This window comes from Scophthalmus maximus, chromosome 9 (genome assembly GCF_022379125.1).
Source record: "Scophthalmus maximus strain ysfricsl-2021 chromosome 9, ASM2237912v1, whole genome shotgun sequence".
In the NCBI taxonomy this organism is placed as follows: domain Eukaryota; kingdom Metazoa; phylum Chordata; class Actinopteri; order Pleuronectiformes; family Scophthalmidae; genus Scophthalmus; species Scophthalmus maximus.
This window is the reverse complement of record NC_061523.1, coordinates 11040001-11156436: the sequence shown is the minus strand read 5'-3', so window position 1 is coordinate 11156436 and position 116436 is coordinate 11040001. Positions and strand designations below refer to the sequence as shown.

The 116436-nt window shown below is 42.0% G+C and overlaps 10 protein-coding genes across 16 annotated transcripts in view; 6 read left to right on the top strand and 4 right to left on the bottom strand.

The window, feature by feature from the left end:
* The first annotated feature begins 3239 nt into the window (after positions 1-3239).
* nexmifb (neurite extension and migration factor b) lies at positions 3240-17050 on the top strand. 2 transcript variants are annotated; one of them, XR_007031488.1, is made up of 4 exons: positions 3240-4945; positions 9540-13740; positions 14262-15047; positions 16050-17050. XR_007031488.1 is itself a non-coding variant. In XM_035650570.2 (3 exons), exons 1-3 carry the CDS (start codon positions 4864-4866, stop codon positions 14344-14346), a joined length of 4368 nt encoding a protein of 1455 aa, XP_035506463.1. In that variant the 5' UTR covers positions 3240-4863; the 3' UTR covers positions 14347-17050. The 2 variants fall into 2 exon arrangements, 1 of the variants encoding a protein (XP_035506463.1); XM_035650570.2 differs by having other exon boundaries at positions 14262-17050.
* A 1958-nt stretch (positions 17051-19008) lies between these two features.
* On the top strand, positions 19009-26073 carry rlim (ring finger protein, LIM domain interacting). The gene is made up of 4 exons (XM_035650033.2): positions 19009-19309; positions 20438-20664; positions 22238-22342; positions 22448-26073. The coding sequence occupies exons 2-4, from the start codon at positions 20496-20498 to the stop codon at positions 24280-24282; spliced, it is 2109 nt and encodes a 702-aa protein (XP_035505926.2). The 5' UTR covers positions 19009-19309; positions 20438-20495; the 3' UTR covers positions 24283-26073.
* A 1186-nt stretch (positions 26074-27259) lies between these two features.
* Positions 27260-29748, top strand: glod5 (glyoxalase domain containing 5). Its single transcript, XM_035650084.1, has 4 exons — positions 27260-27421; positions 27810-27965; positions 28979-29134; positions 29252-29748. Exons 1-4 carry the CDS (start codon positions 27365-27367, stop codon positions 29393-29395), a joined length of 513 nt encoding a protein of 170 aa, XP_035505977.1. The 5' UTR covers positions 27260-27364; the 3' UTR covers positions 29396-29748.
* Positions 29749-32349: 2601 nt separating this feature from the next.
* On the bottom strand, positions 32350-36146 carry irg1l (immunoresponsive gene 1, like). Its single transcript, XM_035650083.2, has 6 exons — positions 35983-36146; positions 35513-35567; positions 35195-35382; positions 34711-34803; positions 34396-34601; positions 32350-33807 (listed from the first exon to the last, which is right to left on the bottom strand). The coding sequence occupies exons 1-6, from the start codon at positions 35998-36000 to the stop codon at positions 32880-32882; spliced, it is 1488 nt and encodes a 495-aa protein (XP_035505976.2). The 5' UTR covers positions 36001-36146; the 3' UTR covers positions 32350-32879.
* A 32-nt stretch (positions 36147-36178) lies between these two features.
* On the top strand, positions 36179-41493 carry si:ch211-153b23.3. 4 transcript variants are annotated; one of them, XM_047334466.1, is made up of 12 exons: positions 36179-36462; positions 37032-37060; positions 37311-37493; positions 37579-39066; positions 39180-39272; positions 39372-39476; positions 39566-39675; positions 39780-39971; positions 40088-40250; positions 40359-40524; positions 40716-40810; positions 40899-41493. In XM_047334466.1, the coding sequence occupies exons 1-12, from the start codon at positions 36317-36319 to the stop codon at positions 40982-40984; spliced, it is 2856 nt and encodes a 951-aa protein (XP_047190422.1). In that variant the 5' UTR covers positions 36179-36316; the 3' UTR covers positions 40985-41493. The 4 variants fall into 4 exon arrangements, with proteins under 4 accessions (XP_047190422.1, XP_047190421.1, XP_035505975.2 ...); XM_047334465.1 differs by having other exon boundaries at positions 37308-37493; XM_035650082.2 differs by lacking the exon at positions 37032-37060 and having other exon boundaries at positions 36350-36462; positions 37308-37493.
* Positions 41494-45543: 4050 nt separating this feature from the next.
* si:ch211-153b23.4 (uncharacterized protein LOC335392 homolog) lies at positions 45544-49579 on the bottom strand. Its single transcript, XM_035650270.2, has 9 exons — positions 49438-49579; positions 48893-49006; positions 47101-48777; positions 46904-47003; positions 46675-46823; positions 46449-46561; positions 46270-46359; positions 46070-46192; positions 45544-45975 (listed from the first exon to the last, which is right to left on the bottom strand). The coding sequence occupies exons 1-9, from the start codon at positions 49490-49492 to the stop codon at positions 45799-45801; spliced, it is 2598 nt and encodes an 865-aa protein (XP_035506163.2). The 5' UTR covers positions 49493-49579; the 3' UTR covers positions 45544-45798.
* Positions 49580-50273: 694 nt separating this feature from the next.
* Positions 50274-51978, top strand: si:ch211-153b23.5 (uncharacterized protein LOC321177 homolog). Its single transcript, XM_035650272.2, has 5 exons — positions 50274-50427; positions 50833-50945; positions 51109-51280; positions 51375-51576; positions 51666-51978. Exons 2-5 carry the CDS (start codon positions 50838-50840, stop codon positions 51856-51858), a joined length of 675 nt encoding a protein of 224 aa, XP_035506165.1. The 5' UTR covers positions 50274-50427; positions 50833-50837; the 3' UTR covers positions 51859-51978.
* A 576-nt stretch (positions 51979-52554) lies between these two features.
* On the bottom strand, positions 52555-55434 carry zgc:174917 (uncharacterized protein LOC565650 homolog). The gene is made up of 7 exons (XM_035650271.2): positions 55218-55434; positions 54217-54426; positions 53848-54109; positions 53649-53740; positions 53329-53468; positions 53123-53227; positions 52555-53029 (listed from the first exon to the last, which is right to left on the bottom strand). The coding sequence occupies exons 2-7, from the start codon at positions 54344-54346 to the stop codon at positions 52943-52945; spliced, it is 816 nt and encodes a 271-aa protein (XP_035506164.1). The 5' UTR covers positions 54347-54426; positions 55218-55434; the 3' UTR covers positions 52555-52942.
* Positions 55435-57529: 2095 nt separating this feature from the next.
* On the bottom strand, positions 57530-62648 carry si:ch211-153b23.7. Of its 2 annotated transcripts, none has more exons than XM_035650656.2 (7): positions 62360-62648; positions 60239-60389; positions 59306-59449; positions 58974-59102; positions 58656-58880; positions 58270-58398; positions 57530-57831 (listed from the first exon to the last, which is right to left on the bottom strand). In XM_035650656.2, the coding sequence occupies exons 1-7, from the start codon at positions 62506-62508 to the stop codon at positions 57604-57606; spliced, it is 1155 nt and encodes a 384-aa protein (XP_035506549.1). In that variant the 5' UTR covers positions 62509-62648; the 3' UTR covers positions 57530-57603. The 2 variants fall into 2 exon arrangements, with proteins under 2 accessions (XP_035506549.1, XP_047190572.1); XM_047334616.1 differs by having other exon boundaries at positions 58270-58395; positions 62360-62643.
* A 51742-nt stretch (positions 62649-114390) lies between these two features.
* The window catches only part of frmpd3 (FERM and PDZ domain containing 3), a 70888-nt gene continuing 68842 nt past the window's right edge, over positions 114391-116436 (top strand). For both annotated transcript variants that reach the window (XM_035649836.2, XM_035649832.2), the window contains exon 1: positions 114391-114884. The gene's annotated coding sequence lies outside the window, so the exon portion shown is untranslated. The remainder of the gene's footprint in view (positions 114885-116436) is intronic.

Sequence of the window (116436 nt, the reverse complement as noted above, 5' to 3'; positions counted from 1 at the left end):
GACAAGTGATATTCATGATAGTCAGATATTAGTCAATATTATCATCTATCGTATAACAATAAAACATTAACCATCATTTGATGTTCCAGTGTTTAGCGTCGGTATTGTATTAAATTTTGTTTTAAAACAACGTTGTCCAAATGACTAATTATGAGACTGAGCAAATTATAAAATTAACATTTAAAGCTGCTATAATCGTTTGTATTTGTATGAAGAATGGGGAAAAATATATGTATTAGTGATGAATCTACAGAGAATAATCACCTATGTCTGCTGTTCACCTCAGCTCCAGCTAGATGTATGGCTGCAACTTTAATACTTTTCTTCAGCCTAATTCCTCTCATTACTGCTGTTTTCAGATTATGCAGCCAGCCCTATTCAGCAAAAAGACAGAACGGACTATACGCTACCGGCCCAGCATCAAACAGCAGCAGTTAGTCAGTAGCTGGTGGACATACCCGTAGCACCGTTTGGATTCGGTGCCTAATCTCAAATCAGTTCTTCACATTTCGACAGCCAAAGACTAACTGGTCTGAAAACAAGAACGGTTAAGTTCAGGGGTTATCATGACCAATTAGACCAACTTAAACTTTGTAACAAATTTGAGAAAGTTCAAAATCAGCATCAACATGTTTGACTGCCAATGTTTGTAGGCTAGCAAAGCAATTCTTTGCACAGAGACAATGTATTTTTCCATTGTTCTGCTAGTTGCATGCCTTGCTGGGAAAACTGAGACGTTTACAGATGTATACATGAGTGATGATGTGGCTGTTTTGTGGTTTTCTAGCCTGTGGAAAAGCATTTTTTTTTTTTTTAGAAGGTTCGCAAGTTGAATTATTTTCCTCAGGAGGTGGCCGAGAACAAAAAAGAGCAAAAAGAGAGTTGTTAGTAGACATATCCATCAGGTGGACAAACATAAACGTTCACTTTGACTTCAAATAAATGCTAAACCTGCTCTGTATCTGGTTTATAATATGGAACTTGTCGCTAACATCTTCAGCATATCATCTCCATAAGGCAATAAACAAGATGAGTTTATAGATTTTGACACTGCCTTCAATTGCCCACAATTAATTTAGACTTTAAGTTTGCGTTTTACATGTGTAGTAAATCAGTTCCGTCTGATATTTCTGATACAAATCTATGCACCAGCCGTAATTACTCACTCACCTGTTTTTTCCACTCATGCAGGCAGAGAACATTATGTACATGTTGGTGGTCAACAGACGGTCGGCTGAGGTTTTTCGCAATGTGTTCAAGTGAAGCATTTAGCAGAGGGCATGAAGCAATGTGAGGTGATGCAAAGCGTTTGATCTGGTGAGTCAGAGAAGGAGAGCTCTGACAAATCATTTGTAAGAAGACGCGTTAACCTGTCCTGACCTGACCTGTTGAGCTGTTGACAGAACTCTCATGTTTATGAGAAAGTAACAGAAGAGTGGGAGGGAGGGAACCAGAGAGTTGATGCCTCGTCAATGTACATTAAGGGCAGAGGACGACGCAAGACATCAATTAACAAGAGAATATCAACAGTCTCTGACTGGGATGGAGAAACAAATGAAGTGGCATGATGCCTTAGTGGGAAGAACTGTTGCCCGACCAAAACAGCAGAGGTCTGTTGTGTGGACTCCCTCCATTTGTGTACCGACCTCAGATCTATCTGCAGCTTGTCTCTCTGGGTGTTGAAGGATGGTCGCTCCTCTTCACACCAGTAGGACAGGTTCAATTCGGAGACCTGAGCATGGGAAAAATGTACCTGACATTAAATAGCCTCAACCCTCCCAGACCCTCATATTCTGCCCCTCTAAGATGAAAGACAAGTATTTTATTAATTCTTTTGAATACGTCATTCATAAGAATATAGATTTGATTATTTATCATTACTATGTACTCATTTCTGTCCTCCCACAGAGTACTGCTCTGAGCTCCAGAGATGAAGCGTATTATTGTGAGTTGCATGTGAGGCAGGATACTCCGTCTGTCTGCAGCCAACCGCTGAACCTGCCCTGAAACTATATACCTGTGCTGAAAAGCGGAGCGGCCATTTCAGCGCCGTCTGTTTGGACCAGTGTTCCCCGTGGTGCTGTGCCCTCTTTGAGAGCTCCTCCATTGGGGATCTATTCCCTGGCCCCTGACTGTCTCCCTACATTGACACAATGAGCCTTTTGTACCTACATGAACTACTGCTGTCGGACCTGGCTTCGTATTTTCAGCAATTATACACGATCCCACTCCAGCCGTCCCTCCTGCTGCCACTTCATTGGAGAGAAATGCAATCCAATCGAAGAGAAACGCAGTGAAACAAGGACCCGAAAAGAGGCTTGCCGGAATTTGATTGTGGTGCTGATAAGTTCCATATAGCGCGAGTAAACATGTTCTTATCTTGTTATCCAGCTTGCACATTAACACATGGTGTGTGGAGGGAGGGTTTAAAAGGATAAATCAAATCCTAATCACTCTGTTCTGTTTGGCTTTTCCCACTCTCTGCTCTTTGTCTCTATTTCTGTTTTTCGCATTGTGCAAAGACCCTGGGCGCACATGCAAGAACAATGGAGAGGTCAGGAGCACGAGCCATTTACCTACACCTGCTGAATGCTCCAGAAATGAGTGCACAGTGATTACGTGCCCTAATGTGTGGTGTTTAAAGACCGGTTTCCTGCACCAGAGTTAAATGGTGGTGCCCTCTGTGAAGTATTAATGATGTGGATGGATGAATCAGGTCGGGACAAACCCGTTGATGGCAGCCGCGGCGCTCTCTTAAAGCTGCACCCAGACATCAGGCTTAACCGCTTGGCAAATTGGACATGCTTGTTGGCTGTTGCTCCAATTTATGTGCACTCTCTATTGCAGCTAGTCCATCTTCATTATTGAAATGGCCTCTCGTCAAGTCTTGACAGAGAGGTGGAGATGGTAAAGGGAGGGAGAGAGGCGGGGAGCATACAGGAGAATCATGAATAATGTGGAAAATAAACACATTTGAGGCTCTGGAGTCGGCTGGCAGGGGGATGTTGGGAGTGTTGTGAAATTCCCGGCTTTCGTTTTCACTCCCCATCTCCCCCTCTCTCTCTCTCTCCCATCCTCGTGTGATTGTGTTTCTGCCAGTGGATGCTGATGCTGTGGATCCTCAGCCTTGGGGCTTTGTCTAACACACATGCGAATGGGCATAAACACACACACACACACACACACACACACATACACACTCATGCAGAGACCCTGCTACACATCTACAAGCAGCTCTAGGCGCTGAGCTCTGGCAGGACCTCTGTAGCCTGACCAGCATCCCAGCTGTGTGTTGTGTCACTGCCACTCTGGTGACACACTGCTCGGTGGCTAAAACCTATTTTTAATAGGGTGCTGCTGTGACTTTCTTTCCCCCTCAGTCGTTGGGATTGTTGCATCGATGATGCCGGGCTGTAGCTCAACTGGGTCAGCCAGTTCAGGAGCAGATATCCAATTCCAGTTTGTGCTTCGTCAAGATGTGTTTATTGCCACATGTAGAATTTCTCGGTGTGCTGAATTGGTACAACATGACCTCAAAAACCATCTCTGAGTCAAACCTTTGGCTTTGGGAGTAATAGCACTTCTCCGTGAAGAGAGCAGAGCAGGTTCCGGCTGCGTCTATCTACAGGGTCCCTGTACCTGCTGCACACATGAGCAGATGTGATGGCTCATGAGGTAATTACCCACTGAGCCAGTGTGTCTGCAGCTATAAGCTGAAGCAGGGGTTCCCTTCAGGTAGCTCTCCTGCTCAGGTCAGTGAACAGCTAATGACATTTGGAAGCAATAGGATGAAAGAAATGGCAGTTGTTTGTAGTGCACGCCGCACTACCTTTGTCTTATTGTGAGCCGTCTGTCTTAATCTCCCAGCCACCCTTTTCACACCGCAAGGAGATCATGTTATTAGATCCCCTCCCCTGGCTCATTTGTCATCCTGCAGCACCACTCCTTCAGAGAAGGACTGCAGCAGCTGAGAGAAAGAAAACAATATAAACAGGCAGGAGGCCACAGCATCAAATGCTCATCATTTACTGGCCCACAGTCACTCGGACTATCATTATATTCTTCAGGAATCACACTCGTTTAGTATGCTTTGCCTTCCCTGTGCCACCCCACCCAATTTCAACTGACAAACTTCAACCTCTCTCCTCTCTCTACCTCTAACGCATTGTTTTGTATTACATTGTACCTGGTGCACTGCATTCTGCTACATATACACTCAATCATCCCCGCCCCCGCTCTCACGATCACTTGCTACAGTAAAAAAGTATTGTTAGTGTTCACAGTTTGCTGTCACCGCCTCAGTCACATCTCTTTAATCTCTCTCTTTGAGCCGGGTTGGGTTTCATGCTGCCGAGGCACACCGAAGGGAGGGAGTCGGATAATTACAATAAATAAATATGCTCAGAGCTGCCTATGTAAGGTTCGCATAGGTTAACAACTCTGCTATAAATGTTAAATGAAGCTTAAAATAGGATAGTATGGCATACAGTTACCATAGTGATCTCAGCTGTGATTCTTTGTGCACTCTCTTGGTTGACAAAGTTTTAAATTCATTTCAGACACGAATCTGTGATACAGAGAAGAAATGAGTGATTGTTTGGTGCCACAAGGGCCCGTTTGATGTCTCTACTTTTGCTGCGACAATGTGTTTGTCTGTGTCTCGTGTCATTGTTTGTTGTAATGGAATCTAATTCGGTTAATGTTGCTCTGCATTAGACACATGGCAGTCACCCTTTAACAATTCTCTTCATGCCCAACGTCTCTTCTTTTTCTCTCCTTCTCCTCTGTTTCTCTCTGGCTTTCTCTTTCAACAGGTGGGACAGTCAAAATGATGCGTAGGAGGTGCAGCGCCGAGTCGTATTGATGGATGTGTTAACAGACAGCAGTCTCACATTGATTGTGAAGACTTCAGAACCAGAAAATGCAAATATGTTGGAGAACACAGGTGAAAACTATTCACTTATATGTGTGTGTGCGTAACTATATTATTTATTCCTTTAAATTTTTGAAATTTAGCTTTGAACGTTTACAGATACTTGTATGCTGGCCTAAGAGAAGAAAATTGCAAATTTCAGTTTTTAAACGTTGAAAGAACAATTGGAAAGTAGCTTTCATGAATTTGCTTTTCACCCTCAGTTTTAAGCTCTTTGACAAGATACGGGGAAAGTGAAACACATCATGTCTTTTTTCCAATGAAAAGTGGAAAAGAAACATTGGATAAAGCCTTTTAAGCTATTGTTAATCCTCTCTCCACATGCTTCCCCATCTCAGCAATCTACCTTTTTAGCATAAAAAGGTGCAAATGTGAAAGAGGATGCAGCCATTAATTCTTTCCCACTCGCTCACATTCATTAGCACAGACAAATGAATGATTCGATGTAAAATACCATTTAGTCAGATTCAGGTGTTTAGCTTTAGTTTAAGGTTGAGCTGACTGCCCCTGTGTGAATGCTCACTAACATTTACAATGTTTGAAATATCTCCATGACCTTTGTTAAAACTCAAAGTTAACCCAGTGACATTTGCAGTACAACCCTTTCCCTTTGATGGACTAAAATCCTGGCTGTGTTGTGCATTTTCCAAGACTCATTCAACCACTGCCTACTGCCCCCTATAGTTTACCTCTACCAAGCACCGCTGATCCTCAGATGAGGTTTATCTCGGTGTTTCAGCTCCGGTCATGCTCGGCGGGGACTGACCGGTTCCCACTGTGAGAATCACACAGATTATCCCCAGCAGTAGTCGGGTCCTAGAGAGGCACTGAGAGGGAAAGTGAGAGATGATGGAGAACGAGAGTAGAAGAAAGAGAAGTAGAGGAAATGGTGAACGCAGCTCCATTGAGGAGGAATAGGGCAGCTCTCTGAGGAGGATGGCCATGAATCATGCTGCAGTTACTCACCACTTATTATGAACATCTTGTACTGGTTGGATTGATTCCGCCCCCCACCCCAACCATTCAGAAAATGTCACAAAGTGAAGATAAAGCAAGAGGTAGCAAGCAGCCTCAGTGGCTGGCCTGACTACCAGCTGGATGAGCGAATGCCGCGGGTGGCTGAGCTGCAGAACGGCCAGCTCGGCATTTTACCACCCTGAGAGCCTCCATGTAACAGGGATAAGGAGCAGGGAAGTCGGGAGGGAAGGACATAGCGAGCAGGAAACGGAGGAAGACGGGATGGGAAGGGGGTGGGGACGAGGAATGATTTCAAAAAGCCATTAGAAGGAGAAAAATGCCATGTCAGCTGTTTTCATTTGCACTGCAACTTCATATTGTGATATTTGAGCTATTTTATCCCTTCCGCCATATGGAATGGATGTATGAAATTTAATCACTGATCAGGGGCAGATGGTGTTCATATCAACGTTTTTATTGCTTCTTTTCTTTTTTGTCCCATAAAGTTTAAAGAGATGAAAGGAGATAGTATGGATACATGTGCTTATGTGCATGTGAGCCTGAGAGTGCATGTGTGGCGTCTGACACAGTAATAGTAGAGAGGCCACAGGCGCCAACTTGCCTCCGTTCTCATGTCCATGACCATGTCCCTCTGCATGGGCTCCTCTCCCCACAGAGCTGCCTGGCACAGGGCAGGTGGAGCTTACCTCAGGTGGATGAAGTCAACACTAGCATGTCATGGCTAGGGAGCGAGAGCCGAACCCGAGAGCTCCTATAGCGCTAACTGGTCTGGTCTGGTCTGGTTTGGCTGTGGTCGGGCTGTCTAGCATGGCTGGACTTGGCAGCGCCGGGGATCAGCAGATCACCACCACCTGCCAGCAGCTGGGGTCCTTCCATATGTTCAGTGGTGGATGTCCGTGCCAGCTTGCATGAGTGGTGTCACATCCAGGCTCAGTTTCTTTTCAAGGAGCACCTTCTCCTGATAACACAGTTATAAAACTGCAACTGTGTTAAAGTGATCTCAAAGTACATGAAGCTTTTCAAAAAAAAAAATATTATTACATGAGCTGATCTGTAAGCTAAGATATTGAATTCTGGCAGCAGAGCATTTTGGAAGTTGATCTTGTTTACATTTGCCAGCCTAGACACAGTAGTAACAATAAACTGTACTGTATCAGTTAATGTGAGGCCGCCGATCCCCTTTAACCTCTAATGTCAAACTCAATTTGTCAGCTACAGTCATCGCTGTAAGAGCCTGTGTGAATGTGTGTGAGTGTGTGTGTGTGTGTGTGTGTGTGTGTGTGTGTGTGTGTGTGTGTGTGTGTCTGTGTGTGTCTGTGTGTGTCTGTGTGTGTGTCTGTGTACCTGTCTGACTGACTGATCTGTGGCACATTCTGAACAGCTGAAGAGCTAATGGTCCAGCTGGAGACAGATGGCCTCTCGATAACACTTTACCCCCAAGCCAATACTCGCATTGTAACACACACACACACACACACACACACACACACACACACACACACACACACACACACACACACACACATACACACGCACACACAAACACACACACACACACACACACACACACACAGAGCTGAAAAATCACATTGCACGCACACATGGGATAGGATAGATTGTTAATCCATTTTAAACCCTGAGGAAACACATTTCTCAATATGAGTTTAATGTTTCACAGCAATTCTGAACAATCTTTTGGCAATATTAGGTGGCAGCTCATGCAAGCATGGGGCGAGAAAGGAAGTTAATGTTTCCCCCTTTTTTGTAATTTCTCTTAGTCCCTCTCTCCCTCTATGGAGTGCTTGCTTTTTTTGTGGGGCTAATGAAAGTGAAGAGTTATCGTTTCTTTATATCCGTCTTGACTGAGTGCTGGAACATGACTTCGTAAATTTTAAGTACTCTGACTGTTTACGTATGTCACCAAAACAATCCAGATGAATTGTGTCCATGTCAGTAGTCACTGTATTATAGCTTTGCTCCTGTGTTTACAATGAGTACCCAAAATGTTTTGCGACTGGCAATGTAAAACTACATGTTGAAAAGGATTTCGGTCCTGAACATGTGTCAATAACATGCTTTTGCTCTGAGGTCATTTTGACTCCCAGATTGAACTGATGGCAAACGCCTTGCTGTTGCCTCTGCAGCCTCTGACAAGTTGCTGCTATAACAGTTTTCTGACTCTGAGTGGAAGAGGGAAGGTTTTCTTCATCAAGGATGACAGTAGCCAAGTTGTTTTAGTGCTTTTAGTAGGCGTTCTGGTTGCACCAGTTTGTCTGCAGACCAAAAACCCAGAGAGACCAGCTCTCAGAAATTTCATTACCTTGTCTTATCACTCTCAAGTCATAACCATATTCAGAGATATACTCACCACCAATACAGCCATGTTGAATATTCTTTGTTAAGCAGTCTTCCCCACAAGCATTTAACACTACCTCAATTATGATTAGGCACATCCATCCTAAAATGGGGGACGTTACTCGTTAACCTCACTGAACATATTAATTGCCGTGGTTTGTGTTTTTCAATTTAATTTTTTTTTCCTGGCATAGTTTAAAAGAATATGCCTGAGGCAGCAGCTCGGGATTGTAGCGTGAGTCAGGTGTAGATGATATTGGTTATACAGTCTCCAACATATGGGCCTGTCGTGTCCCATGTGTACGTACCTGCCTCCTCTGCTGTCTTCTAATTATGCAGAGCAAACAAAGCTATCCGCCTGCTGCTACAAGCCCACTTCTGGGGGTTTTGATTGTTGCTCATCAGATGGATGTCTTCAACTGATTAACACATCGTCACAATCGACCTCTAGAAAATCACCTTTCAATTTAGTCATCACTGCTTGTTGCTGGAAATCTGTGTAATTGTGTTATCTCGTTGTTTTAGAGCCAAGTTGTAGATGAAATGATAAATAGAGGGAGCGATGAAGCGATATTACTGCGTTATTTTTATCTCATATATTGCTCCCGTGTTGGCAAAGAAAAACACACCATACCACAGTACTGTTATTGGATATTGTTTCTATAAAGATGATGATTTCTGAACCAACAATATTTTTAGTGAGTGACTTTAGAAGTGACTTACCTACTCTTTTTCAAGTCATGCCATTGACCATTAACACCTACGTTCAGGACACTGAACGGGGAGTTTTTTTCTCAACATTGTCTTGAACATTTGCATATGATAAAGCTGATGATTTTTTTATAGAAGAAAGTCTGAATTTCTAGCAGCACTTTAACACTTTCACGTGTTAACAGGATGTGGGAGATCGCATCTTTTCTTTGATTTCATGTGTTTTGATAGTTTGGTGTGGATTTAGTAAGGCTGTGTTAGGTCTTGCTTAGTCTAGACTTTAAAATTTCAATATGCAGCAGTAATGGGTAAGAAGTTGTCATTACACAACTTGACATTGTTAATACCTCTTACTGAATCTTGTACCAAAACTGACTTATTAATGTTTAAAGCTGGCATCACAAAGTGACACATTGAGCTCTAGGGGGTTAATTTACACTAATTGCATTTCAGCAGCCAGGAGAAATGTCAGTGTAACTACAGAACAAAAAACAATGTAATTTAACTTCAGAGGTATGGTTCAAAGAGTTGAAAGAACTGAAATCTTTTTTTTCTTCCTCAGGGGTATGTGAGCAGGGTGGTGATCTGAGTCTGTGCGGGCTCGTTGATGCTGCTCTCCCTCCAACCTCACCACGTCCTGCTGCAGAGACTTCACAGCCGGCCTGCCCAACACACCAGACGACCACACCTACATCGCCGCCCCTGCCCATTGACACTGACCCCTCTCTGGGCCTGACAGTGGCCCCCTGCCCTTCCTCCGATGAATCTCCCACTGTAGTCTCCCAACTTCACCACACTCCCTCTCCCACCCCAGCTGTAAACTCCTGGGGCTCAGCGGGAGACACGCAGAAGAGTCCACTTCCGCTGCCCATTGCCCTCCCTCTATCAGCTACAATGATGGAGCCTGGCACTGTGTCTGTCCTGACAGAGGAGTGTCTTCTTCAGCCTTCCCGTACCTGCCTCGGCTGCTTCATTGAAACCCGTGATGCTACTGACCCCAATTCCATCCAGAACCCGCCTGATGACCCTAATGCCAACCCTGACACAGAGACGGGTCTAAGTGTGAGGATCGGGGATGTGAGCCGGGAGGACTTCTCTGACATCAACAACATCAGCATCCAGTGCCTGAGCCATGCAGGGGAGGCAGTGAGTCACTTTGGAGAACAGCTCCTCTCTGACCAGCTACTTAGCTTTCCTCTGCCGAAAGCCCCAGATGAGAGCAAGAGAGTGGATGGAAACAAAACAACAGAGGACTGTGATGACCCAGAGGATGATGCAACTGCTAAGAACTTGTATGAGGGACTGCTACTGGACAAAGTGAGCGGAGAGGAGGTTCTGTTGGCCAATGCCGGCCAGGACTGGGGCTACTTTGAGTCCTTCATCAGCGAGAGTAAGATGGAACTGCTGGACCTTTGTTCTAAGAACGAACTGTCAGTCAACCTCTTCTCTGAGGAAGATGTTGACAATCTCTTTGATGATGAAGATGATGATTCAACTTTAAGCAGTGATGTCTGTTCGCTCAAGATTCGCTATGAGTCTTTCCAGGACAACATGAGGGAAAAAACAAATGTGCTCCAGGAGGAGACACAGTTCAACTTCTTCCCCAGTGTCCTGGCTAACTGTGCCAAGAAGGAGGAAGGAGTGGGAGTCTTGAGGAGGAGTACTGACGAGCTGCAGCCCAAAACTGATGAGCTCATCCTGGAGACCGGACAGGAAGAAAAGGCTGGGGACTGCAGTGGTAGGAGCCCCCTCGGTGGCTCCCAGGGCTCACCCATGTCTACCCCCAAAATCAATTATCTAATGGACTTCAATTCCACCGAGGAGTCAGGAGAATTCAGTGATGACAGCTCCTGCACTGGCTCATCCTCAGACACCCTGCAGGAGGGCAAATTTGTAAAGGGCCACTCAAAGAGATTCCTTAGCCCCTCCAACCCTCTCAACTACGGCTTACGCTCCAAGAGAAAGGTTCGATACAGCGATGATTACTTATATGACGTTGACTCGCTCGAGAGCGAGAAGAACGCAGAGAAAAAAGAAAAAGCTCCTGCTGGTCAGAAAGAGGAGGAGGATGTGGACTGGTGCCCCAAAAAACGTCGGAAATCCTGTCGTAAGGAGCCCCCCGTGGTCATCAAGTACATCATCATCAACAGGTTTAAAGGAGAGAGACTCATGTCAGTGAAACTGGGCAAGTTAGACCCTGTGGATGCTACTGTGAGCTTGAACGCGGACACTGTAGGCAAATATGAGACACTGGCTCCTCTGAAGGATTTCTGGCAGGAGAGGCAAAGAGAGAGACAGGAACAACTTAAGCTGGCTGCCAGAGATAAACAACAACGCGGTTTTCATCTAAACGGACGCCATCATCGCCCTTTTAATTCAAGTCATCCCAAAAGGAAATACAAGATTGCAAACAGGCTTAAGGTTCAGAGGATTCACGCTGTGGAACAATCAGCAACAGCACAGGGCTCCCTTCTCTCTGATCGGGGCCAGGGAGGTGTCACTAAAGAGGAGGCCACCCCCATGGTAGGGGGAATAATAGCAGCTCCCGGCCTCCCAGTCACATTAGACACAAGCTCCATCACGCACACAGTCACAGCCAAGAGCCGCTCCCAGGAGAGGGAGGAGAGGGAGGGAAGGAGATTGGGAGGAAATAAAACAGTAAGGATAAGGAAATTCAAAAGCGAAGCAAGGCTGAGGAGCAAGAAAACGAAAGAGGCAGAAGGAGAGGAGGGGAGGAGTGTGACAAATGAAACGGATGCCTGTGTTGCTGCGGTACATATTGAGGACCCTACTGCTGGGTTAGAAGAGTCAGGCGTTAGCTCAACTGCAGTCAAACCCCATTTTGCTGACAATACCACCACAACTCACTCATCTGGGGAGAAATTCCCCTTTGCTTCGTCCACCTGCTCGCCCGACAAAGCTCCCTCCTCAGAGGAGGTGGAGGCGGGTGTCCCTGTCATCCCGGGGGGCTACCTGCAGACCCTGTTAGATGCTACAGACTCTTCTGGTGGAGCAGCTATCTCATATTTCCCCCCGCAGCCATCTAGGCAGCCGTATCCTCTGGGGCTATCCCTAGAGGAGAAACAGTTTTCTTCTCTGCAGCTCGCCCAGAGCTGCGTGCTCTCACCTCCCTCTGAGTCCGAGCTCCAGCAGTCTCCCCAGAATTGCCCCAACTTCCCCCAGATGTGGCAACCGCCGCTCTGCGCAAGTCACAGCCAGAGCTTTGGGCCGGAGACCCCTGAGACTCCCATCTTACCCAACAACTTCCCAGGTGCTGTGCCCCTGAATGACAACCTGCCAGTGTCTAACTACAGCCAGCTGAGCCCGGAGGCTGACAGGCTGCTTTATGACAAGAGCTACCTGAGTGAGGCTGGGCTGCAGCCTGGGGCAGATCTGCAAGTGTGTCAGTCGGCCTGTGTGGACGGCCAGGTGCAATACCAGAGAGGGTCCTTGTGCACAGACAATGGCAGGCTCATCAGCTATGACTCAGTGGGCTCTCTGTCAGCCTCCTCCAGCAATTACAGCTCCCTCAGCCTCAAGTCTTGTGAGCGAGAGGGTGAGGAGGAGGGCCGAGACAGCTTCTTAGCTCATTGCAGTCCAAAAGTGGTGATTCAGCAGAGTGTTGATGCCCTTACCCCTCTCAGGGAGTCCTCAGACCTGCTGGATATCTCCAACTTTACTCCTGACAAGTTTAGACACTCGTCGCTGTCAGAGCTTTCCCCTCCAGAAACCCCCAACCTGTCCCCACAGGTGGTGGGGCGTGAGATGAAGATTGCAGGAAATGTTGGAGAATACCAGGATGTGAATGATATTACTCTGGACTGCAATAGGGAAGTAAAGTGGAACTGTGATGTTATGCAGCAACAAGAGCACACAGCAAATGCTTACACAGTGGAAGACAGCCAGTTTCCACTGCACAACTTCAACAATCAGGATGTGTTATGTTTAGATAAAAAGGAGCTGGGAGTTACAGAATTTGATGAACAGACTGGTGAGATTATGGCTGGTGCGAAAAGCATTAAGTCAAAGAGGAAAGGCAATTGCAAACAGACAGCTGCAGGACAGAGCCCAAAGAAAGTACGGGCTCCCAGAGCTCCAAAGTCAGAAAAGGTCAAGACCCCCAAACAGAACTCGCGTTCCACAAAAAAGATAAAGGCCATGTTAGAGGGTAAGGCAGCAAAGAACCAGGCAGGTGGTTGTGGCACAGGCCTGACTGACTGTAGCAGCACTGGGGACTGGTCTGGCACCAGCTGGTCAGAGAGCAACAATCTGGTAGGGGATGACCAGAGAGAATTTGAGGAGCCCTCCAATATCCTGTCTAACATTGTTTCTGGCATGGCTGAGGTCCAAAGGTTCATGATGGCCTCCATTGAGCCCCTGTGGAATCCCATGTCGGAGGCCTGTATGCCCTCTGAGGCCAATAACCTCAACTTAAAGACCCTCAAAATCTTGGCAGGCACAGAGGCTGATCTGAAGAAAAAAGGAGCCGCGCTAACGGGGGCTGGGAGAGGCAGAAAGGCTGGGGGGAAGGGAGGAAAAAACCAGGCCAAATTCAACCCCTCTCATCCCTTATTCCCTCAGCTCGCACTTGGCTGTAACATGTTTGATAAACCCAACTTTATTAACCCCGGGCCTGCACACAAAAAGCTGTACCGCCACAAGACCAGTGCAAAGTTCCCTCGGATTGAGACACTGAAGGGGAAGCGAGGTGAGAGAGACCCAAATAAGGACATAGCACTGATGACCTCTTTTGAGAAACTGAGGTAATATTTTGTTATCAGCTGCTGTTGCACCCCCTTCTCACTTTTCCCCACTACCTGCTCAGCCCTCCCTCCCAAGCATACCTACACTGACGCTATGCCAGAGCTGCATGAGTACTACGTTCCCCCTGACTCCTCCCAATTCCTTTTAGCCCCCCGAAGAGGAAATTAATATCTGCATGACAAACTTCTTGTACTTTGCAAACTACCTATTGAGTGATTGTGTCAAGCTTGATTGAGATTTGAAACGACCATGGCTGCATTTTTCTTGCTTTTGTTGTTTCTGCTTTCTTTGTTCTTCTTATAGTCGTTTTTCCTTTATTTTTGTCTGAAAAAAAGAAAGAATAAGCCTTGAAAACAGTTCTGTCGCCTTTTTTGAAGAATTTTGTTTTTGTATTTTCTCAGCAGAACTATCTCCCCTGAATTATGTATTTATTCCCCCTTTTTTCCCTAAAGATGTAGCTATATATACAAATGCATTGAGTGACATCTACGCACCCCTCCTCATTTGTTTTTGTATGCAGAATATGGATGTCCTGTTGTTGCTGTCCTTCATACACTGCCTGGCTCATTTCAAGAGGGAAACCTTCAAGTAATGAGCCCTATTAAGCCCAAGACATCTTGAAAACACAAGATGGGACCATTTTGTATTGACGACATATCAGACATTGTTTTGTTTTTTTCATGAAAGTTGGAATGACTCCCTATTTTCTTTTTTTAAGCATTTCTTTTTCTTCTGGAGTTTAGAGGAACTGATTATCTAAATTTACATTTTTACGCCTTGCAAATTCATAAAGCTCCACCCTCAGAGTATTTTTGTCAATGTTGTTGTACAGGGACATGCAATATTTGCAAAAAAAAAAAGAAGATGATTATAATCTTAAAATCAATGTGCCAAAAGTAACAATGCTGTGTAAATGACCTCTTATATATGTGTGAATATTGGCTGTTCCTCTTTTCTATCCATTGGAATATTGGCTTCTCGGTATGGAGACTACTTACAGAGACTTGCCACTACAGGAATTCTTTATTTGGGACTTTTCTCTCTCCTCCGATGAAAGGCACCAACAGCTGGCAGTGGTACACCACCACTCACTAAACCAAATCAGAGAGACTCTGAATTCTCCTCGTTTCCCCCACTTTGTTTGCCAAATTCAATTTACCTCAACATCGCCTGGCACTGAAAAGCAACAAAAGAGAGGCAAAGGGGAGATGTGCTCTGAAGGCTACTGTAGAGGAAGAAGATGAAAAAAGAGATGTTCAAATGAGCTTTCTCTGGACCAAGGAGAGTGTAGTGCAGATGTTTGAGGGTAAGCAAGGAAATTATTTGTCTTTTGTCAGAGGCTGTGCCTCACTGAATAGCAGTTTTGTACTGGAAATTCAAGGTGGTTTATTACTCATTGAGATTCTAATGCACACATCAGTCCTGAATGGATATAACATTTTTGCAGTTAGATTTAATGTGAATGTGAAAGCAGTTTTCAGTACAAATGGAATCAGTAATCTTGTTAATGAAGAAAGCATGTCTTTGCATTAGTTCCATGTGGGAATCTTACTTCTATCTTACCTGAAATGGTAATGTAAACAGTAATTATTCTTGACATTCTCATGTACTTTATTTCTTAAAACACTGCCAATAAGTTGCTCCACTGGTGAATTCAATCTCTGATTATTTTTGGAAAATTTTTCACATACTGTTTAAATTTAACTTCCTTGTTATAACATACTTTTCTTTCATGTATTGTCTTTAATTATAATCTCAGTTTTGAAATGGTCAGTATTTTGTAAGAAAATATTGTCAAAACCAAGGCCAAATAGGACACAAATTGGCAAAAACAGATGTATTGGTACAATCTGATCCATTGTATTCCCAGGCTATTTATATTAATTACTTTGGGGTCATTCACCTCTGCGCTGCCCTGAAATTAATCCACTTTAAAATGGACCTTACAATCATGTTTAATCCGCTCTGAAATTGCTTTTTTTTTATATAATAGGTAAATGTTAAGAGAAATGCAGAGCTCCTTCAACTGTTTTTTACAAATAAATACTCAAAGAATAAGCCTATAATTTATCTTTGAACATATGAACATCTTTGAACATAAAATGTTAATTTTAAAACAAAGCAGTAGAACATGAGACTGTTTGAAGATGTGCAGACAAATTAAAGCTTGATTTAAAAATGGGCCTTGTCACACTGGATATGCACAGGTGATAGTAATTGATTGCTTGCATATGGCAAGATTCATAATCAATCTTTCTCTGTCTCTTCTCTCTCTCCTCTGCCATGACCCTTTGTTTCTTTTCTCCAGTGTATCAGGGTTAGGACCAAGACAAGCTGCTGATGGGAAGATTCGCATGGGCTGTAAGCCCAATTAGTCTGCCTTCTCTCATTTCTGCCTATTGTCAAATTGAATGTACTTCTCTGAGTTCATAGTTTTTCTTTTTAAAAATGTGCCACTGTTGAGCTGCCTCATGTTAATGGTGCTAAGAAAGCTGACAATTCTTCTTTTTTTCTGTCCTTTTCTTTTCTTTCTTTTTTCTTTCTTTTTGTCTTTGGTTGTCTTGTTTTCCCAGAGTTAACAAAAAAGAAATGCAAAATAGATTAGGAACCTAAACCCTCTTTATGAATGTATATTATAATGTTATGTTTGATGTATTCACTTCATGATTTTTTGACAATGATTGGAATTACTTTTGCTCTTTTCATTAAAAGATTACCGAGCTTTATATATACTGTCTAGAGTTGTTACCAGAAGGAATCTTAATGAACTCTTGACACTACAAAATCTTGTATATTTTTTGTGTGCCAATTTGTAACATATTTTGTAAGTGTATATTTTTCTTAGAAAGTGCTGTGAAGTATTTGTGTGTGTGAGTAACCTTTTATGCGCCTCTATGGGCAGTGGAAAGGATATACAATGACAAGTTTCTGGTTTTAAAAACCAAAATATGAAAGTATCAACAGAAAACTAGAAATATTTACATTTTGTTGGGAGTTTTGTAATAAGACCATGATCTTGTTGTGAGAGTGTTGTGTTACTGTGCAAAACACAAATAAGCAAAGAAAAACATATGAAAACTAGAAAAAAAATATAATTTGTGAACAATTTGCTGTTTTATAGATTTTCATGTAAATTATTTGAGTATTATTTTGTTTTTTTGTTTTGTTGTAACTGTTGCAAAGGTTTTAAATATTTGTGATCAAGCCTGTATGGTGATAATGTAATATTGGTAACTTGCTGAGTTTTGTAATAATGTTTATGGAGTAAATATACAAATTAAAATACGATTTTGAATGCTGCTTTCTGAAGAGAGTTGGGTTGTGTTTTTTAGCGCCCACCCTTTGGTGTAGCCAGGAAAACTATAGCATAAAATCCCCATACCATAATCCTCTTTGAAAACAAATATAGTCCTTTCAAAATTAATTTAACAAACAGCTAACTGATGCCTGAAGTGTGCGCATATCTGCAAGGTAACCATCTCGACCACAGTAATGGCAATAGGGAAGAATATAATCTGCTGTATTCAATGTTTGGTCTTTTCACAAAATGTACACGAATCAATACAATCTTAACAATTCCAATTAGCCTGTCCCTATTTTAAACTGGAAGACTCTTAGACAAAAGCATTTTACTTTCTGCACAAGTCTGCCTTTGGCTCATGTTATTTTAATGTCATATCTAATTAGCACTCAGGGCCAGGCATTGCTAGAGTGACTGCTCATCCATAACTCTGAGCTGGGCTGCAGTTGTCCACACTGCAACTCATTCTGGCATGCTTAATTGGTGCTGGAGATACTGTCTCAGACCATAAACAGATCCTGTGATGTATGCCTCCAAAATTGTCAGGTGGTATTAGCATTGTTTTTGTTCTTTAGTCACCAATGGCAGATAAGGCAGCAGGCAAATTATAAGATGGATTGTCTCAACGCAAGGGAGACACATTGCATAGAGTCATAGGTTCTCTCATTTGAGTTTGAATATGCCTATATCAGCAGTGTTTTGCGATGTAGTTACTCAAATCACAGGAACATGCAAACAATGCAATCACTCAAAAAAAAAAAATTGTTTCAAAAGAAACTCAAATACAAAGCTTTGCAGGCTAATGTGATGTGTTGAATTCAGTAATATGGCACTGCAATAATCCTCAGTAAATCCTTTATTGTGTGTTAGAATAATCGCTTTTAGTCACTACAGAGGCTTTCAACCACAGCCCAATAGCCTCTTTTAGCTTGACTGAAAGGTTGTGTATTTTGGGTGTTAAGTGAAGTGGGGAGTGATGCCATTTTCCCAGACATGTCTGTGGCAGCTGTAAGTGTGGTTGCTTACTGGGTTTTGCACATTTGGTTTAGAAAAGGGCCTACAGTATATGCTCCCCACTGACAAAGGGTCACCACTGTGTCTCTGATGTATCAATACTGTCCCAACTCTGCCCATACATTTCATTTTTATATGAGGACATACTGTGTGGTAGTGTTTGTAGATTAATACCGATATCCCAATTTAGTTAATTCTAATTCAATATGTAATTACAAATATGGCATATGCTGTATTATATACCAATCTCCTTCAGATACAGTTACTTCCTGTGTCCTGCGACAGAGTTATGTGTACAAATATTCTTTTGAATTGCTATTCGCATACACTGTGATGTGCTCAAAAAATAAAATGTGTTTATTATTATTGTTATTATTAATAATTATTCATTAATTAATGAAAAATAATAATAGAGAGTGTGAGATAAAATAAGACATTAATGATGCAGTAGTCTAACAGGATTTTAGCTATCACACTTCCTCACTTGCCATTTAATAATCACTATCAAACATTTCCTTCATTATCATACAAATACGTAATCCCATTTTCACCACAAGAGAATAGTTGGCCATTTTAAAAACATAGTGGACTGTCAGAATTTGATTAAATGTTACTATGATAATAGCATAATAGGCTACTTTATAATACTAATAAAATAGTTGCTGCGATGTGTGGTGTGTCATTAATCATTGGATGTGACTGGATAAATACCAAGCATGATTATGAACATAAGACAGATGGTTTTATTAAAGACTTCAAATGATGATATATACCGGCCATTTAAGGACACTGGCATTTTCATTTATGTGTCTTCCAGTCAGGATTCTGCAGGAGGTAAGAATATTTGCATTTACAACCGCATCGTGGCGCTACAGCTTAACTGTGTCACACTGACAAAAACAAACATCCCTTTTATCTAATGCTCTCCGCAGATGGGAAAAGATATTTTGTTGCCCTGGACTAGGTCTCTCAGGCTGTTCCAGTTGCGTGGCTGCTCAGGCGCATGGCTCATCCCGATTCCTTCGCATCGATTGGCCCAGGATTGGTGCGGCGTCGTGTCTGCCTGGGAGACAGAACTCAGGGGAAAAAAACTTCCTAACTTCCTCGGTTTCCGGAAGAGCATTGTAGCCTTCCTAAAAGAAAGAAAATGGAATCCTGAAATCGCACTGAGCTTCACAGTCAAGCGTCTTTCAGAGACTATTGGAAGAACAACTGGGTCGTACGATTACATTGCTACCAACATCAGTGTACAGGTAATGTTTTAGTGATTTGGTGACACGTGTGATTCATTGTGTTTGTTTCATTTTCATTAGCTAGCTACTTTTAGCTGTTTGCCCTGGCTCTGCTTGTAATGTCATTAATTGACGTTGTATGCTAAGTTAGCTTGCGGTGGTGCTAACAGTAATGTATTTTTAATGACACCGTCGTGTTTTGTTTATGACTTTTCAGTAACAACTAAAAAAAAAACAACATTTCCTGACATCGGCGATATTTTTTTAATAATACATATTTACGTTACGTTATTGTAACGGATGAGTATCGTGAAGAAGTTACTGGCTAAGTTAGCGTTAGCTAACGTTAAATGTCTCGTCGGTAGTGAATGTGGCTGTTAACATGTAAGCTAACTTGCTAAGTTAGCATGAAAGCTGAACACAACTGGGGTTGTTTGGTCATCTAAGAAGCCTGCTTGAAACCTGTGATGCACATGGTATAATAATCACTACCAAACCAGCTACTCTTTTATTTGTTATTGTCACATATTATTACGTACAGTTCGTTCTCATATATAGCACGCTGTGGTTGAAGTTGACAGTGCTAGCAACCGTGTACGATGCTAAAAGCTAGCTGGCCAACGTAAGCTAAGCTAGATGATGCCATTTTGTTTTTATCTCGACTTTGACCATTACTGCTTTCATCTGGGACTTGAAAACACACATTATCAAACCATTCACTTTAAACATGGCAATCGAACAGCCACGTTGTCTAATATGTTCGGGAAACGTTCGTTGGACGTTACGTTAAACGCAGCTGTTCTACAACCTTGTATTGGTCCAGTAGTTGTCCGTTTGCTTTGTAGGCAGTGGACGTAAACCATGGTAACATCATTCTATGGTCAACATCAGCTATTGGTTTGATGATCCCCTCACATGTTTAGTGTATTGCACTGTGATTTGTATTTTGACCAGATTGCAATTTCCCTGGCTGATGGCAAAGTACTCTTAAAGGTGTCAACATTTTAATTTATACTTGGAAAATAATCCCTTTTCCTTATTACCATTTTATTTGAAGGAGTGTTAGTAGCCTAAGTCATTTAAATTGATGCAGAGTCAACCAGCTGGTCATCTGTTCTTGATGAACAGTTGCTTTTTTTCTTGTTGCAGGAACTGGATCTTGTTGAAGATCGGAGAACATCCCTCGATCTCCCTCCCTTCTGAATCAATGGAAGGGTCTGACAGTTTAGAGCAGAGTGGCAGTGACCAGCCAGAGTCACAGCGCAGAAGGCAGCTGGACCGCCTGGACAGGGAGGAGGCCTTCTACCAGTTTGTCAACAATCTCAGTGATGAAGACTATCGTCTCATGAGAGACAACAATCTCTTGGGAACCCCAGGTAATAAAACTCTAATGTAACCAATATACTAGTTACAGTGTCATGAAAGCAATCTGTGGCTGGGGAAACTTGGGTGTAGGAGAGACATTCATAAGATTGTAGGGTAAGGTTATTAGGTTTATTTTGAAATGGATAGGGCTGGGTACCGATATTCAGTACCCTGCAGGTATTTAGAGTGAAATAAAATTATACAAAGTTAAGTCGCAGATGCCCCTCAGAAGGTGTTAGCAAGCAATGCTATTAAGTGTGTGCATAATTCATGCAGTTTGTGTTTTCATTTATAAATTCCATTCCTTATTTTAAAGCTTGAATTGGTTATTTAAGAATTTTAAGAAGTTCTTATATAGGGTTAAACAAACTTAAACCATGATATTTATTCATAGATTAATACCAGATTTTTGCAGTGGAGGCTTTTATATAAACTGTATAGCTGTTTTCAGACCTGATCTCTGGACAATGTCCTGGGGTTTGCTGTTCTCATACGATGAACGCATTGGGAGTCAAACGCGTACATATCAGCAGGATAATCTCCAGAGCATTCTGTGGCATCTGTGAAGAGCAGCAGAAGGCAGGACATGGCAAGAACTCCGCTGCATAAAGCAGTGTTTTTGTTTACAGTTGTCGACACGCCCATTCGCTCGCTGTGAATTCTCTGGAGATTCTCCTGCTGTACTCTCACATTCGTTCACTCGGACATTCTCTGGAGATTGTATTGGGGGTCTGGCAGGAAAGACTCCACCGAATGTCCGGAGCATTTCCTTTTTCACCTGCAGTTCAGGTCAATGTTCAGTGCTTGTCTGAAAGCAGCTGACATTTGCTCTTAAACTTAAATGTCATCTAATATGCCTAAAGAAGGGCCTCAAGACAGTTTGCAAATTTCGCTTTGCAGACTTTTAAATTTTGGTTGATATGAATATTTTCTATTTTCTATTAGTAAAATCTATGTCCTCTTCTCACATTAACTACTTGCCAAGTAAAATGAGAAGTTACAATAAAAAGTAAAGCTTAGGAACCTCTCGTTTTGAATTTTCACTGCTCAAAATGCAAAAGCCTACGGACTACTGAAGACGCCCAATCCGTTTCTGTCCCAGGACAGTGTGAGGGGGAATGTAAGTTTGGAACGTCCTTTAGTGGAGCACCCAGCAAGGAGAGGGCATTGAATGGACGGTGGCATGCCCTGGTAAGTCTGGAGGTTTTCAGTATTGTCCTGTTGATGTGCTTAAAGACAACCAAACAGATCCATGGGCCAATATATTACAAAAATTAAACAACAGTTCTTCTCCTTTTTGACACATGTACAACATTTCTACAGCATAGTACAAGGTTTTTTTCTTTCACCATAGTTCTCCTACCTGCCACATAAGTAGCTGCTTCAGTGTGTCACCCCACTACTGTTTCTATGCATTAAATTAGAAAATGTGTCCTTATTTTAGGGAGTTGAACTGTCGATCCTGTTAAGATGAACTAAACATTTAATAATCTTCAGGAAAGTAATATGTGGATTTCCAAAAGTTATATTTTCTTATTAAATATCAGACTTTGGTCCTTTTTTTTTTTTAAATGTCTCTTTCAGGAGAGGTAACAGAGGATGAATTATTTAATAGACTTCAGCAAATCAAAGATGGTCCACAACAGCAGAATAACACCCCTAGTACTGAAATTGGAGAAGATCCAGTCGGTAAGTTTGCCATTTCTTTTCTTATTTATTTTTTTGATTGTCACATTAATTTTTACTGTCACACTCAGATATGATTTGTCACTTGTTAATTCTGCTGAATTTCAGTACCACCAGAAAACTCAGAGGATCCTGCCAGTGGGGATAGTCTCCTGGACTGGCTGAATACTGTGAGGCGCACAGGCAACACAACCAGGACTGGTCATCGTGGAAACCAGTCATGGCGGGCAGTAAGCCAGACCAACCCAAACAGTGGCGATTTTCGCTTCAGCCTTGAAATCAGTGTGAATCGTAACCTAGCTGAACAACAGGCAGCTGCAGAAGGGGAGCAAGAGCCTCCAGAGGGTCAAGAGGTGGCGGCGGCAACGGCGGAGGCAATGGCGGAGGCAACGGCGGAGGCAACGGCGGAGGCAACGGCGGAGGCAGCGGCGGAGGCAACAGCAGAGGCGGCAGCAGAGGCGGCAGCAGAGGCAACAGCAGAGGCAACAGCAGAGGCGGCAGCAGAGGCAATGGCGGCTACGACGACAACAACAAGTGCCGAACCAGAGGTTCCCATGGAGACAGAAGTGGTGGAAGAACCAGTTGTAGAAGAGTTGGCTGTCATAGTGGAACCAGAGCCTGAGGTAGAAGAGGTTGTTTCTCAAGAGATTTTAGAAGAATCTCCCAGCTCCCCCACTCCAATGGCAATACAACCCCCACTTTCTCCCTCACCACGAAGAGGACAAAGAAGAGCCCGAAGTCGCAGTCCAGAACCACGCAGGACCAGGGCCCGTACAGCCAGGAGCCGCTCCCCTCTCAGTTTGGATCAGTTGGATGGGCTCCCTAGTCAACGTCAGGCTCACAACTCTCAAGGCCCTAACTCTGCCACCAGTTCTCCCCCTATGCCTCAAGTGGAGGGCAGTTCACGGACTCGACAACATGTTCTTTCCAGGCAAAGCACGGCTGACAATGATGTTCAGCCACCTAGGGATGGTGCAGAATCTGTCACCGAGGCCCAAAACGTTGAATCTCAGGAAGGAGAGGCTGCTGGGGGAGAAAGTGGTGCCGCAGGGCGGCGCCCTCCTACTATTATGCTTGACCTCCAGGTGCGTCGTGTGCGTCCAGGTGAATATCGGCAAAGAGACAGCATTGCCAGTCGTACCCGCTCGCGCTCTCAGAACTCAAACAACACATTTCTTTATGAGAGTGAGCGTGGCGGATTTCGCAGGACTTTCTCACGCTCTGAGCGTGCTGGTGTGAGGACCTACGTCAGCACTATTCGCATCCCGATCCGAAGAATCTCTGATGCAGGTTTGGGAGAGGCAACCTCAATGGCTCTCCAGTCTATGATTAGACAGATTATGACTGGTTTTGGTGAACTTGGCTACCTCATGGATTCAGACTCTGATTCTTCAGATTCAAACCGTGGAGCCGGCACACCGACAGATCTGAGTGAAACTCTAAACAACCCAGATGCTGCTCCTGCTGCGGCAGCTGCTGCTGCTGCTCCCTCTGCTGCTGATGTTGATGAACCACCTGAGGCTGCTGGAGTCAGAGCAAGGACAGTTGAGACTGATATGGTTGAGGGCCTTGCCGCTGGAACACCTGCCTCTGGTGGCAGGGCTCGACCCAGACCCCCTATCAGCCTAGAGGAGCCCAGCTCACTGCCCTTCCTGCGCCTCGCCCACTTCTTCCTCCTTAATGATGATGACGAGGACCAGCCTCAAGGGCTGACGAAAGAGCAGATTGACAACCTCTCCATGCGCAACTTTGGTGAGAATGATGCCTTGAAAACTTGCAGCGTCTGCATAACAGAGTATGCAGAAGGTAACAAGCTACGGAAGCTACCCTGCTCTCATGAATATCACGTGCACTGCATCGACCGCTGGCTGTCTGAAAACTCAACATGCCCTATCTGCCGCAGGGCTGTCCTGGTATCGGCCAACCGAGAGAGTGTGGTGTAGCTCCGTACAGACTGTGGGGCCTTTTGTCTCCAACTAAATAATCTAATATCCCAAGTCCATGAGAGTGTCTCCTTTGTTGAAATGTATTTCCCTCATACCATTTGTGAGTTTGGTCATAATGCAGTTGCAGGTTTGATACGGGGTGCTCCACACAGTGACATTGGGGCATTTTCACTCTCTAGTAAGACTATTATTAATGCAGTCCAAAGTTAGACACAAGCAATGCATGCTGCTTGAATCCACCCGTAGTGACCAAGCAGTTTTTTGCACTGCGCCCCTCCATGCACACAAGCAGATCTGGATCTAATAAAGAACCCCCTGGTTATAAATGCTGCACACCTGCAGGTAGTTCAGGCACTTCAAGTCCTTTTGTATTAGCTCCTAAATGGTGCATTTATATACCATAAGTTGGGTATTGGTACAATTCGTAGTTACACCAGTTCAAAGTATTAGCTGTAAATAAGCGTGTAAAAAAAAAAAATAATTTTGAATCATACTTTGTATCATTGAATTGGTTTTCTGGATTGTAAATGATCTCATGATGATTAGGGTAATGCTGGCCTCAATTATTCTATCACAGCATCTAAATTTGGTGTTAAACAAATAGGTGGTATCGGTGTCACATCAGGATAATTTAGAAATTGTGATGTCCAAAGGATGTAGGACATGAATTGGTTTGACATTTACAGTGTGACTTGTACTCTTTTCATTTTTTTTTGGTCTACCTGAAAGAAAATAATTAATACTTTGGGAGTGGCATATACCATGAAAATCTTCAGCGTGTGCTGTATTGTGTTAAAAAAAAAGAACAAACAACGTTGTACAATAATAAAGGGAAAGGGAAATTCACCTAGGTTACTTTACAAAGCACAAGTTTAATTTGGAATCATAACATCTTCCTGATCATAAAAATTGTTGACTAGTATTCATACCAGAACTTGGGAGTTGATATCAAGTTGTTGGCATGTGATCCCCCCGCCCTCCCCATCTCAAAAATATACTAATGGACATGAGATTTCAGAAATTTAAATACAGTTAAGTTTGCTTTATTGCCCCCACATGTGCAAGTTATTTTTTTTTTTCACGTACGGTTTTACAATCATTCTTTGCCGATATCCATTGGCTACTTGCCTGATACTTAATTTTGCCACTAACAAAAAGGATTGTCTTTATGAATGGACCGATGAATTAAGATCTCTAAATGACTTTTTTTTGTCAGACTCCTTCTGTCTTATTATGGTTCCTGGTTCCGTTGGAAAGTCAGAATGCTTCGGCTCACTGTGCTCTCCCTCTGCCACATGAGCAGATGCTCAATATCAGCGTGCAATACATGCAAAAGTGAAAAGTAGAGGATAACAAACCATGATATAAAATGTATGATATTCTTAAAAACTTGTTAATGGCTAAAATCTTAAATGAGGACTTATTATATTTTAAAAATGTGTTGAAGTTTGTTTTATTTTATGTAGACGTTCCGTAGGTTTTTAATAGCACTGTTGATGAACAGAAACACTGGCTGAAGGAAGAAAAGTGCATCACTATTAATGCCACCCTGTCATGTTTCTTGTTTCACTGTTTGATGTCTATACCGCAATTATTACTTCCCTCGTTGAGACAAAGTTTGAATCCAAGACGTTGTCATTGTTGCAAACCATGAACCTGTAAATGAAACGTATGTTCCCTCTTTGGCCAAGCTTTAGTTCTGGCCTTGTTCTGTGACCCACCCAGTGCAGTATGTTAACTGGGTGTTAAACGAAACTAACCGCTGAATTAAAGTTGTTATGCTACAAACTTTTCCGTCATTCTGTACTCAAACCGTGCGGATGGATAATTATAAGCACATCCAAATGCACTCATTATTAGTTATTACTTCAACCATATACAATATGTTAAACACAGGGTTTCCAGAGTTGTGTCCATGACACTCCGGCCGTGTTTCCCAACCAAAGTGAGGGCTCTCGGGCACAACTCTGTCTTGCCCCGGTCGTTTACTGCGGTTTCAAAATTTCAAAGCGTCCCACAAGCCCACCCCGAGCCTTGTTATCCTCAGGCTTTGATTATAATTTTTAAAAAAGTACACACACTTTTATTTCTATGTTTTTTCATTGATCGAAGTGATTACTGTTTTTTGGGGGGGGACTGCCATTTCAAATTTGGGTTTTTTAAAATTTTAAAGCTGATCCTTACAATTTTCAATCATAAGTGTGAAAGTCGAGTGAAGACCATGTACAGTAGAAGATGTGGTGTTGGTGTTACTGCCCCACCAGTGTTATGACACTCACTGTACAAAATACACTTATTTGTTACGCCTGTCCAGCAATTCAAAAACTTAGCTAGCACATGCACGCCATTAAAGAACCACTGTGCTGTGTATTATTTAGAGGGATCTACTGGCAGAAGTCCAATATCCATGCTTCTTTTATCAATACCATTCTTTGAGGGTTCATTCCATTCAATGCAAACCAAGAACCTTGGCATGATCCATGCAGAGTCCGCCATGATTTTTACATTACCAGGGAGGGGGGCTTGTATTGATCACCCCCAGAATGATTCACTTCCTGTGGACGAAATGTCTGAATTTTGTAAATTCATCTCAATGTTTATTACTGAGGTGTTATCAGAGAGCATTATATGAGGAGGTCTCTCTGAATATTATGCAGTTAACTGCAACAGGCCTACATGATAAAACAGAAGTAAATTCACACCTCTATGACTGTGTGTGAAAAACACCTGAGCATGTCAGGTATCAAAAAACAGCATTAGAGTTTTACAGGATTTGTGAAAAGCCTCATAGGTGTCCTTCTGTGTGTGTGTGTGTGTGTGTGTGTGTGTATATATATATATACACACACACACACACACACACACACATATACACATATATATATATATATATATATATATATATATATATATATATATATATACAATGCAACAATAAAATCATTCTTTATTGTCATACGAGACTAGCGCCTTCGGCTGCGCCAGGTGCGGACGCTGGTTGAGTGTGGTGCTGTCGTGTTCACAGTTCACGGGGCAGAGGAACCAGGAAGTGTCGCAGTCCGGACCCCGGTGAGTGAGGATGGCGCTGCGGACTGTCGCGAGCCGCCTGTGGCATTTTCAGAGGCACAGTTTCCAGGTAACCGACGTCGTTATGTGCTAAATCAGGGATGTTAAACGTCTTTCCTCTGGCGTCCGAGTCTGTCCGGACGGAAACTTTTCAGACTTCCCTTGTGGCGGGTAAATCTAAACTGTCTAAATGTGACTGCATGGTCGGGTTCATTTGATTTCCCAGTTGTTCCCCGTTTTACATGTGGGGTCCAGCTGCCAGGCTACGTCATTGTTTTGTTTTTCCGCCAATCGACATGACTGCGCTGACCCTCCAGGTGCTCGCAGTGTGCAGTGCACCGTCACACCACGCGGCGGCGCTGTTGATACGGAAATGAACGTCCACCTCTTATGTTCATTTTAAAAGGCAGCACGAATGAAGCCTCACAATCAACTGTACTTCCTCTCCCCTCTTTCAGATCGTCTCCGTTCAAACTCCGGGAGCTGTCACATTCAAAAGCACCTGCCCGGTCGGTCTGAGTCATCTGGACCATCTGGTCCTCACAGTGAAAAGTGTCCCGGACACCATCCACTTCTACACCTCCGTCCTCGGCATGGAGGTGGTCACTTTCAAGGTATCACAGGTGCTATGTTCACTCAAGTGTAATTATCCTTTTACTATGTCAAACATGTAAATTATGTAAACACATTCACCCCAAAGCATATTGGCTTTTTAACGGAGAACAATGATTTCATGTAATTTCGTCCGGCCACCTATATACAATACTGGTCCATCACAGACTGTGTTTGAATACTGACTGATGGTAGTCTTCAGTAGAGCTGTAACAATGAATCAATAAGTAATTGAGTACTAAGTTGTCAACTGTTTTGATAATGTTACTGTTTTTATTAAACCAAAAGTTCTCTGATTTTAGCTTCTTAAATTTGAATATTGTCTTTGCTCCTCCATGACGGTAAATAAATAAACAAAACATATATAACATAAATGACATTCTATGGACCAGGCAAATAATCGATTAATTGAGAAATAATCGACAGATTAATCTATATTGAAAATAATCGTAGGTCTGCTCTGTTTGTCAAAGCTTGTGTTCGCATAGAGTGAAAAACATCTAGAAAAGGACTTATATGATTCAATGTGGACTTGCCATTATATTCCATCCATGATATACATCCCATCACCTGTAGGTCCATCAGAATGACAGCTTAGGTCTGAAAACATCCACATAATTGTCCTACTGTCCGAGGATCGCTCCTGTAAAATATTCAGGATGCTCGCACTGTGCCCCAGGGGGAGATGCTCCATTGTCAGTGTACAGTTCATGCAAAAGGGAAGGAAGGGGGAAATAAACTGTGATATAAATGTCCTCTCTTGTTTAAAACAGTTAATAATGGTTAAAATCTGAAATCAATAGTCACATGCAGATAATGAAACGTCCGGAATGTAATATTGACATAATGCATGTGTTATTTATACAGGGATTAACTAAACTGAAATACTCGTGCTTTTAGTTTGAGAGAAAATCCACTAGGTGGCAGGCTTTGGTTAAAAGTCAGCCACTCAATCACTTACAGAGTGTTCAAACACCTCTCACTTCTTGTCGCACGGCATCTCTGCATTTTCAAGGGAAACCGTAAGGCTCTGAGTTTTGGGCAGCAGAAGTTTAACCTTCACCAGCTGGGTCAGGAGTTTGAGCCAAAAGCCAAGCATCCGACCTCAGGCTCTGCAGACCTGTGCCTCATCACCAACACCCCTCTGGCCACAGTGGCTGCGCATTTGAAGGTATGCGTCAACCAATGCCACAGACTGTTTTGAATTACTAATATCAATGTTTGGATGTCACTAAGGTGCCACTGCAGTCAGGCTCAGTCAGTTTCTGCTGTTTCCTCTCCCCTGCAGGTTTGTGGAGTAGAGATAGAGGAGGGTCCGGTGGAGAGGAGCGGGGCTGTGGGGCCCATCACCTCTCTGTACTTCAGAGATCCAGACCACAATCTCATTGAAGTGTCAAACTATAACCAGTCATCATCAGAGGGCTCGTCTTGAGAACATCCGAACCCTGATGAACTCTACTCTGCTCTGTGACTGTTTCAGCTGTGAGGTTTTGAGAGGAAGAAGACTGTACTGTACTGTACTGTACTGTACTGTACAACACACACTGAGATTAGGGTAGATAACATCAGTTGGCTATGCACACAAACAGTTCACGTATAGTTCTGCTACATTAATCATGTGTGAATATAGCTGTTTTATCTATTATAGTAAAACTGAAAGTGAGAAATGATCATATCCTGAAGATGTTGGGTGACACTTTGTCGTCTAAAGGGAAGAATGTTCTTATTCTGTGAAGAGAATCTGTTGTAAGAACCATGGCTCAAAATAAAAGGCTCTTCTATTTATTTACAAGTCTTATTTTCTTTTAGCTTTTGACATTGTCTTCATATTTTTTGGTGTCATTGTAAATGCTTAAACCATTTATTGTCTGAAGTATGGAAACTTGTTATGTATAACAACAGAGAAAAAGAATCATTGTCCTTGCTCAACAGTGAAAAATAAAAGCCAGGAATGTTAATTAATTATGAAGATAAACCTAATTTTCCTATTCGTATTACAAAGACAGTAACAATACCTTCTTTCTACCTGGTTCTGCCGTAGTAGAGACTTTGAGATGAATGTTAATAACAGTCCACAATGATAGATAAAAAATATAGATAGATGTATTCATGCTTATTGGGGAGTTTGTACGTGTAAGTGTTACATTAAGTAAAATGGAAAGTTTGCAGGAAAAAACGAGTCTTTGCACACTGATCATAAGTCTCAGCAGCTCAGTGTCTTTCTGTAAACATGGCCTGTGTGTTCTCTGCTTCTAGTATGGAATTTATGTTCAAAGACAAAATACCTGACATATTGTAGTCCAAATATGGCGTCAATGAATAATTCTTTTGGGTTATTTCCCCCTCAACTACGCATTTTCTTAGCTCTGATTTGTATATCCCTCTTGAGTTACCATTTCCCCATATACTCATAATTTCTCCTAAATGTTGATATAACACGAAACACCAATAGATACCCAATTCTCACCCTCTTCCTATCACTCTTCACACACATAAACAATAGTCTATGTGTGCGAAGATGGTTATCAATAGCCAGAGGGAGGGAAAGAACTAGAATTTTTCTGTTTCCTGACCGTAAACCATCAAAACCAAACGGAACTTGATCTATGTCACAGCTGTAGATGTTCAGAGAGGCTCTTGTATGTTGACATTTGAGATTGCACTTTGTGCATTGTTGTTTGTGGAGAGTATGGAATATTAAACATTATTCCATCTCTAGCAAGACTCCTGGGATCTTATTTTTTGTAATTCTACCTCCATCACTAAAGAGCACCTGTCACGTCAGCTGTAGCCGTGCAGCATTTCCTTTCCATAAATCAATTCTTATTGTGGCTGATTTCCCTTCCTTGTTATTTAGTGTGTCCCTATTCACTGTAACAATCCTTCCTTATGATAAACCACACCAATGGAGGAAGTATGCATGAATAATCATGATCGTCGTCACTGAATTCCTGTCATGTGTTCATTGCTAATCTCATTTTTTAAGTTACAGAGTTATTAGTCACAATAATGACAGGTATATTTTAAGCATTGTGTTTTAAATTAAGGACAGATCATCCGAAGGCCAAGCCCTAGTTTGACAGTTTTACTGTGCCAGTCTTTCCTTATTGCTCTAGATGATGGCGTTGTTTTTGTCAGTAACAACAGTACTGATGAGTGTCTTCATAAATATAAGGAATTTCTGGTTAAATTAATTCAGTCAGTGACGTCATTATTCCGTTGTACCCATGAAAGACTACATGAAGGCTTTGCCTCTGTTGCTTTGTTCATATGGAACGATCCTGAAGGTTAAGTTATTGGTCACCACCCCAATAACCTAAGATGATCTTTCCATATGATGTTTATACATTTATTATAATCATACAGTACTGTATTTCCTTCATAATAAGCTTTTTGGAAGAATACATTTAATCCTCACAAAATTTGTTAATGTACCCTTGTTATCCTTCTGAACTATTTGCAATGAGGGAAAAAAAACCTGGGCCAGAATTTGTGTCTCACTCATCTGTGTAAGCTGAAATCAATATGACTTCAGGGCAGAAGACGAAGCATAACACAGTCCCTGCCAATGTTAAAATATTAAAATAAACTGTCTGATGGGGACATTGAGAACGTTGTGCTGACCTGGACGCAGGCGATCTGTCCCTTCCAAAAGACCATAATAGTAGCAAAAGTACAGCTAAGAATTTTATTACAGAAAGAGTCTCACATCGTTTAGCGCTTACATGGTGCTTGCGCATTCTCGCAGTTTGTTGAATTCCATCTGCTGTTACAGTAAATGATAAACAAAACGATTGGGGTCTTTAAACCTGCTAATGGTTCCATCATTCCAACATGATTTTATCATAGAACTTTTATAGATCACATCATTTACAGTATGAAACAAAGCTGAGTACAAGCCTGTGCAATGTTGCTAAAATGATAAATAATTCAAAATTGTATCATCGTACAAGAACTATTGTTGAAGTGTCTAGTTGAAATGTCTTGCCAAATATTAACATTGGGACCACAGACTGAAATTAGGAAAACAGCACTGCTGTTTATTTATAACACAGTTGATGAATTTAGTTTGCTCTTCAAAAGCGCACACTTGGGTAAAAAGCACCTTCATAGAGAACATGTTTGTTTTTTTATGTATAAAAGTTTCTTATTAACTTTTAAATTTCCTGCTTGTTTCACTGTAAGGACAAAAAATAAGGTCGTTAAACAGGATTACTGACATCCGCATGGTTTTAAATGATTTACTAATGTGGTCTTCTCTGCAACACCATTAAGCATTTTTTCCTTTATGACAATGGTCCAGTACTTACAGGAAGAGATGTTGTTTTTTTAATGAACATTATTGAAACATTTTACACTGGTTCAAAATAAACTTCCAGACTGTGCTTTTGAGTTTTGTACTTTTTATTCAAAAAAAATCACACCAAGAGAAATGCTACATTTTTATAATAAAGTGTTGAAATTTCAAAGAGGAAACCCTGCAGTATTTTGACAAACCATTGTTTGGCACAAATACGCGAAATGAGTAACTGAATGTTTATGTAACATTGATATTTAATAAGTATATAAGTAAATAAATCTTCCTTCATTTTCCCTTTGCAAAAGTAACTACATCCCCTTTTACAACTCTTGATTTCTTGATAAAATTAAGTAATACAATTGCAAAATACATTAGATAAATATGAGTTATGATATCGTTCAACAGGTATTTCAGTGCTTTTCAGCACTGGTAAAAAAAGGCATAAAAGGTGCACAGTTGTATGTCAGGCATTTGCAATTGGATGCGTGATATTCTTCAGCATTGATTTGGACAAATGTGGCATTTTAATACATTTGACAGTAAGTTGTTAGTTAAAATGTATTTGTATGTATTTATTTACAAATTTTCTGTTTTGCTGATATTGTCCACTGAGTTTTCATTGCAGCTGCGAGAGAAGGGCTCTGCAGTCCCCAATTCTGTCCAGCTCCTCCACCACATCGATCAGCCTCTCCACCTGTTCTAAAGGAAGCACCGTCCCTGCGTTGTTCCTGAACTTCTTCGTCAAGCTCTCGTTGGTAAGTGGGTTGCGCCAGTGACCGTAGAAGGTGTCACACCGTCCCTTCAGAATGTCTCCTCCAACAAGCGTCACCTCCACTTCGCCATACATTAGGTTGAAATTGGCCGGGTTGTCGTCGGGATGCTCCACGTGCACACGGCTCAGCAGAGCGAGCAGCTCCGGGCGGCTCATGGCAGCGGGTGTAAAGGACTGCACAGTCACCTCGCCATCAAGGAGGGCGCTGCAAGCATTGAATTGGAAGGAGTGACGTGCCTCGTGCTCAGACTCAGGGTAAGGCCTGTTGATGTACTTTGATTTAGGGATTCTGAGCTGGATGTCCTGGACCTGAGCTGGGGAGACAGTGCCAGGACCAACTCCCACAAGAAGCTCATGGACCGAGGCTGCAGCATCTGCCACCCAGTGCATCCCCAGATGAGCAGGGAAGCGCTTGAAGCCCATGTCCTGCTCCTCTAGCAGGAATATATGGCCGCCATCATTGGGTGATTCTAAAGCCTGTGGCACGTAGTCTTCATAAAAGGCATTGAAGCCGGCCACCCCTGGCACAGTATCCAGGACCAGGGGACTCGCCTCTAGGCCTCGGGAGGCCAGCAGAGCGGCCTCCAGCCCCAAACGTGAAGCATTGGCAATGTGGAGGGGCTTAGACTGAGTGGCAGCATTGGCCATTGGGGCCCCAGAAAGAGAAGCAGCTATGGCCAAGGCATGACTGCACTGGGAGTGATCCAAGGACAAGAGGCGAGCACAGGCAGCTGCACTTCCCATCGTCCCGACCACGCTGGGAGGGTGAAACCTGGTGATGAGAAAGACACGTATAAGAGAGACTTTGGTAAGTTGGTTTGGAACTAAGTAGTCTTGAGACTAAAAGGGGTATTTTAAATAGGTGTTCCCCATCATTATAGTTACAGTAGAGCCCCTTTGTGTAAAGGTGTGTCTACAAACAGCTTCTCTTCTACGTGCCTCTCCACATACAGGGGAGTTAATAGTTCTGTACCTGCTGAACAAGCAAATAATGTGGTGGGTCATTTAAATTTCCAAATTGAGTCCTGTGTGATACTCTCCTAGACATGGTTAGCTGTGCTAACACTACCCACAGAGACTCCGCTGTCCCTGAGATGAACATGAGAACACGCCTGTCACAGCTCATTGACACCACTGAGGGACTCAACATTACACTGCACCCGCCCTCTTCTAAAACAGGCTGCACAGATCAGCAGAGTGAAATATGTGGATACTTGTTCTCCAGAATATAAATGAAACAAAAAATCTTACACAAGAACTGACTTTATATGCTTTAAATTTACACTTAGGTAAAGTACAACACCTGCTGCTATAAACCTCTAAATGACAGTATCTACCTCTTAAAATAAGACTTGCTCACCTCTTGGGGATGTTGCAGGCCTCATTAGAGAACCGCATCAGTCGCCCCTGGATCTCGATGCCCACATTGAAAGCCAGCAGGAGTTCCAGGCCACTGGGTTTGTTGTTTGAGGGCAACATGTCGCTGAGTGCCAACACAGCAGGAAGCACTGCTCCTGAGGGATGAGTGGCAGGGTGCCACGTATCATCAAAGTCCATGGAGTGAGTCTGAAGCAGAAAGATTTCAACAATCAAATTAATGTACGTAAACGTTTCTTTATAGTGATGGTGTTCTTGGATAAATGGTGACGCATCTGTTCCACCTATTTACACTCACCGCAACTCCATTGACGAAAGCTGCCAGCGTCGGGGAGAGTCTGGTGCCCCTGCGTCCGTACACAGAGCTGATCTCATCAGGAGCATACATGTACTGAGTGGAAACGACAGAGACAGATGAGCAGGGAATGGTCACAAAGGCATTTATTTGATTATATTTTACTGTCATCACACCCAGCACATTACCTGAACTTTACTTTATAAAGCTCAGGCTCGTCACTCTTCAATTACTGGAGGCTGAATACGTTTCTTTGTAAGTCAAATGTCAATCTGTGAGATTTGTTGAAAAAGGTCATCGTGCATAAAAAACATGTCTGTTCCCATAATAATAAATGTTAAATAATAATAAATGTTTTCTTTCCTTAATCTCATCTGTCTACACCCAGCATTTTAGTGACTGTTTATATAAGGATTTTAATTTCCCTTCCTCATATCAGATAAAATGGTATGTTGTTCTTTATTTCTTTCTATTCCCTCTGCCTCACCTCGCAGTGCTGCAGGGCCAGTTCGAACACCTCTGTTGTGCTGCCGATCAGCCCAACCCCAATGCTGTCCATCACCATTCTTTTGCTGCGGCCGAGGACCATGGGGGACAAGTGCTGAGGCTTTATTTCACTGATGAACTTCCCAAAGCTGGCTGTGACCGTGTCCTCGGGGACTGGGTGCTTCAAGACTGCAGAGGAAAAGAGCAAAACACATAGATGATCAGACAAAAGGAAAGAGGTGTGTACAGTAGGTAGTGATGGAGAAACATTGGTGTTTCCAATCTAGTGGAACAAAGTGTACAAAAAAGTTGAGTTTACCTTGAATTGCTGACTTATGCAGTCTTCTGACAGCCCACATTGGTCTGATAGTTTTCTGTAGGACAAATAAGAAACAGAATGACTTAAACTTGTAAACAATCAAAGACTAGGAGATCAGTTATTTTATTTTTTTAATCAGTTTTCTTTTTCTTTAACATCTCAGGTCCATTACAGCCTGTCTACCTCTTTTGAAAAAGCTGCTGTGCTGGTGAGGTGTAACAGGTGTGGTACAGTATAGCTCAACATTTAACAAGAACTCTATTATATTCTCCCCCAGCAGATACAGTATTCATAAAAAACAAACCTTCACAGTTCAAGCTATGTATGATAAACTTTAAGTTCTATCTTGAATCTTTAATTCGACTGAACCGAGTTTCAGTCAGACAATAAGATTCATGACCTACAGTACATTGCAAATCGGCTCACTATTAATCTAATAAAATAAAGAAAATATTAAGATAAATCTTTACCTGTAGTGTGGAGATCATGGCTTGAGTAAGTTGTTTCTTTCAAGATGCTCCTCTTTCTTCTTTCTGCAGTGCGGCAGTAGTTTTGCAATCAAACGGTTGCTGAAGATGCTGCTGCTTTTCAGGTTGAGAGGGAACCTGTCTTATATAGTCCAGGACTCACAATAAACAGTGATACCTCCTTGGGAGGTCCCCGGAAGTGCAGGCATATCAATAACAAAATCTTAACAGGTGAAATAAGAATTTCAAGTCATTCATCATTCTCATCCTCGTCACCAGCCTCGCCATCAGCAGAAGAGGAGGGGAAAGGAGTGGTGCTTTATTGTTTGAGTTGAAAATGGTGATATCACCTCTCGGGTTTCTGGTTAGTGTGGGGGAATTTTCATGGACTCCTCCTACCCACGAGGAAGCTTTATTTATGACAAACATTCATTCCTACTTCAGACCAACCCAACAGTTCATCTGTCTGAGGATCAACACCAGGTGAGCCTTTAATTTCATTTGCTTCATTACTGCCCATAGTACTAAGGCATGTAACCTTTAAATGCTATACAATGGAATGATGTTGATAACATGCTTTTCAAAGTTTGGTTGACAGTTTGTTGAAATATGTTGTACTGCAGAACAAACTTATTAAGCTTACTAAACATCAGCACAGATAAAAGGTAGAACTGAAAGAATCAAATTCGTTACATTGGTTTATGGTGCGCTTGTCATTGGGTCAAAAATGCCTACAGATATAAGAATATCCTCCGCTCTCCAGTCACTGGAGCAGGAGAGTTCATAAAACACAGTTACTGCTCTGTTATGACTGGGCAGGTCCTGGGATTCCCTTATGTAAGTGGGAAGAGAGGTAAGTCTGAAAAGAGTCCAAAGCAGTAGAATGCTCCGGTTTAACCTGAAGTTCATTTAGGGCTATAAATAACACATAACTGAGTCTGTAGGAATATCATTTTTTTCATCTTTGCTTAACAGTAAAGGAATGTTTCTTTAATTTCTAAACTAATTTTGTGTGTGTGTTTGCTTGTTTTTGAACATTGCTTCACAAATAGAAAGTTTAATCATCGAGAGGCTCTTAAAGGTAAATTAAGCACAACGCTCTCTCTCTCTCTCTCTCTCTCTCTCTCTCTCTCTCTCTCTCTCTGTCTCTCTGTGCACATAATTTGGATGATGTATTGCATTCATTTTAAAAGCACTGTGATATTATCCCACAATTTGTCTTGGGGTCCAGTACTTCATTTGGTATTACAATTGATGTTTTTATGGAAAATATACTGTACACATATTCATGGACCTGTGTCATGTGTCCATGTTTTCCTTTGTTTCAGTAGAACTGCATTTAGACAACCAAGACACGATGTCAACGTCAGATGGGTTTCCAGCCAGTTTCTATGGTGAACCAGGAGTGTTGGGCATGTTATCGAATGGGATCAGTGCGTTCCTCGTACTTCTGCAGAACTTCAATACAGCACATACTGGCAGTGCTCCAGTAGGAGTGGAAAACATCCTTGCTGGTAAAACCTTTTAAATATCAGATGAAATATTTTTAGACAGGGTGATCTTCTTGTTGTAGTAATTTCAATTTCATGGTTTTTATAGGTGTCCATCTCATTCTTATTGGTGGTATATGCCAGTTGGTGGCCGGAATGGTTTCCTTCAGAAAAAATGATCACCTCAGTGGCACTGCCTTCATCGGGTATGCTGCTCTCTGGGGCAGTTATGGTGCAACTCGAATCTACTTTGGTGCTTTGGCAGAAACTCCTACAACAGCATCTATATCACATCAAATCATGAACAATCTGTCCACTAACATAATGAGCAACATAACGCCGAATGCCACCACAGATGGCCCTGTGTGCCATTTATGCCTGTCCATAGAAGAGTCAGCCATCGCTGGTCTGGTCCCTTATATCCTTCTGTCCTTCCTCCTAGCCTTCTGCTCTGCCACCGTCAACTACATCATGCCTTTTGTTTTTGGGGCCATCACATTCACCTTAGTTTTTGAAGCAGTAGGTCTAGTTGCAAGCTCCTGGGCTCTCGTGGTGTCTGGGGTTCTCGAGTTGCTCATTCTAATTTTTGCGATCTACGGTTCGGCTGCACTGCTCATCAAAGGTCTGACTCAGCGTCTTGTCCTCAAAGGCTTTGGTACCCCTCTCTTTAACGTTCTCCTGCTAGGGACCGCCAACTCAGCAAGCGCCCAGAGCATTGGCCAAGAGAAGAAGAAAAACACAAAATACGCAGAACCCATGGCCTTGGGATTCTTCTGTGACACTGTTGCCCCCTTCATCTTTGCCTTCTACAGCTTTGGGTATGTTAAGTCCTTTGGCTTAGGAGCTGCATGGGTCTCAATCATCTCAGTGGCCCAGCTGTTCTCAAGCTACTACGCCCATCTGCGACAAGATTGCTACCACACAACTAAGTTTGGTCTTCATGCTACATATTGGCTGATCAAGGCTTGGGATGAGTTTGTAGCATCTGTTCTGACTACAGAGGAGGGTCAAATTATGTCAGGGAGGGAAGCAATGGTGGGGAACTGGTTCTTCGTGGTGGCAGGCTTGGTTCTCTGTGTTGGAAGCCTGAACATGGATGTCCTGGAACTGATCCACAACATGCTGTTTGTCCTGCTCACAGTCTCAACAATACCCCAGATACCTCTCCAGGCGTACTACATTTTCTTCGGTGTAGCTTGCTCCCTCTTCACCGCGATCTCCCTGTATGGTACCTTCGCACGTCTCATTAACACGATAGCAGAGAAGTCTCTCATCCCTGTAGGCCCACAGCCAATCTCCACTGAACGGCTACGGCAAGCTTTCAAGCACCGAAGCCATAGACAAGGAAGACAGGAGGCTTCAGATGCCCTGTTTTACATGTCAAATGGGGTTGCAGCTCTCTCAGCTCTCCATGCGAGTGTGTCAAGTTCAAATCGGTCCTTCCTCAATCTGACTGTCCCCTGGGTCCTCATCTCTGGAGCCGTCATCCAGGCCTATGTCAGCCGGCTGCAAGTCACGGGAGGTGGCCGTTTTGGATCCGTCATCTCGTCCATCTATGTAGCAGTGTGGGCAACCTGGACCTGGTTTAGGTTTGCAGGTATGTTGGTACAAACGTGATGACGTTTTTCTTACTGAAATACACAACAAATGATTTTTGTGTATTTTTTTTTCTCCATTTTTTCTCTCAATATTTTTTCTCCATTTTTTCAGGTTACCTGCTACAACTTTCAACAGAAGCATCTTATGGTTTTACAGCAGGAGCAATTGCTTTCCTGGTCATTAACACTTTCCTCATGCTGATAGGTAACGTTAACTAAATTGTTTTTAAAAAAGGAAAACAACTAATATTTTACCATTATTATTATTTGAGCCAGTTGTAATTCAATACATTGTTCATATTAGCTGCCTACAGGAACCTGGTTCTGCTTTTTCTAACAACAATCATGGAGGTTGTTCTGGTCTGTTTCCTGCTGTCCACTCTGCAGCGACTGCCATACCAACTAGAAAGTAAGCACAGTCTTATTCTACACATAAATAAATTATATCTGCAGCCACCTAGTTATCAAAATGTTTTAACTTATTTATTTTTTTTACAGTGGCCATGCTTGCGCTGGTTTCAATAATTTGTGTATATGGAGCTCTGGCATCACTGATGAACTGCATCTTCTCACAGAGTATGCTGCCTATGGGACCTCCCTTATTGAAGGTAACTAATCTGACGACTCATGTTGTATTTTCCATCCCAATTGTTAAGTGGTGTACATCCTGATCGTTATATGAACGTGTCGCTCCCCCTGTGGCCTGTCTCAGGAGAAAGTGAAGCAGGACACCTCTCCAGAGCTGCCGTGTCCTGTTGCTAATTCACAACTCACCAGTGGTCTCCTGAAGATCGCTGGCCTTCTGGAGGAAGGCGGAGTATGTGGTATTCCTACAGACACAGTCTACGCCCTGGCCGCCTCCTGCAAGAATCCTCAGGCGATAGAGAAAATCTACAACATTAAAGTAAGAAGGAAAAATCAGGTGGTCATTGAGGTGTAATGTGGGATGCATTAGATTCAATTTCCACATTGTGTGCTTCATGTGAAATTCATCAGCCTGTTGTCTGTGACCTGCTCTAGGACAGACCAGCAGAGAAGCCCATCTGCATCTGCATCTCTAGCGTGGAGCAGCTGGTAGCAGTCAAGCCTCCCTTCAGTCCTCTGCTCTGGGAGTTTATGAGGAACGTGTATCCTGGAGGAATCAGTTGCATCGTCACCAAAGGCGACTGGCTGTACAGACTGGGTAAACTGGCCACGGCAGCTACACACGTCTGTGACTCAGATTATACTGTAGCTTGAATAATGACAATCGCCAGTATTCACCTTTCACCTTTTAATTCTTCTTGCTTAGGAGTGGGACCAGCTTATGACCGTGTTGGTACCCAGGACAGCATCATGATCCGCGTCCCAGACCACACCCCGACTTGCCACCTGTGTGACATCACTGGACCCCTTGCCATTACCTCAGCCAATCCCAGTGGAGAGGCGGACAGCACCCACCACAGCATGGTCATTGAGTAAGCATCTTAACTGTACCCTTCTCAAGTCCTCATGCTCATCAGCTGTTATTCAGCTGACACATTACACGTACATTATTTAGGAGAGGTTTATAAATTGCTTGATGATTTGACTAACTTAGCTGTAGTGTCCTTCTGGTAACTATATTAAATTACATTTACCTCTTCTGGTTCCTTTATTTTTGCTGCAGTCGACTTGGACACAAGATTCAAGGAGTTCTGTGTGATGGGGTCTCTAATGAAGTTGTTGCTTCTACTGTGGTCAACTGCCTGAATATAGATGAAGGTGCAATGCAAAAAAATATTCCCATTTCATCCCTTCCTTTTTGTGTTTTAACACTTTCTAACTCAAGCCGATCTTACTCTTTTCACAGGGACCATCACCATCCTGAGGGAAGGCTGTGTCCCTGCAGTAAAAGTCAGACAAATCTTTGAAAGAGTAAAATCCATGATGGTGTGAACATCACACACCTCATTTCTCTCTTGGCCGAGAGCCTCCTCATACCTGGTTCCCCACAAGATCTGCAATTTCAGCTCCACAGCGTCCAGTCAACAATCTCAGGGAAAATGAAGAAGAGCTTGAATGGATGTGTCGACAAAAAACACACTACTCATTTGTAGTTTACAACACCAATTATGAGCACTAAACATTCTCGTCAAAGAATTTATGTCACATGAAGAATCTCAGCTGGCATACGATGACTTTAGGAAGATGACGTCTCTTAGCTTTATAATTCTGGCAAGAACTGTAAGAACTTTGGTGTTTATGTTTGAATAAGATAATGCTTTTTTTTCAATGACTGTTGTATGTTATAATTCTGTAAATATGTATTCATGAGAAACAGAAAATATATTATATGTTAGTGTGTATATTTAAGCTCTTTGTGTGCTCTTGTACTGAGTACTTAAAAGTGAATTTAACTGATGTGTAAAATTGTCCTGAAGTGAAATAAAAATGTCATAAAGTAACAAAGATTTCTATAGATTCCTTTTTTTATAAACCTTTTTGGATGAGCATGTCTAAGAAGGGAAGAAAAAAGTGGGGAAATGAAATGCAAAAAGTAGCAACCACAGTATACGTAGTATGAATCTCAGGGTGCCTACAAGGTCTAATTTACAAATAAACATTTTAACTATAACTGGTAAATTCACGAGAAAACCAAGTTTAATGTTTGTTAAAAAAATCAACACACACTTTTACTGGCTGTAGTCACACAAACCAGCTGTGTTTTTCCCATTAGCACAATAATGAATGGGTCAATCTAATAAAAGTTTAGTTGAGACAAGATTTGTTTTATTTTATTTTATTATATTATATTTTATTTTATTTTATTTTATTTTATTTTATTTTATTTTACTTTATTTTATTTTATTTTATTTTATTTTATTTTATTTTATTTTATTTTATTTTATTTTATTTTATTTTATTTTATTTTATTTTTATTAATTTTATTTTATTTACACCTCTGTAGGTGTATTATGCTTTGTCAGAGTAATGTCGTCATCTCGCAAACAAAATAGCTATCTCCATGGTAACACTCTTGTGTCTTGCACAAATTCTGCGACTATGACACACCAGAGACAGCCTTCAGTTACGCACCAACTGCCTTGGCTTGCCATCAACTAGATGACCTTGCATAGTGCGTGAGAACGCTCATCTTGCAGTCTCTCAGGAGAGGACAGAAATTTCCTCAATACCTACAATGGCAAAGACTGTTGGGAATGACATTGCAGATATTTTGTTGTGAACCATTATACAAGTAAACTTTTTGACTTAATGATGATGCTAAATGAAAAGTAAATCAATCACCAAAGTTTCTATAATTCATTCTGAGGGTGACATGAATGTCTGAACTAAACTACCAGAGAAAACGTCAAGGGACAACCAAAGTCAAACATATTCATTCTTTGACGATCATGAAAATGTGTTGTCGATCCCACAGATATTTCACTGGACAAGTGAAAAATTTGTTGTGAATATTTGCATAAATTTGTAAATGCAATTCATTCATTTGTTGTTGAGATATTAAGGTCTGAATCAAAGTGGTGGACAGACTGTCAGATCCATAACGCAAGCACTGTTGATTTGTTTGTAGAAGCCCTGTAATGTAAATAGCCTCGTGAACTTTCAAATCACTGATTTTATTTTATTCATATCCAATATTTTGATGCTATGTAGACTGGTTTGCTATTACGGTTTTATTCTGTTGTAAGTTGGGGGGGTGGGGGGGGGGGGTGTACTGGGGCTGGAGTCTGTGAGTTTCATTTCATTGTATGAATTCATTGTAAATATTCATTGTTCTACAAACAGTAGTTCTATTCTATAAGGAGTTCAGTTTTCAGGCCTTTTTGGGAATACATGTGTTTTTGCAGGGAACTGGTGTTGGTGTTAAATTACATATGACGCTTATCCTCTTTTGTTCAAAGAATTTTGTTATTTTCAATGGTGGGTGGTTTGCTATAACAAAGATAAGCAGCTTTATCCATTAGAATTCCCTTGCTGCTTGAGGTCAGAACAGAAATTCCCCTTACTTCCTTGACATTAACCCATTTACGAGACAAGAAAAACACAAATTCAACAGAATAGATAGGGTCATATATATTTTTTAACAGAAATCCTTTTAATTTCTAAATTAAATCAAAAAGTGTTGGAAGAAAATACATTTTATTTGGTACATCACTTTAAAAACAACGACAGTGATAAGAAAGATACATATATTATAAAATAAGGAAATGTTAAATAATCGGGATATTGTCTTCCTTGTACATTATCTTCAAAGTATCTACTTTGTACTATCAACTAAAAAAACACATCTTTTCCTGTTCAGATAATTGCTGCTCTTACCTATTAACTCATTACCAGGAACCACTCTGAAATTATTTGAGTAGTTTTTAGACCAACTTAGTATACAATAATATAAAACGTTGATTTCTTTAAAAAAATTAAATATGTCATTAAATTTATAAATTCGAGTGTAATATTTCAGGTAGGGACTGCAGGCATGGGAATAGAGTTAAGACCTTAGTCCTGCTGACTGGACAGTCAATCTATGAATATTTACTCATACAGCAAAAACCCCTTGCACATGTACACGTAAATATCCCAAAACAAATGCAGTAAGTTAATGGTCTGGATCTGGACATCCCCCCGCCCTGCTGGACAGACTGTTAGTCACGGTGTGACAGTGTGAGAACAACTTTTAATTCATCAATGAGTTTCTGTGTTTGATTTACAATAACAGAATATATGCTGAGGAAGTGTCAGGCCAGGACTTTAAAGAGGACTCTGATGCAGAGTAGACAGTTCAGGCGGGCTTTTATTCAAATGATCTTAAACCTCTGACAGTGACAAAAATAACAGGCTCTAGAAAATTCCCCTCACAACTAAACATAAGGCGATTCTATTGAAGAACGAAAAACACTCCAAAACAAGGAGGGAACATGACCTCAGACTAAGCTAATTGACTTAACATAAATCACTCACAAGGAGGCAAAGAAACACGCCTATGAACTACAACTGTGCTACGAAACTGCGCTATGAAAATTACGAACAGAAAATCACTCACAAGGAGGCAAAGAGTACAGACCAACAATACAAGAAAAACAAGGCTTGGGGTGAGGCGAGGACTGGGACATGGGGCTGGGGTGCTCGGCACAGGACAAAGGGAGGCGCAGACTATGAAACACCTGAGGGGAATGGCTATGACACACCTGAGGGAAATGGCTATGACACGGCTGAGGGGAATGGCTATGACACGGCTGAGGGGAATGGGGAACAGGTGGACAAGATCAGAAATCCTGGAAGACAATCAGACCGATGACACATGAGGAAGAGCGAGTGACCTGAAACGAGGAGATAAGACGAGTTATCAGATTTCCTTACTGTAGTTGTTTGATCTCGTAACACTGTCTATCAGAGTATAGCTGATTATCATGTGTCAGAGGCCAGGACGTGCCCATGACAATAATAAGGATTCAATGTCCAATCATATTTAAAATTATTAACATTCTTTCCCACCCGCTCATTTTCTGACCATTGCAGCCACGGCCCAGTTAGTTTGTAATTTCTGAATCATATTTTAATACTGAGTGTTTTCTAAATACCAGTCTTGCTTGTTTTGAACACATGTTGTTAGTGATAAAAGATAGACTGGTTGGATAAAGGACAAGGTGTCCAGTTTCACAAATCATGGACATGGTCTTTAATAACCGTTCTGATACAACTCCCAGGGGTGACAGGAAAATGATTGTCATACTTGGGACAGTTGATAAATGATAAATTTCAATTTGTGTCATTTTACATTTATAATGCTATCATTTTTTTTTATTATTATTATATTACTTTACAAAACAGGTTGAAATTATTTATGGTTTATTGAAATGAAATGTTGGATGTGAGTTCAGGTTTTCTATGTTAATGACCCTGCAAACCCACACATTCAATTACTCTAAACACAAGTGCAATAATCACACATTCATTGCTGCTGCTGATCACAAGTTGAACTAAACTACTTTACTTTGTTTAGAAAGGTGCTGTACAAATAATATTATAAAATTCTGCTCAGCCATATTGAAAAATGTCATCTTAAACCTGCCGATAATATTTAATAATACATGTGGGATTCTTTAATCCAACAAAGGACTTATTACTTATCTATTACGTATTATTTTATCAGATTGCCTTTGTATGTATCTTGTCTCCATGATCCGAAAACCTCACCTTATAACACATACTTAATATCTTAACTTAAAATAAGCTTAATTTCATCATGGAATTAAACTATAGTACATATTGTAATATTAGTGCAATTAGAATTGACACCATGAGTAATATATATTGTAATTTATACACCTTGCCATCAAGTTTGTTTTCATTTTGCACATGGTGTGCAGTTACTATGCAATGAGGACATTTCCATATCAGGCAGTGATCTGTAAATGTTTTCATGAATATGTTTTAATAGAATAAAACACATGATTAGTGATACTGCATATTAAAACATCATTGTACATCACAACTGGTTTTGGAAATAATTTATTGTAACTTCATCATGAAAGTATGTACAAGGCATTGATGTTATTTAGTATATAACATTTACATAAATTACAAAGGTGCAGACAATATACTGTACATAAAACTTAAAAATTCCACACAAATATAAAGAGCATAAAGACATTTAAAAACATGTCCTTTTCATTTAGCTACAGTATTTGTGCACATTTGACTTTCTGTTTAAGTTGGCACGAGTGGTGCTCTGATACAATTTAGTCATACTATGACCCATTTCTCAGGACTGGACTTTGTTCGGGCGAAACTGTGGATGGTGTCGAGTTAACACTTCCCATTCCCGACTCTCCGGTACTAGCCGGTAGCTGCAGCTCGTACTCAAAGGCAGGATTGGTCTGTCCGTGTCTGTGTCTCCTCTGAACCTCCTCAAAGATCTGAAGAACCTTGAAAGCAGGCAAACAGAGGCAGGCAGCATTAGTGTGATTGGTGCATGCAGCAAAATGAAATTGTTTACTCAAAACAATATTTTTAAATTACCTTGGATTTAGGAATGAGACCCACTCTGAAGAAACCAATGTGTCCTGTTTCAATCTTAGTGCAGTCAACCACAGTAGATGCGATGTTCTCTGGAGAGGGGCCATCACATAGAACACCATCCACCTAACCAAGCAAAAAGCACATATAGTTTATTGCAAAAAAAAACACAGGTGCCGCCTGAACTTAATTATGATAATTACCTTGTCACCCAGTTTGGCATAAACTTGGTTGTGATGAGTTGTGTCTGCCTCGCCTGTAGGGTTGGCTGAAGTTACTGCAATGGGCCCCACCTAAGAGAATCAGCAGTAGTATTCATTAAAAGCTCTGCTGACGGGCATTACTCAGAGACAGGCAGTGTTACTCACACACAGCCCCTTACCAAACTAATGAGGTGGGTGGCCACAGAACAGTCAGGGTTTCTGATAGCAATGCTTTGTGGAGTCCCGATGTGTTTGGCAGCATCTCCCAAACCAAAAGCGTCCATCCATGGACCTGTGTGAGACAATTAAACAACACAACGCTCAAAATACACCCACCGTGCAACACGAGGCACACATACAACAGTACACATTCAAATGAGCAAACGACCAAAAACACACACTCACCTCTGGGTATAACCATGCTAATGGAGGAGGGCCACGCCGCCTCCATGAAGTCCAGCAGCAGGGGGCTCAGCAGGGGTCGCACGGGCTCCAGCTGCCTGATGGAGGAGATCCACAGGGACATGGGACGGTCCTGTGCCTGCTTCTTCACCCTGAAGTCAATCAGAGAAGAATGAGTGTGAATCGATAAATGAATGCAGGTAATGTAACACTCACCGTCACGGAAACTCACTTGAAAGCTTTAACAACGGCCTCAGGCCTGTTGCACGCTGCCACCAGCACATAGACGGTGTCAGTGGGCATTCCACATGTACCACCCCCTTTCATGATTTCTGCCCGAGAAAATAGAAGACAAAAAAAAAATCCACATCATGGAGCATAAACAAATGATTGCTATAGAGATCAACATTACTGCCTTGTGCATCTCACCTGCAATCTGATGGACAGATGAGGACTTGCGGGCTGGTAGATGGGGACAGATATGTGCGCCTCCCCCACCACCACTCATCTTGACTACAGGTTTCCCAAAGGGGATCTGGGGGGACTGGAAGGTGTTGTTGAAAATGTGGCCCAGGAAAAAGTAAAAACTGACCAGACCGAAGATGATGGAGACTCCTATGTCATAACCATAAGGCAGGGCACCCACTGCATCCAGCAGGAAGCTAATGAGGATGAGCTGGAAGGTGAGGGCGTAGGCAAACCAGGCGACATTGACAAACAGCGCCGCAGCTGTCACCAAACAGTTAAACAGCATGAAGCTAATGATCCCAACGGCCACGTTAAAGCCTCTGGTTTCACCGTACAGGCCGCCATATCGCGTCAAGCCCCACACTGTCCACATCATCCCATAGAGAATGAAAACTGTGCTCTCAAAGGTTTTACCCCGGGCAAAAGCTACGGAGCCACAGAGCAGCTGGAGGGCCCCGCCAGCCACCACCACCCAGGGCAGAACCAGCACAGACAGGGGACTCCTGTCACCAACTGTGGCTGTGACGGCGAACGCAGCCAACACACTGCAGGCGTGGCCTAACACCTCTGCATCTGCATATTTGGAGTAGCCCAGGTGGGGTGAGTGCAGCTCTTTATCGTGCGCCCTGAGCGTGAGACCCTGCATCCTGTTTACTAAAGCCTTGAAATAGCCTTGCCCTGTGGGAATCACGGTACTGGAGACCATATTGAATGTGGTAATTAAAAGCAGGACGGCAGAGACTACAAATACAACTGCCTGTACACCTTGAGTGCCTCCTTGGTGGAAGCCTTGGGGCTGGGCTGCAATTGCAATGCAATAGGCCACAAAGACTAACTGGTAGAGCCCCTCCAGCAAGCCCTTCTGACAACTGAACAGGGCCAGGACGGAGAAAAGCACAGAGAAGACGACAGGGAAGGGAACAGGGGAGAGAGGCTGGATAGAGTAGAACGATAAGAGAGCAGTGTAACCCTCTGCAAATTTCAACAGAGCAGTGAAGCCATAAAAAGTGGCAGCCAGTGTGTCCATGGCTCGGTAAAGGAGGACGCACATGCCAAGCTGGAAGACTCCGGCTGTCCACAGCCAGGGCACATGACCGACGGAGAGCCGGGGGACTACACCTAACAGAGGACAGGCTATGACAGAGGCAGACAACAAGTTCATCACCAAACCCACTGACACAGCATCACTACACTTCTGTCTCTGCTCGGTCATCGGCCCAGCTTTACTCTGCAGGCCTGTTCCTGGAGGCTCCACTTTACCATGGGTGATGGTTGACAGCAGACGCCCAGAACCAAAGTAAACACCGACCAGACAGACCAGGAGGTAGTTTGCAGCTGTGGCAGACTGACCGAAACCCGCAGCAGACAGCCCAGCGATTTGATGGGCACATGCTAAGCTAATGCTGACAGCTATGACACACAGAACCGCTTTCTTTACGAGGAGTGCGACGCTGCCTATGATGAGCAGAGCTAAGGTAAACGCCGCCAGGCCAGGAACCAGAGAGGATCTGAGCTCTGCGGGCCGCAGCACCCCCTGCCCTGCCAGGACGTACACCAGACCGGAACCACACCACAGGGCAGAGACGGTCAGACACAGGGACGAGAACAGCTGGCCGTGGGACAGACTGCGGCGGACACCTGAGAGACAAGAGAGTGAACGGAGGAGAGGGGCACACGAACAAATCAAGCAACAGCACAGATTTAAAAAAAAAGATTTGAGTGCAACATTTGAAATGCATTCAGTCACACTGACCTGCATAAGCCAAGAGCACTGCGATGATGAGGAGCAGAATCCCCAGTGCAGTGTGGGGGATGAAGTCTTTTTCAGGTGAGCTGGCATAGTTGTTCACCGAAAGCAGGAGAGAACCTAAAAGTTTAGACAAAAACCATTATAGATCCAGGAGACCAGAGTAACTGACCTTGGCCTGACTGACAAGTTTCCTTGTTTTGATTTTATCTTATGCAGATGTGTTTAAAGCTTGGAACTGGGTTTTTATATTAGCAGCAGTTTTAGGTTTAATGTTTTAGTTAGAATGAATATTAAAATTCAGAAATACAGGTAATGACATTAGGAGCATTTAACTTTATTTATGCTATGATTTAAAACTTGAGTATGTGGTTCAAAATTGAATCGAACATTAAATACGTGAACACTATTGGATATTTAAGATTCAAACTTAATTTCCGATTCAATGTCTTACATTAACATAACAGCAGAACAATGAGTATAGGCTCATGGCTGTTTGGTACAAATGCAAATTTTAGTTTAAGAAATGAACCATTCAAATCAAATCATACCGCCAGAGATGCCGAGGATGCCCACGGACACATGCAGCGAGTGGAGTTGAGCCATAGTAGAAGAGTGATTCTATGAACAAAAAAGTCAAAATCTTCCTTTATATGGCTGCGTGTGACATCAGCGCATCAGGAGAAACATGAGAGGAGGACGGGCCGCGCCTGACGGGGTGGAACCTGAGAGGAGGACGGGCCGCGCCTGACGGGGTGGAACCTGAGAGGAGGAGGGGCCGCACCTGACGGGGAAATAACACAGCTGCGTCACCGCACAGCGAGGAAACGGGCTGCTCCTATAATAAATGCAAATGCCTGTAATCGAAAAAGAAGGTCAGTCATGTAAGGAATAAAATGTATAATGTAATATAATTAAGGCTAAGGATGATATATGAACAAACTCCATTGTGACAATCCAAAGAGTTTAGACAAAAGTGAAACTGCGAAGTTTGGGTGACGTAAATATTGATCAGCTCAGATTAAGAGGAATTTGAGAAACTTAAAGGTTTGTATTTATGTGTACAAATATGTATTTTAAGTGACATACACACACACAAATTCAAAACTTGAAAACCAAAATGTTTATTTTGGACATTTTTTTTCTTTCCACTAGTCTAAAAAAAAGACATTCAACCAAAATAACCTCAAACCACAAAAAAATAGCGTTTAAATGTTTTAGAATAATTCTCAACCACAGAGCTTAGAACGTAAGACTGTAACACATTAACGAATGTGTTTATTTGATCACTTTTATAAAATAAAAGTCATTGTTCATTTAAAGCATTAGTAAGAGTGACTCAGCATATCACCCCAACGGCATCAATATTAAACAATGTCCCTGGTTTCCTGTAAGGTGCATGATGTCAGTTGTTTGGACAGCAGGTCTTGTGGGAAGGGCCAGGTGAGGCAGGCAGGGATATAAGAAGTCTGCTTCAGAGTTCAGTCAATATATCACTACTGAGCAGCTCGATTACACACAGCCAGACAACCACACACAAGGTGAGGGGAACTGCACGAACAACGCACTATTTTGACTTCTGCTATCTTAACATCTTTCTGGATAATACTATACGAACAAATGTGAAATGCTAAATACGTCTCTGATATCCGTGTTCTAGTACAGTATTTATCTATTGCAGCAGAGTCTAAAACCTCTTCCTGTAACTTCTCCTTGCCTGGTGTCAACAGTGTTGCCTGGCAGCGGCGGCAGCAGCAACAGATGCTCACCTGAGAATCCTCTGTCACCTGCTCTGTTCATTTTTTGTGTAAACATGTGCAACAGGTGGCCCAGGAGCAGTGCTCTGTTAATCATGTGCTTTTCTTATCTGATGGTGAAACAAAAAAGGTTTTGTAGTTCACATAGTCAACATATTACATTTGTACTTTTATCTGTGTGTTTGATAGGAACCATGGCAAAGCGTGTTGCAGTTATTCTCGCAGGCTGCGGCGTCTACGACGGCACAGAAATCCATGAGGCCTCGGCTGTTCTCGTCCACCTGAGTCGCGCTGGGGCAAAAGTAAGAGCAGGAAACGGAAAGAAGAGAAGAGAAGTGATCTAGTTACAGTGCGCTTATCTGTTCATTGATTTAAAGTTCAAGGATGTCGAGGGACTTTGCAGTGTACTCTTACTTTTTCTGCCAGTTTATTGAGGACGTTTTACATGTTGGTGTTTCATTTCAGGTGCAGATGTTTGCTCCGAATGCAGATCAGATGCACGTTGTGAATCACTGCGACGGGAAACCTACGGGGGAGAAAAGAAACACCCTGCAGGAAAGTGCCCGTATCGCCAGGGGTGACGTGACTGATCTGGCCAAGTTGGATGTTTCAGCATTCGATGCCGCCATCATCCCAGGTCAGTCTGCCTTTGCCATAAACAAACACCATTAAGATCATTACTTAGCCCACATTCTTTTTAACATGTCCTCCTTGTGTGTTTTTCTGTCCAGGGGGATTTGGTGTGGCTAAGAACCTGAGTGACTGGGCAGTGAAGAACAAGGACTGCACCATCCAGCCACAGCTGGAGAAGCTCATCAAGGCTTTCCACAAGGCTGGAAAGCCGCTGGGCATGTGCTGCATCTCCCCCATTCTCGCTGCCAAAATCCTGCCTGGCTGCGAGCTCACGGTGGGACAGGACAAAGAGTGTGAAAAGTGAGTACATTCGTTTTTTTCACCGTCACATATCTATGAATTTGAAAAGAAATGAATTCTCTGACTGGTTCCTCTGTCGTCCTCTTCAGGTGGCCGTATGCGCAGACGGCAGTTGTGGTGAAGGAGATGGGCTGCAAACACGTGAACAAGGATGTGGAAGAGGCTCATGTTGACGTGAAGAACAAGCTGGTCACCACCTGTGCCTTCATGTGCAATGCTCCCGTTCACAAAGTTTTTGATGGAATAGGTGTCTTAGTCAAAGAGACACTGAAACTGGCTTGAGCTAACTTAAAAATGTGCGGCCTGTACAAGCACTGTTGCATTTATCCCTGAGTATTTGTCTGATGTTGTATCATCAATGTGTTGTTTTGAGATTTCCAATAAAAGCTACTTCACAAATGACAATTTTGCAATTGTTGTTTATTTTTTTGCTCAAATAAAGCAATGAAAATTACAAAACCTCTATGAATAATTTGGGATAACGTCCTCATGCACACTCACGCACGCACACAAGCACGCACACACGCACACACACGCACACACACACACACACACACACACACACAGACACAGTGTATGTAGTGTGTAAAGTTTGGACCGAATTTGTCTCTTATGCTGTAAAACCAGATTTATACACCATGATCAATAAATGATTTCAGATCAGGGAATGATAACATTATTCTTATAAGTCGCTAAAGGATTTTTTTTTAACCATACAGTAGATTAATTTTCATTTTGACAAGAAAATGTTGTATAAAAATGTCCAAAGACAAACTTGTGGAACAGGGCTTTGGGTAAAAAATAAACAGTTTAGAGAGCTCAGTTTGAATTCGTGACACTGTCATTCTTCATCTGTGGATATTCTATAGATTTCACAAGAAAATATTTGAAATTTGTTAAAATGACACATGTGAATGTTCAGGATTTTTAAAAATATTTTTCTTCCCAAATTCAACAGTATACACACCCACACAGCCCCATGGTTCATATATCGATACTTTATTGATATTTAGGTTGTAAAGCTGTATATCACTCCTTATTGTTTTGTGCAATGTAGATGAACAGGGAAAAAACACAACAGAAATTCGTTGTCACGGTTATTTTGGCATTTATTTTAAAGCTTTATGGAAAAGTCCTGTTAAATCTATAATTGACAATGTTCACTTTTTCCTGAATGATAAAACAGCATTTTTTCAAATTCATAATGTTTAAAATACCACAAAATATGGAACAAACTATAACATAGAAATGTTTACTTATTTTTGATATATTTTGGCATTCATATATAAAGTATATATATAAAGTATACAAAGAGACATTTCAAAGAAGTAATCATTCTTGCAAAAAGGAAGAATCCCGGAAGTATTCATGTGCTTTTGTCGGAGAAATGGTTGAAACGATCTTCTCCACAGGCCAAAGTTGTGGCGTGAAATTTCCTGGGACGGTCTGGATCCTAAGGGGAACAGAAAGAGTCAGGATCAATACATTGTGAGAGTCTGACTGTGGGGTCATAATAGGAATACGTGTATACTCATGTTTGTCTCACCTGTATGGGGTAAGCACAGGTGGAAACGTAACGGATCACAAAGCCACAGCGTCTCATCGGGGATGTGTTGGCATCACTGGCATGGACGAGGAGCCCATCGTGGATCTTTTAAACCAAATCAGAATCTCAATTAATTCATCAATTCTTTAATTGTACTCAAACACATGTTTGACTATATTATCTGTGGGGGGGGGGGGGCAACTCACAGACATCTGTCCAGCCAAAAGTGGACAAAGCAAAGCTTCATCAACGTTCACCAGCTCCTCTGGGATCTCCTGGTTGACTGACAGCATGTTTCCGCGGCGGGTGGCTTGGCGATGGGGCAACATGCCAGAGCAGTGGCTGCCTACAGGGACAAAACATATTTAGCTAAAGTGTTCAACTCTGTGAAGCAGGTCGGTCATTTCAGAAAGTACATTTGCTGCTCCACACTGGAAAATAATGTCAGACTTTTAAATTTGTCTCACCAGCACAGTGGCTTAAGGGATAAATGTGCATGAGAATCATAAAAGAGCAGCTGAGGTACCTGGGATGACCCGAAGGGCTCCGTTTTCCTTCTGTGAGTCATCTAAAGCGAGCCACACTGAGAGAACAGGGCCACCAGCAATACCCCAATACCTGCAAACGCAATAATTATAATTAGGCAAAACAAAGCAAATCAAAAGCTGCAAGAGCAGGTAGCATTTTCCAATCTTTTTCATATTTTTGTTGAATCTGAGATCTACCTCATATCCTGATGCCAGGCCACGTATGGGAGCAAATTCTCTCCAACGTTCCCTTCAGGTTTAGTTTCTCCCACTTCATTCTCCAGGATGTTGGCGGGTTCGAGTGTCGGGTATTTGCAGATGAAGCGGGAGTCAAGCAGGATGACGTCGAGACCCAGGACGGCTTTGACCACTTCTAGGATTCGAGGGTGTTTGGTCAGACCCATCACCCAAGGATACTGAAGGTGAACATTGTGGAGGCTGTACCCGGTGTATTCTTCACCTGGAGACACAAACACATATTTATTCACTGCCACAGCATATATTTCTTATCCTGTCAACACTGTCTGAACACAATTAACTGCGAGACCCAGACCCGCTGATACTCACCAAATTCCCTCTCCAGCTCAGAAAAGGCATGTCTGGCCTCTCTCAGCTCCGTCTCATTCAACACAGTCAGTGCGGAGAGAAAACCCAGCTGGTTGTAGATCTCCTTCTGCTTTGCTGCGGATGTAGTCATCTTGATTTGACTGTTTCACTGCTGATGCCTCAGGCTCTCTGCTTCCAAAATTTATAAGGTGGAGACTGTTTGTGACGTTGCTGGAGGTTGGGGGGGGGGGGGGGGGAGGGTAACAGAGAGGGAAGTGAAGTTTAAGTATGGTGAAATTCAGTGTAAGAACAGGATGTTTATCCTGTTTTTTCATCTGGTTTTCAAGACAACTTGAACGTAAGATGTTTGTAGATACATAAAAAGAAAGCGGGACTGACCCACGTCCCCTGTTGGGGGAAAAAAAGCATCTAACCACATAGAGGTGGGTCACAGTGCGCACTACCTTCTACCTTGTTCCACCTGTCCCTCAAGACCATTAGAAAACCTGTGACTTCACCTCAGGACCCATGGGAATCAAGTTTGTTAAGAGTCTCTTTGTTCAGTTGTAATAATCTTTTGGCTCAAAACAAGCCCGGGGAAGAACGTGACACTTCGTAGATAAGTGCAAGACCACTGAAAACAGTCATTTGTAGCCTTCATGATCCTGTAAATAAAGCATCAACACTCAACATACAGTGGAGCTGCAGAGCAAAAGCCTTATTACGTAGTAACATTTGAGAAAAGTACAGCATCAAAATTCTTGCATTCATAATTAATTTGATTTAAAAAAAGAAAATGTACAAATGAGTAGAAAGCTAAACTACTTCCTTTTATCATTTAACATTGAGTTTTAAATTTATTAAATAATACTAATATGATTATTATTATATCATTTTGTATGTTATTTATTATTGGTAGAATACTTTTTTCAATTTTAGTGTACACAAATGTTTTTATTTTTTCATGTAGCATCTTAAAAATATATGTAAGTAATAAATACATCTTTGTTTTATCTCCGTACCTGTCTGCTCTTCAGTCTTCTCTCTCTCTGGAGTCTGGACTCTGGATTCTGTCAGGATCTTCTGTGACTGGGATTAAATAGTGCACAGAGCCTCGCAGGGAATTTCCATGATTACAGAAGATGTCAATATGAGGTGGGACATTCATTTGTCTTCTATTTGCTGAAGTAACATGACACTTTTCTTCCCAGGAGATACACGCAGGTCTTTTGTAATCACCATCTACAGGGCTCACGTCACACTCTACCAACAAAATGTATTTATAGACATGGAGGCTAATTCTGGTGCTGCCCTCTATTTTGAAATAGGTCCAACCTGATTTTACTCATACTTTTTCCTCCTTCACAGTTACTCATTATTCTGTCATATTATCGTTCCTAATCATCACAGCCTCATATTTTATTTCTCTGTTCCTTGTCAAGAACGGAGTGAAAGGACGATGACTGATCACCTGACAAAGACAGTAATTCATATTCTGTGTGATGAGTGTGTGAACTTGCCTGGGGCTCAAAGAGAAGAGAATATCCTGACAGTCTCCATTTTAGGCATCAATTTCTTTTCCAATATATTATTCATAATATTGTATATTCCAATTCCAGATTTTACAATATCATTATCATCATTTCTAGTCTTTTTTTTCTTTTCCAATTACAGAATGTAATATATTACTAATATATGTATATAATAAGGGCAAAGTATACATCGCTGCCACAGATAACTTCTGATAGAATGTTTCATTAAATGCACTATATGTCATGTGCTGTAACATACTGTGGCCCTGAGGTGCAAACCACAATGACATATAGGAAAACATGACGGTAAATGACAAAACCCAAGTACAAATAAAAAACAGAGTTTTGAGCTATATGTTATATGCTGTATGTGTTTTTTATTATTTGTCGCTGTGATTTTTGAATTTGCCGTGGTGGTTTCCCATGCAGTCATTTGCACTTCAGGGCCGCTGTACTAACAGAAACTTTCCAACGCTGCTGAGAAAAATTATCAGGGGAAAACACTGGTCACCTCTGTGTGTTGTGTGATGATATGTGTCAGTAGTTTCAGAGAATGCAATAAAGTTCAAGAGTATGTGGGTGCAGTTCTCACAAGGAAGCAGTAAACCTTTCAGCTTCTTTGCGACACAGCACGGAAATCAATCTGCAGCCCTACCCGGAAATGATTCACTGCTCCTCAACGGCTGTTCCCAGGGACGATCACCTGTGAGAATGTTTAGTGTTATGGTACCTACATAATTTAATCAGTGAGAAAACATTTATCATAAGTGGAGTCGTAAATGAGGTTCGCTTCTTCCTGCTGCAGCAGATAACAAGCCGCCATCACAATTAGATTAGTTCTTCCTACATGTGTTATTATTCTGTCTCTTTGTAACTTTTTGACATATTTTAAATATAATTAATACATAGAAACTTTATAGAGAATGATATGAATATGAATATATTCAATGTCTGATTATACTTGTGGTGTAGCTTTACTGCAGCATCTTTGTAATACTACAAACAACAGCAGGTAGAAACCACACATAAGTGATGTTTACAACTTTTTCATGTATTGTGTGTATAATGATGGTTTACTCTGAGCCTCAGTTTGACTTTGTGTCTCTGTCTGGGCTTTCCAAGGATGCTGAGAAAAAAATGATCAGGGAAACTCTGGTCACCTGGTGACCTCCTTCTGTTGTGTGATGACATGTGTCAGTACTTTCAGAGAATGCAATAAAGTTCACAAATGATTATGTGCTGTGTGTGAGTGAAACAGTGACTGAGTAAGAAAAGCAGTAAACCTTTCAGCTTCCTTGTGACAGAGCACACATTCATTTTGCAGCACACCCCAGAAATGATTCACTGCTCCTCAACAGCTGTTCCCAGAGACCATCATAAATAAAGTCATAAATGAGGGTCACTTCCTCCTGTTGAAGCAAGTAATAAGCATTCAGCACAATAAGATTAGTTATTTTTATGTATTTTAATATTTAATTTATTTATATTTTCAAACATAGAAACTTAACTTATTATATATTATAAATAATTGTAATATTTTATATATATACAATGTCAGATTATACTGCAGAAATCTCTGTAATACGAACAAGTGTTTTTTATTTAAAATTCTAAATATTTAATATATATGGATATTATAATTACAACATTAGAACATAGAAACTTCATAGAGAATTATAAGATAAATTTGATAGTTTATGAATAATTCAATGTCTTATTATACTTGTGGCGTAGATTTACTGCAGCATCTCTGTAATAATACAGAGATGCTGCAGTCTCTGTATTATTACATTGACACTTAACTGATTTTCATTTTTACAAGGTTAAACTCATACTCATCATGTATTGTGTGTATAATGATGGTTTCCTCTGAGCCTCAGTTTGACTCTGTGTCTCTGTCTGGGTGTTTGGGGCAGAGGTGGTGGTGCTGTTTTCTTTTCTCTGCACTCTGTGTCCTCTTGTCTCCTCCTGGTGGCTGCTGTGCATTATTGCAGCGATGGATAAGCACAGGGTCCTTGCTAGGAGTCGTTTTCTTTAACAACAACCTCTGCAGCATCTGTTTGTCAGAGCGCTCCCGTCTGAAGTCGTCCTCGTAAACTTTGAGCTGGAGCAATGTGAGGACACCAGGCAAAATCAGAAAAAAAATATGAACATGGAAGAAAAAAACATCTCGAGAAGATTAAGACCAGTGTATGTCAAAACAAGTTATTTTAAACCCGTGGAGATGTGGAGTTGTGAAAAATATCCCATCAAGGGCTATGAGGAGACTTCCTTTTTTTTCAATTAGGCTTCATCTCAGATCATATGATTACTACAGAATATACACACTGCAACTCCACTACACAACATATTTGACTACATTCAATGAACACATCCCACATTTTTAGTTGTCTATGCACATTTAAAAAAAAATCACTTTTGGGTCAAGATAGACAGCATATGCATTTGTGTGTGTGTGTGTGTGTGTGTGTGTGTCTGTGTATGTCATATACATTTGTATGTGTGTGTTTGTGTATACGTGTGCGGCCAATGGAAATGCTACCTGCTCTTGCAGTAGTGCCACCTGTTGGCGCATCTCCTCCCTCTTCTTCCTCAGCCTGCGGTTCTCCTGCTGCGTGTGTTTGTGGTCCTTATGCTCCGTCTGGTATTCTGCCTCATAAATCTGGGTCTGCTGATACAGGACATTAATTTGGCAGTGAGCCATTATGAAATCTATATCTTGTGATCTGCAGATATTTCTCATTATGGGTAAAATTTCAGCACAGCCCAGAGCGGCCACTTGGTGGCGCAGTTCACTGTCTGATTCAAAGCTAGTTCTGATTATTAAGCAAATCTTCCCCTGGCAACAGTGGGGTGACATCAGTTCTGCTCTCATCACATTAGAAATGGGAAACATTTTTTGATGCCACGCTGAAGAGAGCAGCCCACCTGACATCTCAGTGCATCCAGCTGCTCTTTTAGTTCCTGCACTTCTCGTGGGGAGTCTCCCAGTGGGGTGCTGCCGCTCTGGCTTTTCCCCTGCCACCTTTCCTCGGGGCTTGAAGGAGCTTGGAAAAGGGAGGATGAAGGGTTGTATCGAGAGTAATGGCTAGGTGACAAGTCAGGACCTCTCGGTGGATTACTAGAGGGGCACGGCTCAGCACTGAAGCCTCCCTAAAGATAGAACAGAAGACAAAGTGATGAGCAGGTCATAGATAACAGAATATTGACAGGAATTAAAATGTAAAACTGGATCGGATCATATACCTGTTTGGCATGTGCGCTGGCTCTCTCTGGATGTTGCATCCTGCTCTCCAGCAGCCTGATGTATTCTTGCAGTTCCTGGTTCTTCTTCAGCTCCTGCATCAATGTCTGCTCATAGTACTCCTTTGCACTCTGCAACCCCAGGTGAAAAAGTTAACATCAAACACGTAAACCACAAATGCTACCTGCCACTATCTAAATCTACCAGAAGATAAACCGCAGTATCCTGCATCTGCACCCACTTCTGAGGGTCCACACCAGTGCATCAATCCAGGGGTTTTGTTGTTCGTAGTGTGCTTGAAGTACATACTGTACTTACTGTACCGTGCATTTACCTGTTGGTGCTCGACTTTGAGCAGCAGCCTACTGTTGAGTTGTTTGACAGCCGCGTTCTCCAGCTCCAAAGCCTCCAGTTTTTGCTGTAGACCCAGCGTGGCACTGCGGTACACCTGGTCCCAGTCCTCATTCAGCTTCATCAGCTGTAACACACCACCACCACCACCACCACCACCACCATCATCATCATCATCATCATCATCATCATCATCATCACCACCACCACCACCACCACCACCATCATCATCATCATCATCATCATCATCATCACCACCACCACCACCACCACCACCACCACCACCACCACCACCATCATCATCATCATCATCATCATCATCACCACCACCACCACCACCACCACCACCATCATCATCATCATCATCATCATCATCATCATCATCACCACCACCACCACCACCACCACCACCATCATCATCATCATCATCATCATCATCATCATCATCACCATCACCACCACCACCACCACCACCACCACCACCACCATCATCATCATCATCATCATCATCATCACCACCACCACCACCACCACCACCATCATCATCATCATCATCATCATCATCTTCATCATCATCATCACCACCACCACCACCACCATCATCATCATCATCATCATCATCATCATCACCAGCATCATCATCATCACCACTGCCATTAGCTCCACTGCAGCCATTGAGAGCACCATTCATTTCATCATTACCATCAAGAATCACTTATTTTAATAACCTGCATCTGATTGAAATCAGAAAGAGCAGGTTGTATAATTGTGGTGAAAAAACAGGTTACTGTAATATTGATTCTTCACAGCTCAGCAGCAGTTTTCACACAACGCCCACGGCCTTCCTCTGGTATCTGTGGTATTCGGGGAAGAACTCAATGTAATTGCGGACATCTGCATCAAGGTGACGCTGTACCTCCTTGTTGACTCTGCGGAGCTCAGTGTTCCTGTTGAGCAGCAGCAGTTTCTCCTGGTCAGCGGAGGTGACTGTCATGCTCTCAGTGATCAGAGTCACTTGCTCCTCTGTGGACAGCAACCTGTCACCCACGGGACTCACATCCTCTGTCCTGCCCACACACCAACACACACAAGCACACACACAGTTTATACATGGACACGCACACAGAGCATATGAGACAAATATGGTCATGATGATAAACATTAGCCAGAGGATTTCCAATAATAAGCAAAAACAGGTACGCACAAAAGAACGTCAGGGTACTTTTGAACACCCACTTGCACAGAGTGCACTAACAGAGAACTGAATCAGAGTTATTATGCACACCCACGCACACACATGCATGCTCAGTCACATTGTGCTGTCAGCACACACGCAGTGGTGAATTTCTCTGCAATTTGCTCTCCTGGACAATCAGAATCTCTGTTCGTTATCATGTATTCATATGTCAATACCCACTGGAAACAATTTGGACAAAGATCCCCGGGAAAGGTTGATTGCTATTGTAAACCACTTGGAGAAAAATATATATTTGCTAACCAGCTTCCTTCCGCCAGCCCTGTTGGGAGATCTCGTCCAAGCGGAATAGCGGACAGAGAGGCAGCAGAGATTGAACGCCCAGGGGGAATCATCTCAGGGAAGAACAGAACACTGGGCATGAAGCCCCTGGGGCGTCTTCACACAAACATGCTGCAGGACTGCTGTAACCTCAAAGAGCTACGTGCTACAAAGAATCACAACTGTGGATCACCTCTGATCCCCCTTAAGTGTAAACTCCCCCACGAACACATGCTTTCATCTAGTGTTCCGCTATATGTGGAAACTGGTGTTACACAATTTCAGAGAGTTGTATTAACAGGTCAAGGTAGTACAAATGGGAACACATAGGTGTAGTTCATGTTAAACTGATGCACTCTCACATAAAGGAATAATCAAGATATCATCCTGGAGCAAAGTGTATGTTCTCCACAAAATATTTTAGTTATTTTTGTGAAAAGTTCATGGCCTCGTCTGCTAATCAAAAAAGGTTTTTTCATTAAAGGAAATTTAACTTAGTCAAAATATTAGTTTAAATCTACAATTTGAACCGTCTGTCATCCCCCTGGGTTCAACAAGGCAGGAGAGGCCTGTAGTGACGGCTGTTTGTGGCCACTAATGAGTGAATCATCCACAACCAGTGGGTCTGAAGTTTTGGATGAAGGCATGAGCTGGAATGAAATGGAGCCAAAGTTTGGTGGCCAGTGTGTGCACAAACAGTTAACACACTCATGTCCAACACCCTGTCTTGGCAAGTCGGCACTGGGTATTTAGTCTGCTCAGTGTCTCGCTGATCCAGAGCTTCTGTGACAGCTGATATACAATGTGTGACCCACTTTCACAAAGTTTTTAAGTCGTATGCTGCCTTGGAAGGACACCAAAATGCCAGCGCTTCCCACAGCAAAATGCTAATTCACGTTCATGGCATATGATAAAGAGAGAGATAATACCTTTCCTTCCTCCTGATGGCAACTCCGACAAATGTCACTCTACATAGAACTCTAACTGTAGCTGGTTAAAGGCCGCAGTCAGAGCCCCTGACAGATGAGAGAAGTGTGGAGTTTCACTATTCAACATGGTTATTTTAGGGCTAAGACTAATTATTTGTGTCGGTAGTGTGATCTTGACATTTATCAAGTATTATTATTATTGTTATTATTGTTATTATCTATAGTACTAGTGGTAATTTTTTACATGATGGTGTATCACTAATGTGAAATAATGAACTCAAGCCTTGATCTTTATGACCTCACTGGAAACTCCGCAGCCACTCTTCATTCCTCATCTCACTAAACTTTTTCATGAGACATCTCCGAAAACATGACTGTGTCTTTCAAACTCTTTCTAGAATGTCATAGATTGTAATGATAATGATCTGATATTGATCATTTCAATCTATACATTTAAGTAGGTTTTGGTAAAAACATGGGTTTAGTCAAAAAATAGGATTCACTTTGCGAGAGGTGTTAACATTACACTATTTGAGACAGTAGTTGGTGGAGTTTTACATTAAACTGTTACACATTAGGTGAACGTACTTACCACAGTGCTTCAGCAGATTTGTGCTTCTTTTGGCTCTGATGGAGGCTGCTGTCGCTCTTTGGCGAGGTATCCTTAGTTTCTGTTGCCAATGCTGCTGCTGAGGATGATAATGATGAAGAAGATGACAAAGACAGCACGTCTCCCTCCATTGCTTGTTGGAATCTTTAAATCCTCCTAAAGGCTGAAACACAGTTAAAGCACAGCTGTACGGTTGGGGTGACGTTTCTCCTCATACAACCCCTGAGCAAGTGGTGGAAAGTAAATAGTGTCATCGGTACTGATACGTAACAAAAGAGGAAGTAGCTGAAACAAAGAGCCACATGATGTGAGGTTTAGATAATAGGAAGTGTTTCAGATTTATGTTAAAGAGGGCCTGTCCCGACTGAGGTTCTGTGTCAAAGTGTAATGTGCCTCGATCTGAAAGGTTAGTTTTGAAAGTTTTCACTGTGTTGACATGGTTTATAGTTTTGACATCATTTGGAGACTCTGGGAAACTCCACTCAGTGTTAGAGAGGGTGAGAGAGAGAGAGAGAGAGACAGAGAGAGAGACAGAGAGAGAGAGTGTGTGTGTGTGTGTGTGTGTGTGTGTTAGCAAAGCTGTTGCGTCTTGTGTTTTTAACATAGTCAATTCAGGATAGAGCCAAGAGGAAGGAGCTGAATAAATATGCATATTTTTTGCTTGATTATATATTTGCTAGACGTGTAATTGATAATAATGGTAACACATAGAGTCAAGTTAATTGTATTCACCAATCTGCTCATTACTGGGACTGAGGGAGGTGGGCTGCAAAAGGTTAATTAGGAAATCACATGTTCATCCGAGGGCCAATCAAGTAAATTAAAGGATTTTTTTTTCATTAAGTCCCTCTTAGTCAGGCTAAGATGTCTTTTATTAACACTAAGAGAATTAATTTGCCAACCTCATTTGCTACACATTATCCTCCACCGACTGAGTCCAATATATTCAAGGCCACTTTGGGTAAAGCATGAGAAATACTGCAGGTTCCTCACGACAACGATAAGAGCTGTGGTGTATTGAAAATATCCTGCTCTAAACCTGATGAGATCAAGTAAATAGAAACAAATCTCCAGGATCTTATCAGTAAAACTTATTCCATCATTATCATTATTTCCTTTTTATTGGGAACATGATATTGTGTTTAGTATTATAAAACCAGAAAGAGATTCTTAGCCACAGTCGGAGCATGGTTTTTAAGATGGCATAAATTGTTAAGTTGATATCAAATAATTGTTCATTTGTGTCATTTTTTATATTCAGTTTATAAGAGCCCTGTCATACGATGTGGTATGGACCAAATGTTTGGCATGACATGGAAATTAACAATCATCACCCATTGTATTACTAATAGCGGTACCCTTAAATTAGACAAAAGTAGATTATTGGAATTATCGAATTTGAGACAATTAGAAAAAATGAAGTAAGATTTAAAATGTTATCTTTATTGTTTCCTGTGGTATCCAGAGTACTGAACCAAAGTTGCAGTCATTTTACCATTTGAAGCACCACCATGAGACAAAAGCTGGAGAGTCAACAAAATGTGTCAGTGCTGACCAGTGGCTCAGACTCGGTCCACTGATTCCCTCCACATGCCTGTGCCATCTATCATGGACCCCAGTCATCGTATTGCTGTGCCAAGCAGAGGCTTTGCTGGGAGGCCCAGCGATGGAGTGGCGATGCAGTGCCTTTATTGACCCAAGCCTCTGTCAAAGCAAAGGACAAATGAGCGGCTGGCTGCTGCTCCACAGGGGGATTGATTTAGAGTCTAATGGGAGTTGGTAGGGAGCAGTAAGGTTAACACTGCTCCTGCATGTGCCTAAACATGTAGGAATACTTCACCAGCTCAAAAGAAAAAGTCATTTTAAGAGGACTTTACCAAATTAGTTCATTTAACTCTCTGTCTCTGTAGACTGCCCTAACCGCAACAGTCGCGTCACCTGCTTTGTCTCCAGCTGCAACCGAATGGGCAACTCAACCAGAGTCAATGATTCAACTTGCTTCAATTTGAGTGACAGTTCATGTTTCGACTAAAATAAACGAGCCCTGCCGTGTGTATGTCTGAGTTGCATGAGTATGGGTGAGTGTGTGAGCGAGGGGGAAGACTCTTGAGGATTTTTGTCAAAATGTAACTGTGCATTAGTCTGTCATCTCCTTGTACCTCACCCCAATGGGAAGTGATACTCATACAGGGCGGCAAATGTGCAAGCTTGCATTCGCTCTCACACACACTCATGCAAACACACAAACACAGACATCTTCAAAGTTCATAAGTGCCTAATGAGAGGCTTCTTATGAGGCCAGTGCATTTATAATCAACCGCCTTGACCAGCGTATCAAGAAAGAATTGAAAGTGAATTCCTGGATTATATTCAGTTAGCTGGTCTTTATGACAACGTAAAATGAATGATGTTTTGAACACATACATATTATAACTGATCTGTGTGCATCACATAAGACTGCAAGACGCAATGACAGAGAGAGAGAGAGAGAGAGAGAGAGAGAGAGAGAGAGATGAGGCATAAATCATTCGCGTGCTCCACAGAAGAAGAATGTTTTAGCATGCAGACGGAAGCAGCTGAAGGTCATTTTAAATGCAGGAGCTGTCAATAATATAAAAGGCTATTTAATTAAGCTAGTGATGGCATGCTCAGCCTTCTCCCTGTTGATAATATTAGAAGGAAAAGAGAAGCATGTGAATGGAATAGACGCTGTTGTTCAAAAGCCCGAAGCAAACTGCTCCGGCTTTTGAATTTCTCCTTAGTGGGGTCAGGGTATCTCAGCTGCTTGTCGTGTTTTATCTGAAATGTTCTGCACTGGGTGGCATCAATTCAACTCAATTCAATTGTATTTGTAGGCTATAGAGCCAAATCACAACATACATTATCTCAAGGCTTTTTACAGAGTAAGGTCGAGACCTTACAGTATTATAGAGAGAAAGCAGACAGCCGCCACGATGAGCAAGTATTTGGCAACAGGGGGAGAGGAAACCTCCAGCAGAGCTGGAGTGGAGACAGGGGAGGAGAGAGAGAAAAGAGAGAAGAAACAGCAGGAAAACAAACAGGAGGATCTATGAAGCGGACAATGTCAATGCAAAATAGAAGCTAGTTGTACAGATAAAGAATGCAGCACTTTAAACATTGATATTGATCATATGTAGTGAGATGCACATTCCTGCTCTGTTACACCTCTGCCCCACCACGACAAAATTCACACAGACCTTTGTAGATTTACAGACTTAAAAAGACACAGAGGAGGCCAAAGCAGGAAATCTGATAAATCCGACAAACTGTAATGTTGTAATTCAGAGTTGCTTCTGATTACATACAAAAGTCGTGTCGCAGAAAGGCAGACCCTGTATTTAGCAAAGTTTTTTTAAGTGACACTTGCTGTTAATGTGGCCAGTTAATCACAAATGCTCAATATTCTCAATTAACTTAATCTTTTAATGCTCCAGTTAAGAATTAATGTCACTAATTAATGTCACATGCCTACTCTCAGGCCTAATGTCAGGCCTACCCTTCAACATGGGTAAGCTCATTAGAGACATGGCTCTCCTCTACCAGGCCACGGCACAATACATTGATACTGTCTACATTATATTGTTTTGGACTAAATGTAGTCTGGTCAATTATAATCTGTATTCATCATGATATCCTTGTAAAATCTAAACATCTGTTTTAAATTCAATCTGCATGTCCTTTATTTTTCCATTTCCTTGCTCTTCCCTCAGTCATTCTACTCTCCTCGCCTCCTTTCATCTTTCTCTCTGTTTTTCCAATTTCTTTTCTCCTCCTTCTCTCCATCACCACTGGAGGACGGGAGCCAAACACTTTGCATATCTGGCCTAGACCTCTTCCGGGTAATTTTGACCCCTATTTATCAGCTGTAGAAAATATAACAAGTGACACAAAGATGGAGCAGCACTGTGTTCTTCTGCTGCTTACACAGTGAATCCCCATCGCCGTACGATGGGAGAATTCCAGTGAAATGCTGCCTGCACCTCCTTCACATAATTAGAAATGTTGCTGAGCTGGAGTAGCTCTGCCTGCCACACTGATTAGCAGATGGAGAGGGACGATGGCCTCAAGCCACACAAGCATCTATCAACACACAATTCCGTTGGGTGTGTGTGTGTGTGTGTGTGTGTGTATAAATATTGCACAGGTAAAAAGGTTTTGTGTAGGTGTGAGAGCAGCAGGAGTTTTGGTTATATCACAGCAGGCTGCATTCGAAAGATTTCATTATCCACATCTGCTTTCGCCCTTATCTGTATGCTGGTTTAGAGCTGGAGAGTCGAATTGAAAAGGAGAGATTGAAGGGTTGGTGTGGAACATGCAAAGCATCGGAGAATCAGGGAAATTGTGAAATCAAAGAATTCAACAAAAAAAAAAATAGACTCAAGAATGTAGAATTTCGTATGAATCAATCACCAGATATGTATGTATATTCACAAATTCTCACACAAGATCTAATGCATTCATACATAACTCTGGGCTCTTCAATCCGTAGCCTTGAGTAAGAGCTTCCTCTGTGACGTTCATCCTGGACACAGAGAACGGAGAGGCCACCGGACACTGACAGCTTGATCCTAACTCAACACCAGGTGATTATAAGCCATGAGAGAGTCCGTCCGTGTCATTCGTGTGCTGAGAACTGGACCATGAAGTGACCTAATGAACAAGTATCGATCCTCCAGCTGCAGACTCCACACTGGCCATGACTATAAACACACTCATAACTCTATTCTGCGGCTTCTGGAGAGCTAATCTCCGCAGCAGTGGTGTGAGCATGCAAAATGTGACATGCCATATTTCTTGGAAAGCCTCCTATTGGATTATAATTGCTCAGCCACAGGAATTAACTCATAGAGCAGCGCATATTTGCTGAGACGACAGATTCCCATTTTAGGTCATTTTAGAACAGTGTGTGGTCATTATGGGAAGGGATAAAGTAAATAGGAGTTCCATAACCTGTGAAATATGTATTTGGAAGCGGCACCTTGCTTTGGTGAAACGCTGTGCATATGCGTGTGTTGGCTGAACAAATAGGCACCGAGGTCTGTGGGGATGTGAGCTGAAGGGGGCGAGGTGGCTGTGAGCCTGCAGGCTCTGGACTCGCCTGACAGAATCGATGGGATCAATTAACATATAGGGCCCGACTGAAAGCAACACTATATCAAATCCATCTATAATCCACTGTGTGTTTCTTCAGCGTGTGTGTTTGGATAGGCGCATGTGAATATCTCGAGGATCAGCATATGGTGTGCAGAAAAAGAGAAAATGAAAAAAAATCGAATAATTTCCCCCTCGCTGGCAGAAAGACTATAGCCCTGAGCTGGTGAAATATAACAGAGACAGACATTTTATTACATGGCAACTTCCTTAAAATCAAACAGCTGACGTTATTAGATTAAACATTATGATGTTTTACATAAGGCAATGCAAACTGTACTTCCCTGTGTTTTCAGTTTAAATCCAGTTAGCAGATTAAAAAACGAAAAAAATCCAAACTTCCTACAAGACTACTAATGTTAGAAAGGTACTTCACCTATTTAGATGCACATATAAAGACTAATCCACACATTTACAGATCTAGGCACAAGTTTACAGATTCATCTACACATGTAAAAATGTAAATAAGCCTTTAAAGATTGTTTTACAAATATAAAAACCTGGTTATGCAAACAGGGTTTGACATACAGTTACACAACCCTCCACCCACATTTGCAATTAGCGTTGAAACAATAAATGCCACGTATTTATAGGTCATTACTGGATATTATGAAGCATTGTGCAACACTAGATGGATGTACTGTACATGATAATGTTGTATGGAGTTTTAATTATATCCCCCACAGTAATTGTGTTTAAATTGTTTTCATTTACTTAGTGATATAACAAAGAGTGTAGACATTGCCCGACAGTAAGCATGGCGTGCAGTTGCCATCTTTGTGTTCTTTCACTTATGGGGATAGAGGGCTGGGATCGCACAAAGGAGAGGATTATTGAGCCTTCTTAAACTCACTTAATGTTGTCGTCACTACAGTATCCACTACCACCAGAAACTTGGAGGTGCAAACACAAGCTGACAAAGTGTGGTAAAAGGTGTAGTTATATTTTTGAAGGAAGCCATTTGCATAGATTTCTTCACCCTAACCGCTTAATGTGCAAATATAAATGCCCCTTTAGTTCCCAGTGTGGGTCTAGCTCTGAAAATATCCTACAATTCCTTTAATGCAACTCATTAGCATCTTTCTCTAGGATCTTCCAAAGCTACTTTATTATCCTCTTCATATAAGGCTGAAGTCGCCAGGACCTATAAATCTATAACCTTGTTGAAATGATTGGAGGTTATTTTCTCACACTTGACAAAGCTCCTGCAGAAGACATTGTGCAGCTGTCTGTTTTTTCACAGGCTGAGCAGCGCTCCTCTGTGATTCAAATTGACTTTGACTTTGTAAAATTGGTGGAGTGCCCCTTAAAATGAAACCCTGGGGTTTCTCAGCGCTTGACTTTACCATCTGTGTGTTGATGCGACAACACCTTTCATACAGTTATGTGTGCAAGGAAACGTGAAAATAGCCATTCCATGTATATACACCACGAGTCTTGGATCCAAAGATTTCCAGGGAATCTGATTTCTCTTTTGCCGAGACTCAGACAGTGTTTCTGTGAGGCAAATACCTGCTCTGGGTCTGTTGTAGTACATGGGGGCATTATCCATCCTGGGTTCCAGACAGTTAGTTTCTGCCTTTGCCTGATTCTCATTTACTCAAAGCCAATATTACTATTTATGTGGGGAGCTGGGAAATGATAAATGATGTTGCGCTGCCTAATAAATATGAAATCCCTGGATCATTAGCTGGATTAGATTGGAGGGGAAAGTGCATAATCAGCCCATGGATGCACTGGAGTCATCGATATCAGCTCTGAGCTATCAGCTCCCCCTGAAGAGAGACAGAGATGGTTAGAGAGACAGAGGGGGAGACAGTGAGAGACTGTGGGAGTCATAGAGAGGAAGAGAGAAGTCTGAAACGATTAATTCAGTAATGGACAGAGAGCAGGCCGAGGTAATGGCAGAATATGACTGTCCATTTAGCATCCAAATGGGACCGCTATTGCCATGGACAGTGAGGTTGTTCGGCCTTGGAGCTGGAAGAGAAGGAGCGGAAAAGAGATGAAACTTTCCTGTCAGATGAATTTCACAAAGGCGAGGAGAGGGAAAACAGTGGGGATGAAGACATGCTTTCCTGTGTTGTCAAATGTATTGCGCTGACATCACCTAACATCCAGTGTTGCTCTACAGTGTACACTGTACCTGTTCCAGCCCCCCAGCTTAGAGATGGTGGAGAAGTGGTGCGACGGTGTGCTGCAGTGGGCCATCGCTCCAGCCAGCTGACAGGCCAGTCGATGTGTTTAATCAACCAAAGTCACGCTATAGGGAAACAGCTTCTGCATCAGAGAAGTGCTGATACATTGATTCACCTCACCTCCAGCCATAACTGCTTATCTGCTTTCCCTGATCCAGGGCAAGCATGTGCACACATACAGTCGTCATGACAGAGAGCGAGAGAGAGAGAGAGAGAGAGAGAGAGAGAGAGAGAGGAAAACAAAGGATGTGCGCTGCTCGAATATCGATACAGTCGACAGGAGCTGCTGTGTTCTAACATCAGAACAGGATAGAATTGATCCAGACGTCCTCTTCAATGATGACGGTTCCTAATTTGATTTTTTAATTTGACTTTTTTTCCCTCCTCAAACTGTAGTCATGATGAAATATGTAGGAATAATTTCATTAAAGAAGTTTCACAGCCAGGCTGCGATGCAGACTATAAAGCTCCCCCTCATCTGCTAATGCCCATCTATTTTTGAAAGCTCTTCGCCAAATCATAAAGATGAGGTATTAGCCCCTCAACACTTGGGCTCTGTCTCACTTCCACTTCATCCTGTTGGGACTGTAAAAATGAGCAATAGAAGATGCCATTGTCTTTCATGGGACGGTAACTTTTCCAAAGCAGCTTTATTTAAGCAATGGAAATTGTGAAACCTCTGCAGCATGCAGAATGAGATGAAATGATGTAACTAAAGTAAACCAAATGATACACAGCATGTCTCATATCAAATAAACATCATGCTTTCACAACACAGTTTCACAATTTGTCTGGTACAAATTTCAGTTTTTTCGTAATTTAGTTTTTTCTCTTTATCCTCAGACGCAGGGTCTTCTTCCATATACGAGTATTCTGCCCAATATAAACCCTACTTATTAATTCTCTCATACACTCAAAGAGAATAACAGCAAAAACCAGATTTCTTTGAGGTTACGGCTCGTAAGATTACATTTCCACTTACATCATCCTTTTCTATCTCCCACTCCCAGAAAAGGGGCTGATGGAGCTACTGCTGCAATCGTCTTGGTTTCCTTATTCATTGCACCGTCCCTCGTCCTGGCCCGGCACCGTCAGCTCACTGCGGGCCTAATTGGGCTCTGTCTAATAACTGCAGTCCCCAGCGTGTGCTCTGATGAATAGAGAATATAATTAATGCCTCAGTGACGGATATTGGCTCACAGGCCTCTGGCAGGTCCTGTTCAGCATGCAACATCTTCTTTACCATCTCCGACTCTCCATCCACACCAAGAGTGGTATTAACGTTTACGTGTTAACCCAGGTTTCATGGGGCTCTGCTCCAGAGTCACCGCTGTTCTCAAAAAGCTACAGATTTCCACCTGCGATAGCTGATTGAGCGATGCCCGGAAATTGCCTGGCATTACTTTGATATTACTCCGCTTGTAAACAATGCTGTGGTTGCCTGCTCCAGTGCTCCATATTTTTCCTTTTTTTTTTCAATTTGCAGGACTTACTATGAATTTGAAGCATGTTGGTGTGTGTGTGTGTGTGTGTGTGTGTGTGTGTGTGTGTGTGTGTGTGTGTGTGTGACAAGCGGATGGGTATGTGTGTGTGGTACCTGTGCTGTGTCAGCGTTATGTCAATGGGGCATTCAGGTGAATCCAACAAAAGACAGAAGTGAACAGCCAGCTGCTCTGCCCCTCAGTGAGCACACCTACAGGCGTCCATCTAGCTGTCTGGCGCTCTGTCACGCCTCACAGGGAGACGCTGATGGATTCACCCTCGATCCTGCCCTTTCTCCTCTCTCTCTTAGTCTCTCCTCTCTGCCCTCCCGCCTCCATCTGTCTACCATCTGCTCAGTCCTTCCAACTTCCTTACTCCCCTCACATAGTCAGTTTGATTTCTCTCCTCTCCCGCAGCCTCTTCCCATTACCTTGTCAGTCATGTCTGGGCTGCCTGCTGCAGGAGTCGGACTCTGTCAGGTTACGACGCAGTCATCTCTGCAAGGAAGCAGTAGAAAACATGATTTTCAGATAAGATTTTTCCACCCATGAAAATCTGAGACATTTTTTATAATTTTTGGGGGGCATGTTGAGCAAGAGTATTGAAACCATAAATTTGGAATTCAAATACTTTGCGGCACACCACCGCCTCCAGGTGGTAGCTCAGTGCCACTACACCTCACAGCTACGATTGCTTCCAGTTTGACTGACAGCGTCTCCAGTCAGGCGTGGGTGCAGGGTAAGCTCTTAATGAGTCTCCAGCAGGGAACAAAATGAGAATGGAGAGGAGCAGAGGACACGCAGAGCTGGAATATATCGGGAAAGAGCTGCAGTAAGAGGGGGTTAATTTTATTTATAATGAGGTTGCTCTATTGCTTCAGTTGGCTAGGTGTTAAGCGGGGCTCGATTTGGACTTTGGGAGGATTAGAGAGTGCAACAGCATCTGCACACTGAGCGGCAGCATGCTAATGACCATGCAAGAGATAGATGGACAAATGACTGCACAGATGCCTTAAATCTGCATGTGTGAGTGTGTCTGTGCAGGTGATTGCATGTGTGTGTTTGCTTGTTTGCTCTGATTGTACGTGTCAGTGGCTGCCATGGTGCCATTTCTCTTTGACTGACAGATCATTAATGAACAGGGGGTCCCATATATCATACTTGACAGCGTTATGCCAACCTAAAGTGTTAAAACCATCATCAGGATGCAAAGTGGATTAAATTATGCAAGCATGCAAATATCCCGACTGACATAGTGGAAACACTGCAACACATTTATGATTTTAAAGAAGGTTCCGGCCCTTTATATTTCTGTGGAATAATGCGGCTTTGTTTGCATAAAATGAAGATTGCCGTTCCATTATACCCATGTGTGCACAACAGAACAGTGATGCCATAAAAGCTTCCATTCAACACCTTAACATCACAGCACACTACACTCCACTGCACTGACCTTGGCTGTAATTGCTGCAGAACCTTTTCTTTTATGCATTGGTCATCAGGATAGAGAAATTAAATGTCAACCGAGCCTGAGGGGGAAGAAGCAAGGTATTGCACTGAATCGGATTGGAACCTTTCTAAAATGACTAATATTCAGCCCCACGGTTCCCTCAGCTGAGAGAGTGAGCCCTTCATCTCCTGGAGACCCACTCTTACATTAACCATTATTAACCCTTTGCTGTAACCTTAAAACAAGTCATCACCTTAACATTTAAAAGCTTTAAATTAAATTTGAAATGATTGCGGGGCGTTATGGGGACCTGTTTTGTTGTTCACGTAAGAAAGACGAGTCCCCATAATGTGACTGTGTAAACAGATTTAAGTCCCGACAAGTAATATCTGGACCACGCACACACACACGCACATCAACAAGTGCTCAGGTAGATAATAAAATACCGTGGATTGTTATGGAGTTTTGTAGAAGTCTATTAAATTGAAATAGAGAAAACACTGGACACAAAAAACACTTACCCATTCATTCACGCTGACAGGCACGGAGCACATACACAAGCTTTGCACACAACAGACACAGAAACACTTGTCACTAAGCAGCATAGAAGACACATGGATTGAGAGTCTTTACATTTGGAGGGGAACTAGAGCATGCGGTGACAGCAGAGTGGTGGCAGCGTCCAGAGGGAGTCTGTGATGTGCAGCAGAGAGGAACAGCTCTAAGTCAAGGCTGCTCTGAGTCACTGGTGGGGGGGGGGGGGGGGGGGGGACGCAACACCAGGCTTCCTAAAAGGTTTTTCCGATTCAAAAAGTGATTCAGTGATTCAGTATCTTTTTGGTAGCACCTTACGATCCCACTACACCACATTCCAGTTTTTAAATGTTTGTGCCCTTGAAACTGGTTCTCTAGTAAAATGTTGTTTCTGCAGAGTAGGTACAGTTTATCCAACCAGGAATATTAAATGACACAACAACACATCGTGACTAAAGTCTATACTTTATACTAGCTGATCAGGAGAGACTGTCAATGGCTGGCTTTTAATATTCTTACATTATTGGATGTCATGCCGCTAATTTATTTGATATTATCATCTAGTATGACTCATATGAAGTGTTTTGCATTCAAGTTGATAAAGTGCCATGGCAGATTTTTCTCCTTTTTTCTGCTTCCCTCCATTTTTTGCCATCAGTTGAGCAGTAACACTAAAAAGGCCTCAGCAGCCATCTGAACAAAACATGCTCTCTTCAGATTTTGCGATCGTTGAACATTGAAAAAGACAGTGTTGAAGTCTCAAATCTGATTTTAAAGAAGAGGGGCAAAGCAACCTTTACTCATATGCTGTACTCACTATAATGCATGATCTTGTTTTGTATTATTGACTTCAATACACAGAGGAGACCGGAAAAGCCACCTTTGTTCTCGCATAACAGCACTTTGTCTTGTCATCCTCTAAATTTATCTTCTGCAGGTCTCGCCACTACCTTAACCTGTGTCAGTTGGTCCTTGTGGATTCATTGCCAGCCCCTTGCAGGGTGGTTTTCAACAAGATTTGTTTTCCCAGGATAAAAAATTAAAGATGAGAGCAGCTAAACTAAAGAAACACCATCACTGGTTTCTTAACACTGTCCTCAGGAGGTCAGGGGTGAATTAGCACAGGTTAAGCCTTCTAATGCCTTCTATACATTTGGAATCAGCATCCTTAACCTTGTGGAGAGTTGCCCTAAAACGTCTAATAGATCATTGCAGTCAACAGCAATAAATAGAAGAGCAAAGTTGTCCATCTCCTTTTTCAAATAAGGCGATTTTCTGCACCTCGTCAAAATCGCTGATCCAATTTTTGGGTTGCTTAAGTCACTTTCATCCCACACTTACATCTCAACAACTCAGTATGATAAGATTTGGCCAAATGTTCCCACAAGACTTTTAACTTTCAACTGTGATTAATTAAGCAAAACAGAGAGTCTGCTTACATGTTACATTTCCACCATGCAATTTCTTTTAAACGGGACAAACATAATAGATATCACCTCAGTAAACATGGCAGCTTCAGAAGAATGGTGCTATTTGCTTTAATAAGGAGAATGTTATGCAAGCTGGTTTTGTTTGCATTCTTCATCTGACAAACTCTCCAGCTCCTTCTAATTAAACAAAAACAGCATGTTCAATTACACAAACTATGCTTATCACGCACGCGCACACACACACACACGCACACAATCATACAATCACACGCACGCACGCACACAATCACACACACGCACACGCACACAATCACACACACACACACACACACACACACACACACGCACACAATCACACACACGGACACGCACACAATCACACACACACACACACACGCACACAATCACACACACACGCACGCAATCACACACACGCACACAAGTGCATGAATGTGACTGAGATTAGTATTCAATATACTAACTTACTGCCACAGTGCGGATTCTGATTGCGACTCTTATTACACAGATATCATCAGGAGGCAGTGTTTACTCCAGTTGACTTCAGTATTTCCTTCATTTATGGTAATTTATGTCAACACTAAGACGTACGCAACGTAACTAAATCCCTCTTGCTTGTTGAGTTTGCATGTGTCGTGAGGCTCTGCAGCCTGGAGTGAAAGACAGGAGAGCAGACAGACAGATGAAGGCGGGAGGAGGAAGGAGGGAAATGATTTTTGGAAGTCAGACATGGAGGAAGAGAGGTGAGGGGATTAGACTGGGAGAGATATAAATAAGCGTCAGAGTCTGGTGCGGTGATAGTGGAGGCCTACAGTCTTCAGAATAAGAATTAACTCAAAATTAGCAAAATGATCCTTGACCGTCGTGGTTTCATTATATTTTCTGTCCGTCTGTGTCTCTCTCTTTTCTCATTTTGGTCTCCTTATTCCTCCAAGCAGGGACATTGTGAGTCTTTGCTTCCACAGTGTACTGTAGCTAAAACGCTACTGCTCCAAATTTGCTCAACTGGTCTTGCTGCACAGGCTGATAACAGTAATATGACATTAGCAATTGGAGAGATTCAACTACATGAAATACGTATACAAGACTTAGTGAAGAGAGATAAGGCTGATGAGGAGTTGGAAGATTATCGAAGAGTAACTGAGGCTGTTACTCTGCTCTGAGGTGATCGAGGTACAGGCACTTACTGAGTAACTGACAGAGTTAAAACAGTTATTAACTGCACAAGTATTTGCGGAATATCTGAAAACAAGTCTGGATTACTGATGAGGAGATGGGGATGATGTGAGGTATCCAGCTGTTTACAAAAGCTGAGGATTGTCTATGTTGATTATCACTTTCAAAATGGTTCTGAACCTAAGTACAGCATCAGAGCCGCTAGCATGTATAGACTCTTCACTTTCTGTATGAACATCCTTTTCTACAAAACAATTTGGATATACATCATAAAGATTAACAAAAACACGTCTATGAGATATTCAATGACAATTTTCGGTACTTGACAGGTGTCAGTTTTTGATGCTATGGACAGAACACTTGGCAGGAGATACTGAGGTAAGGGTGAATAAAAGTAATGCTTACTTATTAAATGAATAATTTAAATTAACTGATTTTAGAAAAGTAAATCAAAAGTAATACAACTAATAATCAGAAAGTGTACAAAAAGAAATTAATACATATATAAAACTACAGTATTTTCTATTAGATCTTGAATGACATTCTCCGAATGACATGAATACTAATTTTAAAGCCTTCTGCAGACAGTCATCTTTATTTAAATATTTATACTTAAATATGTATAAAAAAAATCATCATATGTAATAATTAAATCCCCTGCAGATAAAATGCAGAGGGTTTGTTCTCTGTGTTCTGTGTATACTCCTGGCTGAGGTCATGTGTTTTAAGGTTTGTACCTGCAGCCCTATATTAAAGAATGCTGTGGAATCTTTATTCAATATGTCTTTAAATAAGAGAAGTATATTGCCACTATTTGCTCACTGCCTCTCTCCATCCTGAAATCAATATACATCTTCAGAAATGGAAATTGTGGAGAGGTGGGTGTGGTGACTGAAATACTCACTAAAAGCAATGATGTCAGAGGATGCAGGAACATCCCATCGAAGCAAAATAAACCAAACTGAAGTAACACACAAATGTAGACACATGGACATGTTGCATTCCTCTGATAGAGAGAAGGCCACTACCAAAAACCTACTGCACGTTTCCTATCACAGACCCAGAAACACACACCTCCTCCTCCATTCGCCCCGCCCCTCGCAGCTACTACAGGGGAGTAACGACGTCATACTCCTGCTGCCTGGCAACGCCTCTTCACCGGAGGACGAAAAAAGTGCATCATTGTTTTTCTGCCAATTACAGCAACTGTCTCAAGGACCCTGCGTCTGAGTGAGAAGAGGACACTGTTCTTTATTTTTTTTTCTGTGTGTATCTGTGTGTGTGTGTGTGTGTGTGTGTGTCTGTGTGTGTGTGTGAATCTCTGTGAGCGTGTGAGACAACACTGCAATACTGAATGAACAAAATATGGTGGACTCTTGGGCTGAGGAGGGATTCAGTGTATCCAAGGTCTCCATTAAAGTGCACAATGGCTCCACAGCTCAGTTTTGTCTCTTGGACGTTGTTTGGAGATTTTGAGAGATTTATTTCACTCACTGTGACAGTGGAGGACAGGAGAGGAGAAACAAAAAAAGAAAATTACATAGGAGGAGATAAGGATTCGGTGGTAAAAATTCCATCACTGTCAAAATTCACGCTGACATAACGCTACCAAACTCACGTCCTGCGTAGCTCCAGCTTGGCTGCAGATCAATGAAATGCCACCTATCACCAGAGGTATGGCCTCTCATACCAACCCTGTCTCTTAAGCTTGAGCCACAAGGCGTATTTATCAAACCCTCTCTCTCTCTCTCTCCAAATATCTTTCCCCTCAAAGATACTAGCAGTGTTGAAGCAATGTCATCCTCCTTATACTCTTTACACCTCAGTGTCTGAGGAAAATCTCTCAGTTGCCGCTGTAGTCTCTACGGCTGCAGTCTCCCCAGGCGATTCTCACTGGTCAGACAATCACCTTCATCAGGAGAAGATATCTACATCAATAGGCTTCAAGGATTAATTCATTATTATCACACCCAATCTAATGGAAAAGCTAGGTCTAACTTATTTAAAGTTTACCAAATGGGGATCACCTCCAAACTATTTGATACCATGACAAATAAGTCCTCAATGCGGCTGCATTAAAAAAACACAACAAAAAAAACAGTGTGAGGCTTTGATAGTGAACATATCATGCGTCATAACACAAAGCGGCCAGTGCACTTTCTCCCGAGACAAGTCGATTGGATCAAGAGTAGGTACGATTATCTTTGGCTGACTAAAGCGCACCACTATTGTTACAATAATGGCTGTCCAATCAAATCGTATTGTGACACTGGCAGGTGATTGAGACTCAGGCGCGGAGAACACACAGGAGCCCAAGCTGTGGGTAAAAAGATGTTGAATAAAGCAGGCAAAAAAACGAAAAGGCAAAGCGACCGAAAATCAAAAAAAAAAAACATGGGTCATACACAAGAGAGCAGCGCTAGAAAGAATGGGAGGGAGCATGTGGAACTAGGAACAATGGACAAAACTGACTTTACAGGAACACACACACACACACACACACACACACACGCATGCACACACCACAGAGTAGAGGGGTCTGACAAAAGAATGGCAGTGGAATGAGGGCAGTGACACTATTGTACTTGAAACCATTTGCAGCATCGGGATCAGAGCAGATAAAATGAGGTCCTGGGAAAGGAAGACAAAAAAAGCCACTCCATTTAAAAACCTTTATAATAAGAGTCACAGGTTCCCTTTGATTCTATAGGCCTGTACACTGGAGCGATAGTGAGAATGCACCGTATCTTCTCTCAGCAGCCTGTCACTCTTTTTGTGGGCGTTTTATTTGGCTCAAGAAAGAAACTGGTGCCTGTGACAATGTGGTGCTCAGTGTCGGACTCCTTCACCTCCATTTTCAAGAGCTCTCTTACTCATTCATAGTGGCTGGAGGAACAGAGAAGAGTACGAACTGTGTGGCTTATAATTATCACTCTGTGTGAGAGTACCTATGTCAGCGAGCATTTAAAGTTAATGTATGATTAAAATAAATGCAATACATTAAACTGAGATTAACGATCACTTTAGGGTCGATAAAACAATTGTGCAAACTCTGGAAGAAGTATATTCTAATATATTCTAATATATCTCGGTGAAGCTCATTTAGTAAACACTGTCTGGCTGATTTATGGGAAAGTGCGTTATCAGAGGACAGCAGGAAAACCAGAGAATTGCAGCTATGTGTAAAAAATCATGGTTGCTCATGCCTTTACGTTTAAGCTGCACTTGTACACATGCAGAGGATGTTTTTGACTGTTCATGCTCAGTCTACCTGCTCCAACGTCATACATTTTCTCTTTATGGCAAAGAATTAAAGCTAAGGTGATAAAATAGGAACATTTATCAAAAGATGCAACCTCACACTCCAGAGGAGGCTTTTCTATGTCTATTACAAACACAATCGCAGAACCCATAAATAGTTACAGCATATTGTGTGATGATTAAAGGTCATTGTTTTCCGAGTTAATTGACTGAAGCTTTCCACCAGAATAGTTTAATTTGCACTGAGAGAGCTAATTACAAAATGGGAAAAAAAGGAAAACAAAACCTGCTTTAGCCACTAAAGTGGTTAGTAAGATTTATAATAGCTTTTCCTCACCCAAATATGTTAATATTTTGTGTAATATTAAAGTCCTGCAGTGATTGCTTGCTTCATTTGACTAAACTGTTTGGCAGAACTAAACTATGCTGTAAGGGTTTGTCAGACCTATGATATTGTTGAAGTTGAGTAATTTTAGCCGTAATGGACTTGTATGCTTAGATAATTAAGGGTTTAAACAAATGATTGATGGCGTGTTCCGCTGACTTTGATGTCTCAGAAAAGAGGCGCTTTTACACAAACCTCTCGGCAGCAGACAAGCATTTTTAAACACGCTGCTCGGTAAATGGAGAGATATATCAAAGCAAAATGAAAACTCAAGTTAGAGGGTACCATATAAAACCTCCAGCAAAGCTCAAGCTCTAATAAAGAACTAAGCATTTTTTTAGGCCTGATTTCATATTTAGGCCAAAGGAAGCAGTTAATGATTGGAGCTAAACCCCAAAGACCTGATTTAGATGAGATTTGACCACAGAGGATTGTCTTTTCTTCTTAGCATTGTGATGTATTACTGCATATAGAGTGGCAATTATAGGTCTACTGTTCTTACGCAGTGACTGCAGCAGCTTGCTTACTTGTGGGCATACAGTATGAGCTAAAATGAACCGAATTAAAAAACACAATGATTGTTTAAACTAAAGAAAATGTATTGACCAAACCTGAAGGAATGATTTCAATGAGTTCAATATATTCATCATCCTTACTTAACACTTTTAAAGAGATAAAACACTTTAAACATGACAATTTCTGACCATCTAACTGAATGGATTCCTTTTTTGAGCTTGCAGCGACCAGAAAACCAACCTGAACTCAATGAAGAGATTGATAATGTCTCCATCACATAATATAACCTAAAAGCTTTTCACTGATTTATGGGAGCAGTTAGAGGCAAAAGCAACTTTTGAGGCTACCTTCAGAAAGTAATGTTCTGAGTAATGACATATGCTGCTGCCTTTAAGCATACGTTCTGCTACATCTGAATCAGATAAATGGAGAATGAAATTACACACGTTAACACCATCACAGAGCTTAGTGCACACTCGGGCCTCCGGCCTATAAATCCGTTATCGCAGCAGCTTATCAAACGCCATGTTGTTGTGTGCGTCAGTGTCTAGTGCAGCCTAAAGTTATAGGTTGAGTGGGCTCACAGAGAAAATCAGGTGAGAGACTTCCGTAGACTTTTTAGTGGATAAATAGATTATTTAATCAACAGAAATCAATCAACAAAAATGTTTGAGGTTCTTCTTTTAAGATTTGTTTGGGGGACGTTTCACCAAATGGGAGAGGGTAAGAGAAGAAAGAAGAAAAGAAGAAAGAGAAAGACAATGTGATTGTTTGACATATAACATATATATATGTATGTGTAATTGCACACTCACCAAACGAAGGCTATGGTAACTCAGATAACCACTCTTTAGATCTTTGGCGAGCAGAAAAGCATCTCAGAGTGAACCTATTGGCAAACACAAGTTAGGTAATGACCTATACAAAAGCAAAAGGGCGCGTCGGATTTCTGTCCAATCAGCCAAGAAAAGAAATCTGAGGCTGCAGTGAACAAAGGCTCGCCAAATCTTGATAGCTGAAGACTGGAAAAACGTAGCCTGGTCTGTTGAATCTGGATTCCTGCTGAGGCTGCAGATGGAAGGGTGACACTTTGGCATCTACAGCATGAATCCATGGACCCTTAGTCCAATTTATAGACAGTGTATGGTCCAAATCAGCGCCTATCTGATCAACTACAAAATTCCCTCAGAAAAAAAAGTTTGGTGATTATTTGAGGGACACAAGGACCCTCATAGAAAATGTTGTCAATGTTTTTTAATGCTCAAATATTGATATTAGTATTGACTTCAAAACAACAGAGGTACCTGAATACACCAAGCAACCACAATAATCTAACAATGTGAGTTGTGTATAGTTTGTGCACATAGCAGAATTAGTCACACACACACACACACACACACACACACACACACACACACACACACACAGAAAAATCTATCCTTACATTTTCATACCTTCTTATTTTTTAACGGTCACAGAAACGGCATCATAAAATCCAATTGTGCCAATTACATCTCCATTAAGAATATGACCAATAAACATAATAGGCGATGCAGGCGATATAGAATGATTACAGAGCACTGACATTTTACCTTCCAATTAATGAGTCAGTTTTCTATTAACTATGTCTGGACCGTGTTGACTTCCAGTGTCACCACTGAAATCCTTATCCCAGTTTAAGTCCAAGAGTCGTCTTTGCGCTGCACTGCTTGTCTCAGGTGGAGTAAAAAGGGCCTCGGTGACCATTAATCTTGGAAACCTTTCATTGGGGCAAGTGTTAAGTGCTCGTACGAGTGATGGAAAGTCTCTCTTCTATTTGACCTCTCTCTTATACTGATGTACAAACACTTTATGTTGTGTCCTCCACAGTGATGGAAAAGCAGTGCTGGCTTCTCTGTACTGGGGCTGAATTTGCACCTGAAGTAAAAATAGCGCAGGGGCAAGAGTTTTAGAGAAAGCTGGTTGAACATGAACTCTTTTCATCATTCCCTTCATGTTGTTTTAGTGTGAGGAACATGTGCACTTTGTTGCACCATTACACAATCTCTGGCTTCATCATGAGCGGATGATTTATTGCTGCACACTGAATGAAAGAGGAGGGTCATGGGCAGATTAAACCATTGATAATTGTATAACATGTAGTGCCACTGCACCACCAATGAGTGATAAATGAGAAACAAGAGCCATGAAAAGTTTTCAGATAATGCAGAAGAATTCAGTCATTGAGTTGTAGTTATTGCATGTCCCGGCTCATGTATTATAAAACTTAGGAAGTAATGGGGTGGGCCGGGATTACAACGAAACGTTCACTCAGTTGTGCATGGGGACACATGAATTCATACTATATTTCATCTGTATTTGACATTTAGCTGCGTGTGATTAATACATTTATACTCGTGGATTGCAATACCAAAACTCCAGATTGGGAATTGGATCAAGTAATTGGACCTAACCTGAAGTCACAGTCAGGTAGAATGTTCCTGAGTGTCTGTATGTGCTGACCTGCCTGCCCTCAGCATCACCTGTAAAGTATTGATTTGATCATAAGAAAATCATGACCCAATCCCTGGAACCCACGATGAGTGGCGCATTCCTAGTCCGTGGTAACACTCAGAGCAGATCTTCTGCTTTCCCCTTTTCCTCTATATGAATCAAGTCTGTCAGACATTTCTCCATCCTTCCCTACCAATAATAAGGCTAATTCCCCCCGGTCCCCACTCAACTGCGGGCACCGTATATACAGCTGGTGTTTAATTAAATACAGTGGCATGTCAGAGCTGCAGGGATGTCAATCATGATACTCCGTTGCACAAGGCATGGTCAGACTATTAAGGTTATGTGTGGAGCCCACGTGACCCACTGTGTTCCTGACTCAATCAGCTCAAGCAGGTACATCTCCGTGGCCCCACTGGCCCCATTTACACCTACCTGAGATTGCTTCTGCACAATCCGAATCTCTTTCCACTCTGCCCTTCCATTTCAGTACGATTTCTGCATATAAATACAGATGGTTTAAACCCATGGCTGCATTCAGAATGAGGTGGAATACAGCTAGCATGCTGCTTTTGGACGAAGTTTGTGTTGTTGATTAATCGTCCCTTTCTCTGTGTCTGTCATATGTCAGACTCTTCCTCCTCTATCACTGTGAACCTGCGTCTCTGTAATGGAATATTATTTATTTCATGAGATTTTCTGTTGCTTCAGTCTCAGTGCTGGTTTCCTGCACTCAGTATCAGTCTGCTCTATCTCCGCCACATTGTGAATCACTGGAGGAAACTGCTTAAATATGCTCCATTTGGTAGACACACAGCTCTGTGTAGACTTTGAACTTACAGAAATGTAACTACAGAACAATAAATGCCTTTGTTTCTCACAGAGAACTAAATATACAAAATGTTTATCCACCCACACGCAGCTTCTCTTTCTTTTCCGTGTTAACCTGACATGCAGCAAGTGGTGTGTGGCATTTTATTCCTGACTGTGAAAGACAGAGGGCAGGTAGAAGTGTGCAATTAAAACAGCACTTTTAGAAGAAATGTACAACATTTAGAAGGAAAACGATTTGCATTAAAATGTCAGAGAGAGACAGAGTGAGAGAGAGGGAGTAAGAGAGAAAGAGGGAGAGAGAGATGGGGTGGGGCCATTCAGGTTGTTGAGCACTGCCCACTCACTGACAGAGAGAGAAGACCATCAATTCTCTCCATCCAATTAAGCAGGACCAGCACACTTGAATCTGGCAGGGTGCTGCTGAACACTGAACGTGCCTCACATACTGTACGTTAATACAGAATTGTTCCATTTAGACATGAAAATCCATAAAAGAATATTTTACAGGCACAAAAACATAGCTATTTTACCCTGGCCTGCAAACCAGTGCACTGTGATTTAAGCTCCTTTTTGCTGCAGTTACCCACATTCTTCAAAGCTTCCTCACTGACATGTATAGGCGATCCACTTCAGAGGAGTTTATCTCTGCGCACAAAACACAAGGCGTCAGCATGTTTGCATAATAAATTGCTTTGCCTTTCAATTTCCATTTGAAAAGTCAACATTTTATTTAGGCAAAACACCCTGAAGCATTTCGTGTACATTACAGTATTTCTCTGTCCTTATTTCTGCTGTCTGATGCTGTAATACCATTGTAAAAGTTGCACAACAGTTCGGTTACTAACTATCACTATCTGTGAAGTCATACAGTATTAATCCACAGTCTTTCAGCTAAATAAAAGCGTTTAACATATTTCTTCATAGCTTTTACTAAATTGTGCACAACTGGGAGTTTGGCCTGAGCTGAGAAGAGAGTTCACTTTTTTTCCCCCCAGTGGTGCAAAAGGCTCCTCTGGGCATAAGCACATCCATGACTGCTGTCAAAGGAATAACATATAAATTACACTTCTGCATAGTAATGTAATGCAATTAGTCTGCCGGAGTGCCTGCCCCCCCCCGGGAGAGATAAACCAGGATGGGCTCTTTTTGTCCGACACACCTGCTTGGTTATATATCGATACAGTCAGAGCGTTCTCAGACCATTGTATTGACTGACTGTAATGTTGCCTGAGTCAAGTTACACCTTTGTGGCTTGGGCTTTGTAAACAGCCTGTCCCTGGTGTGTCGGCTAACCTGTGTAGCCGTGTCAGTCAGTCTAATCAGATCCCGCAGCCTTTTTCCCCACTAACATGCTTAGCCAACAGCTCAAAGAGCCTGTTGTTTGATTGCTGAGGGTTTAATTGAATTAAACTGTTGAATTCCATCAGCCTTTAACCTGTGTCGATAGGTGGCTCAGTTCCTTCTGCACCAAACCAAGGTCAGAACCCACTAATTCCTGTGACTGACCGAACTACGGTTCAAAGAAAACAATGAACCCAACAGTGCTAAACTAACCAGGGGGTTGTCTACATTCAGTCGGGATGCAATTCTGGAAACCAGAAACGGAGACTTGAACAATAGTTACCATTTATAAATCCTAGTTTACCAGTTTGATGGTTCTAGTCACTGCATTTTTGTCTGAAGGGAATTTTTACCAAAGTGGTTATTTTCTTATTTTTCAATTGAATAAAAATCTTTTCTACTTCATCGTTCCAGCTGAGTCAACCTGAAAAGGAATAGATTGTATAACTGTGCTGTGAACTTCTTCAACTTCCCACTCAATAGCACTCGAGAAGTAACAGTGATTGGTTGATGATTTCCTGTGGGCCAGTTGTAAAAAAAACAAAAAAAAACACTCAGCTTTCCCCCTAGTCTGGCTTTTTGTTCTGTGAATCTGGAAGGGAATGAATAAAGGGTGTTCACTTTGAAAGATGAGGTCATTAGCAGAGATAATAGGACTTTGCTGTGATTATCTCAAAACTGGGATAACACATCACATTTTAAAAAGCTGATCTACACAACCATAAGTCACAAGCCTCATTCCCTGGTCAGATCTCACCACCAGCATCACTGTAATTTTCATTCAAGGCCTAAATTTAACACTGAACTCCACAGTCTGTGACAGGGTGAAAGATCTCTGCCTCCTGATGAAACATCTCACTCAAATTATTTCTCTGTTGAGATAATGGCAAGGTTGGTCATGCACTGAAAGGTGTAATGTGTCAATGGAAATGGGGTCTCTTGGTGTGTGTGTGTATGTGTCTTTGTGCATTTGTGTGTGTGTGTGTGTGTGTGTGTGTGTGTGAGTGTGTGTCTTTGCGTGTGTGTGTTTGCATGCAAATGTGGAAGCTGTGATGACAGAGATCATCATCAAATGAGACAGATGTGAAAGCTACAAGGTTGCTCTCTGAAAGAGAGAGAAACAACTTACTGTAAGTGAATAAATAAATAAACAGGGAAGAGAGCTGCGGAGTTCATTCATATGTAAAGGTGTGTGTGTGGCCAAAGACAAGCTGCATATCTTTATGATAAGTACTGCCTATAGAGCAGAGACCAGGTACCTATGGCTCAGAAGTCATAATAGATTCTATCGTATTCATTCTTATATTCTTTTTTTTTTTTAAAAGAGTATTTACTGGGTGTCAAGTCATATGCACATTATCGCATGTGTCATTTTAAACCAAGAATATAGTTGGGATTTTCTGTCTTAATACGATTAAGTTTAATACAATGGTTTTGTGGCACACAGATGTGCAGCGTCTCTGCAGGTTGCTTGGTAGCCTCACTGTTTATTTTAAATAAGTTCTGGACTCTACATGCAGACACGCAGACAGAGGTAGATAAAGTGTTTATTGTAAAAACTTGCTAAAAGTGTTGTGCTAATGAGCAGAACAAGTTGTCCGACTGAAGTCTGCGGTGACTGAGCAGAACAGGCTGAGGTTCCGAGTGCGACTGATCACCAGGCCCTGAACAGAGAGGGAGATTCAGGATTCAAATCCACAACCGTGGTGGGGTATTGGCACGTGGTGCGGGTATTATAAGACATGCAAATCAAAGGAGCTAACAGAGAGAACTCCATGATTAAATCTTAGAACAAGCAACCGGGTGCGGCCTTAGAGTTTTACCACTCCAGTTGACTGAACAAACTGGTGGTGTCTGGACCGGGCAACAGGTACACCAGACCTCTCTCAGTACAGGGTACAACAAGTTTGGACTCGTCTCCTTTCAAAATTATTTAAATTCGAAATTAGCAAGTTCCAATCGATAGTCCAGGAGAGGACAGGAGGACACAGTACAATCAGTTTGTACTTGGAACGGCAGCGTTCCTGCTGATGCTACCAGTTCAGCTGAGCTCGGACAAAATAACCTCAAATCAATGACAGGCTTTTTATTTCAGAGGAGCTGGGGTGATTATAGATTATAATCGCATCGACTGTTGTGAGAGGCAACAGTTGAGACTGGGTCAGTGAACATCACCGCATTTTGTAAGGTAGGGTTTGTTTTCTCGAGAGTAAATCATTGAAAATGTGTAAAAAGGAGTGGCATGGCAATAAGAACAAAGCTGCATCATGCTGGACTTTAGATAAATAAATGCTGTAATTCTTTCTTATTTTCAGTTACCCACTACATCCCTATGTTTATGTATCTTGCTGACCTGTTTGTTCATATCATGCACTGGCATTCCATGGTTTAAAGAGTGTAGAGATCTCCAGGTGTTTGAATCTGAGCTCACAAACGACTGTAGAGCTCAGATGCACATAAATCACTTTCCCATGGTCAGCGACAGTGATAAACGTCGCCAATTGCTACACACTCTCTCTCTCTGTACCTGGATAATGCCTGCCACTGCCAAGTGAGTGAAGTCTGAGCAAAATACATGTATTATCCTCTTCTTAAGACCGCTGCTGCATAACGTCATCTACCACTTCCATGACAAGCTTTGATTATGATTAACCGTGAAACAGGGCTTCAGTTAACTAGCAGAGGTGGGACAATTGTGTGTTTCACCTCTGACTCTTCAGTGGACAATTAAGGACAATTGTGGCTCTGCTCTTTATAGTGAGAAGGTCAGCTCCCCGCTGGAGACCAGGTGGGAGAGGAGAGCAGGTGATGCCCATGCCGGGCCAAGTGTCCCGTTGTGGGAAAAAAGGCAAAGCCCAGCCTCCCATGAAAGGGCAGCCCATGTCCTTGAGGTGTGTGGACTCGGCTCCAGATGTAACCTGTTGGCCCCCCTGATTACACCCTGCTTCGTCCTGGTCCCCCGAGGGCGAGATCACACCAGCCATGTCTGCAGCAGTTCAATCACACTGCGGAGAATTTATTTCTGTAGTTCAGTTCATTTTGACAGGTGAGAACAATGCCATTTGAACTTGGGCACAGAGAAAAGAATCGCCCCACTGGAAATACAGCACTTGGTCTTCATCCAAGCAATGGGGGGAAAACTGACTCAAGATACGGACGTTAAACTTTGCTCATCGACAGTATTTTGTGTGGGTCCTTAGATCACAACAAATAATAAAATATCAATCACACAGAGACGGGGCTGGAGTTGTGCAGTAATCAGTGTACAGCCGGAGAGGCCAAGCCAAAGAGGTGAACAGTTCCAGCTAGCTAAGTAACAGGCCAGCAGACCTGGGTTATCAGGCCCATTCATCTTGTCATTGCTACTGGTCATCCTGGGCTGTATGATAGATGATGTGACAGAGACACAACACGACTTACATCCAACCATTAATCACCAAGCTGGTATTTACACACCAGGAGAGCTGTTAACAGAGAGAGAGAGAGAGAGAGAGAGAGAGAGAGAGAGAGAGAGAGAGAGAAGGGAGGGGGAGGATGGGTAGGACGAGCATTTCATCTGTAGCTTTTAACCTGTTCCTAAAACAGGACACACAACCACACACGCACAATCTGGCTTCGTTACCTGTGAAATCCGACTAACACACCACAGGACCATGGGGAAATATAGATGACTGAAGGACAAGACCTGATGTTTGCTCGGCAACATCAACCTCAACTCCTCATAAAGATGTCACTTCACTGTCAAGCACATTTCTCCGTAAATAAGATTCCCCTTTGACACAGGTGGCTTATTAATAACTGGACATATGTAATGCTTTATTATATTTTCTATACTGTGGCAAAAATAAGCTGGATGGATCTCCTTAATATTGTACGACCTGTTTTCACAATTTCACTTTTGTCAGCAAATGACACCCGTCATTTCTTTATTGATCTAAATATTCCCTGTAATCCCTGGAACCAAATTTCTGTAAATGTCAATGAACAAATATCAAAAAGTGTGTCTGTGTCTCTCTAAGTGTGTGTGACTGTGGTCTGGACCAGAGTTGGGGAGATATATAGACGCATGTTCATATTTGCACAACACACACACATACCACATGCATGCATTCACAGTAGCGTGAAAGCGGATTTCTTTACCACACACAGTGAACACATCTAAATGTCGGGCTTGAATTAATCCAACATTTACATTCAAGCCGTCAACTGCCAAGTATAATTTGAACCATACTAGGTTTCAGCTGTTGAATCCACTATATGTGTTCTTGAGGCAGCCAACACTGGGATCTAGTAACATCTAATGACATCTAATAATAAATAAATTAAAAAGTCTCAACGACAGTCGAGTCTCATGAGAAATACGTGGTCTCCCTCCTTGGCAGCAGGTTAGGAGGTAAGTCTGGCCTCAAAATAGATGGATTCCCAACACGGGGGCTGATTAAAGGAGGTGATATAACAAGAGTGTGTTGACAACAGTCCTCTGTTAATCAAAGTTCAAACGTGTAAGTGTCTTGAGTTTAAGAACTCAATAACCAGACTGAGGGCAAATTTAATCCAATCTTGGAAAAAGAATCAAGTATAGATTCATCCATTGTTTCTCCATTAGCCGTTCTAACGTAGAAGTTGTTATTCAAGAGGAGTCTGAATAAACATGTCGGGGACACATCAGTTTATGATTATTATGATTGGCTTTATTGTGTTTAATAGTGATAGATATTATAATGTGCACTAAATTACAATGTTTTCAGAAAATCTGAAGGGTATTTTTATGCCCTTGGAGGCATAGAGCTCTTTCACTGATGCATTTTTGTTAACCGAAACTGAAAAAACAACAGACCCGATAAGTATTTTCTATTTTGCACAGTAGTGCCTGAAGGCCTCATCGTGTGTGATGTGTATTTTCCCTGAATTTCACCAGCACCATAGCTTGTGCTGCCTTCGATTTGGATTTCACCATCTGGATTTTTGATAGACCTTCATTATGACTCAGCAGCCTCACTCTCTAGCGTGGAGGACACCACCTTCATAGTGTGTTTACAAGTAACACTATTACAGACTACAGAGTAAAGTATCTGCAAATACCTGGTACCCTGTGAGGAAGAACTGCCAGTGGCCAAAACAGTAGACAGGGCACATGGACGCAATGATCTGTGAGGTAAGCGGGAACGGAGAGTATATTTGAATGAATTGGCAATCAAAACAAATTTACGGTTGATAAAGGAAAAAGACAAAATCCAAAAGGAGTAATCCACAGGGAAAAAACACACGGGGATAAGCTTGACCAGGACATGACACAGGGAACCAGAACATTAACAGGATAAATGACCAAACAGAGCAGTCGAACTGACAGAGGGAATCACAGAGGCTTTAAACACATGGTGGGCAGGGCTAATTGAACACAGGTGAAACAAATCATGGACAGGTGCAGACAATCACAAGGGCGGGAAACACAAAACAGAAGGAACAGGAAGTGCACTGTCACGCCCAAACTAGAAAGAGGACTCAAATGCAGGCTCGGACACAGGGCGGATCAGATTGACGGGGTTTTATTCAGTCCAAGTCGGTACACGGGTAGTCAAAAATAGAGAGACCAAAATACAATCCAGGAAGAGGCAAAAAACGATGGTCGGAAAAAACAGGCAAGGGTCAAAGAACGAGTAACTAGAATACAAGAGCTGGCACGAGGTGAAACAAGAGTATAATACACAAATGAACTAGCAACGAGAACAGAAACACAAAGGGGTTAAATACACAGACTAACATAGGATAATGACACAGGTGAAACACATCAGGGCAGGGCCAACAATGACACAAGGGGAAATGACATGACCGGAAGTGGGATCTGAAACAAGAGGAGATGTGAGACACCAAAATAAAACAAGAATGCAAACAAATAATACAAACAATAAGGAACAGAACCTAACTCAAATGTGAGACCTGACAGTGCACGTCACAATAAAACAGGAAACACCAAACTCAAGATTAAACAAAGGGATTAAACTAAAGCAAAGACGCACAAGGAAGGGTATTGAAGGAAATCAAAGAATAAATAAACCAAAGTCCCCAAAATAGTTCACAAGAGTCAACATGATGTCATCCAATAACTGCATGCAGGCTCAGACAGCATCAACTCGCCATAGTCTATAGGAATTCAAATCAAAATGGACCCCCTTACCAAACAGACTCCCGCAAACTCACACGTCTAACCCCTACTCCATATATACTGTGGATTTTTCGGACATGGCCTGACTTTCTATATGAATCAAGAGGAGAACACTATGAATTCTGGTCCATCCTTTTGTTGCTGGGTTCACTGACTAGCGTTGGCTTGAAATCGACTCACTACTCCGGTCTTGTCTCTGCACATCATTCACTGCCACTGCAGACAGCACACGGTCGACTCCGAAGATAAAGGGTCACACTGGAGACATTGCACAAGGCCAAAGAGACAGCGTGGAAGACACCACATTCCTCAAACTTCTCCCAAACTTGTGCATTTAAGAATAGTTCTGAAAAAAGTTGGACACATTTCTTCACATCAAATTTCCCTATTACCGATGAGAAATGACATCTTTATTGCTGGTGTCTGTTGCTCTCTCCCCTCCTCTCTCCCCGTTTGTCTTCATCTGTCTCTCTGTCTCCATCTCTGTCATTTCTATCCCTCTCTACCTTTCTTTATCTCCCTCTCTCTGTATTTCCTACAGAATCAATAACTTCTAATAGATTCAGGACATGATTGAGTATAGGCGCCAGTTTTCCACAGGCTGGAAGAGAAGCGTATTAATCACTGAAAATGTATTTTCATTATTTTGTACCGTAGGGCCCTGTAGTGAGCCTCCGGCATAGGCTAAGTGAAGTGTGTGTGTGTGTGTGTGTGTGTGTGTGTGTGTGCGTGTGCGTGTGCGTGTGCATGTGTATGTGTATGTGTTTATGAGTCTTAGTACAAAATTACATCCTAAGCACAGCTAATGAAATATGAAAGATCAATATTATGAAATCACTTTGGTGCATAGCTCTATCTTTTTTCACTAAGTGGACAATAACTTGGGGTTGGTGTGGTGGTATTCTCACTCTATTTGTCACCTGTGTCCCCTTGGCTTGACTCATACACGATACACTCAAGCCAACATGAAGCTGAAATCCTACAGGTTCACATAAAACCTCAACCTCACAATTTCTATTCCAGAGTATTCACAGGGGAAACACTATGTACAATTTTCCTGTAAGCCATGTTTACCAGAGCACAGTAAGCTCATTTTTCTACTTATCCATAGAGGGTTACTGTAATATTAGGAGAGGTTTGTATCCAAGATCAATATACAGACACGTCACAAATGAAAGGAAAAACCTGATTAGGTAAATACAGAAACAAAGGCATAAGGGATATTTAGGCTCTGGATAAAAACAGGCCACCACCATCAGCACAAGACCAAATGATTTTGGAACAATGGTGTTCAACCCCCCATAAGAGAGCAAAGGTCGGCTAAATCACACAATATGATATTCAATTCAATATTATTATTTTGAACTGGTGGATTTGGCAGGAAAATATGGATATATCACCACTATATGATATCACTGACAGTCACCCAAAAACGAATATTTAGTTTTTGGGTGACTGTCATATTTTGCTATATAAGACTCTCCTTTTCTTTCAATGTGTCTCTGTCAACATGCATTCCACAATCAAGACAGACATTCCTGCCCTTTAAGTAACTGTCAGCACACAACCAGGGAAGAAATTGCCATTTCCAATGGATATTTTGTCGACAGTGATACAAGGGATCTCATTTTCGAACCAGAAAGTCAGCCTGATACATTCCCCTCAGGGACAAGGGTTTCAGTGTCTTTCTCGAGGATCTGACAGCAGCTTGAGTCTGGGCCCTTTGATTTAACAACACTCTCTGGTGCCCACCCTGCTGCTGCTGCTCTGAAACATACAATGTGATCCCGTTACAATGTGACGAGGGTAAAGCAACCACAATCAAGATGACAATGTGTTGGAATAGAGACGTAGAGGTGCAGATTAAATCACTCTGAAAGCGCATCAGGCCGCCTCTCCAGAAAATTGGCTTCACACTTGGCCAGACCCACATGGCAGATGCAAAGGCAGGAGGTACTAACTCGCTCCTGCCAAGAGTGCCCATTATCTGCTGGGCATGCATGCAGGGCACAAGGTTAAACTAACAGGCCTGCCTGTCCCAGACCAAGACTTGCAGAACAAACACACTAACATCGGCTCACTTGGCTGAATATAAATACAGCAAGCTGTTTATATTCTTGTTCATAGAGAAAAGCTTAATATTGTGTGTGAGTTCCAATCTGTGGAAAGTTTGAATTGGTTGCACTCTGCATCAAAGTCAAGACAGAGAAAGCAATAAATACAATGTTTGTTCTAGACCTGGGTGTGAAAGAGAAATCAAGGAAGACAGAGACAGGGAGTTGCCGCTTGCATGTAAACAAATCTACAAGCGAGTTGTCTTTGGGTGATGGAGTGAGCCACTGCCACCATGGGATGTCTTTCTCCAGTGTCCTGCCCAACTACCTTCCCCCTTTCACTCTTTCGCTCCTTATTCAGGCAGCACAAGAAGACACATAATGGAATACTTAACAGACTGTGAGAGCCTTTATTGTTTTCCCTGTCATCTCTCATACCAGTCACTGCACCGTGCAGGCGAGACTTCTAGCTCTGATTAAGTGGTGCTGTCCTTCTGTTCAGATGTCCATTTGACATTTTGCGTTTCCCCCTCTGTTTTTTTTATATTCAATCCCCACCCCATAATCCCATTAGTGTCAAAAGCCTTCTTTGTGTCCCTCAGTGTCTCGAGTTCTCATTTTTCACACAGACAATGAGCAGGGAGTGAAATGAGCCTCATTCTGCGCTCAGGAGGGAAGGGTGAAGATGAAGAGCAGCAGGTGAGACGAGATGAGAGGCAGAGACATGGATGGGACAAAAGAAGGGAGCGCAGGGGGGGCAGAGCAGAGGGATGGCGAGAAGAAAAGTGTATAGGAAGACGAGGCTTTTGGTTTGAAAGGAATAGTGAGGAAAACAGACTACAGACTGAAACAACTCAGGAAAATAGATGAATAAGAAGAGAGACGGGCAGGCAGGTTTTGAAAATATCTCTCTATTTTGACTCACTGGCCAAGGTGACTGGTAGATGAAAAAATGAACAGGTCCTTTTGTGTCACGTAAACACATTTCACTGAGATAATAAGGTATTATATTGAATACAAACTTCAGGCTTTAAAGGTTTGCTTCCTCATTCTAAATCTTGGCAATTAGTGTGATGTTAGATTGCAGCAAAGCTGTGGCAAGTGATAGTGACCCGCATCCTCCAAAGACCTGCCCCAGTTACGGTCAGATGGCTGGTTTGCATATGCTAACAGAAATGTCCGACTCAAGCATGGCATCAGACTACAGGAGTTTTAAAGTCCACACCGAATTTGAAATCGGGTTACGTCACGCACCAGAGGAGAATCTTTGCAGATATTCCTATGACTAATCTCAAACACAAACACACACATTAGAAAATTATGGCACATCACACACCACATGATACAATCAAGATTATCACACCAGAGGGAGCGACGCACCAACTCTCATTAAGATCTCAAGAAGCCGGCAACAAAACACAATGGAGACATGACATAGTGCGGCAATTTTCAGAATCTCGGTTAATTCGGAATGAAATTCCTGCAGTCTGAGCCTAGCATCAGAGAACAATCAGATGAAGAGTAGGGGTGGAACACAAATGTGAAACTCACACTGAAGCAGGACACCTATGAATCAAAATGTGGCACATACTGTGTTTTATTGCAAGACTGTTTTGCTACAAACATTTAGCAACAGTGATTTGTAAAGTCCTCATTTACATTTACTCAACAAACGTATAAACATCAACCTGTATTTGGAGCTTGGCTGATTTCAGACCCTGGGAGCAGGCAGGAGAGGTTGAGGTGTTTCTAGTGAGGCTGGGGATTAAATACAGCACGGTGTCAGTGCTCATTCATTATCTGCTCTTCTCTTTCTGTGAAGACATTCATTTCTCTTCAGCCAGCTGCAAAGGTTTATAGAGCCTCTCCAGCCTCCAACTCCAAGCGTCACCTCCAGGTACCCTGCAGTCTATTAGTTCACATAAGACCTCCTCTAATCTCTCACTGCCCTGCTTTCACATGTACAGCACTACTTCATCATCATCCGAAAGACTGCACGGAAAGAAAAAAAGGCCACTAGTGAAGGACATCTTCATTTCTCATCAGCGTAACTGTGATGGGGCAAAGGCATGCAATCATTTAACCTTGGAGGTGACTTTGGTGAATATATTGCAACATTATCTCCTCACACTGCGGTACAATAAAAGACAGATGATACCACCTGGTGTGTGTGTGTGTGTGTTTACATTAGTTGTTAAAATTTCCAACCCTTAATACCTGACAGTAATGCCTCGCTCTGCTATCAGCTTGTTTGCCGTGGAAAACATATTTAACGCAGGAAAATCTTTTGCACACACGTTGGCTTCGACTGTGTTATCTGTGGCATTACCTCTGAGACACTGCCTATTACCGTACATCCAACCAACATAGACAGAGCACGCCCGTACACACTCGGCTGTTGCACAGCCTAAGGCAGAGGCAGGGGAACAGACAGAAGCATGCTCTCATGAGAAACGAGCTATGTTATCTCTGTTATCTTCCTCCCCAGCTGGGCCCAGCAAGACACATTAGCGTTGTCGCAACAGCCGATTCATTTCCACAATTCACAGAGCTAATGGAGTGGGTGTCAAAGTCTCTAACTTACTTCATACATCCCTCTCCCCTGTGCACGTGCACGCACGCACGCACGCACGCACGCACACACAAACCTGCTTACATATTCCCAAAGCTATTCAATCAAAACCAATGATCTGAGTATAAGGAAGGTCAACAACATCAGAGGTCAAAGCAGCTGGTGGATGTGTTGGGAGGAAACTTTATTATGTCATTATGGTGCTTAGCAGTTTGCCAGTGACAAAACAATGTATCTCAGGGATGAGAAATGATCGCTTAAAGGAGACATATTATGCTCATATTCCGGTTCATACTTTTAATTTGGGTGACCACTTGAAAAGGTTTACATACTCTAATGTTCAGAAAAGGCATCAGTGTTCTCATACTGCCCATTTTCACCCTCTGTCTAAACCACCTTGACTTAATTTCATTTTTTTTGTCTGTCTACTTGATGACATTACCTTGAGCACTATAGGACACATCAGACATTGCTCCCTTTTTTCTGAGAGTCAACAGAATAAGAGATATTTTATCAGTTTAAAGTTATCAGTTAATCTACGGACTAACTGATAATTGATCAGTAGATCAATTATTTGATTACTCATTAGATCAGTTACTCCTCTGATGAGCGATAATGCAACAAGTGTCACTGTTTCAAGGAATTCTAATGAAACACTGTATTAAACTGTACTTTAGACCTGAATGAGTTGTGTGTTTGTGTTTGTATTAAGTATATATGTTTGCAAAAAATGCCGCAAAGTCCCATGGATCCTATCAGAACTATGGGACTTTTCATTTTCTGGTTTTTAAAAGTATCCATGATTAAAGGCCTCTGACAGTGACGCTCTTTTAACCTCTCTGTCTGTATAGCTCTCAGCAGTTTTCTCTCGAGTTCCCTTTCACCGTCCTCCAACATGAGCCTGTACAAAAGCCTCTGTCAGCAGCCAAACTCAGGATCTCTGTCCTCAGATTTACATGATAAAAACTATGAGGAATATAATATTATGAAATTGTAAAATGTTATTTATATAGTTGGCTATAATATCAGGATTTAAGAAGGGTGATTAAGTTGAAGGTGATTGTGGAATGATGGGTAAAAAATCTGTAATTAGCTAGTGCATTAGATTTAATTTAAATGGTATTATGTAGTATTCCCATGTTTCCTCAAGTAGAGCTGTGGGTTAATTGAAACAAACACCTGTAATCATTGGCATGGAAGCATCTGGCTTCTCTTAAATAAAGGACTTGAGCTTTAATAAGTAGAATCCAGTATGCTTCCATCTATCCTTTAACGCCTAAATATAAATGAGATTGCAAGTGGCTGTAGAGTCCTGGGATTTTGAGCAAAACCCACTCAAACAAGACCAAGATCCATTTGCTGATGCATTATTGGTTTTTCACAGCCTTAAAAAAATAAGTCCATTGAATATGTTGTTCAGAGCCAAAGCACTGAGAACTGTGTGGGGAAAAGGGTGAACTATATTTATCAGTGGAAGGTGAGGTAATAGAAATAAAATATCCCCATGGTAAGTAGTGTACACAATGGCCCTTTGTGCAGGATGATAGGAGCACTGCCACATGAAAAACAGAAATGATGTTACAAATGACCATTACAAAAACAATTTCTGATCTAAAGAATTAAGAAAACCAATGCAGTGCATGTTAAAAATGTGCCTGTCCCATTTACAAACTCACAAAGCAACGTTCTATGACATAGAACTGACAACTGTCAGTTAGATGGTTGCATATTGTTAGCAGAGATAATGTCATGTTTTTTTGATTTTGCTGGGAAGCACTCTACTCCAAAAGATAAACCTTCACAGTTGAGTCTTGGGTCCTTAGTAATACATCCGCAAATTTAAAAGTAGATTGGAAATCGAATATCAGAGAGAAAGACTAGAAAGAGATTTTTTTTTGCATTTACTAGTCGATCTAGTTACTATGTTTTTGCAAATTCAAAATGTTCCAGTCATCTGATCGACTTTCATCTCTGTGCAGTTTAGACGTGAATCATTTTGGGTGAGCAATTCTCGAGACCCCTACCACCCGTAATATGGGCAGGAGGACAAGAGAAGGGATACAAATAACAGTCAACAACAGTCTTTTGCGGCAAAGTCATGCTTTGCTGCTGCAATCACTCACCCGCCACCAACCTCCACCCATTAAGAGGCTTTATCTCTACATGATATCCACCTGTCTGCAAGGCCTTAAAGATGTTGCATGTCAGACAAACATTCATATAGGTGGTTTTATGTGCATGAAAAAAACGAAAGGCTATTTTTATTGTGAGGTCAAGCCCTGGTGGTTGAGTGAAATCGATGTCGTGGAAACCGAACACAGATTTTTTTTTCTTTTTTTTTCTTTCTTCAAGTCAAATACAACAGTTGTAGTTGAGGAGACGAGTGCTGTGCTGTCTGCTCCCGCCTGCACATTTCTAAACCCACTATGGACTTTGTGTCTTTGATTAAGCTGCCAAGACGCTGAAAGCAAAGCTATTGGGTACAGCCTGCGGGGAGAACAGAGGAGAGATAATGAGATAGGTCTTGGTCTCCGAGGTGTTCAGGCATCTCACTGTTTGTTTCTTTTATATCTTTTTCCTTTTTTATATGTTGTTGTTGAATATAAGAAATCTTCACCTCGTTACAATATGACAGATTTTGGGATCCTAGTCTCTGCTTATGATGGTTAACAAAACGTAGACACACATATATATATATATATATATATATATATATATATATATATATATATATATATATATATATATATATATATGTAACCCTCTGTTGGAGGTGTGTCACCCATTTGCTATACACTGCTAATACGCATATAGTTTGATCCAATTAACGGAGCAGCGATGTAAACAGCCATGTTGGCAAGAAGACAACGGCAGTATCAAAGCCTCTCTCAGTCTTAACCACAAACAGACAGACTGAGGCAGGCCCGAGAGCAAATACACACAGGCAAACACTATAAAGCATAGAGACTCTGCAATGCAGCAACATTCTGTAGCTTATTCACTGCTGTATTGACTCTTAGTGAGTTTTTGACACCTGCTGCATGTTTGCTCTGTTCCAAATTAGCAGCTACTCTTATTTAGTCACAATGTTGAACCCGAATCTTGATTCACTGTCTGCGCTCTCCGAAGTCCCCCTAAGCAAAATAAATGTTGTTCTCCGTTGTCGCAATTTGCAGCACTCTATGATTTTTTACCATCACTGCTTTTGTTTTGATACCTGTATAAGTGATACTGTGTGCAGAAAAATTCAATTACTTGTGAGTCAAGGCTGCATCGCATCGCCAGAACAACGTGTTACTGTGTCCCAGCAGAGGAGCTGTGCTCTGATGACCACCTACAGCAATACGGTCACCAACAGTTTTCTTCACAATGAGTCGACTGTGTGCCACGAAGAGCAGCCCGCTTTTATATTGTGAGGTCATTGCTAGCAGAACTGACTGTCATATGAATTAACCAAAAAATAAAATAAAAAGTGCGGAGCTACAGACTTCGCTGTTCAGTTTCATGAAGCAACCTTTACAAAAACCTGTACATTACTGGTATTTTACTGAAACTTAACAGTCTGCTTGAAAGTGTGTTGTTGCTATTACATGAAATTAACATATTTTAAATTAAAGATGTTGGATTTAATTAATTTTGCATTGAACAATACATTTTCTATAATAATGTTTCAGGTATTTAAGTGCAGATTAATTTTTGTGAAAGTGTGTGAATTTTGCTTGGATGTCTTTAATCATTCTGTGATGTCATTAATGTCCTCAATGTTCAGGGATACCCGAGCACTGACAATAATTTGATTAAAAAAGCCAAGGTTTTCAAAAGTACCGGCCTTTATAGCTTCTTTGAATGGGCACCACAATCATCTCTAAAAGATGAAAGGAATTCAAATTGAAGGCTAAATCTGAGAAGTTATGATCAGATACTGGACAGTTTTGCCTCCCTTCAGAAAAGCAGGTGAACTTTAAAATGGACTCGTTTAGCTCTGCTCCCAGTTAGCCAGACATGAGCTACAGAAACAGAAACAGGCAGGTGACTGCTTTCACAGATGAGCTACTGACTCAACTGCCACTTTTTCTCTGCTCATTTCACATAAATGAGCTGTCATCTGGCTTCCCTGGCTGTCAGGGATGAGTATGCATGACATACTGTAGATATTTTGTGAAATATAATTCCTTGTGTGATGTAAGTATTTTGCACTGCGGCAGTGCTGACTTTACATACTAAAATATATCACCACCACACATGGTCTGCATAAACCACAACCCTTTATCGGCCATTCAACTCACCTGTTATTTCTTCTTACAGGCATTTTTTTTTTACCTCCCAAGAGCCAAACTGCTCAGGCAGTGAGAGTATGAAACAGAATTGAAGAATTGGATCAACAACAGGTTGTGAAACTTAAAGGAGTGAAAAACTGGTCAAAAGGCAGTGTGAGTTATAAAGCAAACAGGGACTCCTATCTAGGTTGGTGTTCCTGTGCTATATGCGATAGCAGGCGGGTTTATTTCATCTGTCTGACTGTCTGTCTGTCTGTGTAATAACTAGGGAATTTTAACCCGAGTTGGATTTCACTTGGCAAGTTGGGGGTATGGTCAGGACCAGCCCTAAAGATTGTTTTCAAATCCGTCAGAGGTCGAAATAACATGGCGACCATCAACAAAAATATCTTCACAAAGGACGAGGCTCAACTTTAACCCTCAGGGAATTCCTCTAATCATCATAAATCGTGGCAGAAATCTTCAGGCCTTGGTCGGGCCTACTAAAGCATTTTCATCTTGTATGGCGTTTATGCATGCGTGCAGAGTAGAAATGCTCCCTCCCGAGTGTGTTTTATGCTCGCGGTGTTGATCTGCCCTCTCATATTATACACACAAAACTAAATAAACGCCATAAGCCCGACCCATAGGGGCCGCCACAAATACCAAAAAATGTGTACCTCTTCAAAACAAATTGATCGAAATTTCACAAAATTATCATCTCTGGATGCAAGTATTAACCAACATATAAAGAGAACTATTGATTAGTGCAAGTGTGCATGGGCTACCACATCTTTGCACCTAAGTCAACATGCCTTTGAGCGACCCTGATTAAACTAGAAACAAATTGTGTCATGATGAAATCATTGTGTGATTCGTACATGAATTTTGTTCACTTTTCTCAAGCCTGAAAACTGCTCATTAGTCCTTGTGGATTTAATTCATGCTGATTGAGCTGGGTAAAAACATACATATTGCCGCTGGCAGCTAGAATTGCACATGTTGATGTGCAGCATTCATATTAAGTTACGTTACACATATCCCCACAAAAGAAATATATTATGGTCATTATATCTTGCCATCTCATTTTACAGAGGCATCATTATTCTGCTGTCATGCCATCCCTCTCATGGTAGTCAAGTCAAAATTATTTCATCATTTTTTTAATCATATGTCAGACTGCATGAAGTGTGGACGTAGCATCTCTCTGAGAGCATTCCTGGTTTAAAGTGCCTTTTGTTTCAGTCGTTTCATGCTGTAGCAGTGAGCAATTAGATAAAAGTGATTGTTTTTCTAGCAGAAACTCTTGGTCTTGAATTGGAAAAAAAAAAGTTGGAGTCATGCCAAGAAAGATGGAAAATGTTATATAATATGGAATTTAAAAACACATTTATAAAAAACAATGCACACACTTGCTTTATAGATTGCATGCACTTAGACAAAAGCATATGTTTCAGAGGGATGTTGCCGAGCAGCACCAGCAGGAGAGATTCATAAATGAATAAATAAACATTTTGACACTGTTGACTTATTCATGCTGGGCTTTCAGTTGCTGAAATATACTCTCGGTTTTCACATGCCACTGAGAATCCTTGAAAGCCAAATGTGCAAATCAAATAGCTCCATGAAAAATGGATCCCTGTCTCTCTCTCTCCCTCTCTAAGAATAACAGAGTGAACAGTGTTCTCTGATTAAAGAACACACAAATGACATTGAGTTTTCAAAGGGGTGCCCGTCTTAAATTTTTACTTCTAAAGTGAATCTTTGATTATGTTCTCTCCATATAAAACATGATATAGACACGCCCCTTTTCCTCAAGCTTGTTGTAGCTCATGTAATGTTCAACCGGCTAGGCCCTACCCTCTTAAACTTAATCTGATCCTGCAACATGCAACATAAACAGGCATTGTTTATAATGTCATGCATTCCACTTCAGTGATTTATATTAGATAAAAACAAGCACACCAGAGTCAGCCTAGGGGGAGGCATTCTCATTTTTGTCTTATGTTTTTGTCATGTGTGTAATCACAGCTGCACACAAAGAACCATAACAAGGACAAGAAAAAAATTGGCTCAGGGGATATATCTGACAGTCTCACTGTGGCCCCATTTAATCAGATGGAGATGAGTTTTTTTTTTTACAACAAAGGCTCGGATGAACCTGTGGTTTGGTTTCATCCAGTTATGTAAACAACTTTCGTGACTGAAGGCCTGTTTCCATTCACCAACATACCCATGTTGCCACAGTGAGCCTAACTGCAACTCAACCTTGTGTTTAAGTTTCATTATGTAATTTTTCTCTGATTCAATTTGTAGTCATTGCTGCACTTGTTGACCCACAGAGAAAATGTGAGAAGCCTCAGAGACTCTTGTGCAATTTGAGGAGAGGATGAGCAAAGATTAGACTTTTACAGCATAGCGAAACATTAACAAAATCACACAAACATTACTCTGATGGAGGGGATGAACATGAAATCGATCGCCTCAGCCCATCAATTTCATAACCAAGGTCATCCAGGGAAGAAGAGCCAGACCCACCAAGGATGATGATACTACAAAGCTGTTCATGCAACACTCAAATGTAGAAAATACAGGGAAACACAAAAAGCAGTTGCTCCCACTCAAAACAAACAAGCACACACAATTATGAAGGAAACATAAACAGGAATTTAGATTCCCCCTCTCATCTCAACAGGGAGTTCACTCCAAATGATCAGTGTTAAAAAAGAAATCTGTGCTTTTACCTGTTTTATTTTTTAATTGCTGGGTCAAGAAATTAGTTGCAATCCTAGGAAATGGATGAATATGATACAGATTCATGCGATGCGTCAATAATTGGAATCACCTTTGTGTCAGTGTGGTAGGTGAATGGTCATTAGAAGATTTTGTCAGCATTATTTTATTCGGTTTTTTTATATTGTTACTAAATAAATCAATGAATCATATTTCTGCCATTTAAAGTTGCCTTTATTAATATGAATTAGGATGAATTCCATCAACATTTCTTGTGGTTTTTAGATTAAAAAATTTCGCTATGAAGCTATAAATGTTCCAAAGCTGTGTTCTAAAACAATTTGGCTATACAAACATACACAGGCCTCTAAGTTTAGAGATAGAGGGCAGCTATTTGGCTTAAAGAGCAAAAATAGTCGAGGGTAGTGAAGCCATATCTCTGTAAAATGTGCAGATGAATTACTGAAAAGGGTATGTGTAGCACTGTGACAGCCCCAGAAAAAAGTACACCGAAATTCATACTTGCCTTCAGAGGTTATGTTGTTGTACAGGGAACAATCTGACCTTTATGAAAAGGATTCAGCGATCCATGGAAGAGATCTTGATATACGTCATCTGCATCTAAAGCTGCACTCGGGCTGAGCATAGTACAGAGAAGAATTCTAAAAGCCATGGACAAAGGGAAATGCCTAAAGACTCAATGCATGGTGTGTTCCCACATATTTACGTGTGTCCGGTAAAAGCACAAAGCAGTGGATTCACAAACAACTGTCAACAGCCATTTGTTCACCACAAGGTGAACTGTGGATGAAAGCTCAGCAGCACCAGTTTCAAACAGTACATCAATAAAAATAGTTCAGCAGTCAGCGTATTTTGATGATCAGAGGACGGCATTGCCAGTGATGTGAATGTTGAAAAAAAAACAACTTACAAAGCTTCCCCATGCATATGGGACTGTTTAAGTTGGTTGTGGGACGATAATTAATAGGAGAGCAAACAGGAGCAGCTCAGTGCTGGTCCTGTCGTCGTGCTCCATTAGAGGGAGAGAGCATCACTGGCCTAATGTGCCAAGAACCAGCTGCAGAGGAAAACAGGGTTGTCTGGAGTCCAAGTGGACACACTAATGAGCTGCTTTTAAAGACACAGCCCTGCTACTGCCTAACTGGCTCAAACTCAGGGGAATAGCTCACACATGTAAACAAACACGCACATATAAGCACATACACACGGAGCGGTCAACTTGTTACCCCAGACTAAGCCTGTCTCCTCAGCTAATGAGAGGAGAAGAGGGTGCAGGACGTGAGGAGACGGCAGGATAATTGCGTGAGTGCAGTGAATATACTTTGAGAAACAAAAGGCCAGGAAAGTAAAAGGAGCCTAATGGCTGCCGAATTGGAACAGATGAAAATAAACTTCCTCCCACTCAGTCAGTCCCCCAGAAAGCATCACAACGTGATGGCGCCGCAGACGACGTGCCTCTGGTGTACACTGCACATTTGTCTCGCCCTCCCCTGAGACTGACTTAAATTATTCTGCTGAGAGCTGCTGCTGCTGCTGATAGGACAATGAGACTGTTCAAAAATCAAGGACACTAACAGAGAAGCACACACAAACAAACACGCCCTCAAACATATACCGACATGCAATATACATACATCCACCCACACACTCAAGGGCAAAGTGATCCATTGTAGATGACATTGCTTTACAAGCCAATACCTCCATGGACTCAGCAATCCCTTTGGACTGCGCTCCACAGTTAGAGCAGGGGCCATTCAACATTTGTGCTCCTTTACAAGTCATGGTACCAGTGACTCTTTAATTTCTAATGCCTATTTTAGGCAGTATGCACATTGTCCATGTGTGCAGTAAACTAAAAGAGTTGGTTTTTTTGCTCATTTTGAACAAAGCAATTGATCATGCAACCCAACGGGCCCAGTCCTGCAAGGCAGCGCTAAATGCGACCCATGTTGACCAAGGCTAGTTGTGTGCCAGATTGATGCAATTGCCAGTTGTAAAGTTATAATTATTAACTGAGCACACAAAGACTATTGTCTTCTCTGTAAATGAAATTTATTACAAATAACCTTTCCCTCTACTAAGTGCCACCTGGATTAGGACAGATGGAGGTGTTCCAGACATGGTTGTAACTACAGCAGTCTGCTGCTGCTCGTTGGGTGAATGAATTTGACATTGACATGACATTTTTTGACATTTCCTTTGGTTGGTTAAAATTAAATAATATATCCTCAAAATATCTACTAATCTAAAAAATGCACATTATAAGTGCTTTACACAAAGAAAGCTCCACACTTCTTGGTCATTTCACTGCACTTCTACACTACTTAAACATTCACTAATTTCCAAATATTGTTGTGACAGGTTGTCCTCGGCCTTGTCACAGTGATTTATTCATAGATGACTAGATTGGTACCTTGGGACGGTCCAGCGACCTTGGACTAATGTTGTCATAGTTTGTGCAACATCCGCCTCATGGGGGATTCCACAAGGGCTCTAATTCCAGGACTGAAACACAGTAATAAAGGTCAACTGACATCACCATCTTGATGTGAGAGGAACAAAGAGCAGAGCCCTGAGGTAAACACTGATGGTCCCAGTAGCCGGCCCAGACAGATGGCTGCAGTCAGAGGGGTTTAGGTCGTCTGAGGGTGTTGGAGACTGACAGACTGCAACGGGCTCAGTACAGTTAGTCTTCCAGTTGGTTTCTTACCAAAACAGTTTTGTTTCTTTCTTTTTTTGGAACAATTTGGACAAACCTGAACAAAGAGAATCTTTATTCAACATAATACATACAACAACAGGGCTGCAGGGCCAGACAAACACTGTAAAATAATCCAGTTTGTATTCTTCTCAAGTGCAATAGTGGAAGCGATGGTGCACCCATCAGTGGACTTAAAGGAAATGGTCAACTTGGCTAACTGTGGGTTGACTGACAAATGTTATTTTTCCAATGCCACCTCTCTTAGCTCTGTTGGTGTTGGTTATTTGAGAGTTTGCCTTTAGCCCTTCAAATAATTACATATAATTACATATTAGATAGGCACTGATCAGATCATTAGTTGCTTCTTAAAAACAAACATTCATCAGACCATTAGCTACAACAGCATGCAGCAAAACTCATGGTAGCTTTAGAAAATTGCTGTCTTTCGGAGTAAAGCAGCTTGTGCCATGCAAAGAACATGACTCACCAACAAAACGTATGGCTTGTAGTGAGTCTTTCATGCACATACAATATTGTTAAAAAGTAGGAATTAAGGATGCCAAATACTGACATTGTTTACAGCATATTAATTTTAATCCTGTTATTTTTACATCAACTCAAAGTAAATCTGTCGAGTTTCATTGCAGCAACCGGAAATGTAAACATTACATTGTGGGTCTCCTTGAGCCCAAACAAGGGAAATGAATGATTCTTAACTCATCTAGAAAATCTAATAATAAATAAATAAGGACTGCATGCTTTCAAACATGCGCTGTCACTTTAATGGCAGATTACTGCTTCAGTCAGAGTTGGTCAGAAAGTTAGAGTTGGTTATAGTTAGAGTTTGACGTCTAGGCTCCGACCTAATGACTCAGATCACACAGATTATGGGAGTAATAACAGACAAATATCTTGAACCCCGCTGTTGGAACCTGCAGTTGGATGCTGGGGTGGTGGTGGTGGTGCTGAAGCAACAGGCAGCAATACTGACACACATAGCAGCAGAGGCATTGACAAGCAAAGGGAGAGATGGTGAGCGAGATAACTTCCTACACTGGCTGGAAGTGGTTGATCACAAAAAGTGGGCCAGCTGGCAAATCAGAGCAGACTGGGCTTCATTTCGACAAGGGCCGTAAAGAGACAGGAGCTAAAACCAAGCGTTTCAGACAGGCTGAAAAGAGAAGCTGCAGTGATGGACAATTTGAGTAAACGGATGTGTTTTTTTTAAACATTTGAGCCTGTAAACTGTTCCAAGTAATTACCCAAATTAAAATTATGAACCTGAATACGAGCATAATATGTCTCCTTTAATTTCATTGTTTTGCAACCTTTTATGTAACAAAATGTTATCTTGAGATCATCACCAAATGTGTAACTAGTTGTGTTCACAATCTAAGCATCACATGCTGAGTAATGTAAAATCTACTGAGGTAATCTGTCGCGATCTCTCGGTCTGACTGTCTGTTATCAGGTCTTACTGCACTGGATTTTCCTGAAAGTAACAAGAATAAGGCTCAAGTTGTGACCTTGAAAAGCCATTAATTTTTATTTTATTTTATCAAGAGATAAGGGGATAATTAAGTCATTACCTTGAGATGCTGTGGAACAATGTCTGTGCACAAGACTGCTGAGGTCAGAGATATCTGGCTGAAATAACACTCAACTGCCTGCTAACTTGTTTAATGATCAACTCTTTCACATGGACAGCAAACTTCTTAAAAAAATTCACATAATTATCGCAAACGTTGTGATCTCAACTATCAAATTCTTTAGAAAACAAATTAATTCCTCACAAAATCTCTAAATTGTGATACTGCCAATAAAGTTCATCAATATATATTGATTGTCGGGCTGAAATCAAACAAAGAAAATCCCAATCAACTGAAATCTTACTTAAACTGAGTGCACTTTATCTTTAGGGCACCACACCCTGTGCAGTTTCTCAAACTGTGGCCTGTAAGTCAGACTCCTGCAGCTGATTCATCCTCTGACTTGGTTTATCCGGCATTTGCCAGGCAACAGCGTGCACTTGCAGCTCTGCAAGAGTGCGAATTGTAATCAGTAATAAACAGACCTCATGCTGCTCTCACAACAAGGAGGGGGTGGGGGGGTGCAAGATTTTTTTTAGCAGGTTCACAAGGAGCTTTAAATTGATCCGGGACCCATGCTGGATCCCAGGAGCCCAAGGTTCTGTGCTAACATGCCTGCTTTGTGTCTGTCTGTCTGATGTGCGGCTCTCTCTGACTGGTTGATGTCCCAAAAGCTATTTTTAGATTCATTCCCATGACACAATAACAGCCAAGTGCTTGATATGCCTGGCCAGAGACCTACAGGAAGAGATATCTTGTATTTTCTGTTAAAGTGGAAAGCATGGATTGACTCTTTTATTTTCAAAGGGCAGTGCCCTCGGCTACAACAGACACACCAACACCATTGCACGATTGTTTTGTCGGACATGTTGGGATTTGGTGGATAACTATGAAGGCTTGGGCAAAGTCCAGTGGGGAACACCCTGCCTCAGCACAGCACACAGGCCGCATAGAAAGGCAGAGCACACAATATCTGTTTTCTTTGTATGCTCCTTTTGTGCCCCCCCGCCATGAAGAATAAAGACTGACATCGAGCCCACCCAGTGAGATTTCAGATGGGACCATAAACAACCGGAATACCACAGATGCACAATGACATTATTAGCTTTCCAAGTTGTCCCCTCTGTTGTTGACTTAATCTGGCAAAATAACAAAAAACAGCAGGCTACACGTTGTGGTCATGCATGACATATTTTGATATGATTTTAATGCATTTTAATGAGTGTTGTTATTATGACGTCTGTCTGTGTACCATATTCTAGGCACCAAATTCAAGAACAATGAGCCGATTGGAATTGAACTAAACGGAACAGATTTCAGATTTCGAAAAAATTTGAAATAAATTAAATTGTCTAAATTAAATTGATCACAGCTGCACTGGAATGGGATGACGGCAAAAGAGAAAAGACAAAACCATGATCAGTGAATGAAGAAAAATTATACACAGCAAAATATAATGTACTTGTTAGTCAGAAATCCATTTGAAAATTTTTCAATAATTCATGCTAGAATAAATATTTTGTCATAATGATGACCTGGTTTTAGTTTGGTGTCTTTGATCCAAGCGAGAATTAAATAATTCCAAATCAAATATAAAATGCTGCTCTCATGTTATGGACCTTTTGCCGTGAAAATGTCAACTTTGAAATAACTGATAATGAACTGTTCAGTTACCACAAGCAATGACAAATTGGCAGCTCCCATCACACATTTAGGCAAATCAAATACCAGGAGCGTGAGAGCTCCAGCTTGCCATTTAATAATATAAGTGCAAAATTTGCCTTGGAAATGAGAGGGAAGTGATTGGGCCCTTTAAAGCAAAGAAGTACATTACATGAATGGTGATGGTGAAAACCAGCAAGCCCTGACATTTAATATTTCTGTCATACATGTTCTCCTTTACATCTAGAGTGGGAGAAGGAAGACTGTGTTGTCTTTCTTTTCTTTTTTTAGAGACTGCCTGTTTTCGCTTCAGGCCTCATCTTCACACAATCAGAACAGTCAGTCAATATGTCATTAGGCAGCACAGCTGGGTGTCAGGACAGTTCGGCCACCGGTCAACGTGGATATTAACCGTCTTATTTCTCTTTCTGTTTTCATTGCTCAGCCACTCGTGAAATTCAATAGATGCACTGAGCTGCCGCCATCGGGCTACGTAACACCTGACCCCTGCAATTGATTAGGAGGATGGACATGTGTGTACATAAATCTGCAGCGCAGATTTGACCATAATATGGCAGCGGAGCGTCTGTGTATGCAGTAAGTGGGCTACTGTATGGGTCATACAGCGTCTTAAACTGCAGGGATCAGAAGATATCAAAGGGTTAATTGACCTTAAAGCCTCCATGCTGTGGAGATCAAACACTTTTTAAGTCGTACGATTACCATCAGCACGTTCTCCACGCAAGCCGCTGCTAGATCTGCTCTGGCAAGGTCACCGTTGACAGAACTTTGGATTTGTTAGGATTTATTGTGCATATGTGTGTGTACCTGTGTCTCGAAGAACAAGGGATAGCATGTGTGAGATTCTGAACTGATTCTGTGGTCTCATGAGCCCAAAGGCGGCTCAGTGACACAGACAATGTTTTTTTTTTTTTCCTGTACTAGCCCTGCGTTAATTCTTAAAATTAAACAACCAAACAATTTTATTTTACAGCCATCATACAATTACAGAGCTTGTTTTGCAGCCTCACACTATAATGAAGAGTCCCACATTTTCTTTGTTTCACCATTTCCTCAGTTGGACTTATTCATACATTCATGCTTTGCAAAGAAAGAAATGTTTAAAAAAGAAAATGTAAACAAAGAATTCTATACTGTAATAATGTACACTATATCAACATTAAACATACAGTGAAACACACTGCAAATGTCTAAAGTAAACATTTATTTGGATTGAATTACTTATAGTGTCAATTCTAAATTAACAATAAGCAATAAGTATTTTAATTGCAATATAAAGACTGTGACCGTATATTCCCAACGCTCTTGTCTCATTGCCATGTACCAATATTACAGTGCACTTTCGAAATCTTCACTAGTATTTGCACATTTCTCTCAGTAAGTGTTTGTTTTTTTGTTTTTTTTAAACAATAACATTTAAAAAATGGCATTAAAGCATTACAGATTCTTTGTAATGTCTCGTACTTTTCCTGTCTGATTCAGTCCAGACTGATCAAACCTAGATGACAACCACCTGTCCATGTGCAGGTGTGCGTTTGTGAGATTCAATCATCACCAAACCCCCTTGTTATGCAAGGCTGCTTGTTCCGCTCCATTTGTGAGCAAGTTTAAGGTTTGAGGTGCATGATCAAACTTCCCTGAAACTTTCTTAACAAGCTCCGGTTTGTCCTGTAAGGGCTTCGGGGTTCTTGAGCTCGTCTTTGTGATCCCATGGGTCTGAATCTGTGATTGGTGCTTGTTACAGTATCGTCAGATGAGAAGCACCGGCTGATGGTCCAGATAGAAGAGCTCCACAGAATGCAGCCTTCAGATATCGTGAAAGCCTAATGCAGATTCTTGGATAGTAAATGTTGTGCTTCCTTTGTAAACCTTTCACAAAGCGGAAACTGTGTTTGTTTCTCCCCTCACCAGCTCTTCAGTCTTCACAGAAGCTGTGTCTACATGAAAGGATTTTCGTAGATTTCACAGCAGACGGGTCTTCAGAGATTTTTGGCTAACATTTTCTAATTTTCTCTCCGAGTGTAAGCTAAAAACTTGAAAAGGCAAGATGTACACTCGGTCACGGCTCCTTCCTCTTGACATTTCACTGGAATATACTTTGAGTGACATTCAGGTTCAAGTTCAAGTAGCAGTGATGTCGTTTTTCAGTCTTCTCTCTAGTAGCTGTCCTCGGGAATCCTATTATCTACTTCCCCATCAGATAGCAAACATTTAAATAATAATATATACTCAAACTTTCCGCCCCTACAGTAGAACAAACATCACAAAACATCACTTCAAAACATCGCTTTATAACATTTAGTTATACTTATTGACTTATGGTTAAGTTATTTTTTGTCGGCCAATTGTGTCCCTCAATAAACCACTACAGCCGCTGTGTCCTTTTTGTGCTATAGTGTGTTTTGGTATGGTGAACATTCTGACAATCGCTATCGTACAGTATCTTCCTCAGTATAGCGAGCTGACTAACTATGCAGAGGTAAGTTCTGGTTCCTGAATGACCTGGATTTGTCTTAAGGCCAAGTGTTTTGGACGGGGTTTTAATGATTCAAGGGAGACTTTGACTATCTTGGTGCAGTGCAAGAATGCCTGGGAGGCTCTGCAGAGGGGCTGAGAATATATGATATGCAGACAACCATCTGGCTGTGCCGTCTGTCATGCCATTGGCCTTCAAAGGACTGTCGACAAGTTGACAGAGGAGATGCACTTTATGGGGATGGAGTTGAAGGAAAAGTATTATGACAAAAATATATTTAGGGGCGAGACATCCTGAAAAGAGGAGACAGGGGTTCCACTCTTCTTGGCAAGGGAACTCTAGCTGCTGCTGCTGTGACGTGAAATACTGGTCGGGTGCATTGATTATGGACAACAAGACCACTTTCCTAATTGTGCGCAATTTCCATCTCAAGTGGGACACGAGTCACGTGGCCGCCATCAAGAGCGGGGATAATTCCCCATCTCCAAGCCACCTAGGGTCAAGAGCCTGAGTCTCTGTTTGTGCGTCCAATCAGAGGATTAGCCAAGGAGGTGCATTGTGCATTTCATGTGATAGCACCAGGACACTGCCCAGCAACCATCAGAGAGCCTCTCAACATATTTTATCCAAAGGTGCCTTACAGCACAGCATTTTGGATGACGCTGCATGATAGTGTTCCCACATCACGGGGCCCAAAATGACTAGTTAAAGTGCAGCAGAAGAGGCACACTGGTAGGTGCAGCTGTCTCCAGGTGTCTCCAGGTGAACTTGCTCGTGACGTGAGGACACATTTGCTTCAGTCATTCTACTGTCTTGTGTCGTAAATGGTCATATCATTTGTGCTTGATATGAAAACAGACACAGGATTAAAGTAATAATAGGAATTCAACATGATAGCCATTTGGGCCAAAAAGAAAAAGAAGGCAGTGGCACCCAGATGAACTGATGAGCCCCGCTTGCCCGTTATCTCCCACAGAACCCACCACTCTGATGTTTTTTTGGTTTTTTTGAAGCAGCCTGGTGTCATTTGCATGTGATTATGTGTGTGATGGCACTGCACTGTGGCGTGCCGCTTCTCGAATCAGAGGCTGCGGATTCATCAAGGCCTGATGGCTTCAGATGGCTGCAGGGATTTAACTGATTGGTAATTGTCTTTTTATATATATCAGATTTAATGAACTGAATGAGAAGCTTATCATACAGCAGCCAAAGTAACTGTGGGTGAGGAAATTGTAAGAATGACCTATTTTGATTGATGGGTCAGTGTAGACTGATATGCCACCAATGCTGCTTTACCGTTTTGCAAATAAATTCTTTGGTTTGGTTAAACGCAATTTCTTCACATTTTAAGTATGATTCTGTTATTGCTGCACCTCTATTTATTTTTGCTCTTTTTGATAAAATCACTAAAATGGAAAAACGTGGTCTCGGGACCCCTATCCTCAGCACAGGATGGATACTGAGGTAAGAAACCCTTGTGTATTTATTAACACTGTTTAATGGTGAGGAAAGCATGATCCTGATTTCCCAGTTTCCAGCGAAATTAGTGCAAAATTCCCTTTAAAACGCGACTCCTGTGACTGCTGCAGCACATCTGCACATGTGGAATAAGGTGATATGTCGCCACTGGTGCATTTGTAATCCCGAGGTCTGCCCGGGGTGCAGAGGGAGGAGGCACTCACCATCTGTTAGTTCTCTGCCAACATCCAACGCAGCACTAACCGTCTTCCTCATGCATAATTACCTCCACACACACTTCATGGGGCTGATTCCTCTCCTCAGTCACTGCCTCGGCTCACTCCTGATTTAGCAGCAGATTACAGAGTTAGATTAACACGGCAGAGCGGCAGGCATTTCTTTCAAAAGCAGACCCCTGGTCGCTGATGGACTGTTTCCCTTGGGGACCAGGTCTGAATGTGATCTGCTTCGGGATAGATCATTTACACATTTTAAACGGCTGTTAAGCTTTTTTCCCCCCACATCCATGAATCCGTGTTCATGTCTTGAGTCTTTTCCATAATTTGAATTTGCTGTAGCAGGTTCAAAATGCATTCTTTCAAGCTGTGACTGGTCCTGCTCTTCTACCTGAGAGAATCCGTCCTGTGGTGTGTTGTGGTGCTCTCCAGAAGAGCTACAGTCACTTTACACCATGCTCTCATTCCAGTCACATAACGCTGCAAACATGGCTGTCTGCAGGCCCGCCGTCCTGCCATCAGAAAGTCTTTCCACTGCTCACAGCAACTACGTGTGTCTGTGAAGACATTTTCAGTTTGCCGAGATACAGGGAAATTGTCGGTTGCCTTCTCTGTCAGGTTGATGAGGTAACCTCAGTGCTTTTTTCCAGCTGTTGCTACGTGCATTCTGGTTTCAATCTGGACAGAGGGCTCGCTTAATTCAAAGCCAGACACGGAGAGGGAAGGCAACATTCTGCCCAAGGCGAAGGTATAAAGAGGATGCAAAGATAAGGAGAGACTCATCTAACAAAGAAAAAAAGAACAAGAGACAAGATGAAGAGGGTTGTTTAGTATGCTCCCGCTGTGCTTTGTAAATGTCCCTGCTTCTCTTATCTGGAAAAATGTCGTAGTGCCTGCATTTCTCTCTCTCTTTCCGTCTCTAAATTTCTCTCTCTGTCAGTCTCAAAAGCCTTCCCTCCTATCTCCACATCTCCATTCCTCTCCATTTTATCAATGTCTGCCTCCCTCTTTAATTCTTGAGGCAGTCACAGCAGAACAGAGAACAAAACAGAGCACACTGTCAGTGAAAGTGAGCCTCAACATTTCACCCTGTAGTCTTTCTCATCTGCTTTCCTTTCGCCTCCTGTTTCTCTCTCTCTCTCTCTCTCCAACCAAATGGCCCCCCAATGCAGGGACTTTCATATTTATTGTCCTCTCCTCTCCGGAGGATCCTCTGCAGTGTCGAGGTGTGATATATAATACCCCCGGGGCATTCAGGGAGGCATGTGGGCTGTTGGGGCTGTTGATACACTGATATCCAGAGAAGATCCTCTGCTGCTCTTTGGGTGTTCCTGTCCTCTGTGTACAACTGGATGCATGTGCGTTTACGCCGCGTGTGTGTGAGTGTATTGACAAAAGGCTGTTAAGTTCCCGGCAGTTATTTTGCTCATTAGCATGTAAAGGACTTACAGGAATGTGTTTGCACACTGTGAACATATGATTTGTCACGTACAAATCGAAAACAAGCCCACTCTGCCTGGTTGTATATCTCTCTGTCTTCGCTTCTCTCACTTGTGTATCACACACACACACACACACACACACAGACATATGTACGGATGACTCAGTAACTCAGCCACTGATTGACTGGTACCGATAGATGGAGCAGGAGGGAAACCGTTCCCATACCCTCCCTTGTAATTCTCCCTTCCCCACTTCCACACACCTCCCCCCCCCTCTCTCTCTATCTCTCTCTCTCTTCGTCTCTCGCACTGCCTCAGCATCACAGAGCCACTGGCAGCATTGACAGTGAGAGAAGAGACTGAGCATCCACACGCAGCGCAGAGTGGAGCCAGCACTGACGAGCAAAAAAACGCACACACAAATGCACCGGGTGAAAACGGGAGGCGGACAGAGGCTCCAGCTGTAGCGCGTCCACTGGCCACAGTCAGACATGTAGGAGGAGGAGGTGCTCTGCTTGCTGTTCCATGTCCGCTTCAGTCTTCTAAGCACCTCCCACCACCCCCTGCACGCTCGCTCCCTGGCTCTGCAGTTGCCGAGGGGCTGGCTGGAATGACCCGGGAGAGCGGGAGACACAAGGCGATGCACTAGACGTGGCTGCCGGCCGGGAGGACTCTCTCAACCTTGATCCCTCTTTTTCTCCAGGCTGACAGACACAGGGCAGACCTCTGATCTTCCCCACAGATGCATGCCCATATAGGAGGGCATGGCTGTGTAGACCCAGGGTCTTCATGAAGCACAGCCACAGTGAGAAGGACCAGCACAGAGACGCACAGGTAAGACAGCCGGGGCTGCCCTCCTGGATTCCCATCAATATAAATCTGCGCGGACGTGAAGGAATCAGCTACGTGTCGACTGAGATATGAATTACTTTGCGCCTTTCATTCTCGTCTGTGCTCATCTACAGTATTGGTTTGATAATTTAATGAAGGGTTTGCAGTGTGCGAATTGTTGACTGCTGTGCTGCTGTGCTGCTTGGTCATTGATTAGAAGAGAGACGGGTCTGTGGATGTGCAGTGTGGCAGCATGATAATGAAATATGTCTCCTGGAGTTCATGGTCCAATATCCATCAGATGTCTGCGGAATGTCAGTGGGAAGGAAGAGGGTACAACAGTGAGGAATCAGGAGAGAGGAGGAAAGAAAGAGAGACAAGGAGAGAGACTGAAAGCCCATGGCTTTTTCTATGGTTTGTGTGAATGTCATGTTCTGTGGGCTTCTGTTGTTTATTTGGTGGGTGACCATTTGGTTTTGCTTCTCCTCAGAGTTTTATTTGTGATTCATATATTCATCTCACCCGCCACATTTGGCCGGTTTTTCCAATTCAAGTCCAAAGGTTGTATTTCATGGTGTGACAGGGAACCAGTCAGTGATCATGATGAAAAACAATCCCATTGAGGAGTTTGCTGAAAGGATGCTTACTGAAGCAAGAGAGTAGGAAGAGCCCATGAGTGCTGGTGGGGTGCTACACCAGGCCAAGCAGGGTGTACGCTGAGGCAGAAGCCTGGGGACAGAGAACTAACTGCGTAATTAGATTGAACGGTTGGACACTGAGAAAACACGTTGCAGCATTGAGATGCTACGATTTTACGAAAGATGTAATGTTGCAGTTGCAGCTTTTGAGACTTTTCTGTGGCGGTCCCTGCAGAAAAGGGAAAAGGTCAGTTTACAACCAGTGCAAATGGAAGATCTCTCCTCCCCCCTTTGCTAATACTCTTAAGTCTTATTACATGACTCTGAAATGGTTATTGTGCTTCTCTCATCCTGTGGATGTCAATAAGAGGGACGGCAGCAGCCCAGAGTGCATTTCAGAGATTGGCCCAAGGTGGATTCAGAGGTGCCTGTGGCTGAGAGAGATGAACTGTCCAGTGCCGTTGCATGGCGCATACATCACGGAACGCAGGGCCGTGGACCCAGGAGGAATCAACAGAAAAGCAAGCCATTACTTAGATGACTAGGCTTCTCTGATCCCATCATGTGGCTCGGCAAGTTACACAGGCACTGGACGAGGGCAAATGGAGAGAATGAGGCGGGTGGAGCAACCATGGACAGACCGGCAGTCGGATGAGGAGAGAGCACTCTCTTCAATGCCATGATTAGTTCTGGAGGCGGGACTTTCAGCATATGCCAAAAAATATCAATATTTTCCATTATACAGCATGTTTCAGTGGAGGGTGGCTGATTTAGAGGTCGATTTTAAAGCCATATTGCAACGTCTAGCTGGATGCAACTCAGCCACCAGTTAGGCCGGAGTGTGATAGAGTGAATGTCTGAAGCTGCATGCATCGTTTTTCTATGCGATTAAATATACCCGACGGCATCACTAGGGA

Excerpts from the sequence above, each read along its gene's own strand:
- nexmifb (XM_035650570.2), top strand. The coding sequence starts at position 4,864 with ATGGATGTGTTAACAGACAGCAGTCTCACATTGATTGTGAAGACTTCA. Across the intron at positions 4,946-9,539 it reads AAATATGTTGGAGAACACAG|GGGTATGTGAGCAGGGTGGT; the intron begins GTGAAAACTATT and ends TTTCTTCCTCAG. Across the intron at positions 13,741-14,261 it reads ACCTCTTTTGAGAAACTGAG|AATATGGATGTCCTGTTGTT; the intron begins GTAATATTTTGT and ends TTTTGTATGCAG.
- rlim (XM_035650033.2), top strand. The coding sequence starts at position 20,496 with ATGGAAGGGTCTGACAGTTTAGAGCAGAGTGGCAGTGACCAGCCAGAG. Across the intron at positions 20,665-22,237 it reads CAATCTCTTGGGAACCCCAG|GAGAGGTAACAGAGGATGAA; the intron begins GTAATAAAACTC and ends TGTCTCTTTCAG. Across the intron at positions 22,343-22,447 it reads AATTGGAGAAGATCCAGTCG|TACCACCAGAAAACTCAGAG; the intron begins GTAAGTTTGCCA and ends GCTGAATTTCAG.
- glod5 (XM_035650084.1), top strand. The coding sequence starts at position 27,365 with ATGGCGCTGCGGACTGTCGCGAGCCGCCTGTGGCATTTTCAGAGGCAC. Across the intron at positions 27,422-27,809 it reads TTCAGAGGCACAGTTTCCAG|ATCGTCTCCGTTCAAACTCC; the intron begins GTAACCGACGTC and ends CCCCTCTTTCAG. Across the intron at positions 27,966-28,978 it reads TGGAGGTGGTCACTTTCAAG|GGAAACCGTAAGGCTCTGAG; the intron begins GTATCACAGGTG and ends TGCATTTTCAAG.
- irg1l (XM_035650083.2), bottom strand. Across the intron at positions 35,383-35,512 it reads GCATAAGTCAGCAATTCAAG|TCTTGAAGCACCCAGTCCCC; the intron begins GTAAACTCAACT and ends TTTCCTCTGCAG. Across the intron at positions 34,804-35,194 it reads TGGCCCTGCAGCACTGCGAG|TACATGTATGCTCCTGATGA; the intron begins GTGAGGCAGAGG and ends GTTTCCACTCAG.
- si:ch211-153b23.3 (XM_047334465.1), top strand. The coding sequence starts at position 36,317 with ATGGTGATATCACCTCTCGGGTTTCTGGTTAGTGTGGGGGAATTTTCA. Across the intron at positions 39,067-39,179 it reads GACCTGGTTTAGGTTTGCAG|GTTACCTGCTACAACTTTCA; the intron begins GTATGTTGGTAC and ends CCATTTTTTCAG. Across the intron at positions 39,676-39,779 it reads TGGGACCTCCCTTATTGAAG|GAGAAAGTGAAGCAGGACAC; the intron begins GTAACTAATCTG and ends GGCCTGTCTCAG.
- si:ch211-153b23.4 (XM_035650270.2), bottom strand. The coding sequence starts at position 49,492 with ATGGCTCAACTCCACTCGCTGCATGTGTCCGTGGGCATCCTCGGCATC. Across the intron at positions 48,778-48,892 it reads AGTGCTCTTGGCTTATGCAG|GTGTCCGCCGCAGTCTGTCC; the intron begins GTCAGTGTGACT and ends CTTGTCTCTCAG. Across the intron at positions 47,004-47,100 it reads ATCTGTCCATCAGATTGCAG|AAATCATGAAAGGGGGTGGT; the intron begins GTGAGATGCACA and ends TTTCTCGGGCAG.
- si:ch211-153b23.5 (XM_035650272.2), top strand. The coding sequence starts at position 50,838 with ATGGCAAAGCGTGTTGCAGTTATTCTCGCAGGCTGCGGCGTCTACGAC. Across the intron at positions 50,946-51,108 it reads TGAGTCGCGCTGGGGCAAAA|GTGCAGATGTTTGCTCCGAA; the intron begins GTAAGAGCAGGA and ends GTTTCATTTCAG. Across the intron at positions 51,577-51,665 it reads CAGGACAAAGAGTGTGAAAA|GTGGCCGTATGCGCAGACGG; the intron begins GTGAGTACATTC and ends CGTCCTCTTCAG.
- zgc:174917 (XM_035650271.2), bottom strand. The coding sequence starts at position 54,346 with ATGACTACATCCGCAGCAAAGCAGAAGGAGATCTACAACCAGCTGGGT. Across the intron at positions 53,469-53,648 it reads AGCCCTTCGGGTCATCCCAG|GCAGCCACTGCTCTGGCATG; the intron begins GTACCTCAGCTG and ends TTGTCCCTGTAG. Across the intron at positions 53,030-53,122 it reads CCTGTGCTTACCCCATACAG|GATCCAGACCGTCCCAGGAA; the intron begins GTGAGACAAACA and ends TGTTCCCCTTAG.
- si:ch211-153b23.7 (XM_035650656.2), bottom strand. The coding sequence starts at position 62,508 with ATGGAGGGAGACGTGCTGTCTTTGTCATCTTCTTCATCATTATCATCC. Across the intron at positions 59,103-59,305 it reads TCAAAGTCGAGCACCAACAG|AGTGCAAAGGAGTACTATGA; the intron begins GTAAATGCACGG and ends CTGGGGTTGCAG. Across the intron at positions 58,881-58,973 it reads CCAGCGCACATGCCAAACAG|GGAGGCTTCAGTGCTGAGCC; the intron begins GTATATGATCCG and ends TTCTATCTTTAG.